Source organism: Pinus tabuliformis, chromosome J (genome assembly GCF_031772625.1).
Source record: "Pinus tabuliformis cultivar Carrire ecotype Pingquan chromosome J, CPIR1, whole genome shotgun sequence".
NCBI lineage: Eukaryota > Viridiplantae > Streptophyta > Pinopsida > Pinales > Pinaceae > Pinus > Pinus tabuliformis.
This window is the reverse complement of record NC_142295.1, coordinates 1,039,920,780-1,040,064,958: the sequence shown is the minus strand read 5'-3', so window position 1 is coordinate 1,040,064,958 and position 144,179 is coordinate 1,039,920,780. Positions and strand designations below refer to the sequence as shown.

Below are 144,179 nucleotides of genomic sequence, written 5' to 3'. Positions count from 1 at the left end.
GAGGCCCTAAACGACGTTTTTTGGGACAACTGGGAGGAACATGGGTCCATGGACTAATTTTTCTCCTCTTAAAGTTGTAGTTCTCGGATAGATCTTTCTAGCAAGATATTGTACGCGTCAAACGAAGATCGTATGCCAAAGTTACGACCCCGAGAAGTTGATGCACCAATTTACCCAAACGGGGCCCACAGTTTGGCGTTTCATCTTCTAGGGTTAGGTTATTGAATGTTGAGAGTTTTCCATTGTTTCTCAACAATAAATAGGCCTTCAAGCCTCATTGTAACACAGTTCAGAGGCATGTAGCCGCCACATCTCTTCTCAAAGATAAGCTACCATCGCCCTAGCTGGTCTATTTCCATTACTGTTTGTAAGCATATTTCAGTATTTTACATTAATGAAATGAAGTATTATTTCCATTGCAGGTTTGTGTTTATGGTTATCTCTGTAATTTGTTGTGTTCCTGTTTAAATTTGGATCAGTGGGATTAGTGGTATCAGAGCGATCTACTTTTTCTCTGTTTTTCTTTGCATGTCCACAACGAGGTTGGGATAGAAAGAGTTAGGGCTTGAACTGGTCGAACCTTTACAAGACGAGCCTCGCAAATCCCGATGGCCTCCCATGGTAGATGAAAAGAAAGACGAGGGGGTAGGAGATCCTATCAAAATATTGCTCGAAGAAGCCCTCGAGCGACAAAGGAACGCAATGATGGAAAGCTTTGCCCAGATCCTTCAGCGGCTACCCAGGGGCGACGCATCGGCTTCCAACAGCTACTCTGGAAATGCCACACCATTTAAGGTACAAGTTAATTTTGAAATCCCCATATTCGAGGGTCAGATAGGCGCAAATTCCGTCGATAAATGGTTAACTCTGCTAGAGGGTTATTTTTTTGTTCATGATTTTTCCAGTCGGGAAAAGATTATTTTCGCTCTTCTCAAAGCAACCCCCCACATAAAGGACTAGTGGGAAACCTATTACGAGCAGAAGGATGAAAGTACAAGCTCACTATTTTCAGCAACACCCACTTGGGATTCATTCCGGGATGCCATCAAGGAGCAGTACTACCCTGTCAGAAGCAATGAGGATCAATACATAAAGTGGACCTTGCTACGACAGGGGAGGGACCAAGACGTCTTGGAGTTTACCAATATTTTCCATACCCTTCGCACAAAGTTGGGTATCAAGGATTTGGAGCAGCATTTGGTACTCAAATAACGTGGCTGCCTACACAAGTACATCCAAGAAGAAATAGAATTCCTAAACATGCCCTCGCTCGCACAGCATACCGATATGCCGTCAAGGTCGAGCAAAAGTTTAAATAGAAGAAGCGAGACTTTGGATCTATGAATCCGAAGCAAGGGAAAGGTGCCCCCAAACCGCAGAACAAAGGACAAAGCCAAGGTGGGGTGGCCCAAGACAACCCGCCAAAGCTGCAAGCAAAGAACAGCGCCTTGAAGCTGAAAAAGGACACGGGAAAGTGGTGTGAGTTCCATAAGAGCTCCACTCACAACACAAGTGAGTGTCGGGCCAAGCAGTGATTGGTGGCTGAGCTAAAGGTTTCAGAATCAGATGCATGTTCTTACTCTAAGTCAGAACCCGACAAGGGGAATGACAAAGGGAAGCAGATTATCGATGCGGAGCCCAACGCGACCGTTGCCACTAAGAAGATCCAGAAGGAGGAAACCGAAGATCCAGAGGAGGAGGAGCGTCTCTTCCACTCCCAGATGTGGGTAAAGGGCTCCGCGCTATAGTTCATTGTCGACAGCAGGAGCCAAAAGAACCTCATTTTAGTAGAGGTCGTGAAGCGGCTAGGCTTATCGACCACAGCACATCCACAACCGTACACCATCGAGTGGCTTCACCAAGGACAGGATCTTCGCGTGAGCCAGCAGTGTCGCATTCCATACAACATCAAGCCCTTCACGAATGAGGTATTGTGTGACATTGCTCCACTTGAAGTTTGTGATGTATTATTAGGAAAACCATACTTGTGGAAGCGACGTGTTGTGTATGAATCAAGTCCCCATGCTGTTATTGTTACTTTGGGAAATAAGTTGTACAGGATACTGGAGGTAGCACCACCTACCGCCATCTCTTTGGTTACTACAAAACAATGCAGTAAGCTCATTTCCAAAACAGGGAAATTTGTTTTCCTAATGATACGCCCTTAAGGAAAGAAGAAGACAATGGCCATGACCTCTAGACAGGGCCCCTCCTCACGACAACTACAGATGGAAAAGGTTGTGGAGGAGTATGAGGACATCTTCACCTCCCCCACAAGGATTCCTCTGTGCTGTCAGGTCAAGCACTCCATCGATCTAACCCAGGTGCACCGCTGCCCAATGGACTAATCTATCGGCGCTCCATTCTAGAGAATGATGAAATCAAGAGGAAAATTCAGGATTTGTTGCAGAAAGGTCACATCCGTTAGAGTTCATCACCCTGTGGGAGCCCGATCGTGTTGGTACAAAAGAAGGATGAGACTTGGAGACTTTGTATTGACTATCGGGCACTGAACAAGATCACTGTCCGTAATAGGTACCCAATCCCATGGATTGATGACCTCCTGGACCAACTGAAGGGGGGAAATATTTCAGCAAGATCGATTCGAAGTCAGGATATCACCAGGTACCAATCAAACCCTCCGATGTGTGGAAGACTGCCTTCAAAGTCAATGAGAGAATTTTCGAATGGTTGGTTATGCCTTTCAGATTGACGAATGCTCATGCAACCTTCATGAGGTTAATAGATGACATCTTGCGGCCATTCACCAACTCATTTGTAGTGGTATACTTGGATGAGATCCTAATCTTCAGCCATAGTTGGGAATAGCACCTACACCACATCTGTTAGGTCCCTATACTACTAGTGTAACCCCTTATTGTTATTAGTACAACCCCCTTATTATCTTGTTGTGCCCATGTAGTCCCCATATTGTTATTATTGTGCCCCATAGAAGCTCATTATTGTTATTATTGTACCCTTATATTATTATTGTTATGTTGGCTATGATTATATTATGACCCCTTGGACTCCTATATATAGAAAGGAGGTCTTGTCATTTGTATCATCAAAGAATTGTTCATTTGTGTAATGTAAAGGAGGTTTCCCCCTCGAAGAGGTTTATTTCTAAGGCGTTGATCTATCTTTTCTATCTTTTTGTGAACTAGTTTCCTAACATTTGGTATCATAGCTTTGGATTCTAGGGTTTCACTGCTCCAAATAGGTCATCATGGCTTTTTCTCTAAAACTTTTCTGCTACGAAGTTTCAAAAGCTATAAAAAAAAACCCCATTTGAGACGAAATCGCGCTGAACCCAGGGTTTGAATTTCAGTTATTATCTCGCTATATTTTTGGAGATATGATCTGAGGAAGTTAGGTTTTTTGCAAGCTCCATAATTTCAACTAAAACAGGTCATCGTGGTATTTTCGCTATAACACTTTCGCTACAGAGTTTCAAAAGCTAAAACAAAAACCCATTTGAGAAGAAACTGGTTTAAACCTTGGCTTTGAATTTTAAATCATGTATCGCTATATTGTCAGAGATATGATCTAAGGAAGTTAGAGTTTTTGTAGACTACCGAATTACATCTTAAACAAGTGACCTTGGGAAAATCGTCAGAACTTTCTCTCTAAGCATCATATTGAAATTTAGTAAGAAGTTGCAGAAAGAGGACGCACTGCAGTTTTCTATATATAGGTTTCAGATCCGAAATTCAAAAAACTTACACGTGGCATTTCATACAATTTCGATCTCCTAAAAAGGTATAAATCAGGTCATCTTGGGAGATTGTGCATAACCCTTTCTTGGAAAATCCAATTTTGACCCCTTAGACCACTTAGACTCCTATATAAGAAAGGAGGTCTTGTCATTTGTATCATCCAAGAATTGTTCATTTGTGTAATGTAAAGGAGGTTTCCCCCTCAAAGAGGCTTATTTCTAAGGTGTTCATCTATCTTTGCTATCTTTTTGTGAAGTGCTTTCCTAACAACATCCTACAGGTTCTCGAAACACTGCGGCAATACATGTTATATGCCAATTTGGAGAAATGCACTTTTGGCATGACCCAGGTTTAGTATCTAGGATACATTGTTGATGAACAGGGGGTGCATGTGGATCCAGCTAAGATCCAAGTCATTCGGGATTGACCATCTCCAACCACTCTAACAAAGCTCCGCAGCTTTCTAGGTCTTGCCAACTTCTACCACAGGTTTGTGTTGGGATTTTCTCATATCACTTGGCCCTTGAGTCAAGTCACCAAGGGAGGAGCGACATCAAAATTCTTTTGGTCTAAATCTCAATAGAAGGCATTCACAGAGTTGGAATATCGCCTCTACACGGCACCAGTGCTCGCATTACCAGACTTGCAACAATCATTTGACGTCGAGACAGATGCCTCTGACTACGCTATTGGGGTAGTCCTTACTCAACACGGGCATCCAGTGCCATATCACAATGAGACACTTTTAGACATAGTCCGGAAGTATCCCACTTATGACAAAGATATGTATTCCATTGTACAGGCCTGCCGACAATGGAAGCATTACATTTTGGGGAAGGAAATGGTCATCCACATAGACCACCAACCCCTGCAGTTCATACATACCCAAGGGAAATTGCAGAATGATCGCCATCAGAAGTGGTCCACATACCCGCAACAGTTCCATTTGAATATCAAATTTAAGAAGGGCAGCACCAATAATGTTGCAGATTGCCTCAGTCGACCACCAATCATGGCGTTAACCACTATGCTCAACTCTTGTGGGCACGAGACTTCTGATTGGCCACTTCTCTACAAAAGCGACCCAAAATTCGGCTACACATACCAGACACTCTTGAAGGGTCAGCATGTTCCAGATTTTCACCTCCAGGATGCTCTGTTATGCCACCTGGGTCACATTTGTGTTCCTTCAAGAGAGCGTGCCAAGATGATTTGGGAAGCACACTATAGTCGGGATGCTGGGCATTTTGGGGTCGAGAAAACTGTGGTAGTACTGCAGAAGTATTTCTATTGGCTAAATCTTCAACAGGATGTCAAGAAGTACATCAGATCATGCACTACCTGCGCCATTGCCAAACCAACCATCAAGAAGCAAAGCCTCTATACCCTGCTGCCTACCCCTAGTCGACCTTGGGAATCCATCTCCATGGATTACATGTCAGGACTTCCTTCCACTAAGCATGGAAATGACTCTGTTTTTGTGGTCGTCGACAGGTTCTCAAAGATGGCCATTATGGCGGCCTGCAAGAAGAATATCACAACAAAAGCCACTACTAAACTCTTCTTTGAATGAGTGTAGGCACACTTTGGGATCCCACAGTCTATCATCTCAGATCAGGACAGCAGGTTCCTCAGTAAATTTTGGTCCAGTCTCTGGTCGATGTTGGACACCAAACTCACTAAGTCCATAGCCTTCCATCCTCAAACTGATGGCCACACAGAGGTTGTCAACAGGATGATCGTACACATTTTGCACATGTACAACTCAGAGCATCCATGCACATGGGACGAGAACCTCCCCTATGTTCAGCACAGCTACAACCGGGCTCTCCACAACTCGACTAGCCATAGCCCTTTTTAGGTGGGCTTGGGATTCCAGCCATTATGTCCCATTGATGTGGCCATGCCATTTGCAACTACTCACGCAGATTCGACTCATGTCCAGTCTGAAACAAATAAGACAACCAGCTTCGTTGAGCACATCCAACATATTTGCCAGCATGTCCATGACATTCTGGAGAAATCAAATGCCAAGTACAAGTAGTGACATGATCAACATCAAGTTCCACACAAGTTTCAAGTGGGTGACAAAGTCTGGTTGCATTTGTAAAAGGAATGCCTTACCAGAGCCTATCGGAAACTCAGAGCACTCCGATATGGTCCTTACACCATTACCAAGGCTATGGGAGACAATGCATTTGAGCTCAGCATTCCGTCATTCCTTGCCTTGCACCCAGTGTTCAATGTGGACCACCTTCGACCATACTTTCCACCATTACTAAACACATCCGACATTGCAGAACAACTCACACCCACAATGTTAAATCCAGATTGCATAGAAGAAGCTGCAACTGATCGGATCATGGACACGTAGATCAAGCACACTCGCCAGCAAAATATCCAACTGTATCGAGTTGTCAAAGCAGGCCAACTCCTTCACCAGGGCAAGTGGCTCACCAGGGACCAAGTTCAACAGAAGTTTCCTCATCTCATGGAGGAACTCAACGCAATGGGGTCCATTGCTTCCTAAGGGGGGAGGAATGATCCAAGTGGATATTGGTGGCCACCTACCAAGTCCACTTGGACCCCCACCATTGTTTATTTCAGCTTTTCAATTTCGTTAATTGTAGCACAGTTTACTATTTTTAGCAGTTTTTCAGGTCTTGAACTTCTGGAGCCGTTTTGAGGCCCTAAACGACGTTTTTTGGGAAAATTGGGAGTAACATGGGTCACTGAACCAATGTTGCTCTACCCAAAGTTGTAGTTCCCGGATAGATCTTTCTAACGAGATATTGTACGCGTCAAACGAAGATCGTATGCCAAAGTTACAAACCCGGGAAGTTGATGTACCAATTTACCCAAACGGGGCCCACAGTTTGGCGTTTCATATTCTAAGGTTAGGTTATTGGATGTTGAGGGTTTTCCATTGTTTCTCAACGATAAATAGGCCTTCGAGCCTCATTGTAACACAGTTCAGAGGCATGTAACCGCCACATCTCTTCTCAGAGATAAGCTACCATTGCCTCAGTTGGTCTATTTCCATTACTCTTTGTAAGCATATTTCAGTATTTTACATTAATGAAATGAAGTATTATTTCCACTGCATCTTTGTGTTTATGGTTATCTCTATAATTTGTTGTGTTCCTGTTTAAATCTGGATCAGTGGTATCAGAGTGGTCTTTTTTTCTTTGTTTTTCTTTGCATGTCCCCAACGAGGTCGAGATATAAGGAGTTGGGGCTTGAACTGGTCAAACCTTTACAAGACCACCCTCGCAAATCCTGATAACCTCCCATGGTAGATTAAAAGAAAGACGAGGGGCAGGAGATCCTATCAAAATCTTGCTCTAAGAAGCCCTTGAGCAACAAAGGAACGCGATGATGGACAACTTTGCCCAGATCCTTCAGCGGCTACCCAGGGGCGACGCTTCAGCTTCCAACAGCTACTCTGGAAATGCCACATCGTTTAAGGTACAAGTTCATTTTGAAATCCCCATATTGGAGGGTTAGATAGACGTAAATGCCGTCGATAAATGGTTAAATATGCTAGAGGGTTATTTTTCTGTTCATGATTTTTCCAGTCGGGAAAACATTATTTTCTCTCTTCTCAAAGCAGCCCCCCACGTAAAGGACTAATGGGAAACCTACTGCGAGCAGAAGGATGAAAGTACAGGCTCACTATTTTCAGTCACACCCACTTGGGATTCATTCCGAGATGCCATCAAGGAGCAGTACTACCCTGTTGGAAGCTATGAGGATCAATACATAAAGTGGACCACGTTGCGACAGAGGAGGGACCAAGACGTGCCAGAGTTTACCAATATTTTCCATACCCTTCGCATAAAGTTGGGTATCAAGGATTCGAAGCAGCATTTGGTACTCAAATACTATGGCTTCCTGCACAAGTACATCCAAGAAGAAATAGAATTCCTAAACATCCCCTCACTCAACACAGCATACCGATATTCCGTCAAGGTCGAGCAAAAGTTTAAACAGAAGAAGCAAGACTTTGGATCTTGGAATCCGAAGCAAAGGAAAGGTGCCCCCAAACCGCAGAACAAAGGACAAAGCCAAGGTGGGGTGGCCCAAGACAACCCACTAAAGCTACAAGCAGAGAACAACGTCGTGAAGCCGAAAAAGGACACGGGAAAGTGGTGTGAGTTCTATAAGAGCTCCACTCACAACACAAGTGAGTGTCGGGCCAAGCAGTCATTGGTGGCCAAGCTAAAGGTTTCAGAATTAGATGCATGTTTCGACTCTGAGTCAGAACCCGACAAGGAGAATGAAAAAGGGAAGCAGATTATCGATGTAGAGCCCAACGCCACAGTTGCCACTACGAAGATCCAGAAGGAGGAACCCGAAGATCCAGAGGAGGAGTGTCTCTTCCACTCCCAGATGTGGGTAAAGGGCTCCCCGCTACAGTTCATTGTCGACAGCGAGAGCCAAAAGAACCTCATTTCGGTAGAGGTCATGAAGCGGTTGGGCTTATCGACCACAACACATCCACAATCGTACACCATTGGGTGGCTTCACCAAGGACGGGATCTTCGCGTGAGCCAGCAGTGTCGCATTCCATACAACATCAAGCCCTTCGCAGATGAGGTATTGTGTTACATTGCTCCCCTTGAAGTTTGTGATGTATTATTAGGACAACCATACTTCTGGAAGCGACATGTTGTGTATGAATCAAGGCCCCGTGTTGTTATTGTTACTTTGGGAAATAAGTTGTACAGGATACCGAAGGTAGCACCACCTACCGCCATCTCTTTGGTTACTGCAAAACAATGCAGTAAGCTCATTTCCAAAACCGAAAATTTGTTTTCCTGATGATACACCCTCAAGGAAAGAAGACGGTTGCCACGACCTCCAGACAGGGCCCCTCTGCACGACAATTGCAGATGGACAAGGTCGTGGAGGAGTACGAGGACATCTTCACCTCCCCCGCAAGGGTTCCTCTGCACTATCAGGTCAAGCACTCCATCGATCTGACCCAAGGTGCGCCGCTACCCAATGGACCAATCTATCAATGCTCCATTCTGGAGAACGATGAAATCAAGAGGCAGATTCCGATTTGCTACAAAAAGGTCACATCCGTCCGAGTTCATCACCCTGTGGGAGCCCGATCGTGTTGGTACAAAAGAAGAATGGGACTTGGAGACTCTGTATTGACTATCGGGCACTGAACAAGATCATTGTACGTAATAGGTACCCGATCCCACAGATTGATGACCTCCTGGACCAATTGAAGTGGGCAAAATATTTCAGGAAGATCGATTTGAAGTTAGGATATCACCAGGGACCAAGCAAACCCTCCGATGTGTGGAAGACTGCCTTCAAAGCCAAGGAGGGCCTTTTCGAATGATTGGTTATGCCTTTCGGATTGACGAATGCTCATGCAACCTTCATGAGGCTAATGGATGACATCTTGCAGCCATTCACCAACTCATTTATAGTGGTATACTTGGATGAGATCCTAATCTTCAACGAGAGTTGGGAAGAGCACCTCCACCACATCCGGCAGGTTCTCCAAACACTACGGCAACACAAGTTATGGGATACATTATTGATGAACAGGGGGTGCATGTGGATCCAGCCAAGATCCAAGTCATTCAGGATTGGCCATCTCCAACCACTCTAACAGAGCTCTGCAGCGTTCTAGGTCTTGCCAACTTCTACCGTAGGTTCGTGTTGGGATTTTCTCATATCACTTGGCCCTTGAGTCAAGTCACCAAGGGAGGAGCGAAAGAAAAATTATTTTGGTCTGAATCTCAATAGAAGGCATTCATAGAGTTGAAAGATCGCCTCTGCACAACACCAGTGCTCGCATTAACAGACTTGCAACAACCATTTGAGGTCGAGACAGATACCTCTGACTATGCTATTGGGGCAATCCTTACTCAACATGGGCATCCAGTGGCATATCAAAGTGAGACACAGTCTGGAAGTATCCCACTTATGACAAAGAGATGTATTCCATTATACAGGCCTGCCGACAATGGAAGCATTACATTTTGGGGAAGGAAACGGTCATCCACACAGACCACTGACCCCTGCAATTCATACAGACCCAAGGGAAATTGCAGAATGATCGCCATCAGAAGTGGTCCACATACCTGCAACAGTTCCATTTGAATATCAAGTATAAGAAGGGCAGCACCAATAATGTTGCAGATTGCCTCAGTCAACCATCGATCATGGCGTTAACCACCGTGCTCAACTCTTGTGGGCACGAGACTTCTAATTGGCCACTTCTCTACAAAAGCTACCTAGAATTCGGCCACACATACCAGACACTCTTGGAGGGTCAGCATGTTTCAAATTTTCACCTCTTGGATGCTCTGTTATGCCACTTGCGTCACCTTTGTGTTCCTTCAAGTGAGCGTGCCAAGATGATTTGGGAAGCACACTACAGTCGGGCTGTTGGGCATTTCGGGGTTGAGAAAATTGTGGCAGTACTGCAGAAGTATTTCTATTGGCCGAATCTTCGACAGGATGTCGGGAAGTACATCAAATCATGCACTGCCTGCGCCATTGCCAAACCAACCATCAAGAAGCAAGGCCTCTATACCCCGCTGACTACCCCTAATCAACCTTGGGAATCCATCTCCATGGATTACATGTCAGGCCTTCCTTCCACTAAGCATGGAAATGACTGTGTTTTTGTGGTCGTCTAAAGGTTCTCGAACATGGCCATTATGGGGACCTGTAAGAAGAATATCACAGCAGAAGCCGCTACTAAACTCTTCTTTGAACGAGTGTGGGTACACTTTGGGATCCCACGGTCTATCATCTCAAATCAGGACAGCAAGTTCCTCAGTACATTTTGGTCCAGTCTCTGGTCAATGCTCGACACCAAACTCACTAAGTCCACAACCTTCCATCCTCAAACTGATGGCCAGACAGAGGTTGTCAACAGGATGATCGTACACATTCTACACATGTATAACTCAAAGCATCCACGCACATGGGACGAGAGCCTCCCCTATGTTCAGCACAGCTACAACCGGGCTCTCCACGGCTCGACTGGCCACAACCCTTTTTAGGTGGGCTTGGGATTCCAGCCATTATGTCCCATTGATGTGGCCATGCCATTTGCAGCTACTCACGTAGATTTGGCTCATGTCCAGTCTGAAACAGATAAGGAAACCAACTTCATTGAGCACATCCAAAATATTCGCCAGCAAGTCTATGACATTCTGGAGAAATCAAATGCCAAGTACAAGTAGCGACATGATCAACATCAGATGCCACACAAGTTTCAGGTGGGCGACAAAGTCTGGTTGCATTTGCAAAAGGAACGCCTTACCGAAGCCTATCGGAAACTCAAATCACTCCGATATGGTCCTTACGCCATTACCAAGGCTGTGGGAGACAATGCATTTGAGCTCAACATTCCCCCATTCCTTGGCCTGCACCCAGTGTTCAATGTGGACTGCCTTCGGCCATACTTTCCACCATTACTAGACACATCCAACATTGCATAACAGCTCACACCCACAGAGTTAAATCCAGATTGCATAGAACAAGCTGCAACTAATCGGATCATGGACACACAGATCAAGCACACTTGCTAGCAGAATATCCAACTATATCGAGTTGTCAAAGTAGGCCAACTCCTTCACCAGGGCAAGTGGCTCACCAAGGACCAAGTTCAGCAGAAGTTTCCTCATCTCATGGAGGAACTCAACGCAATGGGGACCATTGCTTCCTAAGGGGGGAGGAATGATCTAGGTGGATATTGGTGGCCACCTACCAAGTCCACTTGGACCCCACCATTATTTCTTTCAGCGTTTCAGTTTCCTTAATTGTAGCACAGTTTATTATTTTTAGCAGTTTTTTTGGGTCTTGAACTTCCGGAGCTGTTTTGAGGCCCTAAACGACCCTTTTTGGGAAAACTGGGAGCAACATGGGTCCATGGACCCATGTTTCTTTCGCCAAAGTTGTAGTTCTCAGATAGATCTTTCTGACGAGATATTGTACGCGTCAAACGGAGATCGTATGCCAAAGTTACGACCCTGAGAAGTTGATGTACCAATTTACCCAAATGGGGCCCACAGTTTGGCATTTCATCTTCTAGGGTTAGGTTATTGGATGTTGAGGGTTTTCCATTGTTTCTCAACAATAAATAGGTCTTCGAGCCTCATTGTAACACAGTTCAGAGGCATGTAGCCACCACATCTCTTCTCAGAGATAAGCTACCATCGCCCTAGCTGGTCTATTTCCATTACTGTTTGTAAGCATATTTCAGTATTTTACATTAATGAAATGAAGTATTATTTCCACAGCATCTTTGTGTTTATGGTTATCTCTTGCATTCCTGTTTAAATCCAGATCACAGTCACTTGCCACGTCAGTAGTACGGACTGTCAATTGTGCAGTGACTGTACATTTTTTTTAAAGTTCCACTGTTTGGCAAACTAGACAGATGGCGATATCTTCCTCATATGAACTCGGTTTTCAATGAAACGAGTTTCATTGGGATTTTTTCACCAAGACAAACGCCATCATTTAGGTTTTGATTGATTATGAGAACTTTGATTTTTGAGCTAAATACTGAGCACTTTATCATTCCTCCCCACTAAAATCCTTTTGGACCCCAAAAGATACTATCAATTGTTCAGCAGGTGAGGGTACAACTCCCTCACCTTCTCGATCTACAACCATTTGGCTTTAGAAGGCTTTTGTCCCTTGAGTCACACTCTAAGGTATTTGACATTCCCTCTCTTTAAAGTTTTGGTTCTTCTGTCAAGTATGAGATCTTGTTGTAGCTCATCAAGATATTCTGGCAAGAAATCATCTGTTGATGACAGTTGAACATGCTCTCCTTGATCATCATTCAAAGGAGGCTCAAACAATCTCAAATTCTCAACATTAACAACAGAATATATTTGCATATAAGGAGGCAAATCTAGCTTAAATGCATTGTTACCAATCCTTTCTATAATTTTAAAAGGACCATAACGGATTGGCTTAAGATTTTTACCTTCCCCTTGAAGTCTCTCTTTGCTGATATATAACCAAAATTTGTCTCCAACTTGAAATTTGTGATTGATACAGTGTTTGTCATGCCTTGCCTTGTAGCTGCTTTGACTTCTTTCAATTTGTTCTTGCACTATGTGACGTATCAACTAAATTTGCTCTATGAAGTTCCTTGCCTTATCGATGTCATTGTGACCATCGATGGTGACATATTTCTCAAATATGAAGTCCAATGGCGATCTTGGTAAGTACCCAAAACATGCCTCAAATGGTGATGTATTTGTGGAATAATGCTTTGCCCTGTTGTATGCATGTTTCATGTAATGCAACTGTTCATCCCACAACTTGGGATATTTGCTGCAATATCCTCTAAGAAGATGAATGATTGTCCTGTTGACCACCTCAGTTTTTCCATTTGTTTGCGGATGAAAGGTTGTAGTCTTCTTCAACTTAGTGTCCATCATGTCCCACAAATTTGACCAAAAATTCTAAACAAATCTAGAATCTCTATCACTTACAATGGAAGTAGGAAGACCAAAATGAACCCGTATGTTTTAGAAGAAAAGACGAGTTGTTTGTTCAGATATAATTTGCTTTTTACATGGTGTTAGTATACGCATTTTGTTGAACCTGTCTACAACTACATACAAGTAATCATGACCTTTCCTTGACAATGGAAGACCTCCTACAAAATCCATTGAGATACTCTCCCATGGACGTGAAGGTACCGAAAGTGGAGTGTACAATCCTAGTTTCCTATTGCTAGGCTTACTTGTTGCACACAAAGAACATCCTCTAATGAAATGAGATGCATTATCAAACATGTGTGGCCAATAACAATACCTTTGGAGATTCGCTATTGTCTTGCCTACACCAAAGTGTCCAACAATCAATGAAGTGTGTGCCTCCCTTATGATATTGTTTCTTTCTCCATGTGGAATACATAACTTGCCCAAGTGATCCAACAAAATGTTATGTACATGGTAATCTAACTCTTCAATTTGATTTCCTTGACTCAAGCTTGCATACACATCTCGAAAGTCATTATCATATGCATATTGTTCAATGTAACTTTCATGCAAAACAGAATTGTGCTTGAGTATAATAGATGAATTTACAATAGGTCTGGAAAGCATGTCAACTACCTTATTGTAGATTCCCTTTTTGTACTTGATAACCAAATGAAACTGTTGTAGAAAACACATCCATCTGAAATGTCGTGATTGCTGCAACTTTGACTGTGACTGTAAGTACTGCAATGGTTGATGGTCAGTATGGATAATGGTCTCCTTCCCCATCATGTAGTGTTTCCATTTTTTGACACTTTGTACCAATGTGTAAAGTTCTTTGTCATAAGTGGGATAGTTAGTCACAACTCCATTTAAAATTTCAGAATGAAATGAAATGGGCTTACCATGCTACATAAGAACTGCTCCCATGGCGTAATCACTAGCATCCGTTTGAATCTCAAATGGTTGTCTAAGATTGGAAGAGCTAATACCGGTGATGAACTGTCTTTTGCTTTAAAGCATCAAATGCTTTCTGTTGTACATATCCCCAATGGAAGACTTTCTTGACACTAGTCAATGCATGTATTGGAGCTTAAATGGAAGAGAAATTAGCAATAAATTTCCACCAATGTTGTGTTTCCCCTAGAAAGATTCTTACCTCTGTAACTGTTTTGGGCTTGGGCCAATTCAGAATGACCTCAACCTTAGAGGGGTCTATCTTCTGCTCTCCTCCTCCAACAATGTGTCCCAAATACACTAAATAAGTCTTGCCAAATTCACACTTTGACATCTTTAAAAACCACTGTTCTTTTCTCAAGACATAAAGTGCTTTGTTCACATGCATGACATGTTCATCTCTGGATTTGCTAAATATGAAAATATCATCTAAGTAAACAATGACAAAGTAATCTAGAAATGGTCTCAATACATAATTCATAACTCTCATGAAAGTAGCTGGAGAATTTGTAAGACTGAAAGGCATAATAAGCCACTCAAACAATCCTTGTTTAGTTTTAAATGTGGTTTTCCAAATGTCCTCTTCAACTATTATAACTTGATGATAACCACTTCGTAAATCTAACATAGTGAAATGTTTTGCATACATCAATTGATCAAGCAAATCATAAATTCTTGGGAGTGGATAACGATTCTTTACCTTTTTTGGTTCAGTGCATGGAAACCCACACACATGCACCAAGTCCCATCCTTGTTTGGCACTAAGACAATGGGTGAACCACATGGCGAAGTAGATGGGCGTATGATACTTTTGTTAAGAAATTCTTGAATTTGCTTCTTGATTTCCATGCTCTCCATAATCGACATGCGATACATGCCAATATTTGGAAGTGGAACATCCTGCTGCATTTGTATCTCATGTTGAATTCCTCTTTTGGGAGGTAACCCCTTTGGTTCCTGAAACATTTCGCCATGCTTTCTTACCACATCAAACAAATCAGATTTTAATTTGCCATTACAACCTTCAAAATATTCATAATCAACATCATTCTTTTTCTTAATCATGAGAAGCACAAAATTTTTTCTTGCATTTACTAGTCTCTTCATCTGCCCTGCATTAACTAAAGAAATGTTTAACTTTTTGCGATGGGCTCTCACAATGTACTCCACCCCATCCTTGAGAAATAGATATTTGATTTCATGGCGATAAAATACTGCTTTCCTATCATACAAATAAGGACTTCCCTAAATGATTCCTGAGATGTCAAGTGGAACTACATCTAACTCAACTTCATCAATGAATTTTTCAGTAAGGACAAACTTGAATAAGCATTTCCTTGTAACCTGTAAATTTGCATTATTGACTATCCAACCCAATGGATATGGCCTATGATGAGGTACAGTTTCAAGGTTAAGCTTTTTGAGAAAGTCTTCTGAAATTAAGTTTGATTTTGACCCACTATCAAATAATGCATCAATCTTTGTATGATTTGAAATTACCCTTACATGGAACAACTCTATTCTTGATTCTTCATTTGGAGTGTCATTGTGACTATGTGAGGAACTATTGCTTGCAACAACTCCTTTTCCTTTTGTGACCATCGCCGAAATATTGGTCTCATCACCAGAATCTGATCCAAGATCATGTTGTGTGGTAGCGATCGTCTTTTGTTTTCCCTTATTGTTTGGTTTCTTAGGCCTTAGTTTGGGATGTAATTTCCAACAATGGGTTTCATCATGCCCAGCTTTGGAACAATGTTGGCATATAGTTTTCTCCCCTTCTTTCTTCACACTTACATTCTTCTTTCCCTTCCATTTTCGTCCCTTCTCTTTCTCCTTACCCTTGAATGGCTTCTTCTTACTACCCTCTTCCTGAATGTTCTTTCCTCTTGCTTCAAGGTGTGTGGCTTGCACACATACCTCATCCAAATTGCTTGGATTGAACATAAGGATAGTATATTTTAAGTAGGAATGTAAACCCCCAATATATTTCAACAGTGTATCTTGGGAATTCAAGTTTACTCCTAACAACAAAGCCCTGTTTCTAAACTCTTGGGTATAATCTTGAAATGTTCGGCCCTTGAGTTGCCTAAATTTTTGCCAACTCATAATGGATTTTTGCATATAGGCTAAAGGATGAAACTATCTTTTAGTTGCAAAACAAATTCAACCCAAGAAATGGATATATTACCATGAATTCGAATTTCCTCTCGAGTCTTTGCTTCCCACTAAACTAATGCTACTCCTTCTAGCCTCAATGAAGCCAACTGGATCTTTATGTCATCTTCTTGAAGGTTTTGAATTATGCAATAAACCTGCAATTGTTGAATCCAATTGTCTAAATTTTGTGAATTCACCTCACCATTGTACATGGGAAGTTCAAACTTAATGTCCAATTTGAGTAAGGGAGTTTTTTCCTTTGGGGTTTTTGAATGAGTATGAACAGTTTTTGTGGTGGAAGTGGAAGATGATGTTGTTTGAGATGTTGAGGATGATGAAGATGATGAGGAAGATGATGAAGATGGTGGAGATGGAGGAGGCTTTCCTCCATTACCCTTTGAATCCTTCTTTTCATCCTTTTTATCTCCTAAGCTTCCTTCTCCATGTGGAGGCTTAGAACTCTCTCCAACCATTCTAGTATTCCTCTCTTCATAGAGGACTCTAACCATGTCAGTTAAGTCATAGAAAGCTTTCTTGAATTCTTCCTCTTCTGAAAGACCTTCAGTCTCTCTTGCTCCAGACATGATGGCTTTGGATTCAAGCTCAGCTTCTGGTACTGCTTGTACCTCCTCAATCTCAATTGAAGGTAAAACTTGAGGTGCTTCAAGTGCAGTTGGGATTGGAACTTTGGGTGAAGATTGTGGCCTTGTGGCTCTCCTTCTTCTGGGAATTACCTTGGGAGTTGCAACCAACAATTTCCCTTCTCCTCTCTGCAACTTTAACCTTGTAAGCATCACAAGTTTGCAACCATTAAAAACCTACTTGCACAAAACTCAAGCAACTAAGCAAATAACCTTTACTCTGATACCAACTTGATCTGTTGTTGAATGTTAGTTTTGTTGTGCTAATTTCAACTTAAGATTTATAAACAAATGCTTGTTAGTTGCTTCATGTGCATATGTCCCCTTATAGTGTTTGTGATTGAAAACAAGTAAATTTATCAAGTTTTATGTTACATTCATGAGCAAAATAGCATGAAAAACAAGTGTTGAACAACAACAATTAAAAGTACAAAAAACCATCAAATAGAACACTTAACACAATGTTTTTATGAAGGAGTTCACCCCTCCTGGGCTACATCTCCTTGGTCCAGCTTCCATGGCTTGGGCCTATGTATTAGCTCAATAATGGCAAAAGTGTTGTTTACAATGCTCTACTACTCCTGAAACCTGCTTCAATGTGTTCAGGATGCCTAAATCAACTAGGAACACCTTTTCCTGATCTCCATTTGGTCGAATTTTGCTCTAGTTATAGTCAAAATTGTTTTCTCCTACTCCACTAAAACTGGAGGAACTCCAGTTAACTCCACTAAACTGGAGTTATCACCGAATTAGGAGGGTTCGCCAAAAAACTCCACCGAGTTAAACTTGAGGTTAATTAAATGTTAAGCGGAGTTAATTAATGGATAACTACGGATTAATTAAGCACTAATCGTGCTTAACACAAATCTCGCGCGGTTCTATAACCGTTGACCTAGCGGTTTGAATGGAGGTGGACACATGGACGGTATACCTAACGCAGTTAGTTGTTGATAGTTATGGTTTATGTTGACGTGGTAATACAAACCATTGGCTTGGTGTAGTGGACACTTGTTGCAATAAGCGTGAGCGGTTATGGTTTGTTGGCCGCCAGATGGATAGTCGTTACCGCCGGAGGTTGGGGTGGTGTTCACATGGGGGGGTGGAGGTTTGGGTGGTGTTCACAGGGGGGGGGAGGCGGGGGATTGGCTCCCTCCTAACCCCCAACCGTTAACATATATCATAACAAAATGATCGTCAAACCATAGTATAATAAGAACCACTAGCGTGGCACAACAGTAAGGCTTAGAGTTTGTTAGGGCAAGATCGTGGGTTCGACCCATCAACCTGCCCCTTATTTTGTCACATTGCGCGCCAATGCTTAGCCCAACCATTGGGGAGGGACACGTGGCGGACTCCAGGCTTGCCACTTGTCCCCTCCTCATTGGTCCATTCCTGACCAATAAAAATGAGCCACGTCACCACACCTGCAAACCAACCTCAACACGACACTTGGCATAACCTGATTGGACCATTGACCACCTTTGACCCTACCCAGTCACCTGCCATGTCAGCAATACGGACTGCTGACTGTGCAGTGACTGTACATTTTTTTTTTTTAATTCCACTATTTGGCAAAGCAAACAGAACGTGATATCTTCCTCATACGAACTTGGTTTTCAGTGAAACGAGTTGTGTTGGGATCATTTTGCCGATACAGACGTGGTCGTTCAGGTTTCGAGCGATTATGAGAACTTTGATTTTTGAGCTAAACACTGAGCACCCGATCAACTAAGAGGCAGCTAGAGAGCATAGCGGAAGCAAAGGACAGTCAGGACGAGATATGACATAGAGGCTATGATTGTGCACTAGAGCAGTGAGATTGTCATTGTATCTTGTATTCTCATACTTGTGGATATTTGAGGGTCATTATCCCTTATACAGGAGGCCTAGTCTGTTGTATTATGTGTTGATAATATAACGAAGTTGGGTTACATATATTGTTGTTATTATTCTTAATGTGCACATGATTGATTTACTACATTATATTGTTCCACTGTGAAAAGTAGCTTTGTTGAGATTCTTGGTTTGGTAGCATCGGAGATTTAAGATTTTATCTTAGATATCAGGGTCATGACATTCAACAAAACCGAACAACCAACTCGAACTGCACAAGTTGTTGAGCTAAAGGAAAACTCCTCAATACGATATAGGATGCATTTTTTACATTGCCATTAGCCTGATCCTAAACTTATTGAATGTTTGGTCAATTCCACCTATTGCATTTGCAACACCAACTATTAACTTTGCCTACGAACTGGCATTACAGGTTGCTTGTATTGCATTTTTTGTAACAAGTATAGGTTGATTTTCCATGTAAATAAATTAAACCAAGGTCATGAGACACGTATTCCAAACTAAATGTAGAGCAAAACACTATAGTGGGCATCACTTGTGGTTAATTAATGGCTATGGAAATAAACAAAGGCATTGGTGAAGGCAAAGAGGCAATAAATGACAATTAATTAAAGGAATAAAGGAAAATAGGAGAAAAAGAAGATGAAGACACACAAATATGCATGCAAGGGAAATTAGAGAGAAATTAGAGGAAAATGAAAGAAAAAGGAAAAAGGAAAGGAAGAGACTGGACATTAATTATAAAAAGGCATCAGAGAAACAATTCACAACTTTTGTCAGTTTTAGCTTTGGGATCAATTTCGGAGAGAGAGAAATCACTTGGGCACAAGCAAGCAAGCAAAGGGAAGCAAGGGAGCACAAGGAAAAGGTTGGAAAAGCAGCGATAGTAGGAGTACATTGTTGGTAATACGTTGCATGTGTGTTTTCATTGCTGAGATTTGGATGCATGCTACATTCATTTGGTTATTCGATTGCTTTGATCTCCTTGGGTTTCAAAATGGTCCAATGGAGTCTTCTCATCATTCTCTATTACAAAGAAATGTGAAAAAAAAACATTGCTTGATCCTTTATATGGTCCAGTGGTGCCCTTTCAACATTCTAGAAAATAACGTTGGTATCTTGTTCGATCCATTAAGCCAGAAGTTTGTGACAACTTGTTGAGATTCAGGGGTGGGATTCAACTACTACTTGCACATCTCATAGCTAACTTGTAGTGCATGCATAATTATATTAGATTTCTTCTCACTATTGAAGAATAAGAATGTTGTGTCTCCTGAGCTCTAGCGAATAAGATAGAAGTTGTGATTGGCATGGGATTTGCCTGCATTGACAATGGTTTTCAACCTTACCTTGCCATTTCTTGAATAACTATCGTGTTGTAGGTTCCTTGTTTTAATTTGAGCTTTGGGTGGCCAGTAGACTTTGGATCCTAGTGAGGTGGTCTCAGGAAAATTCTCGGGTCAAGGGTGGAGATGGGATTTCTCCTAAAACTCTTGACAGATGGGTGGAGATAGGAAAATTCCTCTGGGTATGGTGAGAAATTTGGAGGCATCCGAGCTTGTTTGGTGTTAGTTATTTCTGGACCAATTTAGGTGAAATCACTGTGGTTGAGGGTTGAGGTGGTTTGACCTATAGAAGCGTTGGTTGGTTATGTTTTGATTTAGCCCATTATATTCCACATCCATGCTTGGAATATGGCACAGGGGTGATTGACTGCAAGAGAGATTTGGCTCGGCCCAATTTATGGTCAGGTGGTACTTGGAAGCCCCTAACTTGGTTGGCATTTGCATATGTTAATATGAATTATTTTCTTATTGTGATCAATGAGCACATGTGTTGATTATTGTGGTGATTTAATGACTGGCTTGTCATGGACTTATTCTGCTTAAATGTTGGTTATAGGCATGGTTAAATGATGTGCTCTTGTTATGGATCATGTTCATAATTTGATAATTTATTGAATGGTTTTATGAATGCATGGGATAACAAGTGTTGTACAACTAGTTGAGAAGGCATTGAGCCTTCTTTATGATTCTTTGATGAAGTTAAGAAGACATTGAACAAAAACGCATTCATGGCTTGTAGTTGCTCTGTTTACCATGTGTTTGACGAAATGTTCTCATGTATTTGACAACTTCTAAGCAAGATCTAGCCTTAGTACTTATCATATAGCCTTATCATCACCTTAAACTTGATTTTGGAAAGTTATGGGTTGTTCTGGGCAATGTCCTGTAGGCTAGCCCTGAAAAAGTGGCACTGGTTTCGCGACCACATGCATAGAATTGGGAAATTTCAACTAAAATTACACAAAGAGAGGCCTATGAGTGTGGTTGGAGCCTTGCAACTGCACTCACAGTGGCTTATGCGTGCGGTTGGGTTGTGAGCTCAGTTAAAAAGAAGTTCCAACTCAGGGTCTAAGCACCAAGGGTTGTGGTCTGACACCTAGGTGATTTGATGTCCCTGAGAAGTTTCAACATGTTTTTGGTTAGTAGACCCCACTTCCAAACTAGAACATGGAGGTCGGGTCATGTCATAGTAACTCTCAGCTCATGTTTACCTGGAGAGCTTGTAAAAGTGGGTAAATGTGGGATGGGGTGGTTACATTTTCATTGGTTATATTTGCTATGTTTGATTGTGAGGAGTGCACAAACTAATTTTAATAGCTAGGTTTACAAATAAGTTTAAATGGCTTTAACAATTTATGAAAATGTAGCCGAATTGGAAATTATTGTTAGATTTCTAAGTATATATAAATCAATCTAAGTTTTATTGTGGATCTCCATAACGTTGATACATTGTGTGGAGTGCGGAGGTGCAAACGAAACTTTCTTCATTTGCACTTCCACACTTTACACAATGTATCAATGTTACTTCTACATCTCTGCACTCCACACAATGCACCAACATTACTTCCTCAGCTGATAACTTTGTTCCACAAATATGACAGTCCAAATATGACAAAATAATTAATTTGAAACATAGTATGTTAATATTTTAAAAGCATCAACTCCCCACATAGGTTCTCGTTTTAATATTCTTTGTTATTGCTTTAAGCTTTAACACTGCATTTTAATTGTAGATTATTGTTTTAAAAGCATTGCTCGTCCCATCTTAAGTTATTTGTTTTAATAGATTCTTTACACTACATTTTAATTGTAGATTATTGTTTTAAAAGCATTGCTCGTCCCATCTTAAGTTATTTGTTTTAATAGTGTGTTAAGTTTTAAGACTGTTTTAATAATAGGTTAATATTTTAAAAGCATATGCTCCTCACATCTTAGGTTATTCGTTTTAATATTGCATAGTAGTGTGGAACACATAAAGAGGACAATTCACATCTTAAGTTATTTGTTTTAATATTGCATAGTTTGATGGAACACAGGTTGCCCAATATGAATCACACATGGCACTTGGAATGCATTTTCTTTTTTTTACATCACGGAAAAGGTTTACTTTAAGATAACATAATTCGCTAATAATATGAGATAACATAATTAATAAATATTTAAATAATAAAATATTATAAGATTGGGTTTAATTAGAAAAATAATTTGAATTAGTTTAGTTAAAAAGTTATTTTAGGAATTTTTTTGGGAATAATTTGAAGTTTTATTGATTAAATTTAAATTTAAATGTAGTTAGTTACTATTTTATTATTATTTGAGTGTATAATTTTATTATACACAAATTGATTATTAAATATTATTAGAAAAATGCTTAATACCAAGAGAAAGAAGAATTTGCAATTGTTTTTTTTTGTTTTTTAAGGTTAAAAAAAGCATAATTGTATTATATAAGATATATAATGAGACAGATTAGTGCATTGACATGTAGTTCTGCATATGGCCAAAATATAGGTCTGAGCCAAAAAGTATCTAGATGAGATGGGAAGCATAATCCCAACAGGAAGATAATATTTCAGGAAAAAAAATGACAGTCCAAAAGAGCTGTCAGCAAGATGCAAAATTTTACACTTCTCATAGAGAGGAAAATAGAAGAAATTAGATTTTCAAAGCGGAAGAAGCACTAAATAGGAGATTCACTTTATATTTCAACCATACATAAACCAAATTCGAAAGGCAAGGGGACAAAGAAAGGAACAAAAAGATAATGCATACCTGAGGTTCATCAAAATTTTGAAGTTAAGAATCTGGAAGGGAAAATTCTTGGATAGAGAAAAAATCCCCTTCAGACTTTACCTTCCTATACCAAAAACCTAGTTCCGATAGAGGACCCTCCTTTGATAAAGTATCTGCTTGTTGGTTATGTGCCCTGTTGATATGGTGAATGGTGCATCCTTCCATCCTTCTCCAAAAAAACCTGATTCTGTCCATCCAGCCTACAAGGTGAGGCTTGCAGATATTATTTTTTCCTGACACATAATCCACCATAACTTTGGAATCTCCAAAAATTGAGACTGCCTGTATGTTGAGGAAAGAACAAAAATTTAGGAGGCCTGCAAGAGCCATCGCCTCAGCTTTGCTATTAGAGCCCATTCCCCCATTCCAGTTGATGAGATATTGTACATTTTCATTTACTAAGATCTGCACTCCGCAACCACAGTAACCATTCTGCGTAGCTCTGTCGAAATATGCTCTTGAAAGCATTGTGTGAGCCTGAGCATGCTCTTTAAGATCATCCTTTTTTTGCTTGTGAGTCTTTTCCGGTAAGGAGTCATAGAGAGATACGATATTAGGTAAAATTTCCATGAAAGGCTCTTTCCTGTCATTGAAGATAACATTGTTTCTCCATCTCCAGATGCTCCAGATAGTGATAATAACTATCGACCTCCAGGATTCCTTCTACCCGCTCCACCAGAGAAATGCTTCTTTTGTGGAAGCATGAGAAATATGTGGAAATCCATAAGTATTTTCTAGATATTGCCACAATTGTTCCCGTTGAATAACCAGTTGATCCAGTTGAATAACCCGTTGAAGTTGATAAAGTGTCAGATTATCCAATCACAGATCGTACGTTTGATTCGTAAGCTAATGACTTATCGCCCGAGTACATTCATAATTATTGGTGGAAATTGATTGGCCTGCATGCATAAATGTCGTTGTCTCTGATTACTTTCGGCTCATCTCACTGCTGGATCATTAGCTCTTGGTTCTGTTCCGCTTATTCCAAACTATCTCCTGACACAATCTTATAGATACCCTACTTAGTTAAAGGAGAACGAAAGGCCATAATATATAGCTCTTAAGCAAAGGGAAACACATTGGATGCTCGGACAATTACTATTGGAACTACAGCCCACTAGGACATAGGAAAAAAAGGCGGTTTACCCGGTTACAGCAGTCGGTTTAGATTGTGTCTTCATAACCAGCATAGGCAGCAGAGAAAGCAGCTTAGGCAGAATCACAGGCAGTAGATGCAAAGGTAGCTAGAATGAGCAGCAGTTGATCTTAATACGTGTCTCCTCGGTGATAAGGCGGTTCCTCAATGGGATCCAGGCTCCAACTAGATTTGCTAGTGAAACAGGGTCCTTTTTTAAGGGCAGGCTCCAACAACCAATTCGAATATGGAAGCATTAGCAAATAAGAGTAATTGTTTCAGAAAAGCCTATACTTCCAATGAGGTGTGGTTATTCTATTGGGCTCGATAGATCTTATACTCGTCGATAAGCCGTAACACATAGGTCGAGGATAGATGCCACGGGAGCCTCAGCATTGTTGATGGAGCGGGAGCATTGCTACACTTCTCTGGCAGTTTAAAAACATGTGACAGTTACTTTCCTCCACAGATTTGCATATTAAACAGATACTTGGTCCATGCCATCTCCTCTTTTTCAAATTTTCCCATGATAAATTTTTGTTGTGAAAAGCCAACCATGAAAAATAAATCATTTTGTGAGGACATCCAAACTTCCAAAAAACTGTAGGAAATATAGGACTGGGAAGAGCACCCTTTAGACCAATCATATTTTGATAAATGTCCTTTACACGAACCAAGTTTATACCTTTAGAATCCTTCCAGATAAGAAAATCAGAATCTGAAGAGCGGAATATGCTGCAGTTCCTCAGGCAGCCTCTGATGTTTCTCCACATTCGGGATAGAGTATCTGGCATTTCCATATTGTCTGCCTCTTTCCATAGAGGGATCGGGCCCTACCAATCTGAAATCAGTTTGTCCCAATAGAAATAACCTTTCCTATGGAAAAATTTTATCAGTGCTTCAGGCACAATGATTTCCTCCAGTCCACTCAGAAAATGATCTATTCCGATGATGATCTTGCTACCAGATTGGAAGCACCATGCTAAATTCTTCAGGAAATAACCTTCTATCTTGCGGAAGCTTAACCATATTGCTGACCCATATGAGGAACCAATCCTTCCCAACCTGTACCAGTGTGAGATATCCTTACTGCCCATATATTTCTTTTGAATTGTGTTGCTCCATGGCCCCTCTCCATAAATCCCTCTCCACAATGACTTACATAAAAGTGCCTTTCCGAAAGTCCTCAAGTCCAGCAGGCCCCACCCACCAAGGTTCTTCGGCAAAGAGATATCAGATAATTTAGACAGATGAAATTTTCTTTTTTCTGATTGGCCGCCCCATATAAAATTTGCAGTTAACTTATTCATTTTTTGAATGATACTTGCAGGAAGAAAGAATAAATGAGCCCAGTATACTGCAAGTTGAGTTAGAACTGATTGAGCCAAGATCACTCTTCCTGCCAATGATAGGCACTTGTATTCCCATACTGATATCTTTTTATAGTATCTATCTAGAATCCATTGCCAGTCCATTTTGGAATATCCCTTCGCTTTTAGCTGGAAGCCTAAATATTTTATTCCATGCTTGATGGACTGCGCCTCTATCCCAAACAGTGAGGATAACCATTCTACTATTTCCAAATTGACATCATTATGGAAGATCACTGACTTTGATTTGTTTATTTGCAGTCCTGTGGCCTTTTGAAAGTTTTTTAGGATGTCATATAAGCATAACCAGGTGAGTCTGCACAGCATTCCAAAAATAAGAATATCATCAACAAATAAGTTATAAGAATTTGCAATTGTTATATATCATAGATTATGTTCATTTGTTTGATTAGAGTTCTTGCTTACTAATTTATTTAATCTTTATTTGATATTATTGTTATGAATTTCTTGTCTATACTTAAAGCTTCCTCCACGCTCTGCATAATGAAATTTGTTCGCATAATGAAGACAATAACTCACTCGAAAAAGCTTCCATTACTTAAATCTTGTGCAATAAAAAAAAAAAAAGTCTTTACATTTGAAATGGTAAAAATGATTTGAATGGAATTAGAAATTATTTATAGTAATTAACTTTAAATAAAAAATAAAATAAATAAAAATAAAATAATGATAAAAACAATAATAATTGTTTATGAATAAAAAAAGAATGAAATTACCTTTGAACTTCAACAACATAACAAATAAATTACACTTTCAATTTTCCATTATTAAAAAAATCATGCATTGAAATTGTCACAGAGTAATTAAGTTAATTACCGGAATAGAGTAAAAAAATATTTAACACAAATCCATAACAATCTAAAAATGCCCAAAGTGATGAGGACTAAACATGGAGATACCTATGCTTCTCAAGATAATTTATAGTTTTGCTGATGTCAAAATTTATAGTCTCGATGAATAATTTTGCTGGCAGCAATAGACTATGGAGAATTCATAGAGAAAATATTGGGTGAACAACTAGCCAAGTAATCTCAATGTCTCTTATTACATAATCTATGGAAAATTCATAGAGCAAAAATATTGGGTGAACAACTAGCCAAGTAATCTCAGTGTCTCCTATTACATAATAATTGTGGTTTATGAACAATGAGAGAATATTCTGCATTCTAGGGTTTGTTAGGCATAACATGGTCTAATTTGAATGGAAAACCCCAAGATGTACATTATCAACTCATTATCTCCGAGCAAAACGATAAATTATACATCTCCCATGTTGCAATAAATAAATTATGGAGTATTGAACAACAATTGCCATGTCTGCTTCATATTGGTTAACATTGGAATTGTCCTCTTTATGTGTGTAGAAGAAAGAGTGTGGATGAAAGTTTATGTATCAACATTACAGAGATTTGTTCAACACTCCCCTTTCCCCCCATCCTCGTTTCTTCCTTCACACCTCTGCATGTCGCATAATAATGGAGATTTGTTCAACCCTCCCCTCCCCCTCGCTTACATAAGGGACTTGGAACCCTGTCAGTTATGGCATCATTGAGCATAGCGGTAGTAGCGTCAGTGTTAAAACACTCATCGACAAACAGGACTTTCTCAGAGCACTGTGTCAATATCGATGCTAGAGCACTTGCTAACACAAAATTAGCCTTTTTTTTATTTTAAAATTAAATGTCAGACACTAACAAAAACTGAAAATAAGTCGCCCTCCACCTAGGGAATTATGTCATATTAATGCTCGCTCAACCAACTGAAAATTAGAAATAAGATTTCAAAAAATTGAAAAAATATTTTTGAATTTATGACAAAATTAGGAAAATTCAACATCTTCCTTAAACTTCGGTTAACATTGCAAAAACTCGGCAAAATAATAAAGAGTCAATGCACTTTGACCGCGAAGCTAGTGCTATAGTCCCTAGCGAGAAAGAGACTAATAAATACATTGTTAAAATAAAAAATATATATATAAAAGCTCTTATTAGAGATAGAGTCCCAAACACAAGTGATAAATAGGGAATAGCATCACTCTGGATCCTCTTCTGGAACTATCGTCGTTTTCCATTGTGTAAAGGTCCTATGTTAAGTTGGATCTCGAGTGATATTGATCTTATTCTTTTAGTTGAAACTTGGGAGCATGACGAATCTAGGGTCCCTCACCTTGACATGTTCACTCTTTGGTCTACCTGGAATAAGGAATCCTCTCGGAGAGGTTTTGGTGGTATATCCTGTTATATTAGGAACATTGTGTCCTCTTACATTTGGCTTCATAAAGCTGACCCCTTCAATCAATACATTTGGATCGAGATCTCTAATTCTATAGCGAATAGGATCTTTCTTGCAATCTGCTATTTCACCCCTATAAACTCTACATCCTATAAGAAAAACAACCTCAATAAGAATTGTCCTTTCAATACCTTAGAAAAAGACATCTACAACCTTAGGAATGAAGGCAATATCCTTTTGCTTGGGGACTTTAATGCTTGAACTACCACTAACCAAGCTATTATGTTAAGTAACAACTCTAACCCCAACCCCTTATGGCTTGATGAGGATGGTAACTTAACTAATAGATTCAAGAGAAAATCTGAAGACATGATCAAGAACTTATTCGGCATCGAGCTCCTCAAACTTTGTAGTTCCCAGGACCTAATCATTTCTAATGGTATTAATAAATGGCCTCTCTTCGGTCAGGTGACCTATTTCCATGGGCGAGGTAGCAGTGTCATGGATTATGCGATTTCTGACATTCATGTCCTTAACCATATTACAAACTTTGAGCTCCTTAACAGCTACGAGCCTAACTCTGACTGTAGACTTGTGTCTTTATCCCTTAATCTTGCTATGCATACCACCCACATGCAGGAGAACAGTGAAAGCAAAAGTCACATTCACTTATATAGAAGTAATGTTGACCTTTTCTTAAGGGATCTAGAAAGGGATTTAGGCTCCCTAACTTATAATAACAACATTAATCAAATATATTACCATTATACTACTACCCTTTCCACCACCATTAGCAAATTCTCTAATAAGACTTCATACAAGAAAAATATTAGAACTTCCAATCCTTGGTATGACAAAGATTGTAAAATTGCCAGGAAAGCAATCAGAGATGTCCCTAATGACAACACTAAGCTCCATAATATAAGTATATACAAAGTTCTCATTAAGAGGAAGAATAGGTCATATATTAATAAGAGACAAGAGCATCTTCTCCACCTTTCTAAAGTTGCGCCCAGAAAGTTTTGGCGAAATGTGCTTGTTCGTAAAACTAAAGATAATCATTCTACCCCCCTAGAAAATTGGGATAACTATCTTAAGAAGTTGTATGACTCTCTGAACACCATGGGCACCATCTTAAACACTCCTATTAAGGATGATATTTTTTCTCTGGAAGACGTTGAGTCTGGGATTAATAAGCTCGCTAATGGGAAAGCCAAAGATATTGAAGGTTACCAAGCTGAGATCTTTAAAATGGGAAAATCTATCCTCATTCCTCATCTTCACAAGATTCTCAATTTGGTTGTAAAGCATGGCTTTGCTAAACTTTGGACGTAAAGCCTTATTGTGCCTATCTTCAAAAATGGGGACAAAAGTGTTCCCTCTAACTACAGGACCATTATGATTAACCACATCTTGGCCAAGCTTTATGGGCTCATTCTGGAAAAAAATCTTAGCCTTTGGCTTGAGAACCAGTGTAAAAGAGCTACAGGGAAATTTGGTTTTAGGAGACATCACTTGACCATCGACCACCTTGTCACTCTTAGGATTATCGCAATAGTAAAATCGATCTCTTCTGTTTTTTTGTAGACTTTAGAAAAGCTTTCGACACTGTCCCCCAAGATAAGCTCTAGGATAGGCTTGGAGAGATCATGGTTCCTCTTGAACTGAGGATTGTTGTAATCTACCTCTACAAGACTGTCATTTCCAAGCTTAAGGCCAACGAAGGGTGGTCTAAAGTTATTAAATGCAATATTGGGGTTAAGTAAGGTTGTCCCCCTTCCCCTACCCTTATTGGTATTTACATCGATAAATTAGAGGAGTGTCTGGAAACTGCAGGTTGCAAAGGCATCTAGCTCGCTGGTATTATCATTACTCTTCTCCTTTATGATGATGATATCGTTCTTCTTGCAAGGAGCCATGATGACCTAGACAAGCAGCTTAAGACTCTTCATGTCTACTGCTCCAAGATGGGTATGACAGTTAATACTGACAAGACTAAAGTCATGATCATTAAATCCAAAAAGATCACCCATGATAGTTTTTTCTATGATAACCATTGTCTTGAGCAAGTTTCTTCTTATAAATATTTGGGTATTAACTTTCCTCATCAGCTCAACTGGAATTATAGCATTGAGAAAATAATTATTGGAGGTTGGAAAGCTTATTATGAGCTTGAAAACAATTGTAAGTCAACTGATCTTTACATTTGGAGTAAAAAAGGTTCCTCTTTGAGACTCTCGTCACCCCTGTTATCTTATATGGATGTGAAGTTTAGGGATGCAGTATATCTAGGGAGTCATGGAAAAAGATCAAGATGATCCAAAAGCAATTCATAACCTATAACCTCAAGATCAAGGGAAATACTCCCTATCCTATCCTCTTGATCGAAATTGGCCTGTCCCCCATTGAAAGTGCAGCTATGTTTAGATATCTGATGTATTAGAAGAAGCTTCACAATATGGAATCGAAAAGACTCCCAAAAATTGCTTCTAACTTTAGCAAAATCCCCACCTACGCCTCAAGCGCGAGTGGCATCATGATGCTTAGTCTTGGCTCAACCTTTGGGGGATTAAGGAGGAGATCATTATGGGAAGTAAGGACAATAACAAAGATATTATTACCTCCAGTTTAAAGACAATATGTGGGATGCTAAGGAGCTGGAGGGTAAAAGGAAGCTAAGGTACTATAAGGAGGTGATCAACCCCACCCTTGATAACCAAAAGTATCTCTCTATGTTGATTAGCACTATGAAGAAAATGAACATCTCTAGGATTAGAACTAACTCTCGTGAGTTTCGAAGTGAGATCGGGCGTTGGTCTACTACCAAGACTCCCTGGAACGATATAATTTGTCAGATTTGTGATACTAAGAAGGTGGAGGATGAAAAGCACTTCCTTTTAGACTACCCGACTCTTACCCACATTCGCTCCCAATTCCATATCATCAGCCACACCTCCAATCTTCTTGACTTATTAAGTCAGCCTAACTATAGCAATCTTGGAACGCTTCTTTCCTTGCTCCTTGATCACATATTTTTTTTTTTGAAGAATGATAATTAGACTCTCTTTTCTTGAGGTCCGATAGGCCGCATTGGTCTAAGTGGACGTTAATCATCATCATATATATAATCCCTTTGGCTTGTTAACATAGCTTAACCCCGATAGTTTCTATTTGAAGTTCAAGGAGGAGGCGGCGGCTAGGTTTTGAAGAATACCTGTTCAAACTATAGTAAGAGTACCAAATATGGAGGAAGATAGTGCCAGAGCGACAGAGCTTCATAGAAGAGGGTAGGTTCTGACCCTACAGATGAAAAACGCGGGGTCTAGAGGGACCCCATCTTATAAACAGGCAATGATGCACAAGGGTAAAAGCACTGGACAAGGTGCAAATCTCAGGTTTTGAGAAGACAGGAAAGGAGGATATGACAAATAAAGGAAAGCTAAACAGCGAGGGCAAAGATACCTAGAAACAAAAATAAATCATTAGAGGCGACAACAGAGCTGACAGAGACAAGGAAAACCATACCCCAGAACAGAAATCACAAGAAAAGGAGCTTGAGGATGAACAATTAAGGAAAAAGAAGGATTCAAACCAAGTTAAGGCAGGACAGGAAGGAACAGATACAGAAGCTAGAAAGAAAGAGACCCAGGGACCATGCAAGCCTAAAGCAACTGAAACCCTAAGGGTAATAATCTCTGACCCAGAACTAGAGGCGTACAGAGAACACATGGCAGAACATGCAGTGATCTGCAAGTTTATGGGTTTCTGGCCAACAGAACGAGCTCTGTGCTTGTGGATCAAGCAACAATGGAAACCCAGAGGAGATGTAAGACTCCACCTAGGAGCCAAAGGCTTCTTCACAGTGGTATTCACCAATCTGGATGACAAGGATCGCATCTTTGATGGAGGCCCATATTTCTTCGCCTCAGCAGGTCTGTACATGAGACCTTGGAAGCCCAACTTCACACCAGAACAGGAAACCTTCAAATAGGTACCGGTTTGGATTCGCCTGTTTTCTCTACCCATTGACTACTGGGGACATGCAACACTTGAACAGATAGGCAACAAGTTAGGAACCTTCATCAAAGCCTCAGAGGCAACATTACAGAAGAGATACACCTCCTGTGCTAGGATCTGTGTCGAGATGGATGTTTCGGGAGCTCTGCATGAGGGTCTATGGTTGGAATACAGAGATGAAGGGTATTTTCAAGCCATAGACTATGAGCAAATCCCATTTTGCTGCAGGAAATGTCATGAACATGGACATCTGATCAGAGAATGCCCAATGAATAGAACGATGGAGAAACCCAAGGAAAACACAAGGGGTAAGAATAAGGAGGCTTTTATTTGACCTCATGCTAGACAACGAGAAAACAAAAGACAACAAAATAAAGCAAGTACCTCCTTTAGAAGCACAATCAATGCTTTTGAGGTGTTGGAATCAGAGACGGAGCCAGAGGACACCACTCAAGAGCAGGAGCCATTGCGAAAAAACCAAACCATAACCACACCAGGGACACAAGAACCCATTTCTAGTCCGGCAAACAACTTCCCTCTTGTTCTGGGTCCAACAGAAGGACTAGAAGAGGAATCAGAAATGATGACTAGTGAAATGGGACTCGAGGATATGGAACTAAGTGACATTCTGGAACAAGAAGGAATAGACCTACCAAACATGGTAGAACAATGGAAAAAGAAAGGCATTGAACACATATCGGAAGAGGAGGTGAACAAAATCAACATGTTATTCATAGCACGACAACAAGCAGAGATGGATATGTAGAGAAGAAGCATGGGAACAGAAAAAGGCCTAGGGGTGAGAGCTCAGGGGATGCATCAAGCTACAACCAACCCAAAGCACTGGAAAAAACAAGGACGAAGAACAAACAATGAAGCATTACAAGAGCTTGGTCAAATGCTCCTAAACTCAGGTAAGATGAAAGCCCTTGAGGCGTTTACACTAACCTCCTAAAAATTCGTTTATTATGAAAGTACTTTCATGGAATGCTAGAGGGCTAAATGGCCTAAAGAAGCAGAGGTTATTAAAGAAGAAAGTCAAAAAGGAACAACCAGATATGATTTTTTTGCAAGAAACTAAATGCTCCAGCAAAACAATGGAAAACATCATTAAAAAACTGGGCAAAAGGATGGAATGCCTGGAAACAGCAAGCAATGGATGGGAAGGGGGCTTGGCCATTCTTTGGAATCCTCAGGTTATCCAGATTATATCTTCTGAAGCGGCCAGATCTCACATCTCAATAGAAATCCAAATGGTAGGGAATCCCGACACCTATCTATGCACAAATGTCTATGGCCCTCAAAAACTAGAGGAAAAACTGCTATTGCTTAGAGGTCTATCCAACCTGCAGCAGAGATATCCCCAAGCAAAAGCTTTTTTTGGAGGAGACTTTAATATGATTACTTCGCTTACGGAAAAAAAGAAGAAGGAGGAATCAGAATGCTCAACCGGGATACTGAAGCTTTCCAAGACTTTATCAAATCAGCCAAGCTGGTAGACATCATCCCTAAGAGCGGAGTTTTCACATGGAACAATAAAAGAGGGGGTGATAGGCAAATCGCCTCTAGACTGGACAGGTTCTTGGTAAATGAAACCATCCTTCTGGAAGGGATTACTGTGGATTCAGACATACTACCTAGTGGAGGGTCGGACCACTGGCCCATAATAATGAATGCGGCCATCCTGGGCACACCAAGGAATAAGCCCTTCAGATTTGAAAATTTTTGGCTCAGTCATCCAGAGTTTACATCGAAAATAAAACAATGGTGGAGTGAACCGATAGGTATAAGAGGCACTAAAATGTACATGCTCCAAGCTAAACTTAAACATATCAAAACCAGGTTAAAATCCTAGAATCAAGAAGTCTTCGACAACATATTTAAAGAAAAGAAGGTGTTGGAGGAGCAATTGGAACAGATTCACAAGGAATGGATCCAGGGGAATATTACTCAAGAAACAAGAAACACAGAACAAAAGCTCATGCAGGAGTGGCAGACCAGATGTCAACAGGAGGAAACTCTATGGAAGCAAAAATCTAGAATTCAGTGGCTTAAGGAAGGTGAAAAGAACACAAAATTCTTTCACAGATCTGCCATTGATCACAGGAGTGCTAACAAAATCTTAAGAATAAAGGATGATCAGGGGACCTCTGTGCAAACTCATCATGAAATATCAGCCCTTCTCATAAACCATTTCAGCCAAATAGCTTTGGAACCCAACATTGATAGAGAGGAAGCCATTAGGGATCTAATGACTTCTATTCCCAAGCTTATTACAGAGGATCAAAACAAGGCTTTAAATCGAGCAATCACCTTGGAAGAAGTGGAAGAAGCAGTGAAAGAAATGCCCAATGGTAAGGCGCCAGGACCAGATGGTTTCACCATCGACTTTTACAAAGCCTGTTGGGATATAATCAAAACAGAAGTTTGGGAAGTGGTGGAGGATTCCTGACGCTCTTCTTCCATCCTAAAATCTCTCAACTCTACATTCATAACCCTTATACCAAAGGAGGAGGAAGCAAACACTCCGTCAAAATTTCGACCAATTGCTCTGTGCAATGTTCTGTACAAGATTATATCTAAAGTCATAGCTAACAGACTAAAGACAATTCTTCCAGGAATCATCTCGGAAGAACAATCTGGTTATGTAGAAGGGAGACAGATTATGGATAACATATTGCTAGCTCAAGAGATGATTCACACCCTCCAAACTCAGAAAAAAGCTGGCATGCTAATGCAGCTGGATCTGTCGAAGGCTTATGATAAAGTCAGTTGGCACTACTTGGAGGCTATTCTTACTGCCTTTGGCTTTGCGAAGAAGTGGATAATTTGGATCCTAGCCCTGATTAAGTCTACCAGATTATCAATTCTGGTTAACGGAGCTCCCACAGCCCAGTTCACACCTTCTCGTGGTATCAGGCAAGGGGATCCCCTGTCCCCCTTCTTGTTTGTGATACTAATGGAAGGTCTTAGCAGGCTTATCAGAAAAGCTAAAGAGGATGGCTTGATTCAGGGACTCCAACCCCTGCCCGCGTGCCCTGCAACCACTCATCAGCAGTTTGTCGATGATACAATGCTGCATGGCACGCCCTCAGTCAAAGAAGCTCTTGGTTTCAAAAACATTCTCAATCGTTTCAGCCTTGCTTCAGGTATGGAACTCAATCTAGCTAAATCTTCCATATTCTTTTTTAATACGCACATAGCAGTCCAGAAAAACCTATCTAATGTCCTCGGATTCAAGAGGTGTAACCTCCCATCTAGATACCTAGGCATTCCACTGACAGACAAACCCTGGCAAAAAGCGAATTGGGAAACAATGATCGCCAATCTAGAAAAGCATTGTCAACATTGGACTCATAAGACCCTTAACTTTGCAAGCCACTTTGTTCTCACCAAATCTGTCCTCCAAGCTATTCCTCAATTCATACTATCTATTCTCCCGACACCTAAAGGTGTTCTTCAGAAAATTTGACTCATCTAGAAAGCCTTTCTTTGGTCGGGAAACTCAGTTAAACAGAAGTAGTCTTTAATGGCATGGGACAAGATCTGCAAACCCAAACACCTGGGTGGGTTAAATCTTCAGGACCCTTATACCGTCAACTGAGCTTGTGGAGCTAAGTTATGGTGGAGATGGGTTAAAGAACCGAACATACCCTGGGCCAAACATTGGAAAGCTAAGTATGCAGTTAATTACAACCCTCAGAATCTAATCAGGATGCAGGAACCGCCAGACGGATCTCCAATCTGGAATCTTGCTAGAAATAATCGAGGCATAATTCAGGAACAGAGTTTTTGGGAAGTCCGTAATGGACAGACTGCTCTGTTCTGGGAGGATGCATGGCAGCAATTACCTAGGCTGGAAAGCCCAGATTTCCTCACCATTCAGAGAAGAAACCAGGAACTAGGGAAGATAACCGTGAATCATTACTGGAGGCCTAACAACACTAATCAAGCTTGGCAACAGTGGATCTTCAATGATACATTGCAACCAGAAGAGGAGGACAACATTATGAGGGCGCTGCAAATAGAGCTGGCTAAAAGGAAAATAAGAAATGCTTATGATGCAGATCAACTGCGTTGGGGCAAGCTCGAGGGGGGTAATTTCTCCCTCAAAGAAGCAAGAGGATATATCGAAGGAAGAGACCAAGGGGAAAAAGTCAATTGGTATAACAGAGTATGGGATGTTGAACTATGGCCGAAGATTAAAACATTTCTTTGGCTCTTGATGCACAGAAGAACTCTTACATGGGAGAACCTTCGAAAAAAAGGGTTCATAGGCCCCTCATGCTACCCCTATGTGAAAATGAGGAAGAGTCCATGAATCATCTCCTCAATATTTGTAGCTGGACAGAAAGCCTATGGAACTGGATGGAAACCATATTCAGAAGCATGGATAGAAACAGAGACTCAATACAGGAAAGCATAGGGAATTGGCGAAGTAATTTTTCCAAATCCCAAACAGTCAATACATTATGGAAACTAATCCCTGGGTTCATAGTGTGGTCGGTTTGGAAAGAACGAAACAGACGAGTGTTTCAAAATGAAGCAAAAACCATAGAAGTTATCAGAGCCACCATACTGCAAAACATGAGGGAAACGACTCTTACCAGATGGAAAGCAGAACAGAACAAAGATCTCTCAGTGACTGACTTACAAATTCTACAGACTTTTGGAATTGAGGCAGGCACCATCTCTAGTCCATCTGAACCGTGACAATAGCAAGGCCCCTCCTTGAATGTCTGGATACCACCACCAACAAGCTTTCACAAACTCAACTTCGACGGGGCTTCTCAAGGTAATCCTGGACCGGCAGGTATAGGAGGTGTCATCCGAGATTACAAAGGGGAAATTCAACATATTTTCAGCCAATCTTTGGGAGAAGGAACCAACAATGAGATGGAATTTGCGGCGTTAGAACAAGGGCTCCGAATACTCATTCGTCTGGAAAAGGAGCTACAGTGGTGGAAGGGGATTCTCTTTTGGCTATCAATGTCGCAAGAAAAATGCAGATGGGATCAAAACCGGGTAAGGTAACGAAGCATTGGAGGTTGGCCAAGGTCACAGAGCTCATAGCAGAGCACCTCTCAAGCCTTGACGGAATCATTCTACAAGCGGTAAGAAGGACGGCAAATGCAGTGGCCGATTGTCTGGCCAACTACGGGATTGATCACCTCATTACCTACCCGGACACCTGTTGGCATGATGTCACATGCACAGAACTTCGGGATCAATGTTTACATATTTCGAGACAAGACATTTGTTACAGGGAGGAGGGGAGCAGCAGTTCGACGGGACACTCCTTAATAGCGAATGAAGATAGCCTTTAAGGCTCACGTCCTGGATCATAATACCCTGAAATGGATTGGGGAGGGCAGACACCATCACCTGCAGTGGAAGATGAAGGAAATCCTGTAGAAGAATGATTGTCAGAAATCTCTAGGCTCAGCGGATGACACGTGGCCCATGACAAGAAAACTCCAGCATGACAAATCCGCTGCCTCGAATAGCAGGCAGGGGCAGACACGCCGGAAAAGAAAGAGAAGTAACTCGGCCAGATTCCGGGGATATATGCAAGCCTTACTCAACCGTGGCACTCATTCTTCCACTATATCTATAGTGTTTCACCAAAAAGCTCCTACATCTTTTGCTCCTCGCCCGACTCTTCGTCCTCAGTGCTTTGCTTGCTTCTGTGTCTGGTTCTCTGAAGAGTCTCCATCACCCTCTGTCACCCACACAATTCATCGAACGGGGAGGACAATCAACAAAAAATATGATCGACGTCGTCAGCAGGACGTAGGGGAGGACACATGGCTCTCAACCAATAGCCTCAAGTGTGGCATAGTTAAGGCTCTAAATCGGCATCATGAGCAGGAGATGGGAAACCGTAATGGTAGTTATTATGGCAGGAACAACATATCTCCGAGGGCGAAGTGGGAGATCTTAAGCCAAACCTTACCACCCTCAGCTATATCTAAGGTGTCAAACCAGGGGATCAAAACACTGCTTTCTCCTGGTTCTTTTCTTATCGCAGTGCTACTAGGATTTTCATTGTACCCTCGACCTGCAATTACATTATGGCGCATGAGGGTAGTTGGAATGTCTCCGCTAACCGGGACCTGCAGAAAGCCCAGGAGACTTATGAAACCCAGACCACTAAGAGAGAAAAACGCAAAATCGAAGAGCTCGAAGCTGCGGTTACAAAGGAGGAAGAACGGTTGGACGCTCAGGCTCTGGAGAAGGAAATGGATTGGCTTTCTGATCCAGGTACAACGACTACAAGAGCAACACAGTTCATTCGAATCCAAGGAGAAATGTGGAGAATGAAGACCATGCTGGCCAAGGCGCTCAGCATGCAGGCTGAAGATATCAAGAGAGCTCACCAAGCCATCTCCCTCGTTTCTACAGAGAATTTGGCTAAGCTAGATGCCATGGAGTTCAATTTCAGTGCCCTGACTCAGGAAGTCAGAATCCTTTCGCAAAAGCTAAGTGTCCTCATCAATCTCCTCAGGCACTCCATCCATCAGGGTTCCAATGCTGCAATGGAAGTCCCGGCGGAGGTAACGGACACCAGCTAGGTGAAGCGCCCCACTTCGCAAAGGATTCAGTAGCCCGAGTTCGTGACTGCAATGGCAGGCCCAAGTGTGCCTAATAAATAATGTGTGATTTTGAAGTTGTAATGGCTTCTCAGTTTCTTGTTCTCTCTGTTTTTGTATCTCTCTGTCATAGATGTGGAGGTCCTTCAGGCCCTCTTTCCTTTTGGAATTACTGACAAGCAGCCCAGAGTGGTGGTTTTTTCTGGTTTAGACCCCTCGTTAGGCAGCCCTGCGTGGTTAGCCTTGGTTTTAGTAGATATAGGTTCAGCTGCTTACAGTCATTTTGAGCATGCGTTGATGATTTCGCTTTGTCTGTATGTACAGACCTTTTGTATCCTATGTATTTTTATGAATTAATATATAACTGCTGATTTACAAAAAAAACATAGCTTAACCCCAATAACATCGTGACCTCCCATTAATGAAATGCTTTATAAAATATAATATATTGATATAATATTACCCATTTATTAAATATAATACACAAATATATAATTAAGAATTCTAACACATTTCTTAAATAATTAGTGAATAATAAATACCTTATATATCAAATAATTATAAAACATGAATAAAATGTTAGCATATAAATATGATGACTCGATATGAATATAAGGTTAAATGTGTTAGCCCAACGTTAAATAATGGGTGCATTATATATCAATTTAAAAGTAAGATAATAATAATAATTTGTTTGAATGTAAACATTATAAATACTAATAAAATTGTAAAATATTAAAAAACAAGTCGCTGCTTTGCGGACGGCATCCCTGCTGAAAAATATTGGTTGCATGCAAAAACATAGTTGACCTCAAAATAAAACAAGGGAGGCTGCAAAGCAGCAAGTCCCTGCGGCTCACTGAAGAGAAAACAGAAGCAATTAAAACAGAAGCAGCTGAATCTGGTGGGAATGAAAGGTACGCCATGCATAGTGTCTACATGATCCACCTGCATAGTCTGAAGTGTAACAGAAGTTGCGCAATAAGAAAATGATCTATTTTAAAGCTCGACTGGTGCAAGATTGGAGACCGAGAGCAAAGGTCTACATGATCCACCTACCTGCATAGTCTGAAGTGTAACAGAAGTTGCGCAATAAGAAAATGATCTATTTTGAAGCTCTACTGGTGCAAGATTGGAGACCGAGAGAAAAATTGGGTTTACAAAAGAAATTTCGACGTCTTAAGATGGAGTATTAGCCTTTTGTAGCAGAATCGAGTGGTGAGGCTTCTTTTCCTTCCCATGCGTCATCTCTGTGAAGCAAGATTTGTGAAGAATTGAATGACCTAGATACTCTTGCGATGTCAAGACTAACGTGGTGCACCATTGGAGGAGGGAATTAATGCTTTAACGTGTTAAAAATTCACTAAATCCGCGTGTATCCAAATGTCTTTGACTTTTAACGCACCACTAGCAGGAGAGTGTTAATGTTTTAACATGGTATTTCGTTGAGCTTTTGTGCGTTACAACGCTCTGTGTACAAGCGTAGGGTGCGTTAATGATCGTTGAGCTTTGGTGTGAAAAATATATTATTATCAATATTATAATTTTCTCTTTCCTAAATTAATTGACCTCTCTCTATTTTATACTCAATTATAAGAGAAAAACGAACAAGACCATTTAAAATATACGAATTGACCAAGATAGACTAGGAATACTGGGATGTATTACGAAGTTTCATATCCAAAATATCATCATAAGCCCATCACTTGCAATATTAAGTGCGTTATAGCTGTTGGGAGCATTGGAAAACGTCAGTAAGGTGGTATTCGTTAAATTAATGAATCTTCACGACACTTATTCCGTTCGCATCGAGGGTGCACTCGATTTACAATTACAAGTGATAATATAGAAATATAAAACCGAACCACAATTTAATGTGTAATCGGTTCTAATCAGCCTCTCACAGCGGCAGTCATGAACCAGTCGCTTCACTTTAGAAGTCAGGTTAAAAAGGTCGGGCTAAGCTGAATTTTCAGCCAACGATAACACCTTATCATGAACTTAGGTTGGATGACCCTGATTACTTATGAACGGACCCAGACTTGGACGCAATGCGATAGAGGGGATGAACGGACCCAGACCTGGACGCGACGTGATAGAGGGGTTGATAATATTATGGACCCACGTGCAACTTGCGGTTTTCAGCCAGGCGTGAATCCACGTGGTCAGTGAAAGAACATGAAACATGGCATGCCCATAGAAAATGAAACCTGTAAACATGAGTAAGGAAAATGAAACATGTCACATGAAAATAAAACTTGTCTTCACGTCTCTGAAGAAGACCAACACGTGGTAAGAGAAAATTAAAATCGTAAAAACACTAGCTCATGAAAATCGCAACAACAACGCTTGTTTAAGCTTGCCTGCCCTGCGTTTTTGCGTTTGGATATTCAGGATTTGCCCTTCATCGTACTGGTGCTACTCCATCTGCTACTCGTGCATCTCGGGCTCCATATCGAAGGTATCCTACTCCTGCATCTAATATTGTCCTCTCTGTAGTTTTTAAAGGAGCTTAAAGGGGATACATTCTTACCATTGTTTCTTGTTTTCCTCCTTCCTGGTAACATGCTGATGAGTTCCTCCTTCCTGGTAACATGCTGATAGGACTCATGTTCTTTCACGGACTCCTGCTTCTATGAAATACACATCTCAGAGCCCAAGTTTTTGTACTCTTTGTGCCACCATAGTGAAACCTGAAAGCTGTTTCTGCATCCAGGGCGCTGGTTGAACTTGCACAACTTTCGTTTCTATCAGAATGTAAAGATTTGCATCTCTGTTTGTCATATAGTACTGCCTTTCTCCAGGTTTGGTTGATGATTTTTTCTTTCCTTGACTGCTTCAGCATTTGCGTGCTCATGTGTTGTGGGATCCTTTTCGTCTCCATGTCATCTTATTTGATCTACAGTCGCACAAGAAATAAACATGCAGAGATTATTTTTCTGCTTTGAGACTAAATTATCTGCTGATATGTATAGATAGACTAAATTCTCTCGGTAATATTCTGACATGATATTGATCTTGTACTTGCTGCTAGTACCATTACAGGATTTTAATTTATGTTGGTCTGTACAGCAAAAAAAATCTACATGAAGAAATATCAAAGTCGTTAGCAATGTAGGCTGAGAAAACACTGGCGATAAGGTTTGTGCGATCTCTTAGTTTTGCGAGATAGTCGGTCGAAAGGCTGAAACTGATTAATTAACCTGGACGATGGAGATGACGATGTACCAGGGAGGTGCGCGCTTTATTTAGAAATTAAAACCTGTCTGAGTTATAAAAAATTAATGCAAATTCATTTTAATTATATTAGATGCAGATTTATCTTTCTGATTTCAGTCAAACTAAGAAGCTCCATTTTATAGTTGTTAGTAGACTAATGAAAAAATTAGATCTATACTCATATTAAAATTTAAAATAGATCCATACTAGTTATTATTCAGCCATGTACCATTTATAACAAAAATGTGAAGAAAAAAGCGAATGTGAAAAAAGAGGCTTATTACTGATATACCTCCAGTAACTCGCGGAGTTGTTCTCTGAAAATCGCCATGAGATCTCGAGTTTTTGATACCTCGCCATCGATGTCGCAGTCTTCTGCGAAAATGGAAGAACACTCTTCTGATTCATGTTGTCCAACGGTCCCTTGCCCATAGATTATGTCGAATAGATTATGTCGATGGCGTGGTCGCTACCGCTGGTGCTGCAACGCGTGGCCATATTTTGCAACTTTATGCATAAGCTTGGAAAAATTTAACTAGGCAGTAGGTAGGATTACCAGCAGCAATATCGCATTCATGGCTATTTGACCACTTTTCAAGAAAATAAATTTTGAATGCTACTTCATTTCGCCGAAAAAATATTCACGGTTTATAGAAAAAAGTTCAAATATACTAGGCTAGGCATATTTGATTCGTTTTAAATCCATCAGACAAAATACAGATTTACATACAAAAAATTATATAATGTGAAACTGCTATTCCAAATGTTTTATATTTTATCAATGAAAAATTACAGTCAGTTTTCCCTTTGAAATCCTCCCTTACAGATTTTTGGTGGCCTGAAACCGAGAGCTGTTGCAGAGAGTTGTTGTTGCATAGCTGTTGTAGAGAGTTGTTGTTGCAAAGAACGATTGATCGACTTTTGCATTATCGACGGCGAATCAAGCCCCTCAGCTCGGATATTAACCACAGAGACCCAGATCAAGCGAACAACAACTGTCAAGCATGAACCATTGGGTTCTCATGCAAGCTGCAAATTTGACACGGAAGGTGACACGGAAAGTGCAATGACATGTCTTAACATGCTCAAATAGCCTAACCTGCAAACCTTAGCATACCCTGCAAACAATTGTGCCGATAATACAAATTAATGTTAACATTAACATGACACCGTTGACGGTCAGTGATAATGAACAGGCCGTAGAAAGCAATTTAAGCTATGCTCCAGCCTCTTCCGCCTCGGGAAGAGGCCAAATAAGATGGCAAAGCTTCAGCTCCAAATAAGACTTTGGTTGACTTTGGTTATCTTCGCACATCCCCGCACAGTACGTTTGGAAACTTTATAATAATCACCGAATAACAGCGGACTAAAACTGAAAACTAATGCTAAAGCAAGGCTGTTCGATTACTATAGTCCCTGCCCATTGCCAGATGGCAGGGACTAATAAGATAATGATCTTCGAAAATTTATATAATGAGTTTAAAGCTCGAACTAAAACATAGGATATGATCTTCAAAAATGTAATGAGTTTAAAGCTAAAAACACAGCTGGCCCCAAAGTAAAATATAGGATATAATCTTCGGAAATTTATGTAATGACATTAAATCTCGAACTAAAGCATAAGATATGATATTCTAAAATTTAATGAGTTTAAAGCTGGAACTTAGGTTAATACGTCCAAGGATGGTCTCTCGAGTAATGCTAGTCATATGCATTACGTTTCCCTCGAGTCCTCCCTCATTAGGGACGAAGACTCTATTCCACTTCTTTAATACTTGTTTTTTTAGCTGTTCGTTGGTACTATTAGTACTATGTTTTTTATTGGAATGTTTTATGGATGTTTTTCTCATGTTCACTATGTACTCCCTGTGCCTATGTAGAAGATTTGCCCTTTTGTTTGTATTTCCTACATTTTAGATTCTGCGATTTTTTTTTTTTCAAAATATATGAAAACATGGAAGCATATTATACTGAAAAATGAACCGGTACATAATCTAAACCAGCATTGTTGTTTTTTTTTTTTTAAATATTTAAAAAATAATTATCTAAATATGTAATCTTCCACTCATTATATGGTTGACATGTGTGTTTATTCGCCTGAAAAACATAATGAGGCACATTTCACTTTTTTGTTTTCCAATTGTATTTACAAAAAAATGATTTATTTCAAGTCACCCATAAAGGAAATAGATAATAACGCATAAATAAAAATGGAGGCATGGTTCACAACAATGGAAGGATTTTTTAATCATCTATCAAGGATTTAGAGTTTCATTTTGTTCTTCTACTTTACAGGTAAGAAATATTTGAGCGATCAAGTGTATTTGATCTTGCATGACGCGCTGGGGTTTAACGATTTAGTGATCCATCTAGTGAGCGGACTTGATTTTGCACAGCGAGGAAACGAGCCAGGTTTTAGCGAGTCAACGTGTTGGATTTTCCACAATGAATCAAGGCTCAACTAGGCTTAGTGAGCCAACGTGTTAGATTCATATTTAAGATCGATCTATCTTGGTAATTTTCAATGAATTCACCCAATTATCCTTAACCAAATTCAGGTATATACTAATATAAATACGATCTCGAAATAATATGTATGATTCGAAAGATACTCACTCTAGAGCATCATGGATGTAGCTTTGATGGTTGACTTTGCGTGTGAATAGTGCCCATCTTTCAAAGTTTATGGCAAAATTTATGGTGAGATAGCTTTATATCTTGGAGATGGTTGTCCCTGTTGTGATAGGAGTACATAATACAATTATTACAGAATAAAATCTAAACCAACCACATAGTAGATAAATAAATTTAAATATTAATAAAAAATAATGAAATTCAATTCATGATGTTAAACTATGGAAAAGCTGGCAATTTTTTTTTGTAAATAAAGTAATACACAGGGAAATAAAATTTACCATGCCTACTAAACTATAATAAAATTAAAGTAATTTACAGTGTTCCACGGGGATGCGCTCTGCCGCTCCCCCAGAGGAAACCCGTGGAAACTTTTCCCCCACGTCTCCTTTTTGGGGAAACTCTGGGAGAGGTTTTGCTGGCAACTAAACATGACTCTTTTGCAGGGGGACAAGAGACGCAAGGGGACGTCTAATAATTTTATAAAACATTAAAAAAATAAAATAAAATGAAACTATATTAATTTCTTTCTAAAACATAAATAAAATAAATTATATTACAATTTAAAATTAACCAAATTTTATTTTTTTTTTATTAAAACTTAAAACTTAAAACTCAAAACTCAATATTTATTAATATTATTTAGTACTTTTTGAGAAATTTACTAATTTTACTATTTAGGGATTTGATGTTCATTACATAATTTCAATTGTCAAATGATGAATTTATTAATTTAATTTAAATGTACCTTGCATCATGCCAAATGATGAATTTAGAAGGAACATTACATCATGTCAAATAATGGATTCAATTTAGTAATTTACTTTTAGATTTACAATGCAAAAATGTCAAATGATAATTCATAATTAATAATAGTCTAATATGTAATGATGATCCTATTTAGTTTTTAAATATAGATTTCATAATTATTAATATTTTCTATTTAGCTATTCACATATTTTCCATTTTTTCGAAATTAAATTTTTAATAAATATACATTTTTAATTTTTAATTTTTAATAAATATAAATTTTAATTTTTATCACTCTAACGTCCTCATTTCCTTGTAATTTAAAGATAAACTTTGTACTTTACTAATGAATTATTATTATTATTATTATTAATTTTTTTTTTTATTATTCACATATTCCTTGTAATTGAAAGATAAGCTTTGTACTCTATTAATGAAATTTTTTTTTTTTGCCACGTAGGAAAATATGGGTAGATCAACCACGAGGGGAATTTTGTACTTTACTATTGATATTTTTTTTTATAGGAAAATCTGGGTAGATCAACCCCGAAGGGAATCAATTGAAATCTGGGCGGATCAACCTCGAAGGGAATCAATTCTGGAAATATGGGCAGACCAACCTCGAAGGGAATCAATTCCGGAAATATGGGCAGAACAACCCTTAAGGGAATCAATTCCGATCAATTAAGGAAATATAGGCAGACCAACCCCGAAGGGAATCAATTTCGGAAATATGGGCAGATCAAACCTCAAGGGAATCAATTCCGGTCAATTCCGGAAATATAGGCAGACCAACCTCGAAGGGAATCAATTCCGGAAATATGGGTAGATCAACCCTGAAGGGAATCAATTCCGGTCAATTCCAGAAATCACTTGCCTAACCCCAAGGGCGTTGAGGAGAACCCCGAAGGGAATCAATTCCAATTTTTGTCAATTCCAAAAAACACTTGCCTAACCCCAAGGGCGGTAGATCAACCCTGAAGGGAATCAATTCTGGTCAATTTCAGAAAAATGGGCAGATCAACCCTGAAGGGAATGAATTCCGGTCAATTCCAGAAAACACTTGCCTAACCCCAAGGGCGTCGAGGAGAACCTTGAAGGGAATCAATTCCAATTCCGGTCAATTCCAAAAAACACTTGCCTAGCCCAAATGGCATTGAGGAGAACTTCCAAGGGATTTAATTCCAATTCCAGGGGAATCAATTCCAATTCCAATTTCGGAAATATGGGCAGATCAACCTTGAAGGGAATCAATTCCGGTTAATTCCAGAAAACACTTGCCTAACCCCAAGGGCGTCAAGGAGAACCCCGAAGGCAATCAATTCCAATTCCGGTCAATTCTAGAAAACACTTGCCTAACCCCAAGGGCGTCGAGGAGAACCCCGAAGGGAATCAATTCCAATTCCGACCAACCAAACTATCAAGACCTAATCCCAAGGGAGGAGAATTGACCAAATGACCTCCCGATCGGAAAAACACTTACCTAACCCAAAGGCGTCGAGGATAATTAATCAAATAACTTCCCAATTGACGAAACACTTAATAATAGAGACTAGACCAATTGAGTTAACCCTTGGAACTCACTATACAATTAACATCATAAATAAAATATTTTTACAAATATAAATTAAACATTAAATTACAAATAATTAACATTAATTTATTTTGCAATTAAATCAGCAATATTGTAAAAGTTACGTAATATAATATAATATTGACTAGATTCAAACTATTTAAAATTAAATTAAAATCAGTAATAAATTATGTAAAATTTCGCAATTTATGTCACTCACCACCAAGTTGATAATTGCCACGTTGTATACCATTAGCCGTGTCCTGGAATGTAAATTCCCAGTTATGTAATATAATGTTGACTAGATTCAAATTCGAGTTTAGGCTTCTGTGATCCATATTAAGTTAGAGAAAGATTTCGGCGAAAATCACATGGAATCTCATTTGTCGACGCGTTTCGAACCAACTAGTGTGGTTCATCGTCAGGACAAGATGAAGAAACAGATCTAGCTCCTCATGTTAAATAGTGTGAGCAGAGCCTCCAACAGCTAGCAAATCTAACGGCTAGTTTGACTTAAGGACAATGGTCAAAATTAATATAACAATTTAATTCGTAAAAATAAATAAACTAAGGTAAATGGTACGAGACCTAAAAATTAAAAACTATAAGTCAATTAATAATTAGTTAAACTATAAATAAAATATAATTTACAAGTATTAGGAATAAAAGTTAATAATTAAAAATTCTAATTTAATTCATAATTAAAAGGAAATTAGTTAATTAAATGACCTAATGGATGAATAAAAATTATATGAGACCTAATAAAAAAAAAAAAAAAAAAATTATAAGTTAATTAAAATAGAATAAAGTAATTAATAATAAGTAAATTAAAGGATATATAAATAATTTTATATAAAAGTATTATTAAAAATATGTAATTAAGGTAAAAGGTATGAGACCTAATAAATCAAAACTATAAGCTAAATAATAAAAATGACCTTGAAAGGCCTAAAAATGTAAATAATTTTATTTAAAAGTAAATAAAAAGGTACTAAAGAAAATCAAAGTTAATAATTAAAAATATAATGATTAGAAGGAAAATTAGTTAATCAAATGACCTAAAAAATTTTATAATCGGTATGAGACCTCATAAAAAATTTTATAGGTTAATTAATAATTTAACAAGGAAATTGGTAATCTAAAAGTATTATTGTAAGTTAATTAAAAATTATAAGTTAATTAATAATTTAAAAGGAAAATTAGTAAAATTAAATGTTGTTGTAATAAAGGGTGGAGTAATATATAAATTAATAAAGTATTAATACTAGCAATTGTACCAAAAGGTACAAAGAGAGGCCGATAGATTTATGAAGTTGGAATTGTTGAATTTTTATAAAAGGTCGGGCCACCTTCTCCGCTGCTATTGATATTGTACAGTTTATTAAATATGAAATAGAGTAAAAGATATAGGAGACAGAATAGACTGGGAATGTAAGATCTTTATACTGGAAGTGAAAAAGAGAACAAAGCAGCATGTCAAAGCAGAAATACTTAAAGAAAACCACAAGACTTTCTATTCATTCACATGTATTTAAAAACGTTGACATGACTGAAACAAAAAAGAAGAGAATTAGAAAATTTCATGTAAATGTATTTTATTTTAAAAACAAACAACTAACCACTCTATAAATGTCATTGCAGAAGCCCATGTAAGGTATACATATTCCTATATATCTTTTTTGAAAACAAAAACAAAGATAAATTAACGTGAGTAGCATAACATCTAGCATTCCATGAACAATAGAAACCACACTCAAAAGGCCAAATCTATGTAAACTGAGTTTTTATTAAAATTGTAGGTACAAAAAAACTTATGACACTCCATAACTATGCATCATGTTTGGTGGAACATAGTAGACTTATTACACTTGAATATTTCTAAATATTTTACTTGGTATTGTGTGTTTATCACAAGCAATTATACAGGAGATAGTTACATGCTTTGCAATGTATTTTTTGAAATTTTACATATGGTCTACACATAGAGACATGTTTGGTAGCTAATAACTAAACATATATACAATGAAAGTATTATTTGGCTTCTAAACATATGTACAATAAGAGCATTTTATTACATATAGATGTAATTGACAATGAGCAGGTAATCATATATGCATGATGGGGCATGGCATCGGCAACAGAGTTGTTCCTGCAAATGACGCTGCATTTTTCTGTGTGTCACTTTCATGGATGTTTGGCAATACTCATACAACAATCATAAATAGCCTGTATCCATACCTGTTTCCATCCAAAAATAAAATATTGTAAGTGACAATGGATGTGTTTGACGAAAGCATGTTTTTTAAAGCGCTTAAGTAAAATAAATAATTTTTTAAAGAAATTTCTAAATTGCAGTGAATGCTAGACCTTGTTGTTCATGGCGGGAAATATTTTGTTTGAATATTTGAAATAAAATAAATGATTTCAAACTAATATAAAATCATATGAGGTTAAATGTAATAGAAAGAAAATGTATGTGAAATTTGGTTATTGCAGCAAGTGGTGTTTACCATGTGGGTAATTCTGGAAAACAGGTTGTACGGTTGGCTAGTTTATATTCTCTTGCATAGATTTTGATGCAAGCAATGATTCCTCTTGTTGTCTACGCTTAAGATATGGATTCTTGTGCATTTCTGCAATGCGTGAGAATGGGAATGCTGGATTGATTTGAATGTCTGCCAATGAACGCACTCTTGAAATTGAAGTGAACGTTAGCCTTTGTCGTTCTTTGGTGCCGATGTCTATTGTTGCTTTGTCTAATGTCATTCCTTGTGACTTGTGTATCGTTAAAGCCCATGCCATTTGAAGTGGTATCTGACGGCGTGCACCCCTTGTGATGGGAGAAATGGGTACATATGTTGGGTGTGAAATGTCCCATGGTGTTCCTTTGTATTGTATAAAGTCGACAACCACGAAGGATGGTAATTCTGGGGGCTTTGAACCAATAGAATAAAATATTGAGATGACCTTCCCAAGTGTGCCATTGACGAGGCCTGCATGTACCCATAAGTTGCTGGTGAGCATAACTTTTTGTTCATTGCATAAGAGCACTTTTGCAGGCAAATGCTCATCTTCCGTTGTAGTAGGATTTCTCTGCCTTTGTTGTTCTGCAGAGCAAAGTGCTACTGGGATGTTCAATTTTTTAAGCATTTTCTTATTATGCAAAACAACTGAGTTGTTTATTGCATATAGGTGCATGGATTCTTCAAATGTGCGTTGCTCTTCATGTGTAAGAGACGAACTTGTTCTTGACATTAGGTGTTGCCAATCTTCAAGTGTAGATATTCCATTTCTGAGATTTGTGAGTATTTGCCGGAAAGCAACCTGGGATGGGCTAGCTCCTTGTTGACGAAAAATGGTTGAAAGTGTTATGAATATGTCGAAGCTGCGCCAAAGTGCAGTGCCACGCGATGTCCCAGTGTATAAAGGAATGTCTTTTACAGGTGGTAGCTGGCCTAAATCTCCGACAAGGATAATTGAGTGATTACCAAATGGTGCATTTCGATGAAGAGGGAATGCCTCTCTTAGACGATCATGAATGCGAGTAAGCATTTTTGGACCAATGAAGCTCATTTCATCAATGAGAATGTCCTCTACATGATGGAGTTGCTCTTGCAATTGTAGGAGTGGTTGGCCTTCAAGAGGATGCATTGTTTGGATAGGGATACGAAGGGTGGAGTGAATTGTGAGGGCATTTATGTTGAAAGCTGCAACGCCTGTTGGTGCAAGTAACAACAAAGGGTTTTTGTTTGCTGGTGAGTTTTCCACAAATGCATGGTGCAGACATTTAATCAAATGGGATTTTCCTGTCCCAGCTATTCCTTGTATGATGATTTTGCGTGGGGGTTTTGGCGAAGGGGTTTTAAAGTGTGAAAAAATAGTGGTGAAGGCTATGTTTTGGGTAGGAGATAATGTGTGATCTTGGGGAAGGTTGCAAAAAGAATGATGTTCGTTTTGAATCCTTGAGCGGTTGAATTCAACGAAATTTATGGCAGTTTCTTGCAAGTGGGGAGGGATAGTATTATGTGACCAATTGTGGTTGGCATCAAAGTCGCGGTAGCCAATCATGTCAAGGTCATCAATTGCAATATTGTAACCTGGGTGCAGCTGAGAGAGGATTTGCCATTCGTTCATCTGCATGGAATCAGGAGGGATGTCGGGGGTAGTTTGATCTTCAGTATGTGGGGTTTGTGGGTTTTCAATTTCTCGATGGACATGCCATGGTGTATATGTACCCTTTTTTTGTTCCCAGTGTGCAACAATTTCTGCATCAGTTGAACCAATATCATTGGGGAGTGTTCGAAAGGGGAAATACAATAGTAATTCACTCCAGCAAAAAGTGGCATAAGAAGGATCATCAGAGGAAGGAATGACATTGTAACGGGGCAATACATGTACAATCATTGGTGGGAATATGTGTTTCCATTGGTTTTTTTTCCGCTGGGAAGAATATGACCATGAGCATGAAGCTTCAAGGAGGGGCAGTGATTCCAATGAGACAGGCCTGTTCATGTATGCAAGGATAAAGTTTGGTGTCAAACCAGGGTTCTCAGTATCTTGTGAAACACGTTTGAAAACAGACTTGTTGACATTCAAAGACCGAAATGTACGGCTGCTGAGAGAAAGAGGTAACTTTTGTAACATATGGCATATTTCTTGTGCTCCAATGTCTCTATCTGCAATGGTTTCTGTAAGGAGTTTTCGGATAACAACAACCGTAGGTGCTTCTGGAATGGCACTTTGTGATAGCCGTGATAGCATTTGACGGTAGCTCTCAGATCTTGTTTCTGATTTTGCTGCATATTTTGAAATATATTTTAACACAGCATGGCGAGAAAGGACTGGTTGGCAATCAACATTTGCTCTCCAAATAGAGAGGAGATCGGCATTGTGAATATTCAATCTTTCATCATTGCGTGCAGGGACATAGGTTTTATGACCTTTATCATCAATGAAAAGTGAAGATGTGGACTTCAACTCCCATGGTACTCCATACCGGCAGCTAAGTACATTGTCTTTCTTGCGAAGACAAGAAGACTCATGACACTTTGTATGACGTTGAATGCAGTTGACAAGCTCTGTATAGTCTTCAAATTGATTGGATGTGAATATTGATGCTGTGTCAAGAAGACATGGGTTATGAATTGTTGATTGCTGAAGCGGAATATTTCGGTGCTCTGCTTGACGTGGATTCCAGGCAGTTACGTAGTGGTCGAAATATTTCTGTGCATTAGCAATTTCTAATGCATTGTTCCAGTCAATTGTGTCCATGTTTGGTGCATTTTGCAGCCAAAGGAAGCCATGAATGTGTGCGGATCCTCTATGTTGCCATTCGTATCTGAATATAATATGAAGGTAAAATCTCGTTAAAACATATATATGAAATGTAGAAGAAAATGGATATTAAAAAATACCTGCACCAATAGTCTACTGCATGGAGGCCTTTTTGCAGGATTTCTTCGAGAAAAATTGTAAATCTGCAATGCATATATTGGGCTGTTAGATGTGGGTTCTTAATTATGTTTTGGATTTTCCATTGGAAGTGGTTGACTGAATTGGAAGGAACATTGGCAGGCATGATCATGTGCAAGTCATGCCATTTAGTATCAGCTGCACTGAGAGTGAAAAAGAATGTAGGACTTCCTATTTGCGTTATCATGTCAGTCAGCTCAGATCGTCGTCTGTTCCAGAAAGATCGTGTTCCTCGTATGGCTGAACCGAACCGCATTATTTGCTCTGGCAATCTTGAATCTGGAGAGTCACGAAGACACTGTCGTAGGTCTGAAACCATTGTTGGCAAGTTGTTCTCAATGTACTTTTTCACAAAAACACTAGCAGTAGTTTGGCTACGATGGCGCATCAGAATGTTATAAAGATAGTAGTGGAATCTTGGGTGTTGGCCAAATCGGTTATCATGGTAGTGCAGCAAGTGTAAAGCATATTCATGCATCTCAACTTTTGTAACTCTTGGTTGCATGATCATGGCAATGCCTGTAGGGAAGAGTGTGGGGAATGCCATGGCAAAGAGGCCTATGGTGTTGTATTCATTCATCGCTGTTAAAGATATTGGAGGCCAATCGATAGAGCTTGTTGAATTTGAATGGGTCAAGTGCAAATAATTACGAATGTGCTCAAGCTCAGTACTTGAATTTGGGAGTATTGGAACGAAAGAAGAGGGTTGGATTTCTAATGGAGGTAACATGACATCAGTATCATAAGTAGAATCAATATTGGTTTGATGGGGTTCAAAAGAGGAGGTGGTTACATTATGGAGAAGAGAAGAAATATCGGTAGGGTGATCTGGTAGTGCAGAAATAGCAGATGAATTGAATTGAACATCACAGTAGTAAGGGTCATTTTTTGTTTTGTAATCAAGCGCTGCAAGGACACGTGATTTGCAAACAAAGAATTCATAAGCCTTTTCAGATGGATTTTGCCTTTTCACAATGAGGATGTCTAAGTCAGAAATCATTCGGGGTAAGTATTTGGCAATAGTGGTGATGTCTTGAGGGAAGCTAATTGTATGGCCACTATATTTGTATTGGCCACCACGAGCATGAGTGACTTGTAGAATGGGGTTTACACGTGCAATGAGCATTTCTTCAACTTGTGTTAACTGTTGAAGGACATAGGGTTGTTCACCAGGGTTCATGTTGTTTAGTTCAGAAAAACGATTGGTAGATTTAGATGATGCACAACGAAAACAAGAAAGTCTACCGTGTAAAAGCTTTGTTTTCATTCCTGGGTATGCTTCTTTGCATACTGTGCAAACATGCATGCTAGAAAGTTCATCAATCCTTTCTCGAAAGTGACAATGTTCTTCATTAAGGGGAGGGTTATATTGGATTTGATGAAGGTGAGATGGGTTGGTTTGTATAGTTGGGAGAGCATTTGAGGTGGGAAGGGATGTAGAGGAAGTAGTAGGGTTGTTGCAGTTTTTATAAAGTAGTCGCCGTCGTGCATTTATTGTATCCTTTTGTTGTGCATAAAGAAGACGTCGCCGCTCGTGTTTGTCCGCATTTTGATTGTTTTTTGGCATATCTAAACAAGTACAAAAAATTAGTGTTAGTTTTCATAAACAAGTATTGCATGTTTGGAGAATGTATTACAAGTTCTAGAATTTTTTTTTCTTATTTGAACATCAGTGAATGTAGGTAGATTAGTTAGAAGGAAAAACATGCAATTAGGAGTACTATAAAATCATATGTTATTATGGCATCTATTATTGAGAGGAGAGGAGCAAGATAACCAAGATTTTGCTTCCTTCTTCTTTTCTTTTTTTTCAAGTTTGAACAATAGCATGAATAGATTAGCAAGCAAGAGATCAATGTATAGACATGTAAACAACGAACGGGAAAATTATGTAGTAAGTCTTTACAAATGTTGATATCTATATTATGTAAAATGAAAAGTGGTAAACATACATATTTTGGAATAACTGGAAGAGAATATTTGCAGCAACAGTGTGCATCACAATAACATGGGTGTAATTTACAACAATATGAAACAATGAGTTGTGCAAAAATGTTTGTTTATGTAAAAACAGTGGTGTTTGAAGAGACCTAAAAAAACTTTTCAAAGGCGGCGAACAACAGGTCGTTTTGAAGTGGACATTGCTTGAATGTCATTGAGGGCTTCTTTGCATGCAGAGGCATATTGAATTTCTTCTGAATTTATCAGTATTGGTTGTAAGCGTTGAACACCATTGAAGTAATCTGATTTAATGGAAAGTGTTAGCAGGAAGTGGTGTCCTGAAATTCGGCCACAAATTTCCTGCAGATCAGCTGGTTCGATAGAAAGAAGGAACAGGTCTTTTGCCGTGATGCCCATGAGCTCGTTTCCTGCATCATTGAACGTTGTGACATTCTGCAGATGCCCGGTGTGGTCATGTAGCTCAATTTTAAGTTTGTAACGGTAGTCACATTCTGGGAAGTCGCCGTTACATTTTGTACAATGCCAAAGATTGTTAGAATGCTCCACAACCTTCTTCATGCATTGTTTTCCATTGAAATCTAATGGACATGCTAGAAAGTAGAAGTCGTCCATGTGAAGAGTAGTTATTGTTGCACGAACTGAAACCCATATTGCTTTAGCGGAGGTTTGCATGCCAGCAATTTCATGGAACGTCTTTCGTGGTAGGGCATGTTTCGAAGCAACACCATAGTTTCTACTCAAAGATGGAGAAGAAGAGCTATAACCTGTTTCACGGAACCATGCATGTAGTTGATGAGTTTCTTCAACTTGTGGATTTATGATGAGAGTGCTTGTTGATATCGTCCCTATTGTGGTGCCATTAAATGTAGATACACGACCTCCTTTGATTGCAAGGATTGGTGGGTTGTCGAAAGAGTATAATTCAGCAAGGTTTTGTCCTATAGAGTCACAATGGTCTCCCCATAATGTTACATCAATGCTAAAACCCGACTTGTCTTTTAATATGAGTGTTCTCCTTAATGTCTCACTTCCGTCTTTTCGTCGAATTGTTGATGCAGGTGAGGTGGAAGTAACAACACCAATGACATCCACATTCGTATTTGGACTTGCACTTTTTATTTCAGCAATAGTCTTGAAGTGAAAGCTCTGGTAAGGAAACGTTGGATCATCTATGGGACATGGATTGATAGTGGAAGCATCAAACAAGTAAATTTCCCATTTGTTCTTGAGGTGGTTGTAGTTTGGATTTGCTTCTTTAATTGTGCCATTTGAAACAATGTATAGCTGCCCAACTTGAATTAGACTGTAAAGAGATTCAGCCAATTCAGCAAATGCAGAAAGGTGGATCTCTTCCTTATCACGATTGATAAGGTCAAACCCAAAAACTTTTCCTGATCCTCGCACATTGTTGTAAGTCTTCAATGATGTTTTTGCAGATGCTCTACCTTGGATTGACCAGTATTTTCGAGCAGGATTGAGTGCCGTGAATGGAATTGTTGTAGTTGTTGCCGTAATTGGTGGAGTAACTACAGAGGGCAAGGTATCTTCTGTTGATGAAGAGCTAACTTGGGATGTACCTGCCTTTGCATGTAGTAGTGTTGATGAGTCCTTCGTCAATGCTGCTGAGCGCATCACAACTTCAAGCTCAACCACTCGGATGGACCTTATGTAAAAAAATGAGAAATGAATTAATGAAGATTTTTTTATTTTTTTTTGTGTAATGCAGGAAGCGTATAGAAGACAAAAAATAGAAAAGGGTAAATTCAAAAGTTGGGCCTTACGAGGAGTTTTGAAGCACCGTGCAAGCGGCCTTTTTAAGCAGAATTATTGAGCCAATTTGAATGTCTTCAGATGCAACTTGTTGGCTATATGTTGATGGTAGCAAAGTCTTGTGTTGATGTGTTCCATCAGATAGAGTAATGCAAAAGTGCGAGGATGTTGTTTTTAATGATGTAACAGAACCAATATCGATTATCTGGAGCAATGGCTGAATATCGGTGGAACCATTCAACAACAGAGGAATGGCATTTGTAGTCAATGTTGGCTCCATAGCATTAATAGAGGGATTCTATTTCTATGATAGTAGTACCTGTAATTCATCAAATCACCACAGCACAAAAGTCATGTAAAGAATAATGTGATGTGAATGAGGGAACTAATCTAGCAAGGCTAACTTTCGATGGTGAAACAATAATAAGGGCAGAAGGTTTGAGAGTAAATTGTCATTCACAACACTATTAAAGATGAGATGACCTTGTAGGTGTTGTCAGTTAAGGTTAGCTTAGGTAGAAGTACTAATGCATCAAAAGATCCATGTGATGTTAATTTGGACTCATCTGTTTTTCAATAGTAACACCTATTGCTTCCATCAATTCTGATAAGATTTGAAACAGAGTCGTTGCTGAATCAAATAAATAAATCGTTGGTTGTCCACATAGATCCCGTGTGAAATTTATGAGACTGATTCCTCGAAGATGAAGAATCCAAGTCAGTGGATCTCGACAGATTCACCACAGTGAGTGGAGGAAGTCCTAACAACCATCTGGATTGACGGTGAGGGACGAATGTAGTCACAATGACTGTTATATTTTATCAGATAAATTTTAAGGTGATATTCTTTAAGTCTCAAAAACGAAAGCACTCAGGTACTAAAAAAGAAAAAATACACTAAAAATGACAATCGGCAAAGAAAGTTAAATTACCTTGTCTGATAAACACCAATTACTGGAGATGAAACCCAGTCTCTCAATGAGTAACAGAGAAGGATGGCCAAATGTACGGTTACGGTTACTTTTGAGCTTCGCCCGAACCTCAGATTGAGGGGCCAAGTACTCTCGTGAAGACGAGCACCCTCCCAAAAAATGAAGACAAAGTAGGTCCGTCCGTTTGAGGTACCAGGACAGCCCGTCCCAGTCACCTTAGGTAAGTACCTAGAAGTATTGGCCACTAGAGATACCTCAAATCACAGACATTACCAGGGGGGAGTCGTAGACAGCATGCTGTGTGGGCAGGATACCTGAGTTCCCGACTCAGTTCCAAAATCCTCGAAGGGACCCCCGTTACACAGAATGCCCAAAGGAGCTGTAAAAGAAGGCGGGCTACCTTCAATTACAATCCAATGTTGTCTCGTATTTCGCTCCGTTGTGAGTGGAGTGGTCCTGGTAATATGAGTGCAGAAGGATTTTTCACTCTTTAACGACACTAGTTTGATTTGCAACCTTGGGTAGTTGACTCACTCTCTTATCCCAAGGTCCTAATATATCTAATGTTGGTTTGCTCTAAAAAAGAGTATCTGATTGATTTTAGTGTAAATTTTAGTGTACTTTCTTATTTGTCTTCGGAGGGGGTATTGACGTATGAATATGATGAGACTCTCGACTCAATAAACCGTGCAGAACAATGCTATAAAAAAAATTTCAATTTCTTATGCAAACAAGTCTTATTCTACACATGTATTATTTCACATATTCATGTATTCATCAGTGCATATAAAGTCATTCAACACTTTGCATAACCGAAAGTTCCTTTTCTCAATATTCCCTAACAACTATTGAACCAAAACAAAGCAGCCTACAACTATTTCGACAGAAGGAGATATACAGTTTATCAGCTTTTCTTTCAACAAAAAATTCTTTTATGAGAGAAAAACTAAAGCATTTTCTTAAAAAATAAATTTTAAGACATCAAATTTGTTAGCATAATAATGTTGCATATCCTAATTTAGCCCTTGGGACAAGTTCCCCCCCATTTTGGTCCACAAAGTCACTTGAAAAACATGGAAATGGGTCACTAACGCACAACTGAAAGTTCATTTTATCAATATTCCCTAACAACTATTGAACCAAAACAAAGCAACCTACAACTATTTCGACAAAAGGAGATATACAGTTTATCAGCTTTTCTTTCAACAAGAATTTATTTTATGAGAGAAAAACTAAAGCATTTACAAACCGTAAGGTTATCTGAAAAAGGTACCTGTTACACACATGTTCATCTATTTGACATATATTGACAGGAAGTGTAGAAAGGATCACCTTTGGTTCTTTCTAGATTCGTTTGGGGATTTCTGTGCGGTAAGAAGAACTCCTCCTGACCGGCTCCAAGATGATTCCTGCACAAAAGAACGATTGTGACGTTAACTAAAGAAGCTCGAAATCCAAACATGATACTGAGGAATATTAAACTTTATCATGTCTTAGTCCAAGACCATTAGTATTGAGAATCCCAGAGAGGGAGGTATTGGGTATTCTAGCAATAGCAACACGTTTTTATACACTGAATCCTTGCCTCAAAAGCATCATAAAATGTCATGAACCTAAACTTGAAGTCTGATTTTTTTTCAAAACTAAAAGAAACTCACAGCAAGAAAACTGAAACTTTGAAACTTAAATATATATAATCGGAACTTACAAACCATATTATTCAGAGGTAGGATTAAATATGAGTGAAAAAGGGTCTCTTCATAGTGAATATATAGTGAATACGTACACATATCACAAGTGTTTGTACTAATCTCATTGATTCTGATGATGAATTAGAAAAACGGTAAAAGATACAAGTTGGATGGATCCCATTCATTACATAAATATTTATTGAAAAAATAAAATAAAAAATAGATGTCGTTGATCAAGAATGACATGCACTATCATATTGATGGGGACATAATTTAAGTTTATAAAAATGTCAAGTTCAAACGCGATACACATTTTGATCATCAACCTTTATTAATCACAATTGTGTGATTCAGCAATGTGTATTAGCTGAAATCTTAATGCATATGCAACGCTGCATCTCAGGTTGATTTAGCAATACGTTGATGTTAATTACAATTATTTCTTCACAAAATGCCGTTGCGGATTTCAGAAATGTTCAGCACGTTAGGTTGAGTAGCTGTTTAAGGTTCATATACCAATCATTCTAATTTCTATATCAGTACTACTACTAATCACGGGAAAAGAGCGCTGAGCTCCTTACTAATTAGAAAGAAAAGAGAGCATAAGGAAGGAGAACTCCAAATTTATGTAAACCTTACCACTTAAAATACGGAGCAGATCGACATGGTCAGAGGGACATGAACGCAGGAATTTAATTTTGGTGAAGGGTTAATACGTTTGCATTATCTATATTTATATTTATTTTACAAAAACATATTAATTTTTTTAAATCAAACACATTGATTAACGATTTCAGCCACATAACTTTCGAGAGTCACGTAATTTAAGCCAGTTACGAATCAATATGATCTTACTATCGCCATTACTCGTCTTTATCTCTTTTTCTATGTTGACTATATAGTCAAGTTAGGCAAATAATTATGTAGTTTAAATATTCTTAAATTTTTATTTAAAATTAAAGGAAAAGAATGCAATAACGTGTTTAAACTTTACACATATTTAGCTTAGTTGTACGCTGAAAATGGTATTGGGATAATTAATCCTGTACACACATGTATATTACTATTACTATTTCTATTCCTATTCCAATTCCAATTTGATTAAAATTTCTACAACAAGGACACAAACAGAACAGTTATTTGATTAAAATTTCTACAACAATGACACACACAGAACAGTTTTTTGGACGGTTTCAATAATGGTTACCATTAAAAAAAATATCGAAAATAAACTGAGTTTTAATTTTTAAGACATTAACTGTACCGGAGACAACTATAAATCGATAGTTAAAGTGAATTATACTAACTATAATTGAAAATGAAAGAATGTATATGCTTGTGTGCATTTTAACTATGTATTTATCAAGCATCATCAAATCTGACACACAGAACAGTTTTTTGGACGGTTTAAATATAAATACAAGTATCATATTTATTTGTGGGAGTTTTTATCTTCAACTTTTAGCCACAAGATTTAAACCGAATAAAATTTAAATATAAAACATAAAAAAAAAAAAAAAAAACTAAATTTCATAAACCATTAACTTACACCTAGTATATTTAATTTACAAATTATAAAAGGTATATAAATTTTATGGTTTACCCCCACCCCAAAATAGTTCAACTATATATGACAAAAATTGTATCGTATAAGTTGACATAAACTCTTTCATAGTCTTTGCATCAGTTCTTATATAATCCGAAGGCTACCAAAAATTATTTTAATACGAACATACGAAATTATTTTATGGACCTATAAATCAAAATTCTTTAGATTTCACTCTACCAGATGAATATATGCGTCGAGCCATAAAAAGAATCCTCCATTGTAGTTCAAAATTCGTTCTTTTCACTTTTCTAGACTAATAGATGCGGCCATTTAAAAAGTCCTGCAAATCATATTAAATCAAGTGAAACGCTTGTGCTCCTTAATAAATTTTAGTGTGTTGTCGATTACATGTTTCAAAAGTACAAGGTAAAGTAACTGTGAAAAGGAAGACTGCCGGGATTTTATTTACACTTGGCAGCTGTTTTCATTAGGATTGCCAATCTTCTAAGAAATCCAATATACCAAGCCTTAAAAAAAACAACAAAGTAAAATTAGTGCGAATTTTAGGGTTGCCAACTATCCAAGAAATCCAATATCCAGAGTCTTATGAAAGAAAGCAGAGCTTATAGTTATGTGCCACCAGGTGACAGATTATTCTATGGCCACCAACTGCAGTCTCCAATCATCTCTTTATTGGACATATTAAAGTCTGGCACATGATCATATCACTTTCTAAAACCGAAGATGACTCCCTGTGTACAAGAAGCTCTCCTTGCAAATTAAATTGGAAATCGAATCCATTATTCTGACCTGGAAAAACTTTTATATCTAAAATCAATGTATTGGATGCTAATTGGAGGGAGTAGTTTGTGTGTAAAACCCTGCAACGCAGATTTTTCACCATCTCATCTTCCTTTGTGTTGTATAAAACAAATTTATCATTAGAAAAATGAAATATATTTCTATTATAATAATCAAATCCATACAATATTCACATTATATTGACTCACAAGTTAAAGTGTCTGCATTTGGTCTACCGACGGTCCTATTAATCTTCAATATGAAGTCTCAGCAAGAATCATTATGCGTACTGAATAGGAGCGTTATAAACATATATAACCAGTACAGAGATTATTGTTCTCTTTCTTTCAACTCTGAGAAAGAACCAATATGTCCTCACTAAGACTATTACAAGACAACCTCAATCATGAAACTTAATAAAAACAAAAATAAAAACATAACCAGAATGGGTTTTGACTAAATTAATACAAGACGAAAGGATTTAACATGAAAGGATTTCTACAGATTATAAATTAAAAATATTGACGAAAGGATTTAACATGAAAAGATTTCCACAGATTATAAACTAAAAATATTGAATGCGACATGAACGTTACAGAATGCGCGAGTGTTTGTTATGTGGAAGTAGGGGAGCCAAGAGAACTTACGCCAATTAGTGGTGTTTGGGAGAAGGAAACGCGTAGACTGATGCACTTTGAATGGCTCCGAGGATTGCAGGGGACAGAGTATCTCCAATTTGATTAAAATTTCTACAACAAGGACACAAACAGAACAGTTATTTGATTAAAATTTCTACAACAATGACACACACAGAACAGTTTTTTGGACGGTTTCAATAATGGTTACCATTAAAATAAACTGAGTTTTAATTTTTAAGACATTAACTGTACCGGAGACAACTATAAATCGATAGTTAAAGTGAATTATACTAATAATTGAAAATGAAAGAATGTATATGTCTGTGTGTGCATTTTAACTATGTATTTATCAAGCATCATCAAATCTGACACACAGAACAGTTTTTTGGACGGTTTAAATATAAATACAAGTATCATATTTATTTGTGGGAGTTTTTATCTTCAACTTTTAGCCACAAGATTTAAACCGAATAAAATTTAAATATAAAACATAAAAAAAAAAAACTAAATTTCATAAACCATTAACTTACACCTAGTATATTTAATTTACAAATTATAAAAGGTATATAAATTTTATGGTTTACCCCCACCCCAAAATAGTTCAACTATATATGACAAAAATTGTATCGTATAAGTTGACATAAACTCTTTCATAGTCTTTGCATCAGTTCTTATATAATCCGAAGGCTACCAAAAATTATTTCAATACGAACATACGAAATTATTTTATGGACCTATAAATCAAATAGTTTTCACTCTACCAGATGAATATATGCGTCCAGCCATAAAAAGAATCCTCCATTGTAGTTCAAAATTCGTTCTTTTCACTTTTCTAGACTAATAGATGCGGCCATTTAAAAAGTCCTGCAAATCATATTAAATCAAGCGAAACGCTTGTGCTCCTTAATAAATTTTAGTGTGTTGTCGATTACATGTTTAAAAAGTACAAAGGTAAAGTAACTGTGAAAAGGAATATTCACATTATATTGACTCACAAGTTAAAGTGTCTGCATTTGGTCTACCGACGGTCCTATTAATCTTCAATATGAAGTCTCAGCAAGAATCATTATGCGTACTGAATAGGAGCGTTATAAACATATATAACCAGTACAAAGATTATTGTTTTCCGTCTTTCAACTCTGAGAAAGAACCAATATGTCCTCACTAAGACTATTACAAGACAACCTCAATAATGAAACTTAATTAAAACAAAAATAAAAACATAACCAGAATGGGTTTTGACTAAATTAATACAAGACGAAAACAAAAATAAAAACATAACCAGAATGGGTTTTGACTAAATTAATACAAGACGAAAACAAAAATAAAAACATAACCAGAATGGGTTTTGACTAAATTAATACAAGACGAAAGGATTTAACATGAAAGGATTTCTACAGATTATAAATTAAAAATATATACGAAAGGATTTAACATGAAAAGATTTCTACAGATTATAAACTAAAAATATTGAATGCGAAACGTTACAGAATGCGCGAGTGTTTGGTATGTGGAAGTAGGGGAGCCAAGAGAACTTACGCCAACTAGTGGTGTTTGGGAGAAGGAAACGCGTAGACTGATGCACTTTGAATGGCTCCGAGGATTGCAGGGGACAAAGTATTTCCTGTGTGAAGTTTTTCATGAGAATTTGTAAGGTGATGGTAGATGAAGCTCAGTGTTGGCCAAAAACAACAACATCAACTCTCAAGGAAAAAGCAGTGAAAATATCTTAAGAGACAAAAGAATTGGAAAAAGCAGTAATGCAACTCAAAGGGCCAGGTTCAATGCACAGCAGAACTGGAGGTGAAAAGAAAGCAACTCATATATTTGGAAAAAGCAGTGAACTTGAAATCAACGGTTGAAACTGTCAAACTTGATCAAACGGTTCAGGTTAAATGTGTTGACAATTGTTGATGCATAGGAAGGCCTATCGGCCTAAAAATGAATGTTAAATAATAAAATGTAATTAGAAAAGGATCAAAAGACCTTATAATAAAGGAAAAGTTAAAAGAATAGAGTAATGCATAAATTAATTTTATTTAAAAACAAAGGATGATAAGCAGTAAAGAATTAGAAAATTAGTGAAAAATAAAGATAAAAGACATCAAAAACCAAAGAGGACGAAAAAATGACTAGGAAGAGAGGGCTGGGACCCAGCACCTACTGACTTTCCAACCATCATCTCTATTGAGATTGCTTGGTCTCTTTTCGATCTCAAGCGCTTCCCTGAATTTTCGATGGTGGAAATGCGAAACCTTAGCAATAACACTGGCTTCTTCAATACAAACATGATGATTGGTTTTCTCAGCATGTTCAGCCAAAGCAGAAGACTTAGATCTCCTATGCTTTAGATCAGCTGCGTGCTCGCTAATCCTCTGATTAATGGAACGACCAGTTTCCCCAATATAGGGGGTCCCACAGGAACAAGGGATCATATAAACACCCTTCATATCTTTAGGGTCGATGGGATCTTTCGCTGATCTGAGGGACGAACGAATGGTGTTCAGGGGCCTGAAGGACACAGGGATACTATGTCTCCTGAGAATCCTACCAATTCTATCAGTGGTCCCTTGAACATAAGGAAGATGGACACCAGGAACACGATCTTTTGGTTCTCTTTTCGCCAGAAAATTCTTGGAAGCTTTGAGGAAAGCCCTATGACCCATGTATCTACTGTAACCATTCTCCACAAAGACATCCAGCAGATGGGATTTTTCCTTCTCAAAGCTCTTCTTGTCCGAGATCCTTAGGGCCCGAGTAGCAAGGGTACTAAGAACACCCATCTTCTGAGCCGGGAAGTGGTGGGAATTGGCATGAAGATACTGCTCCGTATGAGTTTTCTTTCGAAACACTTGATGGGCGAGGGAACCATCATCATTCCTAGAAATAAGAATATCAAGGAAAGGAAGGCATCCCTCAACTTCCTGCTCCTTAGGTCATTTGATTAACTAATTTTCCTTCTAATCATTATATTTTTAATTATTAACTTTGATTTTCTTTAGTACCTTTTTATTTACTTTTAAATAAAATTATTTACATTTTTAGGCCTTTCAAGGTCATTTTTATTATTTAGCTTATAGTTTTGATTTATTAGGTCTCGTACCTTTTACCTTAATTACATATTTTTAATAATACTTTTATATAAAATTATTTATATATCCTTTAATTTACTTATTGTTAATTACTTTATTCTATTTTAATTAACTTATAACTTTTATATATATATATATTTTTATTAGGTCTCATATAATTTGTATTCACCCATTAGGTCATTTAATTAACTAATTTCCTTTTAATTATGAATTAAATTAGAATTTTTAATTATTAACTTTTATTCCTAATACTTGTAAATTATATTTTATTTATAGTTTAACTAATTATTAATTGACTTATAGTTTTTAATTTTTAGGTCTCGTACCATTTATCTTAGTTTATTTATTTTTACGAATTAAATTGTTATATTAATTTTGACCATTGTCCTTAAGTCAAACTAGCCGTTAGATTTGCTAGCTGTTGGAGGCTCTGCTCACATCACACTATTTAACATGAGGAGCTAGATCTGTTTCTTCATCTTATCCTGATGATGAACCACACTAGTTGGTTCGAAACGCGTCGACAAATGAGATTCCATGTGATTTTCGCCGAAATCTTTCTCTAACTAAATTCAAATTATTTAAAATAAAATTAAAATTAATAAAAAATTATATAAGGTTTCACAATTTATATCACTCACCACCGAGTTGATAATTGCCCCGTTGTATCCCATTGGCCGTGTCCTGGAATGTAAATTCCCTTCGCTGTCTCCCTCAATTCGCCATACATTTTGTGTTCATTCATATATGTTATGGGGAGAATCCTGAGGAAAGGGCGGAGTAGTTTTACTATACATTTTTATTCATTCATATAGGTTCTGAGGAGAATCCTGAGGAAAGGGCGGAGTAGCGAGCGGGTTTTATCCCCAGGACTCCTTTCTCTCAAATTGATCGAGAACTCTATAGGGTTGGACGGGCTCGAAACTTTACTCCTGGTATGAAATTTATGTACTCTTATTTATTTATTTGATTTAATCTCAAGTCTCAGAGTAAACTGTGAAGGATCGGCTCCACTTGTTTCTGTTTGTACCCTAGTCTTTTTCTCAAATCTTAGGGTTTTCTTTTATCGGCTCCATCTGGTGCAGTTAGGGCCCTAGTCGCCGTGGAGTGTTTTCCTTTCGTCAAATCTTCGGTTCTGTTTTTTTTGTTCCTTTATCCAAGTCTCAGGGTTTTTTAATTTTTTATCCTTTAACTTAGAAATTTAATCTTCTTTCCATGCCCTTTTGTGATTTCTTGAGTTCCTTGTGCTAGAATTGTGTTCATGTGTTTTCCCTTTACAGCGAAGGGCTGTCTTTGGATTTCGGCAGCTTTGCTCCTCCCGTGATAAAGTTTTAGCTTGATATTTCTATAATTTGATTTTTAATAAAAATGAAGGTAAATATGAAAAAAATGGAACTTTGCAACTACATGGTCCTCCCGTTATAAAATTTTAACTTGATATTTCTAAAAGATTTACAAGATAATTTGATTTTTAATAAAAATGAAGGTAAATTGGGCAAAAATGAATTAAACTGCCGGAAATTTATGCTCACATTTAAAACTGAAACGTAGCAACAAAAGCCCTCGGAAAATGTGTAGTTGCCAAGTGTCAAATTACAAAAGACGTCGGACAAAATATAATTGCCAAGCGCTAAATGCGGGCACCGCCAAATGCCCAAGGTCGATTATGCAATATGGTAGGGAAAGAGAATGGGATTTAGCTTGAAAGCCAAAGGGAATTAACTTATTCCGGCCAGTGGGGGCTTTGGTAGGGGCGTGGAGGTAAGGACTATGGCTGGCTGATCCAAGAAATCACTTGATTGACGACTTGAGCTCAGCTCTGACCAAAGGATTTTGTGGGTTAATTAAATCTCCCAAAGCCGACGGGAAAACGACTTCTCGTAACTGTCAAAAGCATGGTTCACCGCATGCCCCCTGCCCACAGTGAGTTCAATAAGGGTTTATCGCTCATCGAAGTCATGCCCCTCACAATAGGGCTGGGGCTTTTGTGGGCTAAAGCTTCTCTCCCTGCCCGTAACCCAACTGATATAATTGTGTACCTTCCATGCAACGCCTAAGACTTTTCCTTAAAGTTCCATTCATTCTAAACCGCAAGGAATAAATTGCATCATCTGCAGCCCTCGGTTATCAAATATCATCTATTTGGACGAATCTCTCAAAAAGTAACGGGGTGCCGGTGTGGGAAATTGACCCGCGAAACGCAGGAGGGTTTCGAAAGAAGAGGAGATTGCAGGTTTGAAGCCTGCGAGATCTCAGGAAAGAAGTCGAAGGCGATCGATTCGAGCAATTAGGTACTTTTCTCTTCTTATTGATCTTTTTCCAGTCAGCAATGACACAAACGGTATCGAAAGCAATTCAGATTTAGATAATCTGCGAACAATTTATAGCATTGTGATAAAACCGTTTCTGCAGGTATTTTTTATGTTATCTGCTTCGCATTCGCATGGCTTTTTGATGACTAACTTCGCTGGATTTGCACTATTACCTATCCATTTGATTGGGTTGCTCTTTCATTATTGTTGGTTCTGGTTCCCTTTCTGGAAATCAGTTTTGCTAGCGGTGAATACCCTTTTGTTTTTTACTTGGAATGTTTTTTTCAATTCTTTTGGTTCTGCTCGCTTGAGAACTCCTTAATATGCAGGGAAGTTGATTTTACTCTGGTTATTTTCTTTTCCTGCCTGGCTGGTGTAGTCGGCAACTATAGAAGGGCTTCGGCAAGGATATCATCACTCGGTTAAGACGTCATTATTCGCTGGCAAGAAAAGGTCATGCCTCCCCGAACCAAAGCCACTTACAAGTCCATCATCCACTTTATGCTAAATTCCGGAAGTAAATCCAGGTGGCTGAGTGGAAGCAAGAGGTGCGGAACAAGTTTCAGACACAGCGGAGCCAGTTAAAGAGCCGTAATGCCGTCCAATATCCCTTCCATCTCCGGCGGCTAGACATCAGATCTTGTGGGAGTTCTATCCATTACATTGACCCGTGATGACGGATTTCTTATACCCACTCGTAGGCACTTACCCTACCAGATGATGCTCTGGTGCTTAAGCGGCCGTATGTGCGTTCCGATCCAATCTCTCGAGCTACGAGGCAATCGTATGCTTGTGACCCTAATTACTTGTCAGCGAAAAGGGCTTTTTACAGGGGTGGGTTTTTCGAACCCAGTTTGTCGTACGTTTGAGGTTTCTGCATTTTTTGTGAACATTGTGTATTTTGTATTGTTGTTTTAAACCTCTTTCTTTTTAAATTCTCGCTGGTTGTGGGTAGGGCTTAGTTGGGTCGAATCTGAAAACTTTTGAGAGATTTGGAACTTTTGCCATTTTCGGATTTTCTTTTAAACGTTTCGTGAGCAGTATAGTGTTAGGTGGCGTAGGGTTTGACTGAAATCTTCCTTTTTTCTTGCGTGTAGGTAATTTTTTTTGTTTGGGCTGAATATGTAATAAATGGGTTTATTGGAATTTGAGCTTTGTGATATATTGAGGTTTATATATTTTTGTCAGTGTTCCAACTTGATCATTTGGCTCATTTGTTAGGCTGGTTTCTGTGTCTTTTAAAAAGTAAATTGGTTGGATTCATGGAATTTGAAGCAGTATAATTTCCGTTTGCGTAGCGTTTGACTGAAAAAATTTCCCTTTTTTCGCAATTTGGGTGGGTAATACTTGTTTTTTTTGTTTGGGCTAAAAGTGAAATAAATGAGTTTATTGGAATTTGAGCTTTCCACTGCATTGGGATTTATATATTTTTTGACGGTGTCCCAAGTTGACCATTTGGCTCATTTATTAGGCTGGTTTCTGAGTTTTTTTAAGAGTAAATTGGTTGGATACATGTAAAATTTGAAGAAGTTTCATTTTATTGCAACTTAATTTCCTTCTCTCTGAAAGAGATACAACAAATATGATAGAAGAAAATAGAATATATTATTCCCAGAAAAGATAGTTGGATGTGAAGTAGGAGGCTTGCCTGCTTAGTGTCGGGTTGGGATGAACACTTAGATTTTCACCTTCAACCACCCATCGACTGAGCATACATTTAGGCTGTACATACTAATAATGGTTTTAAGAGCAACTAATAATGGCTAGTTTACTGAGCTGCTTCCGAACCACCAGCGGCACCCCTTATCTTAAATATATCAAAAGATCACCAAATGAACAATGATTAGTGCTCTTGTACTCTCTAGTACCCCCTCATCGTCCATGATGTATTTGGTGTGCTGAATATGAAATAAACCCAAGATTTTTGAGGATTTGAGCTTTTTGAGGCATCAAGGTTTACATATTTTTGGCAGTGTTTTACATGTGGGTCTTGATGCATAGGCTGATTTTTGTGTTTTGAATAATAGTGAATGTAAGTCTCCTGACATGGGGACACGGGACACGGGACACGGAAATTTGAGTGTTTGACACGGGGCAAGTAGACCCCCTGGAACTGCACACGTACGATATTACACAAATTCCCATTCATGATACAAAATTCAGACATAGATCTAGTTTCTACATTGTGTGTGTGTGTGTATATATAGATAGATAATATTAAATAAATATTTCAATGATTTCATATTACACAAATTCTCATTCATGATACAAATTCAGACATAGATCTAGTTTCTACATTGTAAATTTGTAAGTTGTAATATTATACATACAAATACAATCGTGGCAGATTCATCAATGATCCAATAGGAGAAAGACGAGAAACAACAATTTTCTCATCAAGTCATCAAAATCAAAATGTGTTACATAGTTACTGAGTCTTGAGAACTCCTGACTAGCAATGCCAATGGCAAATAGAAATAACAAATACAAAACAACTACAAGGTAGTAGGTAGCTCATCAATCATCATCATCAAAATCAACATCATTGTCATGGTCACCACTGCTCTCCTTTGCATCCTCCTCCTCTATATTCAATGTAATCTTTGCATATGTTGGTGTGGAGGATGACCCCTCAAGAGTATCACGATCATCAAGATTCAAAGGGGGCAGGCTCTAGCACTGACTCATTAAGTTAGCCAATGCTTACTCAACATTGTTGACCAAACCCATATCATCAGGAAAGACATTCGACATCTTTGTCTTTCCCCTCAACCACTTATCCCTCTACTTGTAAATAAGACGAAGGTTGGTGTGCCAATACACCATTGTCTCTGCCCTGGATTGCCCAAGCCTGCTCTTCTTCACACTATACAAATTCCCATATTTTTTTCCAATTCCTCTCGAAACAAGAGGATGAAGTAACCTGAGAGGGGAACCTCATGGCTAACTGCGGTAGAGGAGGCCATGTTGCCCCATGAGTTGCCCAACAAGAATCGGGCTTGTTAGCCCCTGTCTCTAATCACATCATAGCCTGCAAATCGCCCAGTGCCAACGGAAAACTTTGTAAAGACATCCTCCAACTCATCAAGGGATGCTTTATCTGCCTAAATGTATCCTTCCTCCCCTCTGAAATTTCATTATCCATGTGAGGAGGGAATCTGAGGGAAGGTCTATCATTCAACCTCTCATGGTTATAGTATTTTGGATTCAACGAGTGAGCCAAACAATGCAAAGGTGTGCAATTCTTGTCCCACCTGTTGACAAGATTATTCTGTATGGTGGTGAAGAAGGCCTCCGATGATGTCTCATACTCAGGGCACTCACTCTGTAAAATAATGGTCCTCACGGACTCTATCATGGAATCCCATCCCTCATAAACCTCTCTTAGGGATGCTCTATCCTAAAATATTCGTCTCAATGTATCCTCAATGTGAATTCCTACACTTTGAAGGAACCCCTACTGCAACAAATCTAAATCTACTTCACCTACTTGATTTTTAGATTACATTCATCAAGTTATTCGTTTGAATACTGAAGGAAATTACTTCTGTAGCCTACACTAATTAAATATTTGATCTCATGAAATAGAAAACAGAGCAAACAATAAGATACATAGGGGGCACTTATTTTTGGACACAATAGTCCTTGGAAAAACCCAATGCGGGAAAACCGGTGCAACAATTATGAGGGTTTATTATTATGCAAGAGAAATATTTGAATACAAACCTAGGATGCTCATCTAGCAATCCTTTATAGAGAAAATGCTGGCAGAAAATTTGAGTGAGTTTTACCTCACTTCACCCGACAAAATTCCGGTTGATCCGGCACTAGACTAGCTAACCTCGGTTATTTTTGCGCCGGCCCTGCGTCACCTCTTCTGCCTTTTGTGTCAGCTCTCCTGGCTGCTCAGTAGTTCTAACAGTTCTCGACAATTTCGGTTGTTCTCGTCAGTTTCAACTGTTCTTGTAGTTATGGATTTTGCGTGACAGACAACGTTTCTGCGTTGCCTCTGTGTCAGCTTTCCCGGCAGTTTCGGCTGTTCCTGACAGTTTCGGCTGTTCCGACAGTTCTGGATTTTGGGGGACAGACAACTTTTCTACGTCAGCTCTCTTGGCTACTTCGCTGCCTCTCTGCAAGCTCTCTCTGTCTCTCTGTTAGTATTCTCTGCAAAGTCCTTCTGGATTCTCTCTGCCCCTTTGCTGCTGAATGATCACTTAGTTTGAATTTCTCAGCTTTCGAGCTCCAGAAATCGAACTTTAGATCAATTCTCTCTCTCTCTCTCTCTCTGTTTCCAAATGAACCCCAAGCCTCCATTTTATACTTTTCCTGTTGAGTCTTCAATGACCGAGATTAAGTCTCTAATCAACAACTAAGATTAAAATATGACTTGAGGCACCTTCTAGATCATTCTCGCCCATATTTTGATTAATACCCATTAATATTTTAAGTTCCCTAAGTTAAGACTTAGGAACTCCATTAAAAATATTAATTATTTTAATAAAATGGAATTTGCGTGGAATTTCACCAAACGGTTTTTGGGTTATTTAGAGCTCATGCGCCTTAGTCTCTCCACCAATTTTCAAGGCTAGAGCACTTTTGATGCTACCAAAAACTAACATTCCCTCTTAGCGAGGAAAGTGCTCTAGCAACAATGTCCACTTGCATGTTGCTCTGTTTCTGAAGCACTACTCTTTTTTGCATTGCTGTTGCCACCAACATTGAGCTACTGTTGCTATTGTAATGCTACCCATGACATTGCCATTGCCATTGTTGCATCTGTACTACAACTCCCTTTCTAACGCTGCATTTGCTATGCTGCTAGCACTGCCACTGCTAACATTGCATCTGTATTGCAACTCAGTTGCTGAGGGAAGCAACTGAAAAACATCCAAAATTAGTTGAACTTAACTGTGTAACATAATACAATGAATGTTGGAATCGCACTACTATTGATTTTGACCCTCTGAATCTTCTGCGCTGCTGCTGACTTCTGAACTGTGCCAATTGCACTGCTGCCAACCTTGCTCTGCACTGATCAGTCTCTGGTCTCTGGTTATTGCATCTGCCTCTCCAAACAATCCACTGCATCATTTGGCACTATGTCCATCTTGCTACTGCTGAATCTTGGGCTCTCGTAGCAATGAAATGAGCCAAGTGGTGGACTCCTCAAGGATCCTGCCCACATGTAGTCCTCTTGACTACAACTCAATATCTCCCCATACCTCTCTTGGAGATGTGTGGGCACTCATGACAATGTCATCTTTGTCAATCTTTGCTGGAGTAGCCTTAGGATCATGTTTCTCATCCTTATCCTTTTGCTTCAAAGGACATTGGGATGCAAAGTGGCCCATCTTGCCACATCGGAAACATTTCACCTTCGAAATGTCATTCTTTTGCTTCTACTTCTGTTGTCCCTTTCGATGCTAGAGCTCTGTTCTTCTCCTACTTCGTCTTTGTGCCACTCCCACTGCTGCCATTGAGGTTGACCTTCACTAGGTCCCTCCTTAGCTCCTACTGTTGAAGAGTCACCCAATATGCTTTGGATGAAAACTTCCCATTTATCCTAGACTCCATTCAGGGCTATCCTCACCATTGCGGTTGGTTGAGGAGTGGACCCCATTGCAGCAAGCTGGTCTTTGGTGTCCTGAAGACGTTGAAGATAGAGGTTCACCCCTTCTCCTTTCTGCATCAAAGTCCACTGCAACTTTTGCTCTAAATACATCTTCTGTTGTTCGAAAGAGCCTTCATATAAAGACAAGGCTTCCCACATCTTCCGGTTGCTGTATCCTTGCCTTGCAAGTGTGAGACCACATGATCTCTAACTCCATCGAGAATGAGCCTCTTTTCTTCCATTGCTCAGCCTTGTACTTATTCTTTTGATCGTTGTCAGCGGGAACAACTACAACACTTTTGACGTAGGCCTTGAGATCATGTTCTCCTCCAGAACAACTAAGATTTCGGTCTTCCATATGACATAGTTGGAAGCACCTTCCAACCTGTCTTGATCTCTGAGCTTATGCGATGCCATATCACCCAACTGTCGAACTGACTCCTCTAGTTACTCCTTAGCATTGCTACGTTGCTTTCTTCGTTCTTTTCCAGCGGATTTCTGTCCCGACAGAAATTGCGCCCTTCAAGCATTGTGCTGAGGTTCCTGTGTTACTTCCTTTGCCTCTGCAAACTCACGAACTGAAAATCGTACCTCTCTGTTGTCTCACTCAGAGAGAGATTTCCTCGGATTTGCTTCCCGGCATGGACTTGCGCAATCCCTTCAAGGGGATTTGAATTGCCGCCAAGTGCAGCTTTCGGCCTCACTGCTCAGTATTGGATCTACTCTTCGTGTTTCAAAATCAATCCTCTGATACCATAAATTCCTACACTTTGAAGGGACCCCTACTGCAACAAATCTGAAATCTGAATCTACTGCACCTACTTGATTTTTAAATTACATTCATCAAGTTATTCTTCTGAATAGTAAAGCAAATTACTTTTGCAATCTACACTAATTAAATATTTGATCTCATGAAACAAAAAACAGAGCAAAGGACAAGATACATAGGACACTTATTTTTTGACACAATATTCCCCGAAAAAACCCAATGTGGGAAAACCGGTGCAGTGGTTTTGAGGGTTTATTATTATGCAGGAGAAATATCTGAATACATATGTAGGGTGCTCATCTAGCAATCCTTTACAAAGAAAATACTTGTGGAAAATTTGAGTGAGTTTTACCTCACTTCACCCTAAAAAATTCCGGCTGATCCGGCACAAGGCTGGCTAACCCTGACTATTTCTGCAATCGCCGTGCATTAGCATTTCAAGCTCTGTGGTAGCCCTACGTCACCTCTTCTGACCTCTGCGCCAACTCTCCTAGCTACTCTAGCAGTTCCCGTTAGTTTTGGCTGTTTCGACAGTTTTGGATTATATGTGACAACCAAATTTCATGCGTCAGCTCTCTCGACTATTGCGCAGCCTCTTCGTCGGCTGTTTTGACAGTTCCTGACAGTTCCGGCTGTTCCCGACAGTTTCGGTTGTCCTAGCAGTTCCTGATAGTTTCGACTGTTCCGACAGTTCTGGATTCTGGGTGACAGACAACTTTTCTGCGTTAGCTCTTTCAGCTACTGTGCTGCCTCTCTGCAAGCTCTCTCCGTCTCTCTGGAAAGTCCTTCTGGATTCTCTCTGCCCCTCTGTTGCTGATCATCACTTAGTTCGAATTTCTCAGCGTCCTAGCCCCAGAAATCAAACTCTAGATCAATTCGCTGTGTGTGTGTTTGTGTTTCCAAATGAACCCCAGGCCTCCATTTTCTACTTTCCCTGTTAAGTCTTCAATGACCGAGATTAAGTCTCTAATCAACGGCTAAGATTAAAACATGAATTGATCCGCCTTCTAGATCAATCTCTCCCATACTTTGATTAATACCCATTAATATTTTAATTTCCCTAAGTTTAGACTTAGGAACTTCATTAAAAATATTAATTATTTTAATAAAATACAATCTGGGTGGAATTTCATCAAACGGTTTCTGGGTTCTTTAGAACTCATCTGCCTTAGCCTCTTCACCAATTTTCAAGGCTAGAGCATTTCAGATGCCAGCATAAACTAACAGAGTTGCCCAACAAGAATAGGTCTTCCTAGCCCCTGTCTCTAATCACATCATAGCCTGCAAATTGCCCAGTGCTAGTGGAAACTCTGTAAAGGCATCCAACACCTCATGAAGGGATGCTCTATCTTGAAATATCCACTTCAATGTATCCTTCCTCCCCTCTGAAATTTCACTATCCATGTGAGGAGGGAATCTGCTGGAAGGTCTACCGTTCAACCGCTCATGGCTGTGGTATTTTGGATTCAATGAGTGAGCCAAACAATGCAAAGGTGTGCAATTCTTGTCCCACATGTCACAAGAATATCTTGTATGGTGGTGAAGAAGGCCTCCGATGATGTCTCATACTCAGGAGTCAGGACACTCGGTAAAATAATGGTCCTCACAGACTCTATCATGGAATCCCATCCCTCATAAACCTCTCCTAGGATGGGTTGGTTTGTATTTGCAAATCGTAGCAAAACAATGATAGTGTCTATGATTTTAATGGTAAGATATACCCTCTCCCACCAAGCATCATCTAACACTGTGTTCTTGCCTCTTTTTGAGGCTACTTGCTCTGTCTTTCTCCAAAAAGACCAAAAGTCTTAAATAACCATGGCCCCAAGAGCAGTCTTAACCTCCCTCAACCTCTTCAACATGATTGAATGAAGAGGTAAACCGCGTATCTGCAATCTTCAACTATGATAGATGGGTGTACTCCTTGTAGATTGTGAGGGCATTAATATGATTTTGTACAAAGTTGTAGATATGATGTGCATCCTCAATAACACTTCCAATCCAAGGCACATCAAAGGTAATAATTTTAAGTGCTAAATTCAGGGAATGGACAATGCAAGGTGTCCAAAATACCTGTGGATATTTAGCATCCACAATCATGCTAGCAGCCTTGCAAACAGGTGCATTGTTTGTAATTTTTTGCACACAAGAATCAACACCTACATCTTCAATAAATTTAATGAACAACTCACCCATATATTGTGCATCCTTGTATTTTCAAGTGCATCCATTGATTTCAAGAAAACTGGTCCATTCAAGGAAGACACCATGAAGCTGATGTGTTAAATTTGGAAACCAGGGCCAACTTCCACCTTGGAACAACTCATTTGATGGAGATTATGATTGCATTAAATTCCTCTTTTTGAGAGGACCAAAATTGATATAAAGATCATCCAATTTGGACAGGCGGAAGTACGTTTTTGAATTTATGCCCACATGTGCAAATTGTTCAGGTTGGCCACATCAACATGTAGGCTCATCAAGCCCAATGGACGTGACTCTTCACTGAACAAATTGTATAAATGCAAGTGACCTCTCACCTCATTTGTCATCTTCATCACTCACGAGTCACACATTCTCTCTCCTTCTGTCATTGGTTAGTACAACATTGGGCATTCTCTCCCTCCCAGGTGTGGCACAAGGACGATGAAATTACTAGACAGAATTGCAGGGCCGAAAATCTCAGAAATTTCTGCAGTTTGACCAGCATTGACTAGTGTTGATTTTGAATTTTTGGGCAGCATTTGACTTTGATTCTCTGGGTATATTTCTATTTCAGCAGGCTGCATTCTTAGGCACAAAAACTGAGGAAAAAGAAGGAAATCCGGTTTCTTAGTAATGGATTGTTGAATTTTTTGGATTTAAAGAACTTGGATTCTTTTGTAACTTCCTATATTGGGGTTGTGAGGGTCTTGTTGGGATGAATATCAAACATATTGACAACTGCTGGGATGAGTTTGTTTTGACATATCAAAGTTTAAACTATTTTGGCAGTGTTTTAAACTTTGGTATTTGTTTGTTATTAGGTTGATTTATTTATGTTTTAAGAGTATTTTGTTGGTTTTATGTGATTTGGATAACTGGGGATTGTCTTGGAATTTCTTGTCTAAGTTGACAAGGGTTTAGTGTTAAATGTACATGATTTGCAAACAATTTAAATCAGAATCTTTGAATTGTGTTGGACATGCACTAATGGTATTTCCAGGAACATTAAGAAACTGATCTGTTGACTTTTTCCAGGTTGAGAAGTTTAGTTCTGAGGTTCTATGATAGTAATCCTGTAAGCTGGGAGCTGTCAGATTTTGCACCTCCCTCTAGACTAATCAATCACCATGGGTGCGAGAAATATTGTTTCAGATGATGAAGGTATGCTCAAGATTTTTTTGCCTTTGTTTTGTGTTGAAACATTCTTTCTCGTTTTCACTATTCAGACTTGTTTCAGATGATGAAGGTATGCTCCAGATTTTTTTGCCTTTGTTTTGTGTTGAAACATTCTTTCTCGTTTTCACTATTCAGACTTGGTAACGGCACTCATAAACTGTGAACATGAAAATTAACATGCTGTATAATTGAGTAAACTATAAATAATAATGAAAAAGCGGCAATGCTTTTCCAAGAAGATTATCCATTTTTCTCCTTGAAATATTCTTCAATAATAAACAGAAGATGAAGAAGCAGTGTAACTGTGATCAACATAAAAGTTTATTGCCAAAGTTTTGATTGATGATACTTTATGGTTATACTCCAACATGTTTGAAATTTAGAGTGACATGATATTGATCTAAAATAACCTTATTGAACAGTAGAAAACTGAAGATTTAATATGTTCACATTAACTATTTGAATGTTTTGATAGAAAAGTAATGCCATGGACACTCATGTATTGCCTGAAGATCCAAACTTGATAGAAAATGTGAAATGTTTACGAAGCATCATGGATCATTGTTGAGAAATCTGAAAAAAATAGTTGGATGAAATTGCTAGAAGAATACTAAGACAGTAGATGGCAAAACAATTGGAGAAAAAATGGCACAGGAAGATAACTGTAGATTGTTGTCAGTACAGTAATTATACTTGTGCATAAAGTAGCCAACAATCTTAGAACACAGCATAAACCATTATAAAGATAAAAAATTTGCAGTAATTCTAAAAAAATGATACAGGAAGATAACTGTGAATTATTGTCAGTATAGGAATTATACTTGTGCATAAAATAGCTAACAAGCTCAGAACATTGGCAGAAACTACTATAAAGACCAAAATTTTACAGCAACTCTAAAAAAATGATGCCTTCACAATAACCCCCAGAGCAGCATTAAAGTGTGTTGTGCCCTTACACGCATGACTGCGGAATGGAGTTTAGAACCAACCCCAATTGTCTTTTACTAGAAGAAAATAGCGGGAGCAAACTTTTTCTCATGAAACTGCCCGAAGTCTCAACTAAGGACTAACAACTACCTCTTGTAAAGAGTGAGTCATGTGGTGGTTGTCAGAATATTAGTTATCACATGAATGTGCCTTATAGCACTAAAGTACCTGAATGTATCACCCAGTTAGACCACTGCTGATTTTTACCAGAAAAGATGCATCCTCATTTGAAAACCTTCTGTGGACTGTTAATGCTGGATTAAATGACCCTGTTTTATCCAATATGTCTTAACCACATTCATGAACAAGAGGCCTCAGTGAGAGTAACCCTATGAACAATATCTCTTTGACATGATTACATTGAACGGAAGTTTGATCAACAAAGGTTTCACTTACTTTTTCTTCTGCACAGCTTTACAATTGACAGTAACCTGTAGAAACTGGTAAAGGACCATTTCCTGTTTAAGATTGTCGCCTCCCTGACTATGGTTGTCCTGTAAGGTGAGGAGTGCATAAATAGACCAAAGTTCAATTGTTGAGCCCTTTCATAATCACTGTTTCCAAGCTATACATTTTGTCACTGTAAGCTAAGATGGTTGTCATTGAGTTTCTGGTGACTGGTGAATTGATTGTTGTATTTTGTTTGAAAGATTCTCATTCTCCAGGCCAGGATGTTGGATAGTAAATGTATCTCAAAACATTATTTATGGAAAATCAAGGGAACATTGCAAGAGGCTTGGTTTTATGTGTTTCGACTTGGGAGTGGTTGTTGGCCTTGCATTTGTCATACATGCATTGTTTGCTGATCATTCGCCACATGCTATGGAGAAATCTCACAAATAGGTTTTAGGCCCCTTGCTTCTGGGAGGTGCTTCCTACAGCCTAGGTGGGGGAGATGTGTAATGTAACATATGAAACATAAATGTTGGTCTTACAAAGAAAAATAAAGTAAAAACATAAAGTAGTAAAATAAAAAATGTTTGACCTTACAAAACTTTAATAAAAACAGCCTAGATCCATCTAAACCCTGGATCTATTAAGGGCTGACAGGGATCATATTCTTAGGGGTTCAAACCTTTTCTCAAGGTTTTGCTTAATCATATGAGCATCTTGTTGAAAAACCAAGTACAAGAGAATTTCTGAACTTTACGGCATTACTTGTGTATGTATTATGCTGTCTTTGCAATTCAATTCACTTCATCAAGTAATCACACTTCAGAAATTAAATGAACAGTAAGGAGAAAGAAGAGATCACAATCCACAATAACAAGAGACACCAGAATTAGGTCAAAGGCCAGGAAAAAACCCCACGAGGGTATGCGAGTGTCACATATGTCTTAATGTCTTTGTGATTCAGGATCCATTTATAAAGTTTGTTCAGACCCTCAGAGCATGTGGAAACCTCTGCTTAGTAGCCAGCGTTCTCAGTGCACTGATGAAGATTTTATACTGCAGTTTGCTGATCTGTGCAGCTGCGCTAGCTCAAATAGGCTATCAGGTTCATCCAACCCATTTTAGGTTTCAGTCATCCAAGATGTATCTTCCTTTGCAAAATGTTCCATGGACCCTATTACCATTGGAGTTAATGGACTTACATGGGAATATGAAGACGAAGATACACACGTTCTCAACCAAATTTTAATCAGAATTGGATGATTTAATTCAAAATAGGAAAACTGATAAAGATCAGAAATAGAGAAACCTCATATTAAATAAGCAATCTGAATTCTGCTATAGGAACATATTTGAGGATCTTTATTATGGAAAAGCTTATGTTGCAGAGGCCTAGAGTTCATAAATTAAATGGAGAAGGTACAAGCATCAACCTAGGGGAAATATAATTAAACACTGCATTGTTAGAGGGAGACTTGAAAGTAAGATACTGAGAAGTGGAATACAAGAGGAAAAGATAAACAATATTTGACTTCTCCTAAAATTTATATATCATTTTATTTTACAAAACTGAAGTAAGATATTAATGGTAAATTTGAAATAGAAAACACTTTAGAAGCTGTGATAGGTTAAAACTGTCTGTGAGCGGGTGCTTTCCTATTTCGAGGGCATTGTTTTCACTAAAGATTATCCTTTTGTCTTTTTGCTAGTACTGCAGATAATTTGCTTGCTCAGCTATACGGTTTAGCTAGCTTTCGTGAGATATTGAATTTCCCTGCTGTAGAAATGATTATTTTGTTTGTTTATAGTGACCTGCTAGCTCGGCTAATTTTCACAGCTTTGATCGGTACCCTTTGGTTAACAATGAAACATTACAGTGACATCTAGCACTCAAGTCCTTTTTAGAACTTTTAATTCCAAAACAAATTAGTTTGCTCTTGCATCTATTTTTAGCTATTTATGATGTTTGATTGAAACTGTCAAACATGTTAGCTTATTTTTAGGAGTTGTTCTTATTCCAAGCTCGACCTTAGCAGGCAGGTTTATTTAATTTTTGGCAAGGAATATGGTGAATAGATTGTTTCTTTTCACTTATTTATTACTAGCTGTGTTGTAAGGTTTTGTGTTCAAGTATGACATCTTCTCTGATTTTTTTGATTGACATGGCCTCTTCCTTTTTCAATTTTCTTTTCTAATCTGATCCTAATCCTAGCTTGGGCATTTCTTTGCATTTTGTTCCAGAGGAGTATGAAGAAGAGGAAGTTAGGGATGCTCATGATACAGAGGCAGCTGGTGATGAGGAGGATGATGAAGAAGCTGAAGGTATGTTTATGTTGCTTTTCCATTTGTTATCTATCTGTGTGCCTTTTCAATGTTCATAGATACCTTGAATGATCTGCCATTATCGAGGGTTACTGCTACTAGTTTTTCCAGGCATATATTGTGCTAGCATCTTTATCATCAAGAATTATTTTAAGAAGAAAGCTTTTACAAAGAATTTTCATGGAAAATGCAGAGGAAGGGCAAGATGAGTATGAGAAAGATGGTTTCATAGTGGATGATGTTGAAGAGGAGGAAGAGGAAGAAGTGAAAGAAAGCAGTGACGAAGAGATGAAGGCAAAGAAAAAGAAGAGGAAAAAAAGGTATAATCTTGTTGTGGCAGAGTTTGAGGGATTATTTTGACTTTACATGACTTCAAACCAAATTGATTTGTTTTTGTGTATAGGGACAACGAAGAAAACTATGAACTTGATGAAGATGATTATGAGTTGCTGCAGGAGGCCAATGTTACTGGCTTCCACCGTCCTAAGTCTGTAAGTCTTCCCATGGCAATTTAGGATACATTCTTGTGTTGTGATAGTGAATAACTAACTTTTATGTTTTGGGGTGCAAAACAGGGTAGCAAGAAATTTAAGCGTCTAAAGAAAGCTGGAAGGAATGCTGAAGTTGAGGAAAAAACAGGCTTCTCTGATGAGGATGACTTGGAAGAAGGTGGTCATACGGGTTCCACTGCTGAAGAAAAATTGAAGCGTAGCTTGTTTGGTGATGATGAAGGTAGGCAATTATCTGTTGATTGCTTGGGGCTAGCTCTTTCCGTCAGTTAATTAATTCTCTTGTTTTGTTTGATCAATTGGGAGAAGCCCTAATTATTTTGGCAGGATGAGATCATTCCTCTAACATGAAAATTTTTGTTTTCAAATTTCAGGAGTGCCCCCAGAAGATGTTGCAGAAGAGGAGCAACCCGAAGAAGAAGAGGAGGAGGACTTGGGAGAAGAAGATGAGATGGCAGATTTCATAGTCGATGAAGAAGAAGTCGATGAAAATGGTCTACCTGTGAGGTATTTTCAAGGATGTTTTCCATTGTTTCTTTTGAGGAAGCCTTTATTTTAAAATTTATATATTGGCAACTATATTATTTTGTATTACTATTTTCACCAACCTGAATTATTATCTTTTTTTGATTAAAAGGAGGAAGAAGTCAAAGAAAAGAATGCCCAGGCAAGCGGCGGGGATTTCATCTTCAGCTTTACAAGAAGCTCAGGATATATTTGGTGATGTTGATGAACTTTTGTCCCGTCGAAAGCAAGGTTTGAGAGCAAAGGGTGTGGATGGTGCAGACGGCATAGACGATGAAGGTTTCAAGAGACTGGAGGATGAGTTTGAGCCAAGCGTTTTGGCAGAGAAGTACATGACAGCAAAGGATGATCAAATTCGGGAAACCGATGTGCCGGAACGGTTTCAAGTATGTATAAATGCACAACTTATTGATAGTATTTTCTTTTTCCTCCATGATACTCATTCCGTCTATGTTTGCCACCTTGTCAATTGGTTTTGTGTGGTGGTTGAATTTTATGCCATAGTTTTCCATTTTTTCCTTCTGTTCACCTTAACCCTGTGAATAGGGATCAATATAGGGCTGTTCTGCCCCCATTCAACCTGAAACATACACACTTTAAATAATGTACTGCCACCAATTGCAGTAAACTTAAAGGATAGTTCCAGTGGTATCTTAACCTTTTTTAATCCACACTGAATTATCATTTGTTATATTATTTTGCCATCAAACCTGAAATATAACTCCACATTTGGTAAGGTTCAGCAAGTTTTGCATAAGTCTCCATTAACCATTGTGTAACAATAGACGGAGATACCCTCATATGTCTGGACAGAATTATATTTCATTGTAGCAATAATCAGCATTCTTGTCTTTCCAAAAGCCAAAAACCATGTAACTATTTGTCCATTTTGTTCTCTTCATGTCTCCACCTTTAAGATAATTATTTCAACCCAAAAACAATACATAATGGCAACACACATTTCATCTGAAGACTAACTCAAAGAATATATGTTAAGGTTTCTTATGAGGGGAGTTTCCTAGACTAATAGTATCAATCTATATCTATCAAAATGTCTGAGTTATGGGCCCATTTTGTCATTATACATTAACAGATTTCATGGCTTCTTTCTTCCATGTACCCCATTTGTAACAAATACTCCAACAAATAAAACAAACTGAAATTAATTGGAATGATAGATTGTCATTATACATCAACAGGTTTCATGGCATCTTTCCTTAAATGCACACAATTTGTAACAAATACTCCTAAAAATAAAACATTTTGAAATCAATTGGTATGTGAGGTTAGGACATTTGATGCAAGTTGTCAGTAAAAATTTGACACTATCCAAGAGGGGACAACAATATTGTTTTATATAAGAAAGCAATTAGTAATTACAAAGGTAAAGCTTCCCTTATATTTGTGAAAGAATGTGAACAATACAAAGTATTTGTACATTATAACAATTTTCCCTGATGTTATAGAGCATTACTTTAAATGCTGGGTTGATTCTTCTTCATAGACTTGCTTTCTAACATACCTTGGAGTTGGAGATCTGCATCAGTTTCTTAACTCCATGATCACCTTGTTTCTTAATTCTTAGGGAGTTTTCTTCTTGAATAGGAATTGGACCAGTGATCGAAGCAGTTTACCCCAAAACTGGACCGGCGATCGAAGTGGTTGACCCCACAACTAGGAACTAGAAAAATAAATTGGACCAAAAAACACGTATTCAAATTTTGAAAAAGGTGTAAATATTCATATGCATGAATCCAAACCATTATACACAAATATGAAAAGTTTCTCATATGTATATCAAGGGTGGATATAATGAAAATAGCATAGAGTGCAATCCATATTGAACTAAAAATACATCAATGAAGAGGCTTTAGATGGCCTCTTGCCCCCAAAAAATTCATGCTATATGCCAAGACGAGATTTTGTTTGAGTGATAGGTATAAGGTGCAGTCAAGTTAGAACTTCGGATGAATGGAATAGAAAGAACCTCGGATGGATGGACAGTCTTGGCATAAAGATGTCTCTGATCTTTTTTGGAGGTACAGTATTGACATTCTACAGTTACAATCTCATTCTCGGCTTAATGAAGATCACATTGATCCTAAAGATGGTATCCCTGTAACAGCCTCGACATAATGAACTACATTGGTTAGGGTTGCAAGAATTGGATCTACACTCTCGGCATACTATCTCTGCAGAACCATGTTGATGGAATGAGTTTCCATGATGACAGTGATTCTCATACTTGAATAGCACAATATTCAGATCTGTGATCTCAATCTGAATATTAGTACCGTACACTTGCTCAGCATATTAATATGCAGTCATAATGACAAGGATCATAAGCAGTAATGTTTATGATGGTTACAGTCTCAACATAATGAGAATGATAAGGATGAACAGTGTCAGATCATGATGATGAAAGATGCAACATGATGGGCATGTTAGTAAAGGGCGGCATGATGATGAATGAGACAGCATGATGATGAATGATGCAGCATGATGGGCATGTTAGTAAGGAGCAACATGACATGGGAGCAGCTCAGTGACTAGGTGCAGCACAGTGATGGGTGCAACATGAGTACAAGCTGCAACACTATGTTAGGTGAAGCCGTCACCTTGGAGAATAAGTTGAAGCAGAATGTCTTCAACTAATCTCATGTATCATCATTATAGGAGATGATATATGCTCATATCTAGATAAGTCAAAGTGTCGACTTCTGTTGTAAATGTACTATCTCTCTCTCTGTCGAACTTTGAAGAACATAAAAGAAGAATTGATCAAGGGTTTCCCCACATTGGGGTTTGTCCCTGGCTAGTGCCACATCTTGTGTCCTCTTTTCCTGGCTTGTCTTCTGCGATTTATGTTTATGTTCTATTTGTAGTTTACTTTAATGCTAATGTGATTGCTAATCTGGAAAAGATATGGAGCTAATTGTGAAAAGTGAAATAAATTGCTTCTAGGATAGAACATACCTAAAATTAACATTTTCATTTTAGAATATTTGGTTGTCTCGTGTATTTTCATGTGCCTAAAGAGAAAAGAAACAAATTAGAAGCATTTGGGAAGAAAGGAACATTTTTGGGCTACAGTGAAACTTCGAAGGCATATAGAATCTATGTGCTTGGTTAAAGAGAAGTGGAAATAAGCCATAATGTCACTTTCGATGAAGATTCTGCACTTGGGAAAGCCAGAGATCTCCCTATCCCAAGGAAGGACAATGATGATGTTGCAAGAAAGTAGGATGAATCTCTGACAAATGAACCGATGCCTGATATTGAAGGCTTGATGGATCCCATTGATCCACCTCCTCGTGATCCCTCTATCTCAAGGAAAATATGTTTGTGACTCAAAGATACTCTCGAAGGTACTGAAAGACATATTGCTCCAAGAGGGACATTTCATGAAAGTAAGTAGCCGAACATTTTAATTTGAGCCATGTATGTTCGAAGAAGTCGTGAAACACCAAGTATGGAAGGATGCAATGAATAAGGAGTACGAATCAATCATGAAGAATGATGTTTGGGATGTGGTTCCTAGACCCAAGGACAAGTCTGTGGTCACTTCTAAATGGCTCTACAAAATCAGTGATAGCGCTGATGGGGGTTCTGAAAAATACAAGGCTAGGTTCGTTGCTTGAGGCTTCTATCTAAAGGAAGGAGTGGACAATGATGAGATTTGCATCGGTTGCTCTATATACCACTATTTGATCCATTATTGCCCTTGCTGCCTCTCAAGGATGGAGCCTACACCAAATGGATGTTAAGAGTGCTTTCTTGCATGGCTCGCTTAAGGAGGAACTCTATGTAGAGCAACCTGAGGGGTTCGAAGTACAAGATCGAAGGACACACGTGGGCAGGTTGAAGAAAGCACTCTATGGGTTGAAGCAAGCCCCTAGGGCTTGGTATGAGAGGATTGATAACTATCTTATGACGCTGGGATTTATAAGGAGTGACGTTGATCCTAACTTATACTTCAATGTTGACTAGGACATACCTCTCATTTTGGTCCTTCATGTCGATGATCCTTTTTTGACAGGCGCAAACCCTCTCATTTATCAATGCAAGAGGGAGTTGGCTTCCGAGTTCGAGATGAAGGACTTAAGTCTGATGCACTACTTCACAGGCCAGGTGAGATTTTCCTTTCTCAAGGAAAATACATTGTGAAGCTGATTCGGAGATGTGGGATTGTGGATTGCAAGTCTTTGTCTACTCAGATGGAACTCAACTTCAATAAGCTATGTGGAAGTGCCGGTGGGCCTAAATTTTCAAATCCTTCCGAATATAGACAACTTGTGGGGGTCCCGATGTTTTTGGTAAACTCACATATGCTTCATTGTGAATACGTTGAGTCAATTTATCTTCGCGCCTCATCACATACATTGGGTTGCTGATAAGAATATCTTGAGATATCTTTGTGGCACAATCAACTATGGACTAAGATACACTGCAAGGAATTTGAGGCTACATGTTTATCCTATTGCTAACTGGGCTAATAGTGTGGTGGATTGTAAGAGCACGTCTAGATGTTGCTTCTCATTGGGGTTTGCTTCAATTTCATGGATGAGCAAGAAGTAGAAATCGTTGTTCTAAGCACTGTCGACGCTGAATACATTGCAGCTAGTATGGTCTGTTGTGAAACTGTTTGGTTGAGGAAGCTCATTAGTGAGCTATTTGAGCATGTGTTGGATACCACTGTGATCTATTGCCACAACCAAAGTGGGATTCGACCCTTAGAGAATCTTGTCCATGATCGCTCCAAGCACATTGATATCAGGTAACACTTTATGCGGGATATGGTACAACAAGGAGTAATAAGGGTCCAACACATCAGGATCGATGAGAAGGTCGTAGACATCCTGACGAAGCCCTTAGGGAAGGTCAAATTCTTAGCCTTCCGAGAGAGACTTGGAGTCATGGAAAGACCCTCCTTTGGGGGTCCCGCTTGAGTTGGACACTGAGCTTTGGGAGCTCTTGGGGGCCTGGGGTACTTCTTGGAGCTATGAGCGACCATAGGGTGAGATGTTCACATTCCACTATTGGTGCGCTTTGTACAGGGTGAGTGGTTCACCTTCCCCTATGACACCCCATGATGGTAGATGTGTGTGTAGGGTGAGTGGTTCACCTTCCCCTACGACTACAAACACATGTATGTAGGGTGAGTGGTTCACATTCCCCTACGATTACAAACACATGTATGTAGGGTGAGTGGTTCACATTCCCCTACGATTACAGACACATGTATGTAGGGTGAGTGGTTCACCTTCCCCTACGATTACAGACACATGTATGTAGGGTGAGCGGTTCACCTTCCCCTATGATTGACATATGCATAGGATGAATGGTTCACATTCTCCTATGGCATATGAGCAGGATGAGTGGTTCACCTTCTCATGTTGATGCACCAGCATATATCGTACCCATGTAGTCCGGGACTCATGTGAAGTACCTCTCATTTGGCCAATGAGTTGGGAAACGTGGATAGGGATCATAACATCACCGATGGATGCTTCGTGTACTCTTGTACTCCCTATGTCTAGGATGCATGGTGCTCAACAACTCGATCTGGGATCAATTGAGGTTCTATTTCTAGATTGACTTTTGTCAATGGAGAGTGGTGAGTTCTTGTGACTCACTCTCGATTAATTCTTCTTCATTATTACATCATGGTTCAACAGAGCAGAGATGAGATAACAGAGATGGTACATGAGAAGACAACTCATTTGATGGAGATGATGATTGCATTAAATTCCTATTTTTGAGAGGACCAAAATTGATATAAATATCTCTCATTTGGACAAGCAGAAGTGTGATTTTGAATTTAGCCCACACGTACAAATTGTCAAGGTCGGCCACATCATCATGTAGGCTCAGAAATCCCAATGGATGTGTCACTTCACCATTAACAACTTGTATAAATACAAGTGACCTCATTTGGCATCTTCTTCACTCACACATTCTATCTCCTTTCATTGGTTTGTAGTACATTGGGCATTCTTCTCTCTCACACGTGTGGATCAAGGACAAATTTTGGGGATATTTCTGTCTCCATAGGCCACAACTTTTGGCATAGAAATCGAGGTTTTTTGAGCACTTTGACCGCAGACCAAATTGTAGGATGACTGTAGATTTCAAACAACAATTTGATCGAGTTTGATTGTTGACTTTGTCAGTGTTTTGGGCTGACTTTGACCTCTTGATCAAGCCGGGATTGACTGGGGAAGACTAAGCTGTTTTGAGGGCATTCTATTGTTTCTTTGACTAGTGTTGACTTTTTGGTTAGGGTTGAAGTTTGACTGTAGAAATTGACAGGATTGTTTTGAATTTGAATTGGGCAAGCCAATTTGACTTTGAATTGGGTAAGCCAATTTGACTTTTGTACTCTCTCTCGGCTAAACATTTCGATATAATAATAAGAATTGATCAAAGGGTTTTCCACATCTTGGGGTTTTTCCTTGGCATCTTCCAAATCTGGTGTCCTCTTATTTGGCTTGTCTTCTGCATATTGATTTATGTTCTATCTACTTTTAATCTCAATGTGATTAATGGTTAATGTGATTGCTATTGGAAATCTAAATTGGAAATTGCTATTGGGTTGCTTAAGGAACATTGAAGTAATTGTGCTAAGCATAGAACATACCGTTGTTAACTAAATTTAATAGTCCCTCATAATGAGGAGAAACCCTAACCTTTTTGATCTATTGTTGAGATTAGGTCTCAGCTCTCATAGATCAACGATGGAGATCTAATCTTCACTTGACCCCCTTTTTCATGTGTCTGCCCTCATTAATGACTTCCCTGGGCACTGTATAACTTTAAGCTATACCTTGTACCTTTTTCTCTTAAAGTCACTTTAAAACCATAAAGTGACTTTAATAATATAAAGTACATAGTAATAAAGTACCTCATAAAGTGACTTTTAAGTCACATGACTTTAGTAAAATCACTTTACTTAAAAGGTGTTCTTATGTGTTTTTCTAGGCAAAAAGGCTTAAGCACTAGAAAACACCTTATTGGTACCTTTTCTCAACAAGTGGTTTAGGTGCTCGACCTCGCACAGGTGAAAATTGGTAGAGTTTGTGCTTGGGTGCGACTTAGATTATGCTCGGGCGCAAAGTGTCTATGGTGGTGGGTCACAATAGCACGTCCTACACCAACAGTGTTGACGGTCGAATGAAATGGCAAATGGAAAGAAATTATGGAAATAGGGTTTGCCACAAAGGTCCAGGTGATATAGGTTAAGAGGGATGGGTTGGACTTTTCCAAATCCGTTCTCGGTTTTTGGCCTTTATATGTGGATTAGTTTTTAGAAATCCGGAAACAAATCACGATTTTTTGTGATATGTTTTTGGATGAAACATATCAAAAAATTTTTACAAACCTTTGAAACGTTTCAAAACCCATATCTTACTTTTCCAAAAAACTGAAACGGCTCGGAAATATTTCAATGTCGTTTCATTGAAGAATCGTACCCATTTTGGTTTATAGAGGTTACAAAACTCTGAATGACGTTTTTGGGGGTTGGGAGGGACATTTTCGGTAATTTAGTTGTAACGATCCTAGAATTCTGAAAACTACCGACTCTGGTAGATTTTGAGTGGAACCTAAAATTCTACTTTGTCCATATGAAGTCCAGTGAGGTTAGAACCACCCTTAAACATCTCGAGTCAATTAGTGGTAATGCTAAAAAATTTAAATTTAAATAGAAAGATGAAAATGAAAGATAACCGAGAATATCACTTTTGTTTTAAATTCTTACCATTATTGCATTAGTCGAGCCCTAAGGTTGAATATTAGGTTTCCCTACACATTATTGTTTTCAAGCAAAATTTAGGGGGTGCCCACCTTAGTAAGGCCTAAGGTTGAATATTTATTATTAGGTTTCCCCATTCATAAATTATTGTTTTCAAGCAAAATTCAGGGGGATACCCACATTAGTGGGCCCTTGGGTTGAGTATTATATTTCCCCACTCATAAATTATTGTTTTCAAGCAAAAGTTAGGGGTAATGCCCACATACACCTCTTTTGGGGAATTGCGTTCCCCACATTGGGGAAACGATTCCCCTTGTCTCCTATAGCTTCCCCAAAAGGGGGACACGAGGAAATGTTTCCCCAAGCGTCTCCCCTATCCGATATTGTGGGAAATGTATGGATGTGTCCTTGTGGAATATTGCTTATTTATTTATTTACGTGCTGATAAATATATTACCCAATCAACAAAGATTTCTTCAATAGTTACTGCTTTATAAAAATAAAATGTAATCCTCATCATCCAGGCAGATAGATTGGCATTTTGGGCCACACGTTACCCCTAATCTTTGCATTCCTTTTTTGTGAGTCATGTGATCTCACGTAACTCACTCTTTGTATTTTCTTCGGGTCGACATCTCCTCATGTAACTTATTGGCAACCTTAGGTATGGGACTGGGAGAGTTGGAGCGTTCAACTCCTGTTCTTGGTTTTGCCGAGTTCAGAAATTAGGCTTTAAGCACAGGATCTTAAATATATAAAAGATAATGTTTATAAACCATGTCATTTGTCATAGTTGAATTAATTGTGAACTTTATAAAGTTAAAAGTAAAGTTAATATTGAGGAATCTCAAAGTAACGTGTTAAAGTGACATGGTTTATAAGGTAACTCATGTAATAAGAAATAATTAATATTAACTTGTATAAAATAATTAGTATTCAATATTTATAATTACTATAATCAATGTATTTATATCATTTATATTATCTTTTTATTTGTATATTAATTAATGTATCATTTCTAAGTATTTAATATTATATATATATATATTTTTTAATATATAAAAGTTTTGTTTTAAAACTTATAAAAATATACTTATATTGATTGTAAAAGAGTGTTAAAATATGAAGCTGTGATAATTCGTTTAAACTGGAGCTTTAAGTCACAAGCTCTCTCTATAAAAATATAACTCCTGTACATGCTATAGAACTTAGAAGTGTGCCTTTATAGATGTTCAAACAAAATAACCACCCCGCTCACTTTGTTGTTTCCTTTCCCCAGCTTTCTGGTTGTGCTAGTTCAATTATAGTCTGTAATGGATGGGTTTAAAATAAAATAGCACGCTCTTAAAACAGAGAGGTATGTTATATTTTTGATACAGCAGTAGAATATTATTTCAGCAAAGGAGTAAGTTTGTCGTGTTTTCTCTGGGTAACATATGCCAACATCTAATTGCAGCAGTATAGTCCCATTTCCACATAGCTGTAAATATACTTTCTTACATCTGGTTAGTATGCTAACGTTTTTGTTAAATTTAAGAGGGTTCACTTTGTGGCTTATTCTGACTTTGAAAGTAAATTTTTGGTGGGTTTTATACAGTTGTCGGAGGAAATATCAGGACCAGTTCCACACAATGAGAATACAGTACCTGAGGCAAAATGGATATATGAGCAAGTGTTTGGCTCATTAGCTGTACCAATGAGGATGGAATTTCAACATATAGCAAAACTAGACAAGGAAGAAGTTGTGAAGGAAATATCTAACGTGTTACAGATGTTTCATGATCAAAAATTAGAAGTGAGTTTATATCGTTTTATTTTTGATTTTACATCCAAGTTGATATGCTGTAAAAATTATGTATTGCTTTGGTTAGGTTGACGGTTGATTGAGTTTAAAGATGATGTGTATTGCTAGGTTCCATTTATTGCTATGTATCGGAAAGAAAAGTGCCTAAATTTGCTTCGAGATGAAGAACAGAATTCAACAGACAATGAAGACAAAGATGAAAAGACTAAATTCAAATTGAAAATGTACAAGGTAATTGTTTAGGTTAACAACACTTTCTTCAGCATTTAACTCTCATAACTAGATGCTCACAGTATATATCTTGTTTTCTTCAGGCATTGTGGGCAATACAACTGTGGGATAGGAAGTGGATTTTGCTTCAAAGGAGAAAGAATGCTCTTAAAACATCTTATGAGAAGCGTGCTGCAGAAGAAGCACAGAGAGATGAAAATAAATTGAATATACTAGAATCGGTTTTACAGTCCCTTGTTAATGCAGAGTCTGAACGTATTGTCGATGACATTGATGCGAAGTTTAACTTGCATTTTCCACCTGATGAAGTTGAGGTAGAAGAAGGTCAATTTAAAAGACCAAAACGCAAATCTTTGTACAGCATCTGTCGCAAATCTGGATTAGGAGGCCTGTCACAGAAGTTTAGTCTCAGTTCGGAGCAGCTAGGCGAGAATCTGCAGTTAATGTACAAGGTATAGGCAGTGAAGCTTATTCGTAGCACTGTTTTCTGTTAATGACATGACCTTTCAGTGACTGAATTTGAAGGAATTTGTTTTCCTTTTTGTGCAGAAACATGAAGTTGATGATGCCAGTGTGACACCAGAGGAAGTGGCTGCTGAATTTTCTATTAGAGAATTTGGTGATTCTCAGTCAGTACTTAAAGGAGCCAGGCACATGGTATGTTTTCTTAGTGTCAAAAGTAACTTATTATTTTATATTACTAGTTGTCATGAGATGTAATTTAGTTAGAAAATGATTTTGAGGGTGTTGCAGGCAGCTGTAGAAATTAGTTGCGAGCCAACTGTTAAGGAATATGCTCGAAGTGTCTATATGGAAAAGGCATTGGTAACTACAAGGCCCACAGCTGATGGAGACAGTGCCATAGATTCCTTTCATCAGTATGCAAGGGTGAAGTGGCTAGTTAACAAGCCACTTAGTATGTTTGATGATGCCCAGTGGCTTCTCATTCAGAAGGCTGAAGAGGAGAAACTTCTCCTGGTCACTATTGGTTTGCCTAAAGAAGTAATAGATGAAGATTTAATGGGGGAATTAGAAAGTCATTACCTAAGTGATGGGGTCAGCAGAGCTGCTCAGTTATGGAATGAGCAGCGCAAATTAATAGTAAAGGAAGCCTTATCTCAGTACATTTTACCTAATATGGAGAAGGAAGCACGAATGGTTCTAACGGCAAGGGCCAAAAGTTGGTTGGTTCAGGATTATGGCATGAAGCTCTGGAAGAAAGCATCAGTTGCTCCCTATAAGCGCCAAAAACAAGATGAGGACCATACTGATGAAGATTTAGAAACACGTGTGATGGGCTGCTGCCCGGGCTCTGTTAAAGAGCCTACAACATTTGTGATGCTAGATTCTTCGGGTGAAGTAGTGGATACTCTTTTTATATCTAATTTCACCATTCGTTCAAAGAACCCTGCTCAGGTAAAGAGAAAGGAAATTGATCAACAACGGTTCTTGAAATTTATGACGGATCATCGGCCTCATGTACTTGCTATGGGAGCTTCCAACATTTATTGTAGACACTTGAAGGAATGCATCTTTGAGGTACAGAATTGAAGGCCCTTTGTCTTTGTAGTTTCTATTTGGTAATTTTGGGCTTGAATTAATATAGAATGGTTGTCTCCAGACGATATTTAAGATGCTGGAGGAACGTCCACGTGAATTACCTGATGGCCTAGAAAATTTAACTGTGGTTTATGGCGATATGGTTCTGCCTAGCCTTTATGAGCAGTCCCGCATTTCCCAGGAGCAGTTACCGACACAAAAAGGTACACATGTGAGCATGACTAGTATGTGCTAATATTGTTTAAATACACATCATTAGTTTCCTCCTGTTGATTGTCATTGCTGGTTTATATACACACTGCTTTTTTCTTCCTGCTAAGATGCCATTCTTGGTTTATATCTATTATCAATGTTATTGGAATTGGCGGAACTGGCTAGCCCGACTGTTTTGTGCCCAAAACTGGTTCCCAACTGTTTTGGGCCCAAGGAATAGGCCGGTTTGGTACCAAAGCAGCCTATTGCACCAAACTGACTGGTTACTTTATTCTCAAGTACCTTTGTTGTATTCTTTTGGTTGGTTCTTGCAGAGATGTGAATTCATGACGCTGTTTTGGTATAGGATCAGTGTCATTGACACAATTGAGACAAAAGTCAAGTTTATAGTCTTTTGTGCAGATGGCAGAGTGACATAGATGCATCAATAGCATTATTATTCTTTGACATACCTATTCACATTTTATCACCAGAGAAGCTAAGTGCCTATGGTCATCTTTTGAATGGAAAATGGCCTCAATAATTCCTCAAATGAAAATCTTTTCCCTGTCATAAAATTTACCAAAGAAGGCATGACTCTGGTAAAAGAAATATTCAAGGTGCTCATCTATCCGACAAGTTTAACACGAGTAGTGTATGACTATCCCTGACAGGAGGAGCTGATGAGAATCTTTTAGTTGTGCTCCCTATTGTAATAACTATCATTTTTTTCTTTTATGGTTCACAAGAAGGTGACATCAAGCTTGCAATTGTTGGCTTTTGCAGCATAGAATTTACAACTGATGCTTTTTCATTTTCAAAGAATATCATGATACCATACAGACATTTTCTTCCTGCTAACATGCCATTGCTGATTTATATCTAGAGATTTCCTGCTTATAAATGCCCGTTCTTTGCCTCCCTTAGTCTACACAGTATGAAATCACCTTCTTTTTGTTTGTTTTTATATTATTAATTTTTCCTTGATTTTGTTTCTTTTGTACTAGTTAATTTTTTTAGCCAAGTTGTGCCAGCATTACACGTGACACTTCTCACACACCTGAGCTGTAGAGAGCACCTCTTGGTACAACGAGTGATTACGCTGTGCTTGAACTTTGTACTGAGTATTTTTGTTTGCTTACAGGTCTTGTCCGACGTGCCACTGCTCTTGGCAGGTATCTTCAGAATCCATTGGCTATGGTTGCAACGTTATGTGGTCCTGGCAGAGAGATATTATCATTAAAGCTTCATTCGTTAGAACATTTCCTTAATCCAGATGAAAGATACGAAGCTATTGAACAGGTGATGGTTACAATAACCAATCAAGTTGGTGTTGATATAAACCTGGCTGCTTGCCATGAGTGGATGTTTTCTCCGCTGCAATTTGTGTCAGGATTTGGTCCAAGAAAAGCTGCATCCGTACAGAGAGCTATTTTAAGGGCAGGGCGTATTTCTTCTCGTAGAGAGTTACTGACCACCCTTGGAGCAATGAAGCGGCTTGTATTTATAAATGCTGCAGGTTTCTTGAGGGTTAGAGGGACTGGACAGGCGGCATCTGGTAATCATGTCATGGATCCATTGGATGATACCAGAATTCATCCCGAGTCATATGAACTAGCCAAAAAAATGGCTGAGGATGTATATTGTGAGGATGTGGGACAGGAGATAGAAGACATGGATGAAGAAGCACAGGAAATGGCAATTGAACATGTGAAAAGTCATCCTGATTTGCTTAAGGCCATTGATATTGATGAATATGGCAGAAGTGTGGAGCAGCGAACAGGCGAGAGAAAAAATGAAACCCTGAGTGACATAAAAGTTGAGCTACTTCAAGGTTTTCAGGAATGGCGGCCTCAACATGATGCACCAAGTCAAGATGAGGAATTTTACTTGCTTACTGGAGAAAGTGAAGAGACTCTTGCTGAAGGGAAGATTGTACAAGCAACTGTCCGTTTTGTTCAAAATAATCGTGTAATATGTGATCTGGATTCAGGATTGACAGGAATGATTATGAAGGAAGAACTTTCTGATGATAGAGATATTGATCCAATAGAAAAGATCACTGAAGGCAGCATCCTTACCTGTCGGGTGAAATCTATTCAGAAAGCAAAGTACATAGTAGATTTGACTTGCAAAGCGAGTGAGTTAAGGGGTGATCATTGGCAGAGGGGACAGGTTAAGGATCCGTTCTATGCAAAAGATGAATCCCTTTTACACAGTGAGCAAGAAAAAGCAAAGAAAGAAAAGGAGCTTGCAAAGAAGTCTTTCAAATCCCGGATGATTGTGCATCCACGATTCCAGAACATTTCAGCAGAAGAAGCCATGGAGGTAATGAATTTTTGACTAATATAATTTTGGTTACTGTCGAGATATATATTTGCATTGTAACATTATTTTCATGTGAATATCAAATCTGTGGTATATCTATTTGTCTAAATCTTGATCTCTCTATATAGCTGTCTCTGTATTAGTGCATATATAAAATGTCTTTTTCAAATATGTAATAGTATTCCAATGCATTAATGTCAACTGAATGCCCTTCTTAATGGAGATATGATTCCCTGTCTTATCATGTAGTTTTTTTAGAGGAATCCCTGCACACATGTATGCTGGAATATCTAGAGAATGTTTGCTTCTGCATCAATTTTTGGCAGAAAGTTTTTCATGTGTTGATCAGTAATTTAAGCTTGCATTCAAAATATGATCTCATATCTTCTTTTCAGCTGTCCCCTTCTTCAATATATCGCATCCGGCTTGCTAAACAGAACAGATTCTATTTGAAGCTTATTCTAATCCTAAACTATTGGACTGCTGTGAATACATATTGGGCACAACGTATTGCGCTGGATATACCTATCTCGTATCTCGTAACAAGCCACCTTTTTACCCACCACTTGAAAGGATAATATATTATCATTATGCTGCTGGCAAGTGTTGATAATTCATATTTGACCAAAAGAATATATAGGCATGAAAACAGGCCTGAAGGAGTATTCACTGCTGGCTGTCTAAAGTATCAGGGCAGGTCTGAATTAGTGCATGACATCTCTAAGGCACAGCCCATCTTGCCACTAGCTATCTTTGTGAAATAGGACTGAACTCTTTGTTGAGAAATCTAGAGGCAGCAAGATTGGATGATTTCTCTTCCTTTGATAACTGCTTGTGTTATATTTTTACTTAACTCGATTAGCTTCTTCCTTCACTTGTTTATTATTAGTGCTTTCTTCATCAAACAGCTACCAAACCATAAAAAACAATAAGACAAAGGACACAAGATGTAGGCGATCAGCCAGGGCCAAAACCTCCCCACCTGAGAGGCAAACCCACAAGAATTCTTCTCTTCGTATAGATCTTCAATTGATGAATTCCAAGACCTAGATCCTTGATCAAGACTCCTCCAAGACCAAATCAAACCTTGCCCTTTTCTTGTCAAGTCAAACAAAGTCAACCTTGACTTAAAACTGCTGCAACTTTTCCTTCTTCGTTGACTTCGGCCCTGCAATTCTCGGCCTCCTGTAGCTTCCTGCAATTTTCACACGTGTGATGTGATTAGGGCAATTTGAGCCCTTCTCCTTCGCTTGACTAGGCTCCTTCTCCTCAAGACTTCAGCCTTCAAATTAGACTGCTTTGGCACCAAATTTTGGCTTTTAGGGATGACTGTAATTCAGTCTATGTTCTGCAGTGGATGCCCTAGCTTTCAACCTCCACGTGTGAGAGTTTTTACCCAAAAACAGTCCTCAAAACATACTTTTCTTCTTTGCTCTATCTTCTCCTTTCTTCGCTGACTTCTGTGTTCTTGATTGAGTTTCTTGTATGAGATAGATGCCCCAAAGGTGGTCGACTAGACTTGTATATATAGTCTTCTAGTGACTTCAAAATAGGCCGACTTGTCAGTGTCTCTAGGCCAACTTGTCACTGTTTGGAAGGCCGACTTGTTGCTAGCATCTTGACTTGGTCTTGGAGGGTCCTTTGACTCTATTTGACTCAAATAAATTTCTTTATAATATGTAATATGCCCAAGAAGGGTCTTTCATACATGACAATGATATTTCTTGACTTGTAGACTCAATGACAAACCCTAGCAGCTCACAATGGGAGCTTGAGCTAAAAACAAATTTTCCTTGAGCATGAAACCCATGCCTAAGAACAACAACAATAAATTTATTTTTATCATTACATCAAATGCATAAAATCATAATTACATATGTCATTATGAAGAACGAACCTAGTTACATATATTAACACTCCCTCTTAACTAGAGATGTATTCATAATACATACAATGTACTTGGACATTCTCAATCTGAAGAATTCTTATAAGAAGAGTCAAATTGGTAATCCATCTGTTTATCATCATATCATCCAACATTGTCACATAGCAAGGCCTTGACTAACAACTCTATCTCTCCACAAGGCCAGAGCACAATGCTGGCGAGACCACTGACTTATAGACACCATCATCATTGTCTCTCAAGGTACATACTCCACCCGTGTGCTCACAAAGTATGTCCTTCCAGGACTATTCTTATCTTGGATTCCCAGTCCTTAAAGAATATTGGTTCTCTTTGACTACTCTTATCTTGGATTCCCTACCGAACCCTTAAAGAGTATCATATGCTAGATGCTTACCCAATCCTCTATTCTTTCTTCACAAAGTGAAGACAAGAATGATGTGTTTGTCTCTCCCTCTCAACCAGGGAAGATATACCATTTCCTATAGAAGGAATGTTTCCAAGCTCCTTCCATCACCATTCATCACTTTCGTTCATGAGCTACATCAGTCATGTCATCCTTCTCTTCCTCGGGAAGTGATCTTCTAGTCCACATCTGGCTTTTCTTCATAGTGCTACCTCTTCCATGTCATGTTTCCTTTAGGATGTTCCATCCAAGCACATGATTGCTAGTTGTAGGTGACATTTACAACTCTCTTTTGGTAGCCCTATATCAAGATGTTGTTCAAGATTAAAAAATGAACATTAAATCAAAGTTACCTCTTGTGATGACCTTTCATCATGACATCTGCTTGCGACATCAACATCTTGCACACTCATAAGCACATCTCCAAGAATTTCAACGTCAAGGGTCTTCTTCCTTAGCTAGCAATCCTTACTAGGGTCTCGTGCCTTCTCCATGGAGATATCATGTCCAATTATTCTAGTCATCAGATGTTGATTTCCATAGTTGCATTTCTCACGATCTCTTCTTTCTTTCTTCACATATTGTTCTCCAAAAAGTTTCATCCGTAGTTCCTTTATCTTTGTCAACCACCTCATATGAGGACATATTATGTTGATTTCATTTTTTCAATATGTGAATCATGCCTTCATGCATCTTTCGAAAGGAAGAGATCCGTTTTTTTTGATCATGCTCACAAGGTAGAGCATTTACCGATAATGTCTTCAACTATGTGATCAACGAGATACTTGCTTCTTCCAAGGATCTAGATTATCCTCATCTGGCAGAAGCTCCTTTCTCATGATGATGATCTATGATGAATTCCTTCTATTATGCTAGGTGACTTTCTTTCAACCATATGCACTACACATTCTTTCAATGAGGTTACCACGAGCTACTTCCTTTATGCGATGATTGCTACATTTATGTAGACTTCTACATCAACTCTCCTTTTCAAGCTTCTATAATGAGCTCATGCTTGAATTGTATGCTTCTACCATGATGTCATCTCCTAATATGATGCATCCTATCATATTTACAATGCTTCCTACCTTGATAGCTATTATTTACAAAACTGAAAGAACTTAGTGGAGATGATTATCTCAGTCATAGTAGAGATCTCTCACTTCCTCCTTTGATTTCTTGTTCTCAGGTTCTTAAACTTCTTTGATGATATGGACTTCTTCCCTTCCTCTTTTATTGTTGTCCTTCTTGAGTTTATGACAATATCTCTTGTAGTGCCCATATTCATGACAACCATAGCATTAGATTTTCGACATATCGTTCTTGTTATTTTTCCAAGGACCAAACCTTTCAAACTTTCCTTTCCTTTCCTTTTGGCCGTGGCAACAAATGCTTGCACTTGTTCATTTGATCCCACATCACTTTTTGCCTTTAATCAGGTTTCTTCAATTTTACACAATGACCAAAGTTCGTTGAATGGGGTAGCTTCCTTCTTTCCATAGATGCTCGATGTAAAGTTGCACCATTCCTCTGGTAGTGTATTGATCACCATGGTAGTCATTTCTTTATCGAACATTATTTCTCCCAATTCTTGTAGTTGATCTCTTATTTTTGATACCCTCATAAAGTATGAGGTTGTTCTGTCTTCCTTTGATATCTTCATCTTGTAGAGTACCTACAAAAAATAATTCTACTAGTTTATCATATATTTCTTTTGATGTCTCCAACTTTGATACATAGGGTATGAGGGGATCTTTGATGGATTCTTTAAGGATCCTTTGAGGCCTTACTTCCCCTTTCATGTACTTTGCAAGAGCTTGAGCTTCTTTCTTTGGGGGTTTAGTGATTCAACCCTTTGTTGAAAAATGTGTAACTAGGTCCAGTGTTCATAAATATGAAATGTACTTTTGATTCTTGTAAATTGTAAAATGAAAGAAAATTATTATTATTATTTTTGGAGGATGGGTTTCATGCTCAAGGTCTTTTATTTTATAGGTTAAAAACCCATTGAGTGATTTTAGGGATTGTCTTAGGTCAAGAAGTTAAAAGAGTCATTGTGATAAGTTGAAGACCCCTACGGGCTCATTGTAACTTGTAAAGAAAATTATTTTTGTGCTTAATAGTGTCAAAATACCCTCCAAAATCAAGTCGGCTTGGCAGCGGGCAAGTCGGCCTAGTTTAAGGAGCCACACCCACCTTTGAGAAGCCTATATAAAGGAGGGTATTCGACTTATTCAAGCGAAGAAAGAAGGCAACAACGAAGGAAGAGGACGAAGAAGAGTTGTTTTTGGGCTATTTCTCCCTCACACGTGCAAAGGAAGGCTAGGGTTTTTGCAACAAATATTGTTTTCCTCTACAAGTTCGATCTTGAAGAAGAGAAGGTAATAAGGTCAAATGAAAGTCACAAGAAGCTATCCTCAAGCTCTAGAAGTCAGAGAAAGCCAAGTGAAGGTCTAAGGAAGTCCGCGAAGGCTAAAAGAAGCTCACATGTGTGGCAACACAACTGAAGGAGGCCCAGAAATATCAGGTTTGCAGTGGAGGCCGAAATTTTGCAGCTTGAGGCTGGAGTTGTGCTACTGGAAGAGATTTCACTAGGTTTGACTTTGACAAGGAAAACAAATCATCCGGAAAGGTTGGACTTGATCTTAGAATTCGTCAATTGAAGAATATATAAGGAAGATAAGAGATTTGTGGGTTTTCCTCTCAAGTGGAGAGGTTTTGGCCCTGGCTTGCAACCTATATTTTGTGTTCTTGTTCTTCTTGTTTTTGGTAGTTGTTTGATGATACACAAACATAATAATAAGTGAAGCTAATAAGTAAGATAAGTAAAAAGACATCACATGCAATTATCAAAGAAAGAGAAATCACTCTAACCATTGCCCTTTAGATTTCTCAACACCCTTAACATGATCAACGACTTCATTTTCTAAGAGGATCAAATCAGTCTTCTTCTTCCATGCAAGAAAGTTTGATGACACAATCAATTTGTTGCGTCATCAAACTCTTTGATGACAACATCTTCAACTTGATGCGTTCTTGGTTCTGATGATGTTGTTGATAATAGAAGATGTCTTCCTTCAAAAGTGATCCTTCAAAGAGAGGGAGATCACTTTGATTCCTTGATGATGATGGCAATGCTTCTACCTACTTCCCTTGGATGTAGGGACTTCAAGATATTTGTAGTCCTTTCTTTGAGTAGATGTTATATAAAATTAAATAATTTGTAGTTAGTAAGTAATTAAAGGGCATGATCATGCCCATTAACCAAGAGGCACCACGCTGTATTTAAGCCAGGGCCTCCCACAACGTAATCATCATTCAAGTTTATTAATAAAATATATTCATTTGTTGTCTAATGCTGAGTTATCTGCTCCATTTGGTATAAAAGCACGATGATTCTCTGCTTGCAAACACACAGATCTCCGAGTTCCATTCATGTCATGTCATCCACTTCCTCGACGCTGTCAGTCTCATCCCTCCGCCAATTTCCCTGTTGTCATTGCCGGTATTCGCCCGTTATCTATGTATTTCCCTGCGCGTCCGCACACACACAGTTGCTGTTCATTCCTTGTTCTGTGTTGATCGTCGATCCCATTGACCAACCCCTTGTTAATGGCTGATTTCAAGAAAAAATGATAGATTTTGAGGCTAAGGTGATTGGACATGGTGAAAAAAAGCGAAGCACTCCAAGACACAATAAGGAGAATAGAGAGTCAGCTCGAGCAAAACAAGAATGAATTTAAAAAGGATCAGGTAGACCTTCCAGGTAAGGTGGATCAAACAATGGTGATGTTGACTTGTATTTGTGACAGGATGAAGAGTACACCCGTTCAAATACCCTAGAATAATGAAGCTATTCAACATCTCAATTCTCTAGATTCATCAAACTCGTCAAACTCACATGAGAAACCCGAGTCTCCAAAGACATCTTCCACACCTAATCAAGAAAATAGTAACACGAATTTTCAAAATAGGTAGCTCTGGAATCCATACACCAATATGTTGTTTTCAAGTCAATACCCCTTCTTCGCTCCATTGATAGGTACATATCAACGAAGAGCAAAACTTGAGCTATCCAAATTTGACGGTGACGAAAAATGTAGAGTTGCTTGGTTCAATAAAGCAGAAGAATATTTCGAGATTTACAATATTGACAATGATGATGAAAAGATTAGGCATGTTTCCATGCAAATGGAAGACGAAGCATATAATGGGTATTTGTGGTGAAAAAAGATGACACTTGTTATCAGTTGGAGGAAACTAAAAAATGCGTCCTTTAAAAGGTTCAAAGGTGTTAAGGGAGAAGAGTTCTTCTCAGCGCTCACCAGATTGCAACAAAAAGGAGATGTGGAAGAATACACTTGAGAATGAGAAAATTTAGCTACACGAGTACCCGGATTATTAGAAACTCGTCTCATTCAATTGTACACCACAAGACTTAAACCCCATCTCCAGGTTGAGCTTGAGCTATAGAGGTAGCTAGACAGAAGGCAAAAGTTGCTAAAAAGAAACACGAAAAAATGCAGTGGTTGAAGAATGAAAGAGTATATTTGAGACAAAGATTTTCCGAAGCCGCGAACACAGAGAACACAAAATATGTTCCACCACATCCTCATGAAGGAGAAAAAACTAATTTGGAAATGCAAAGAATGAAGAAAGGTAAGTGAAAACATTGTGGCGAAAAGTGGGGCACTAAACATTGGTGTGCTAAAGGAAAAGAGATCAAGAACTTGTATAAATGTGAAGAAACTAATGATTCAGACAATGATGAATTAGACGTAGAAGAAATCGAAGATTCCCCACAATTTTCTCCAGAACCAGATGACGATAGCATTTTGCAAGTATCATTAACGACTATGACAGGTATATCACGGCCCCAAACATTAAAATTAAAAGGACATATCAAGAAGAATAATGTAATGGTTCTGATTGATAGCGGTAGCACCCACAATTTTTTGGACTCAACCATGGCGAAAAGACTCCACATTTTCACATTTCCCATTCCCAACATGAAGACTATGGTAGCTGACGGTAAGAAAATTGAAAAGGTAGGGAAATGCCATATAGTCAAATTGCAGATTCAAGACTATAATCTAGAATCTCTGTTCTACACTAAACCATTAAGAGGAGTGGATTTGGTCTTGGGTATTGAATGGCTACAAACCCTAAGGACTTACCTTGCCAACCATCAAAAGCAATTTATAAAATTTAAATGGGAAGGGCATAAATACAAGTTATATGTGTTCCAGTCACTTAAGAACCAAATTGTATAATCCATCCCAAATGATGAAAATGATTTAGAAGGAAGTACCAACATATGTAGTACAATGTCATCAATTAGAAATGTTAGTTTCGAATTCGGTCAACGAAGAAGCACTAGAAGTCCAAGAGCTAATTCAAAACACGAAAAAGGATTCCAAGACCTTCTGATGAAGATTCCTACTAAAAGAGAAATCGACCATACAATAGAAGTCAAAGCAAGATCAAATCCCATCAACATCAAACCGTATCGATATCCACGACGTCAAAAAATTGAAATTGATAGATTAGTCCAAGATATTTTAAAGTGTGGCATCATCACAAAAATTAAAAGTTCATATGATGCTCCAGTTGTATTAGTTTGAAAGAAAGATGGATCGTTCAGATTATGCGGCGATTATCGAGGACTAAACAAAATAAAAAATAAAAATAAGTTTCCAATTCCTTTTATTGATGAAATGTTGGATGAACTACATGGTGCTAAATACTTCGCAAACTTGGACTTAAGGTCATGGTATTACCAAATCAGAATAAGGTTGGAAGACGTAGCAAAAAGTGCGTTCCAAACGCATAAAGGTTGTTACGAGTTTAAAATAATGCCTTTTGGTTTAGCCAATGCACCGACAACATTCCAAGCTACTATGAACGAGCTATTCCGTCCATATCTAAGGAAGTTTGTGTTAGTATTCTTTGATGACATTCTAATTTATAGTAAAACATGGAAGGATCACCTACAACATTTGGAACAAGTTCTTACTGTATAAGAAAAACATCAGTTCTATGCCCAGAAGTCCAAATGCACTTTGGACTTCTCTGCCCAGATGTACTAGCTCTGCATTGTGGAGAAGCCAAGGCTAGTTACAATACATTCCAAGCTTTCTCTAAGTTACACCTATAGGAAGCTTGGCTCCCAAAAGCTTGTACAATGAGTTGTGAGGTTCTATAAATAGCAAAGGGTGGGGTGACCCTTGACATTCTCCTCTGTGATTCTTCACTTACTCTCATGACTCTTTAACTACTACATGATTGTTACATTCTTCTATCAACACTTTGTTTTTCACTTTTACAACATGTTACATTACAATCTGCACATGTACCTTGCACAAGAAAAACATCAGTTCTATGCCCAGAAGTCCAAATGCACTTTGGACTTCTCTGCCCAGATGTACTAGCTCTGCATTGTGGAGAAGCCAAGGCTAGTTACAATACATTCCAAGCTTTCTCTAAGTTACACCTATAGGAAGCTTGGCTCCCAAAAGCTTGTACAATGAGTTGTGAGGTTCTATAAATAGCAAAGGGTGGGGTGACCCTTGACATTCTCCTCTGTGATTCTTCACTTACTCTCATGACTCTTTAACTACTACATGATTGTTACATTCTTCTATCAACACTTTGTTTTTCACTTTTACAACATGTTACATTACAATCTGCACATGTACCTTGCACATGTGCCCATGTGAGACAAAAATAGGCTTGAGTAAGCTATGCAAGACATCCCTAAGACTCAGACAACTGTGGGAAGACCAAGTCATCGACATCCTCATAATGATCGACGGTGTCGAACTGATGCCAAGTTTGGTAGTCTGTGATGGAGTCCATGTACTCTGTGGTGACATCCTTTTGGAGGCGAACTCTTGCCTTCGTTGCATCCGGGTATACCGATTTGGCACCTCTGTCCAACGCGTCTGATATCATGCGCATCATAGTCTTGAGTGCAGCCGGACCAACAACATACTGATGCATAATCTCTGCGCTGGTGGCTACCTGCATCAACTCATTAAAGTACATGTCCAGGTCTAGTCGGGCTTGGTTATTTGACTTTGCCTCGGTGAGTGTGCCAATGGATGGGATCGCATGCATGCACACAATGACATCCATTCTCCTGAACACTCGTGCATGTGAAGCCTGCAAACTGGTGATGAACTGCGAGAGTTACTTGTAGTTCCGGATCTGACTCCGGATGTGTGCCTTCAACTCTACTGCCTTTGGCTTCATCATCTTTGGCAAGTGTAATGGGGCTCCCTTGTACCTCATTGTCCATGTTTGCATGTGATCGACAACAATGTGCAAATATGACAAGATGCGCGCTCTCCTAGAACAATGCAACTGCCAACCATTGAGATGGACAACTGACTTATGCACGGTGACAATCTGGAATACAACTTCCGAATGACTGTCTCGAGAGATGATACTTCATCTAGTATCGCTCTTCTCAACTCTGCTATGGCGGATGTTGTAACTTGTTCTCCCTGCTTAGCCGGTTGTAACTCCTTAGACATGCGCTCATTCTCAGTTATCAAGAATCTAACACTCGATCTGGTGGCTTCGACATATGATTTGGTAGCATCGGCCAATGTTGCTGGATGCTTGCACACATTGGACACGATCACTCATTCTTCAAACTACGTAGGAGATACATGGACATTCGGAGTAGGCACTCTGTGTGACTGCACAACTCTGTGTTGTGACTCGTCGAAAGATATGTTGTGCATCTCTGCTTCCGGATTGTCTTCAAGGATCTCTGTGTCTCCCTGATCACTTGGGACTTGCTGTGCTTCCAGATTTGGTGAAGCCGGTGGGCAAAACTAAGAGGTCAATATCCTGATCTAACTCTAGCTGTACCATAACCGTATCCATCTGCTCTAGCATCTGTTCAATCTCTTGAGCCAAGTCTTGCTCATGCGACTGTGACTTCTCACCCTGTTTGCTTTGTGCCAATTGCTCGGATGAGTCTATAACCTGTATGGGCGCAATTTCATCAATTTGTGCATGCTGCGTCTCTTGCTGTACTTGTTCTTGCTGCGCTTCCTTCTCTCTTCTGCGCAACTCTTGCTCTTCCCTGAGTTGCTGCTTCAACTCTTGCAACTCCTTTTCTGTTTTCTCCATCCTCTGTTTATCTCTTTGCCTTTGCGCGATCCTTCTATCGCGCTGTCGCCTCTTCGCCTCAATCTCCAAAGCTGCTTTCAACACAAGTGGATCTATTTTGAATTTGCAACTTTGCTCTGCTTGTGCGGTGTCAACAACCTTCCTCTTGCTTTTGTCACGCGCAGGTTTGCTACCCTCTGACGATGCTGCTTCCTTTTGCTTTGCGAACCACTCTACAACTGGTTCATTGAGCCTTGAGAAGTGATAATAGTATCTCCATGGGTCTTCCTTAGGCCAAAGGCATGCCCCATGGATCCAAGGATGTTGCACTCTCACATAATGGTCCTTCACTAAGCAATGCGGGTGATACGGATTGAAATTTCTAGTGCCAAAGGTGAATCTTTTGAATTCCTTTGTCTCGGTCTCAACTTGCTTGAGATTCCGTATCGCATACAACCTGATCCGCAAAGGGAGAGCGGGCCAAGGTGCCTTCTTCTTCTTGTGCAGTCTAGCTGACAACCCTGTCGAGATGTGATATGACACTTCTTGCATGACGAGCTTGTCCATGGCAAACTTTGGTAAAACATGTGGAGCCTTTTCCTCGTTGTAGATCCGTATGAAGGTGCCAAGGGGTGAGATATACCAATCTGCTATGTCGATCAATGCCTCCGTCGCTCCCTGCGACATGCAAGGTGGATCCTACTCAATTATCATTCTCTACACCAGAGTGATGAAGTGGTTTGATAACTGTATGACCACTGCACGAAAATTGCATTCGGAGAACAACCTGCAATAAGTGTGCACAGAGGTTTCCGAAGGTGTCCATGCCCAACGCAAGCCTATGAACTGCTGACTGGCACAGACTACATCTAGTATGTAAGCGGACATGTATATCTTCGCTTGTTAACCCTTGGGCGGATGCCGGGCTTCTGTTATTTGTTCCTTCAACCTGAGAGCCAACATGTTGGACTAGTTGCAAGGTCTTCCTTCGCTGGCCAGTTGATCCAACACGATCACCCAAATCTATGGGAAGGTTTTTGTGCTCTCTTCGTCGTATAAGGGGCATGCAAAGATGATCAAGAGCTAATATGCCTTCCTTGGGTGTTGTCCTGAACTTGGTTGGCTCTTTGACCCAACTCTTCAAGATATCTCTTGAGTTTGCATTGTTGCTAGGTCCGCTGAAGGGTTTTTCCATCATGATCACCGATTGTGGTAAGTGTTACATCTCCTGAAAGTCCTTCACCCTAAAGGTCGCAAGTTGTGTTCCACTAACACTGCTCAACACCATTGTCTCTGGATCGATATGTGAGACAATCTGGTGGATCATGTCCGCGCATGGAAATGTGGGATACCTGCATGCAATCTGGTACAAGCTAGACTTGTGAATGTTGACATGGACCCTGCAGTCTTTTAAATCTTCTTCAAATGTGCCCGAGAAGGTGTCACTGATGTCGTGCCATTTCATCTTGATATCCTTGTCTATGAACAACTTGGTGTCTTAATAGATGGGCAAGCTCATAGACACTTTCTCAACTGCATCTCTAGTTGCACTTTGAACTGGGTCCTATGACCCCGCTCTCTTGGAGGTCATTGTACATGTATTGCTAAGAGACAAACAAACACATGTGAGACCTGGGGACATAGCAACACTAATAGCAAGCAATCTGTCAGTTGAAAAACAAAACAACTTTGATGACTGACATGCAACATACCTGGGTGATTGACTGGGAAGACTGCGCAATTTTCACCGGGAGGCTGGGACACTGACTGCCAAAACTGGGCAAGGCACAGTCCGGGTTGTTAGGAGGTGGATTGACTACTGGACTGCGCAATGCACAGTCTAGCCTGGCCTATTGAGGACTGAAACTGTGCAATGCGCAGTTTCAGTTAGCAAGGATTGCAACCAACAAACAATGCGCAGTTTCAGTGAGCAAGGGTTGCAACCAACAAACTGCATTTGCGCAATTTTTTGGGCTATCACGGCACTGAATCTCAGAATTGCGCAGAGCAAGTTTGGAGGCCAGTGCTGTGCTAGCTTTGCAAATTTCTGGGAGGAAGGCAGAGCCTTCACTCTCTGAATTGCGCATTGCCAATCAGCCAAGTCAAGGTTTGTGCCAAGTCCGCCCAGACCTGTTGACGGGCGACTAAAAACATGAAAAGTTCCGAATGCATGGCGAAGCAGAGTCCAAACAAGAGTGAATGATCATGCATGTAAATTGTGAGTGAAGGATTCAGAAAATGGGAAAACAAGCATGTGTGTGAAGCGAGGCGTTGAAACGCCGACTGTCAGTGCAAAAACAATGTCATGCATGCGATACTAGTGAGATGCAATGAAAAACTTGAAACAATGCTTCTACAAGCTAACATGCATTAAAACGACATCAGACGTTCAACAAAACCAAGCAAACAACACTCAAACAAAGCGAAATATAAAAAGCAACAAAAAAACAACAAAATACATGAAAAACAGACTTACCTGGAAAAAGCTAAGCTGAATGTGTTGAATGCTCTTAGATGCGATGTGGGAAGTTGCGCAATTTTTCGAGGGAAGGTTGCCTGACTGGATTGCACATTTTGGAGCCCAGCAGGCAGCCCAGAGGGATTGCACAATTTCTAGAGGGAAGGCTGGTTCCCCTCCAGAATTGCGCAATTTCCTAAGTGAGCATCACAACCAGAAAATGGCCAAAGTCCCGTAGTGCTAGCTTGCGGGTGGGGGCAAACAAGTTGACAAGCATATGATGGTGAGCCCCTGAAACTTAGCTGAAGCATTTGTGCTTGGACAGTGCAAGACATGCTACTAAGGATGGTTGGTAGGGAAGCTCCAAAACGAAGCTAAGGCAAAATTTTGGAGGGTGGTTGTAGTTGCTACAATAGGGACTTATGATTATAGTGGTGGACTCACAGAGCATGGTGGGAAAGAACAAGTCTTCAAAACAAGTTTCACAGAAGAAAGTAGGTAAGTCTTCTAGTTCAGAGGGACCAACTGCAACAACAAAGAATTTGGTAGAGTTGAAGATAAATCTAGGTGGACGAGATTCTTCCAAGAACAACTTCCTCGCTAAGAGGGGGTGTTGAAATTATTAGCGAGAAAAGGCTTTCGTGATTTGTGCCTTAATCATAGGAGCCAGAACGAGTATCTTCTTTGGCATGCCCAAGCTCCTAAAAAATAGGAGTCAAGGATGAGTCATGAAACAGTTAGCTAATGTGTTAAAATAGAAGGTGAGTTATTTGTCTTCTATTGAGAGTTGTATTGGGAACAAAACGAAGAGTTTGAGTTAGCCTCCTAAAAATTTAGGGACGACGAGTTAATTCTAGCAGTGAGCCTTTGTTAACTTGTGAACCACCAATATGACTTACCTAATATAGAACTCACTAATTTTAACCATTCAAATTGCCTTTAAAAGGAGGAACAAGGCACAAGTTTAATCATTGTTTTGGGGAGCACGTGTTGGTGAGTCCAAGAAATAGGAAGTACGAGTTCGTGCATGGAGCTTGTGAGAGAAAGAGAATGAGCCTAGGTGAGGCTTGTGGGAGTTTGAAGAAGGACAAGTTCCTTGGGTTAGGAAGCAAGGATCAAGGTGCAAGCAAGGGTGTTTCAATTTAGTGTAAACAAAGAGAACATGGTTGTTCTCTAATGAAACTTTATTGTATTGTAAAAGATCCATTGCTCAACCTTCTTCAATAGAATCCTCAATAACAAGCAAAGGGTTTTATGTGTTGTTGAATTGTGTGATTGTGCTTTTATTTTTGTTCCTATTTCGTTGCATCTAGTAGAGAAATTCTGTGTTTATGTGAGAAGAAATTTTATTTCAGATTGCTCATATAAGCAGATCAAAATTTTGTGGATTTTCTACATGTTAGAATTATTTTTTTCTTCATTAGATAACTACTTCCATTTCCATTGATAAGTTAACATTAGTTGCACATTTCATTCAATCAATATCATTAAGTAGTTATACAAAGAAAAATATCAACCAATAAACATGAAAGAGAAGTAGAAATAAACATGAGACAATGAGATGAGACACAAAAATTAGGCCTGAGGCCAAGGCAAAACCCACAAAGGGAAAACTAAAAAAAAATCTTTCCTTATGAGAGAGAGTTTGATTCATCAATACATCTAGAAAAACCAAAACCATGACCGTTGACTAGAAACAAGAGCATCCACAATTTGCCAAGTCTCCTGAGATTTTCGACCCCCTCGTTGCTTCCTTTCTTCACTGGAATAAAGCTTCTTTTGGAGATAGATTGATGCCCAAATGAAGAGAAGGGGTTGCATATATATATATATCCTCCAATATGGGGTTGAATAGGTGTCTTAAAGAGTCCAAGCCGACCCAAACAATATGGGGCCGACTTGAAATGTTTGGAGGCAAAAATTAAAAAATTCAAATTTCCAATTTCTTTCCAAAATGAAAACACTGACCATGGTACCATATTTCTAATACTCCCTCTTAGCTAAGGAGGTACTTTTCATTCTCTCTCTCAAGATCAATCTCCCCGACCAATCCATAGGTCTCTCGACCCACAACTGGGTGGATGACATATACAAGTCTCTTTCTATGTCAACATCAATCTCCCCAACCAATCCATGTGACTCTTGACTCACAACCTAAGGGAGAGATCATCAATCTCATCATAAAGAATGAGAAAGATACACAACATCCAACGCATCCCAAAAGCCACAACTGTATTGCATCACGATTAGTACCCATTGACCGGTGGGACCAAACCAATCATGTGCACAGGGTACATCTCCCAAACCACAAACAAGGTCTCTCGACCCACAACCTAAGGGAGGAATCCTTGTCTCAATCCCCGACCTAGGGGAGAGAATTGAAGATCAATTTCACCGAACAATCCATAGGGCTCCCGACTCATAGCCTAAGGGAGAGAACACAAACTCAGTGCCTCAGAACCAAGCTTCTCCACCAAACTCACTGGTTTGCCACCGCACAACCTAAGGGAGAGACAATCTTCCCGCCCAATCTATAGGTCTCTCAATACACAACCTAAGGAAGATTCTTGATGCTATCAATCAATGTCCCCTCTCAAATGGGATTCTCAACCATTCACATAGTCATCAACAACCATCTCATCAACAAAAAAGTAGTCGTGGCGGTTGTCAACACTTTATCGAACATTCCAACATACAACAACATCCAACTATTCATTTAGCTTAGGCTGGGGCTTCTCACAGAAGAAAATATCATCAATCGTGGTAGAGTCCAGTAGACAAGTGGCTTGTCACAAAAGCAAATATTAGCAAGGTGCCCATTAGTAGAAAAGTGTGCCATAGTTGAATCCAACAGACAATAAGTGGCTTCTCATAGAAGCAAATATCAACAACCTGCTATCCAACACAAGATCAAATAGATTAGCAATCGACTTCACAAATAAGTTGCATTTCCAACTTCAATCGTGTTGAAAATTGTAACTAGGTTCGGTCTTCATTAAATGTATTTGAGTCACAATGAATTGTATTTATCAAAAGAATGAAAAAGTAATTATTATTATTATTATGACTTATTAAAACATGGGTTTCATGCTTGGATCATCATGTTTTAGGTTATCAAAATAATGAAAAAGAAATTATTATTATTACGACTTAGTAAAGCATGGTTTTCATGCTTGGGTCATCTTGTTTTAGGTCAAAGTCCCCATTGAGGACTTCTAGGTCATTCAACATTAAAAGAAACCCTCCTTGGGTTTTTGAATCATGTAAAAAGAATTAATATTGAGTCAAATAAGCTATATGTCACCTCCACACCAAGTCGGCCTCAAGGAGATTAAGTCGGCTTCAAGTTGGCTTCAAACAAGGCAATTCAACCTCATCTCAAGCCTATATATACAAGTAGATCGAATTCATTTGGCGTATTCTCTCCCTCACACAATTTCGATATCTAGAAGAAAGAGCTCGAAAAGTTCGAAGGAAGAAAGGAAGACAAAAAGAAGTTTGAAGTTGGAGAAAGAGGAAGAAAAAGGGACAATCAAAATTTTATCTTTCTATCTCTCTCGTGGATTTCTTTAGGAGATCAAAGTATTTCTTGCTGCAACTGCTACCAGCTGTTGCGTCAAAGTTGCTACTTCAAGTTGTTGCTAGGTCAAAGTTGTTGCTAGAGGATTGTCATCTAAAGAAGGAAGAAAGGGCTGACTTGGTGTGGAGGAAGTCTTTGTCTAGGTTAATAGTCTTGGATTATCTCGTGAAACTATTGGAGAAAGAATTGTTGACTGGGTTTTCCCCTAGATATGGGTTTTGCCCTGGCTGTCCGCTTGTTTGGTCGAAGTTGTTGCTAGAGGATTGTCATCTACAGAAGGAAGAAAAGGCTGTATTGGTATGGAGGAAGTCTTTGTCTAGGTTAATAGTCTTGGATTATCTCGTGAAACTATTAGAGAAAGAATTTTTGACTAGGTTTTCCCCTAGATAGGGGTTTTGCCGTGGCTGTCCGCCTATATCTGGTGTTTATGATCTTTGTGCTATTGTTTTGGTAATTGTTCGATGAACTAAAAGATATAAGAAGAATATAAAGAAAGTCACAAGTAATTAATATATATAAAGAAAATATTTTTGCCTTTATGATTTTCTAACATGGGATCAGAGTTAAGGTGAAAAAAGAAAAAGACAGTTTGAGGATCCATTGAAAGGAGTCTAAGAAACCTCAAAAGGATTGAGCAAGGGATCATATAAGGAGATCTTGTAATGAAAGAAGCTTACTACCTTCAAGGATAATGTCTAACACAATAAAGGGAGAGAACAAATTAGGAGCATCAAATTACACGGCATGGAAGAAAAGAATTGTTCTCATTGTTGAAAAGAACAAAGTCTTGGATTTGGTCAGAGGAAAAGTGAAGAAACCTTCTGGAGAATCTATTGATGCAGATAAAGTGAAGTTTAGAGACTTTGAAATATTGGCTATGAGAGTTATGGTAGAAGGTATAAAGGACAATCTTGTCCCATACATTTCCAACATAGACCATGTTCAAGAAATGTATGAAACCCTATCAAAATTGTTCACTATCAAGAACATTGGTCACGTAGCAAGCCTCAAGAATGAACTAAGAACCACAAAAATGACAGAGGATGACACCGTGTCTTCCTTCTTTGTAAGGATAGCTAGAATTAGATATGACCTTCAAGCCATAGATGAGATTATACTGAAAAAAGAGCTAGTGATTACTGCATTATTGGGATTAACACCTACATGGAGTGCTTTTGCTTTAGTACTCAACAACTGGAAAGAAACTCCATCATTTGAACAATTATGGAATTATCTCGTGAAACTATTGGAGAAAGAATCGTTGACTGGGTTTTCCCCTAGGTAGGGGTTTTGCCCTAGCCTGCTGTCAAGAAGAAATAAGAATCTCATTAGTATTCAACAATGAAGAAGAGAAAGTTTCAAATGCATACTCCGCTTATCACAAGAAGGGAAACTTCAAGAAGTCAAAACGACCAAGAAGGAAGGTAGACATGTCCAAAATAGAATGCTACCAATGTCATAAAATGGGTCACTATAAAAGTGACTCACCTGACAATCCGAAGAACAAGAAAAGGAACAAGGATCAAGCTAATATCATTGAAGAAGGATCTCCAAAGGAGAATAAAGCCGAAGAATTAGATATAAGGGACTTACACTACTAAGTCCTTTGCTCTAAACTTAAATTATTTCATTTTTGATTTCTAGTATTTGTAGGTTTAACATATTTTGGAAAAACATTTTTGAATTATTTTTATAAGGTTATAGGTATCCTTCAAGCTTGGAGGGAGCCCTCACCAACTTCCAAAGATAAGTCTCTTGTTACCTTTTCACTTTTAGTTTTCCTTGCTTATCTAGTTTTGGTTGCATTAAATACTAATCACATTTCTATTCATATTTTGCTTGTTTAGGAAAAACTTGTTGAAGACTCAAGGATTATGGAAGAAGACCTCACAAAGATGTCCTCATATCTTTAATTATTCTTGTGGAACCCTAGAAAGGTTCCTTGTGAAAACCCTAACTTGAGGGTATGTTGATGATAATGTATGAAACCCTAGCTTATTTAGGGTTATTGATGAAGTCTAAAGAAAATGTTTGATGCTTTGATGATGTCATGTTTGGGGTTTTTAGTATGGTTATGAAAACCCTAACTTGATAGGGTTGAATGGTGATGATTGAAATCTCAAACATTTGAAGTTTCAATAAATTAGGGTTTGTTGTGTTATGTGTTGAAACCCTAGATCATTAGAATTTTAGATAATGTCCTAGGAATGAAGTCTTAGGTATATGTGTGTTTTTCCGATCAAAACCCTAGTCTGATCATGTTTGTTATATGTCTAAATATATTGATATTTTTGTGAGCGGGTTTGACTAACACATGTTATGATATGCTATTACATCATGATGGAATCCTAGATATATGTGTTGACCTAATTGTTAATGGCCATAAGTCCTAAGGTTTGGAACTAAGCCCTAGTCAAAGTTTTATACTCTAGGACGATAGTGTTAATGAATTATAGGGTTTTGTAACTAAACATTAGTACAAGTTCAATTTTCTAATATGTGATGACAAGTGTGATAATCTATGATCTTGAAAGATTGTTGAAATATGAAATTGAGTTGTGATTGGTGAAGCTTAGTGGCTCATGTATGAAATAAGAATATGTTGCTGCATGTGAAGTAGGAAAGGAAGTTGTATGATTGAGGAATCTTCTGTCAAGATTCGTTTGAAAGTCTTACTGTGATAAATTGAGAAGCAACATCAAGTTGTCTGAAAGACCCCAAAGGTTTGTGTTTACTTATGTACATTTGAAAGTTTGTCACTGATTGGGGTTGTGTTTGTACTTGTAAACCTCTCAGAGGTTTGAAAGCATGCTCGTTACACGAGAGAGATTTGTTAACGATCTGTTTGATTGGGAAGGATTTGGAACCGATTGGAATAATTGAGAGTGTTGAGGCTTTGCGTGTGAGACACATTGCCTGGGAGGACATTCGACCGACACTATGTGTTGATGTCTAGATCTCGAAGTAGGGAGGTGGTGTTGGTCATAGAGCTTTGACCCTGGCTATGCACCTATATCCCTAGGTTGATGGTTAGCAAGTAAGCTTGATGGTACCTAGATTGGCTGAAAGCTTTAGTCCGTATTAGTCCCATCCGAATAGATTTCCCTAGTCAGCAATCTAGTCCATGACACCATGAGTGCCTAAATTGTTGAAGGACCTTGGATAGATTGCCTTGTTCAGGAATCTAGTCCATGGCATTGTGGTGCCTAAACTCTTCATAGTTCATATGTTCATATGTTTTGAGATCTTCCATGTACTTGTATATGTAAGTATGAATACCTCCCTAGTTAAGAGGGAGTGTATAAAAATGTTACTAAGTTTGGTCTTCGTTAAATTTATTTGAGTCACAATGAATTCTTTTTATTAAAAGAATGAAAAAGAAATTATTATTATTATTATTATGACTTATTAAAGCATGGGTTTTATGCTTGGGTCATCATGTTTTAGGTCAAAGTCCCCATTGAGGACTTCTAAGATTTATTCCAAGTCATTAGAGTCATTGTCCATTAGAAGAGAAAGTCCCCATTGAGGACTTCTAAGATTTATTCCAAGTCATTAGAGTCACTCTTCATTAGAAGAGACCCTTCTTGGGCTTTTGAATCATGTAAAAAGAATTAATATTAGTCAAATAAGCTATATGCCACCTCCATACCAAGTCGGCCTCAAGGAGATCAAGTCGGCTTCAACCAGGGCAATTCAACCTCACCTCAAGCTTATATATACAAGCAGATCGAATTCATTTGGAGCATTCTCTATCTCACACACAAGTTCGATATCCAGAAGGAAGCGCTGGAAAGGTGCGAAGGAAGAAAGGAAGGCAAAAAGAGGAAGAAAACGGGAAAATCGAAATTTTGGGCTATCTCTCTCTCTCTCTCTTGTGGATTCCTCTAAGAGATCGAAGTATTTCTTGCTGCTACTGTTACCATTTGCTGGGTCAAAGTTGCTACTGCAAGTTGTTGCTGTTAGGGCGAAGCTACTGTTGGAGGATTGTCATCTGCAGATTGAAGAAAGGGTTGACTTTGTGTGGAGGAAGTCTTTGTCTATGTCAAGAGTGTTGGATTATCTCGTTAAACTATTGAATGAAGAATTGTTGACTGGGTTTTCCCCTAGATAGGGGTTTGCTCTGGTTGCCCACCTATATCTGGTGTCTATGATCTTTGTGCTATTGTTTCGGTAATTGCTTGATGAACTAAAAGATATAAGAAGAATATAAAGATACAAAAGTCATAAGTAATTATCTATATAAAGAAAATCTTTTTGCCTTTCTGATTTTCTAACAAATCCCGTTACTTGTAGCAGGATCATCCACGTCATGTATCAGGTGGTTCAACAAGCCAATTAGAGGGATTCATCAAATCAACAATAGAGTCTTGTAGCTTTTTCAATTTTTTTTTAAGGCAAATGTCCATGGACCCACCTAGAGTTCATTATGCTACAACCTCAGTAGAGATTTCACTGTGCTCGTGCCATACTTTCAATCTTACAATTCTTCAATCAACTCCTTACACTGAACGAAGAGGACCTCAATCCTTGTTAGAAACACATGATCAATGCATAACGGAAAAGACACGGGCTCTTCTTCAACATATTTGGATCAGCATAAATCTTTAAGACTTCAGGCCATTTTCTCAACTGACTTCTTTACATCATGGACCAAAACATGCATCAATCAGGGTAATGTTGCTTGCGCCCTCTAAGTCCAAAGGCTATCCAATTACAAGTCTTCTTGTCACTTTGTTCTTCCATCTTTTCAACGATTGCCACAGTCTTCTCATACTTCATCATGTTCCTGCAATCCTCGCTAAGAGGCCATGGAAGAACAAATACTACCAAGAAAGACATACAAAGACAAGAGACTCATATTGAAACAATAATAGAAACAATCAAGAAGGTACTTATCTCTTGAGAATGCCAACTCCCTCTTGATCATTGTCTTCTTAGGTCTATTCAACCTTGTTCAATTCAGCAAGGAATTAACCTCGTCCACATCATCAAGAAATCCACTTCATCAAGTAGTCCATATGATCATAAAAAGTTGACCTTGTCCACATCATCATCAAGGAGTCCACATCATCAAGGAATCCATATCATCATGGAGTCCACATCATCAAAGAGTCCATATCATCATCAAGAAGTTGCTTGTTCATATCATCAACAAGGAGTCCACATCATCCACATCATTAAGGAGTTAGGGAGTTGACCTTGTCCACATCATCATCAAGGAGTCCACATCATCAAGGAATCCATATCATCATGGAGTCCACATCATCAAAGAGTCCATATTATCATCAAGATGTTGCTTGTCCATATCATCAACAAGGAGTCCACATCATCATCAAGAAGTTGCTTGTCCATATCATCAACAAGGAGTCCACATCATCCACATCATTAAGGAGTTAGGGTTTCTTCTTTCAAACAAACATAAGCAGTTCTAGGATTTGGGTCCATAAGCCTTAGATTTTCTTCTCTGATCCCTACCTAGGGTTTACAAACTATGAACAATTCAATGTTAGTAATGATTAAAACAATAAGAGAAATTCAAGATACTTATCTTTTTGAGATCATGACAACTCGCTCTTAATCACATCCAAATTGCAAATCAACCTTATCATCATGATGTCAGATCTTTTAGGAGCTACGGTTTCTTCTTTCTTTTAAGTGGAAGTAATCAATCCATAAGCCCAAGGCTTTCTCAACCCTTTTTGTCTAGATAGGGTTAACAATTGTTTGGCTAGGGTTTGCAATTTGAATAACTAGGGTTTTGACTTCAAACCATAATAATTCTTCAAATTTAGTCTAGGGTTTACAATCCCTAGATGTGGAACTTTCATCCTTGCATTCCTCTCCATCTTCATTAATTTTGATTTCAATATCAACACTATGAGAGATTTGACCATAAACCCTTGACATTGCTTTAGATCACATTGCTTTTGTAAATATTCATGTCAAAACTTTAGAAAGAAAACAAGTAACATTTATAACAAACCTTTTTGCATAGTACAAGAAATTTCAAAGCAGTTCTCCTGACACTATTTCCCAGACCTGTAACTTGAGACATTGAGCCATCCATCATTGATGGCCCGCTCAAAAGCCTGGACAAAACTCAAAGGGAGATCATTAGTAAAATTTCAATAATCATTGCAAACAATAGATGAGTATGGTTTTCACAAATATATAATGGTCTTGGATTGTGAGGCATATAAACATTGGTTTCTAGGTTGGCCTGATTCAGAGTGATGTCATTTGCTTTTACTTATAGGGCGCAACTCAGCGACCAGGTCAACCCTCTAATTTGTTCAACAAAATAACTTGACAACCCACTCTAGCTCAACGATAAATCCCTCTTTGCACTAGTGCTTAGCAACATATCAAGCATGCTAAAAAAATACATTTAAACCCTTTCAACATAGGCCAATGATCTGATATAAATCAAAACTAAACCAAGTTAATCAGCTTCAACAACAAACTCAAACCCTGATCTTAGAATAAACCCTGTTCAAACTATCTCATTTGTCAAGGGGCACAATTCTACAAGATAACTATTTGCATTTCACTTATGTTACATAGTTAACATTCCCTCAATGTCTTTTTGTACCTTCAAGCAGTGCCAAAGACAAACCATGCAACTTTTCTTGGACTGGGGCTTTCCGATATATTCTCTAACCATAATAGAGACTTTCGACAATATAATTTTAACTCTAGTCTTTTTCATAACCACTGACATCAATATTCATAAATCTAGACATTACCTCCAATTACAGTCATAGCTGATATAAGCTACAACCTTCTACAATCAATGCATTAAACAAATTTATAAGCTTTATAAATAAAACACTTTCTGTCAACATAATAGCACTAAAATTTTAATTTAATTTAAGTCCCGAAAGCTATGTGAAGACCTCTGTTCCCGTGTAACTGTGTAAGTAATTTCATCCATATTTGAGACTGAATTTCACCAACCGTAATATGAAATATCGAACCAATGAGTCATCGTCCAATGATGCCCCACTTGATGACATAGCCATGTCTTATGTTAATGGATCAAGAACCAATTGTGAAGGTTGGGGACCTCTGCAATACTCTGGATATTTGAACCATGTCAATCATAATTTGTTGACTAATCAACGCAACAAACATTATATCGAATTCTGCTTGGATTAGTATAACTTGGACCCAATATCGTGCTCCCATTTGGTGTTGTGATGTGTCGGCTCTAAGTATTATAACCAAACTAGTTGTGGAACAGTGAATCACATGACTTGATACTGGTATCTAACTTGGAATAATGCCACTAGATGTGACCAGAACATAACCAGATAAACTTCAAACTAGAACGATGAACAAACCATTACCCGACATATACTCAACTTACAAGATGCGATCTTGCAACATGAGTCCGAGCTGTAATCCTGTGAGTCGAGTTCCTCCATTGAAGCATATGACAATTTCTTGATCAATCTTTCCATGCACACCCGATCGTTGAACAAATCGTCAATAATGTCTAGATATAGACTTCACATTACTTATGCCTCAAAGCTTGCAATTTTTCATAGGAGATACGTGCCTTTGGAGCCACAGGATTCACACATACAAAACTCACATAAAATGCCACAGAGAATAGTATAAATGTTTGCATAACAGAGTATAAATACCACAAGGATGCCTGGATAGCAAAATATAAATGCTATAGAGAATGGTGTCTTAGATCAAAGGGATAGAAGCTGAGGCTAGAATAATTTCACAAAATTTCGGATGCCTTAAATCTAGTAGCTTCAACATAGAGATGAATTCAGACTTGACTTTCCTTGGAATCCTTCACTATTTTGAATAAAATTTGGCCTTAACTCAACCTACCACCTCAAGTACCAACGTATCAATTTGAGGAATTCAGTCCTCATTTTTATACAGAGACAATTTAGTGTAAATCTCAGAGATAACTAGGACTTGTCCAAACCTTTGCTTGCCTTCAAACTGCTCTTTGATCTTCCATAGCTCTAATACCATGTTGATTTTCTAGGGCACATGCTAGAATTAAATTTTTCTTCAACAGATAACTACTTCCAATGATTAGTTAACATCAGTTCCACGTTGCATTCAATAAATATCATTAACCAATTATACAAAAGAAAAATATCAACCAATAAACATGAAAGAACAATAGACATAAACATGAGACAATGAGACAAGAGACACGGAAATTAGGCCCGAGGCCAAGGCAAAACCCACAAGGGAAAACCCAAAAAAGTCTTTCTTTACAAGAGAGAGAGAGAGAGAGAGTTAAATTCATCAAATACATCCAGAAAAACCCACAAGGGGAAAACCCAAAAAAGTCTTTCTTTACAAGAGAGAGAGAGAGAGTTAAATTCATCAAATACATCCAGCAAAACCCACAAGGGGAAAACCCAAAAAAGTCTTTCTTTACAAGAGAGAGAGAGAGAGAGAGTTAAATTCATCAAATACATCCAGAAAAAAACAAAACCATAATCGCCGACCAAAAACAAGAGTATCCACCATTTATCAAGTCCCTTGTGATTTTCGGCCCCCTCCTTGCTTCCTTTCTTCGTTGGAACAAAGCTTCTTTTGGAGATAGATCGATGCCCAAGTAAGGATGGGGGCTTGCATATATATACCTCCAATAGGGGGGTCGAATAGGTGCCTTAAAGAGGCCCAACCGACCCAAACAATGAGGCCAACTTGAAATATTTGGAGGCAGAAATTTAAAAATTCAAGTTTCCAATTTCTTTCCAAGATGACAATGCCGACCATGCCTACCATATTTCCAACATTTGCCATCCAACAATTCCGTCTTATATTTTTTTTCCAAAAATGTAACCCTACATTTGAATCTTGATAGCCTCACTAGAGTATATTGCAAAGTCTTGGTGATGTAGATCCTCCAATTCTGTGCCCGCTTCTCTTAGCTCTCTATTATCAACTGTTTTTTTTTCATAACTCCACTTTGCTACAAAAATTCTAACCTATTTAAATTCACTTCAAGTTGATTGGTAGTGAATTCCTTACTCTGACAATTGTAAAAAGTCCACTAGCTTCTTATTACACACAAATAATTCATTCTCCAACTGGGTTAAATCTAAAGTGGCTTGAACACCTTCCGCATAGCTTCCATTTACAAAACAATGGTAAAGTGGTTCGACTCTCCACTTGTTCCCATCCATTGCCTTATCCTCACATCATCGATCAATAAAGCCTTTAACAAGAGGAACTAATCCAATCTGTTTGATATTTTGTGAGCCCCCACTCTCATATTCCTCCAAGTTGGCTTTAGTTTGACAGGATCCACGTTTATGAACACATGATCATGCAATCTCCTTATTAAGATAAACACTGAGAGGGTCCACTAAAACCTCTTCCCAAATTTCAGGATTTCCTCGGAAGAAGTTTAAATTCCTTCCCACTATCAGATTTTCAAGACCTAGGAAACCCAACTCAAAGAAAGTTTCCCCGAAGGAAATTGTCATGGCATGGCCCATAATTTTTGAGGATTGATATGTCCTTCCCCAACACCTGGGAGTAAACAGATAATCCCAAACCAAATTCAAAGGACCATGAGTTAAAGCATGCAAGAAATCTAGGCCCCTTTGATCTAGCTTAATCCTCTATAGTTTAATCAGACGGATTAGGAGGAACATGAAATTGGGATGGATAGTTTAATTAGGCAGACTATGAGGAACATGAACTTGGGATGGATAGTTGTTCATTGATTAGACTTCAACATGGGCCTTTTCTTGGGCTAAGGATATATGTGATTTTTCCCACTTATTCACTACTTTCACCACTTCAGAGGCCTTGGTATCTAATTGACACAAACCTCGTAGAACAATCCCCCCACCCTAGTTGCCTGAAAACCCTCTTTTTGTAGTTGCAGGAAATATATACTAGAACCATCAGATTGCACTTAGCCCAAAAAATAGGTTTTAAAGATGGGTTATCAGGCATAATTGGTTGACCGGAGTGCAAAATACCAAGCATGATCTCACTAAAAACAAAACCTAGGTTTCCAAAATGAGTTTGAAGCAAGAAAATCCTCTTCCAAAAGAAACCTTAAGATCTCTAACATTTCCAACACCATCCAAACTCTCTTGCAAACTTCTTTGGTGTTGTCTGATTCTCCACCAACATGATCTTCCTCCAAAGGTTCCCCTGTGTCTTGCAATAATAATTCCTCCTCCATTACAACCTTTCCAACAATGATGTTGTTTAGAGGTGTAAAATATCTTTGTCACTCTCAAAAGTCGAGTACTCTACCATTGAGTTAGCAACCCATATTGCAAATAAATATTGAGGATATATATGATCGAAGTGGAATGCGAGGTTACTCAATATGAACTGTTAAATAGAATCCTACCAATCTAATTGACGAATGAGAGGGATCAAAAACCTATGTGAATGACCAAATAATTCACTCGTTAGTTCATATATGGATAGGTCTGTATATTTATAATGATACTATGAGCACTCTAGGATGCCCTCAAGATGTGTTCTCAGATACTGCTATACAATAACAACCTATCTTTGCCCAATGGATATAAAACACTCATGCTTTAACACCTGGTTCGACAACTCGTGGTGCAATAACGAGTACCAGCCTAACCTGGGAAGGTGGTGATTTGGTCTTTTTATTTGGTGGGTAATATTGATGAAGCATTGGCTTTTCAAAAATGTCACCATGTTTACCTCCAGCCTAACCTGGGAAGGTGGTGATTTGGTCTTTTTATTTGGTGGGTAATATTGATGAAGCATTGGTTTTTCAAAAATGTCACCATGTTTACCTCCAGCGTTATGAAAAATTATATTTTTCATAAAAAATTATATCCCATCTGGTCCATAAATTGCAAAGGTATCATTCATGAACGAACAAAGGGACGAGGATATATTGATTCCTCATTTGCGTAAGAGGGGATTGTTAAGAGCATCACTTCACCATAAAAAATTATATCCCATCTGGTCCATAAATTGCAAAGGTATCATTCATGAACGAACAAAGGGACGAGGATATATTGATTCCTCATTTGCGTAAGAGGGGATTGTTAAGAGCATCACTTCACCTTCTAATAGGTGTATTTTTGAAAATAATATGCCATTTGGTCCATAAATTGGAAAGGTATCGTTCATGGATGAAAATATATCGTTCCCTCTCTTTTTGTTTGATCACTATAAATGGTACCAATCCCTACATTGTGTATTTGTACATACAAACAATAAAGTCTCTTTTCCTCAGATTCTCCTTGGGTATATCCGTTGGACTAGGTGCCTTAGAAACCTCCCTTGTAGGAACCCTTGCGTATCCCAATCCAGGGCCTTAGAAACCCCCCATAGTAGGAGCTCCCTTCTCCTAGGGCTGAGGATATATTGATTCCTCATTTGCGTAAGAGGGGATTGTTAAGAGCATCACTTCACCTTCTAATAGGTGTATTTTTGAAAATAATATGCCATTTGGTCCATAAATTGGAAAGGTATCGTTCATGGATGAAAATATATCGTTCCCTCTCTTTTTGTTTGATCACTATAAATGGTACCAATCCCTACATTGTGTATTTGTACATATAAACAATAAAGTATCTTTTCCTCAGATTCTCCTTGGGTATATCCCTTGGACTAGGTGCCTTAGAAACCTCCCTTGTAGGAACCCTTGCGTATCCCAATCCAGGGTCTTAGAAACCCCCCATAGTAGGAGCTCCCTTCTCCTAGGGCCCTTAGAAACACCGGTAGTAGGAGCACCCTGCAACTAAAAGGCACACAACATTCTTGAACTAATGGCATTTGAAGGGCACACAACATTCTTGAACTAATGGAAACTGAAAGGTACCCTCATATAATCCAAAGATTGTATAATTTCTTTTTGGAGGAGCGAATTAGCATCTAGCCTTTCTCTTAGGTGTATCCCAACAAAAATGTGAGTTATCGACAGGTTACCTAAGGATTCAAATTCAATAATGAAATACATTATTTCATACATCATAACTGATTCAATGAAATAGAACAAATAAAATATTGTCTACATCGATTTAAATTCATCATTTATTACTCTAGAATTTGATTAATACTAAATAAAATAATGGATATTAAAGTTTTATGATTAGAAAAGTAAATTGAAATTGCTCAAACTCAAAAGTAGTAAAATGCGACGAGTCAAAGACTTGGTCAAAGGTCATTAGTATCTAAAGTCCAGACTCAAAAATTATTCGAACAATGGACAATGAACCAATTTTAGCAAAACCAAATTGGTGATTGAACTGGCTGACCCTAAAATTGAGAATTGGAAAACTCGACCAAAAACTGGTTGATGAAAAAATACATAAATATTCAAATTTTGAAAAAATACATAAATATTCAAATTTTGAAAAAAACTGTAAATATTCACGTGCATCCATATGAATCCAAACCATTATACGAAATTATGCGAAATTTCCTGCTTATATAGCCAGGTTCATATAACCAAAATAACACTGAGTGCAATCCATATATGAACCAAACGTACATCAACAAAGAGGTTCTAGAAGGCCTCCATAGTCCAAAAAAATTCATGTTACAACAAGTACCTACATATCATCAAAATCATTTTTTATATTGTGATTCTTATCATCAATATCACCCTCTAAGCATTAAAACAACATAGACACAGCCTAACATGTCTTGTTGATATTTGGTTTTAGTTATACATGATAGATGAGTTCAATAATCAGTGCCACTAACATTGAGGTACATAGAGGGCTTGGTGCTCATTTAGTTCCATACCCTCATACATGATAGAATCCAATGGAAATGTTGCAATCCCTCCAAATTCTGAAAATTGTTAAGTTTGCTAGATTTTTAGTGGGATCTAAAATTCTTCATTTGAAATCCAATGAGGTTAGTACCACTATTAAACATTTTCAGACAATTAATGGTAATCTTAAAAATTTAAATCCAATGAGGTTAGTACCACTATTAAACATTTTCAGACAATTAATGGTAATCTTAAAAATTTAAGACAATTAATGGTAATGTTAAAAATTTAAGTAAAGGAGACTACAACTTTTACTTTAAGAATTTAACATTACCATTAATTACATAGCATTAGTAGGGCTCTAGGGTTGAATATTAGGCTTCCCCACTTATAAATTATTGTTTTCAAATAAAATTCAAGGGGGCACTCCCCCCCTTGGGGGATGCCCAAGCACCCCTTTGTGGGGGAACAAATTCCCCACATTTGGGAAATGTTTCCCCCTTTGTCTCTCCGAGTTTCCCTTTCCCTGGGGATGTGGGGATATGTTTTCCCAGGTCATCATATTTTATGTTGGTAAGAGTTTTGCTAACATTACCATTAATTACATAGCATTAGTAGGGCTCTAGGGTTGAATATTAGGCTTCCCCACTTATAAATTATTGTTTTAAAATAAAATGGCTTCCCCACTTATAAATTATTGTTTTCAAATAAAATGGCTTCCCCACTTATAAATTATTGTTTTCAAATAAAATTCAAGGGGGCACTCCCCCCCTTGGGGATGCCCAAGCACCCCTTTGTGGGGGAACAAATTCCCCACATTTGGGAAATGTTTCCCCCCTTGTCTCTCCGAGTTTCCCTTTCCCCGGGGATGTGGGGATATGTTTTCCCAGGTCATCATATTTTATGTTGGTAAGAGTTTTGCTGCTACTTTATTTGTTTACTATTGTAAAATATTTCAAAAAGAAAAGTGGATTATCTTCTTAGATAAGGTTGCGTTTGCTTTTTTTATTATTTATAGTCTTCTCAATTATACAACATATCGATTTTCATGTTTATTATTTATAACTTACTCAATGATACAAGATTGATTTTTTATGTTAATAGTTTATGAGTTTTGGTATTGTTACAAAAAATCTTGCCCTTCTTGATATAAATTCCAAAAGCTCAAATGCGAGACCCTGTGACCTTGTGCACCTCAAAGGGGCCCATTGTCACCTCACCAACATTTTTCCACTTATGGCTAACTCTCCTCCAACTCAAGGGGGGTTCTCCCTAGGATAGGATTGGTAATTCTAGGATTTGAGTTCAAATGGAAGCTCCCCAATCACACACTATCAAGGGATTACCAGGTAATCCTTTTTAGAGTAAGCCTAAACAAAACGGTTTAAAGGATTTTAAAGGAAATAAAGTGATGGAGGATAGAATATGAATGCTTTAACTTACCAATATTTTTTGTGGCATATAGGGTCAATGTTAAAATTGGCAACTAGGGCCAATTTCCACTTTGGACAGCTCATTTGATGGAGATGATGATTGCATTGAATTCCTCTTTAAGAGAGGACCAAAATCGACTTAAAGATCATCAAGTTTGGACAGGCTGTCATGCGTTTTTGAATTTATGCCCACACACGTGCAAATTGTCATTCTCAAGGTCAGAGAAAATGCATCGAATTAGAGGAGGATCTATGTAGTTGTTCTCTAATGCGAAATGTCACATCTATTGAGTGAGCTGCCCTGTCGTCTAGGAGTGGAGTGCTGACTTGGCTTCTTGAGATGAAAATTACCCAAATTACATTTTCAAAAATTCTTTTCCTTTTTCTTTACAAGAAGTCCAATTAGGACTTTGACTCTTTGACTCTACAAATCCCTGAAGCATGAAGAACATGCTTAACTAACAAAATAATAATAATAATTTTTTTTTTCTTTTTTCTTGCTTTTTACATAAAATATACAATGACAAAAGTATAACGATCATTATGAAAATTAAAACTAGTTACATTTTCCAACACTCCTTAACGAGGGAGGTATTCATAATTACACAATGGTACAAGGATACTTTCAAACTGAAACATTATCATAAGAAGAGTCAGATTGATAAGCCACCTTTAAGCATCAACATCATAACTAGCATTGTCAAATTGCAATATAGCAAGACCTTGACTAACAAGCTCTAACTCTCCACTAGATTAGAGCACATGATGGGAGGCATACATTTGGACACCAACACCACAACCTCTCAAGACATATACCCCATTCAGATGTTCACCAAGTATGGAAGAACGATCATTATGAAAATTAAAACTAGTTACATTTTCCAACACTCCTTAACCAGGGAGGTATTCATAATTACACAATGGTACAAGGATACTTTCAAACTGAAATATTATCATAAGAAGAGTCGGATTGATAAGCCACCTTTAAGCATCAACATCATAACTAGCATTGTCAAATTGCAATATAGCAAGACCTTGACTAACAAGCTCTAACTCTCCACTAGATTAGAGCACATGATGGGAGGCATACATTTGGACACCAACACCACAACCTCTCAAGACATATACCCCATTCAGATGTTCACCAAGTATGCCCTTCCAGGACTATTCTTATCTTGGATTCCCAATCCTCAAAGAATATCTGTCTTTTATGAGGACTCTTATTTTGCCATCTTGGATACCCTGCTCTATCCTCAAACAATATTTATCGACGAGACTACTACTATCTTGGATTTTCAATCCTTAAGGAGTACCAGTCCCAAATGCTTATCCAATCTTCCATTCTCCCTACCAGTGCTTTCACTAGATGTACCACTGTTAGTCCTGGCCTAATGCATGACACATGGAGAATACACATGGAGAATACGGCGTCCTCTATCACTCCCTATCATTCCCTATCCGCCAGGGAGGAAATCCTTCCTCCCTCACAATCAGGGAGACATAATCACAAGCCTTAGCTTGTCTCATACTTATCAATACATCAGCTACTTGTTTTTCTGTGGAGATATAGTTGTAGATAGAGGGCTCCTTTGTCGCATTACATCATACCTGGGCTTCGACCTTTCCTTTGGAGCCAAATTCTTTTGTATTCTCTCCTCATGACAGGGTTTATCGGCTCCTAACAGCAGCACATCATATCAAACTTCTAGATCTTGTCATCAAATGGTTCACCTATCATCTTCAAGGAGCCAAACTTTCTCATAGCTGCTAGCACATGCCTTCCATCCTTGCATCAATATTCCATCCTTGCATCAATATTCGGTCTTCATGCCCTTCGAATCCATCATCAGTGTCATCCACTCAATCCATGTGCTCCCAAATCTTCATCTAGATCTTGTCATCAAATGGTTCACCTATCATCTTCAAGGAGCCAAACTTTCTCATAGCTGCTAGCACATGCTTTCCATCCTTGCATCAATGTTCGGTCTTGAAGCTCTTCCATGCCATCATCAGTGTCATCCACTCAATACATGTGCTCCCAAATCGAATCAAACAACAACAGGTATAATATCATCAATCAATCTATCTTTTAAGTCTCTTCACATACTCATGCAATAAGTCTTTTCAGGAAGCCAAACCATATCCCAACATTATCAGAATTTCCGAATCACAATAGCTTTTAGTCAAGATGCAGCATTCTTCAAAATCTTGCTGCTTGCACCCTCTGGGGTCAACATTCCTTTGCATGGTCTATCTTCATATTATGGCAGTGTGATCCACAAAGAATGTGCCACAGAAAATATAGAAAATATTACGAGCCTTTGATAGGATCTACAAGCCACTGTTCCGAGCCACAATAGTATGAACGAACCATTATGGAGTGAGCCATTATATAATACAAGCCTTAACAATAAAGCGATCCATCAAACAGAAGGTAGCCATAGAGATATGAACCGATCCATAAACCACAAGTGAGCCATAGAAACATTAATGAGAATCTCAAAGGAATGCAAGCCTGTGAGTCATTACAATGTAAGCCATAGGGAAAACTATTGTAATGATAATATTGTGATATGAGGTGCTGATAACTAGTGTATAGGGATGCCACCACAGGTGATGCAACTGTAAAAATATTAATGCCAATGTACAGAACAATGTGTTGCCACAGAGTGTGTGCGAGCTATTGAGAAAGGTATACGACCCACAGTTGGTTAGATGTGAGCCTCCACAGATATTGTAAAAATATTGATGCCAATGTACAGAACAATGTGTTGCCAGAGAGTGTGTGCGAGCTATTGAGAAAGGTATACGACCCACAGTTGTTAGATATGAGCCTCCACAGACAAGTACTATGACGAGTCGCTGTAAACAAGCCATAAGACTGTGAATCAAAGGCGAGTTATATATGAGGCACAGTAATGTAAAGTCATCATAATATACATCGAGCCTAAGTGGCACTGAAAGCCACAGAGATATATTCCAGACCACAGGGAAGTATGCGAGCTACAGCAATTTGTCAACAAAAGTATTGAATAGAGGCAACAGCTTCTGTAACAAGGTTTCCAAATGTCTCCAGGTAATGCCACAAATTTTCATGTTGTCTTCACAGGTAACGTCTACTAAATCTGAATGGCGTACAGATGTTTTAACACATATTATAGGTCAAAAATTCAAAATTTAAAAAAAACCTTCGAAATGCTTTTTTTGTCAAAAACAATATTTTTGGCACCCATGGTGAAAAATTAACTTAAAAATGACATGTAAATTTAGACAGCTCCCAACTTACATGATTATTTTCATAGAATCTTGGAACTAGATTTTTCAACATTGCGCGTTATTTGTCTTTTTCTATTTATCGGAGTTGTAGCATTCATCTTTTACAATTTTATCTGCAATAAGTTTTGATTTGGTTTTTATTGTTAACATAACTTTCAGATTTTCTGTTACTACGTTTGGTATAAAACTGAACAGGTTGAATTTACTTATCAATAATGTCCACTAAAATATATTTGGTCTCGTCTTCCAGGCCCTTTCGGACAAGGATGCAGGAGAAAGTGTGATTCGCCCCAGCTACCGAGGACCGTCTTATTTGACACTAACTTTGAAAGTCTGTGATGGAGTTTATGCTCACAAGGAAATTGTTGAGGGAGGAAAAGACCACAGGGATTTTACCACTTACCTTCGTCTCGGGAAAACACTATCGATTGGGGAAGACACTTTTGAAGATCTTGACGAGGTTTGCCCAATGCAGAATTACATTGGTTATGATACATGCTTATAGTCTAAAATGCTTAAATTTCTTAGTAGCTTTAGTTAATTTATGGTTCCTCTGTTAATGTGAATAATTGCAGGTCATTGACAGATATGTGGACCCGCTTGTGAGTAATCTGAAGGTAATCCTTGCTTACAGGAAATTTAGAAGGGGCACAAAAGCAGAGGTTGATGATGTGTTGCGGAAAGAAAAATTTGAAAATCCAACAAGAATTCCATATTATTTATCTGTTTCACATGAACATCCTGGTGCATTTATTCTCTCTTATATCAGGGGCACAAATCCACACCATGAATATGTGGGGGTATATCCTAAAGGTTTCAAATTCAGAAAAAGGATGTTCGACAATCTTGACAAACTTATTGCTTATTTCCAGAAGCACATCAATGATCTTGTTCATGATTCTCTTCCTCCAATAAGATCTGTTGCTGCAATGGTTCCCATGAAGAGCCCAGGCCCTGGAGGATCTGCAGGAGGAGGTGGTTCTGGTGGTTCTGTTGGCAGTGGCTGGGGAGGTTCTGCCACAAATAGTGGTGCGGGAGGGGACGGTGGATGGCAGGGCCACTCAGGTACAGATTGGGAGAGGTCCTCAACACCAGGTTCAAGGACAGGTGGGAATGATTTTAATCATAATAATGCTAGCGGTGGACCTCCAAGTGGTTTGCCGAGGCCACCCCATGGTCGTGATAGAGGTGGAGGAAGAGGGGGTGGTGGTCGGTTTGGCGGTTGGAATGAAGGAAGAGGAGGTGGTTTTGGTAGGGGCGGGACCGATGGTGGGGGGGGAAGTATGAGAGGTAGATGGAGTGATGATAGAAGGGGAAGAAATACTTTCAGGGATAGAGGTGTTGGAAGGGGATCATACGAGTCAAACACCAACACTAGATGGGGTCAAAGTCCTGACGCTAAAGATGCTGGTGGAAGCTTTAGTAACCAACAGGGGGGTGATGTATGGGCATCGAAAACTGATGAGTGGGGCAGCAATTCAGGCAACAGGATTCAGGATTCTCCTGCTAGAGGAGGTTGGACCGTGAGCTCAGGCGAAAGCGGATGGAGCAAACAAGGCAATGATGGGCATGATATTGGCAAGTTGAGTGATGGCTGGAACGCTGCCAAAGACCGAGATGCCACTTCTAAAGATAATGCAGGTGGATGGGACTCTGCTTCAAAGGGTGTTATTAGTGGGTGGGATTCAGATCCCCCCATTAGTGGAAACAGTGGATGGGATGCCCCAATTAAAGCTGGTCACAATGATGGCAGAATGAATTCTGCCAAGAGCAGTGATAAGTCTAGCGTTGGGTGGGGTGGTACTGAAGCAGCCATGGGCCAGCATAGACAGGCTACAGCTGATGGCTGGGGTAGCACTGAAACAGTCAGGGGCCAGCATAGACAGGCTACAGCTGATGGCTGGGGTAGCACTGAAACAGTCAGGGGCCAGCATAGACAATCTACAGCTGATGGCTGGGGTAGTACTGAAGCAGGCAGGGGCCAGCTTCAACAGGCCACAACTGATAGCTGGGGCATGGGTGGAGGAAAGGAAACTGATAGTGCGCCAAAAGGTTGGACAACAGAGACAGATGGATGGGGTGACGGAGCAGTTCATAAAGCAAATGCTGGTGGTAGCGGGTGGGTTTGATGGGAGAAGTGCGATGTTAGCCTGTTGTAAATATAATTAACTTGAATGCCCCAGTTTGGTGTTTTTGGTGTGGACTTAGATCTGTAAGTTTTAAGTTCAAGGGTAAAGATGATAAAAAAGTATTTCTGGGCATTCATTTTGCAGTGTTCGTTTGAAGCAATTTTATGTATTGTCACCCTGCTCAAAGACGTGTTTCTTCTTCTCTCAAAAACTGAGATGGACTTTGACACTGTTCTTTTTAGATGATTTACTTATAAAAAGGTTTTGAAATTTATGTACATTTTGTTTGTCAGGGTTCGCTGTTTTTTTTTGGTAAATAAGAAAATTAAAATTATATTACTGCAACAATGTTTACAGAACGTGATTTTGATGACTGCAAACGGATCGTTTAATTTGGTCCGAGACACTTGCGTTATAGTGGACAAATCCCTAAAATGGTCAATTGTTAGCACAGGGATTGAGGGCCTTACAGTTCAATATCGTTTTAAAGAATATTAACGCACACTTATTTTATTATCAACTATTTTACCATCAAATATCACTTCAACATCATTAAAATAATTACGTTGCTGCCAGTAATGAAACCTGCATATTAATGGTGACACACCCATATTGCCCACCGTGGATGAACTGTTCTCTTATACTTTAAATATGTATAAGGGATTGGATTGTTCCCATTTGCTGCGTGAAACATATTGCCCACCGTGGATGAACTGTTCTCTTATACTTTAAATTTAATGTTCAAGGGATTGGATTGTTCCGATTTGCTGCATGAAAGGCTTCCAACTTGCTGCATAACTTTTATGCTCTGATGAAGAGATGAAGAAAAACAGTTGCAGAATGAACAAATTACAGATAGAATAGAATTTAGTGATTTTTTTAACATGGACTCGTAAACTTTCAAATATCCACCAAAGCGACTTAAATAGTAGATGATTTAAGGTGTAAATAATGATCGTTGGCATATCTCATATAGATCAGATGATTTACGGTGTAAACAATGATCGTTCATATATCATAAATTAGTGTTAATAACAATTCACTTAATATAATTATTGAATTTATCCATAACAATCTATTCACTTTATATATATAATTATTGAATTTATCCAATTATGAAGGTACTTCACTAATTAAAAAAATGCCGATAAATAAAACCACCATTGAAATTTGTTTATAAATTTAATAATTATAAAATTTATTTTATAACCATAATAATTATACTTTTCAATAATTACATCATAAATGAAAATAATTACACTTATTGTTCTAAGGAGAACACCAGAAATGAAAATGAATAATTACACGATAAACTTATTGTTGCAAGGAGACCACAGAAATGAAAATAAATAATTACACCAGAAACTTAAATAAATAATTACACCAGAAACTTAAGGAGACCATTAAATAAATAATTACACCAGAAACTTAAGGAGACCACCGGAAACTGAAGTTGGGATCTCAGACTCCAATGGGACATCTAAAGAAATGAAAATGAAGTTGGGATCTCAGACTCCAATGGGACATCGAAACTGAAGTTGGGATCTCAGACTCCAATGGTTGGACATCTAAAGAAATGAAAAAGAAATGAAAATGAGACCACCGGAAACTGAAGTTGGGATCTCAGACTCGAATGGTTAGACATCTAAAGAAATGAAAATGAGACCACCGGAAACTGAAGTTGGGATCTTAGACTCCAATGGTTGGACATCTAAAGAATGAAAAAGAAATGAAAATGAGACCACCGGAAACTGAAGTTGGGATCTCAGACTCGAATGGTTAGACATCTAAAGAAATGAAAATGAGACCACCGGAAATTGAAGTTGGGATCTCAGATCCAATGGGACATCTAAAGAAATGAAAATAAATAATTACACCAGAAACCTATTGTTCCAAGGAGACCACCGGAAACTGAAGTTGGGATCTCAGACTCCAATGGGACATCTAGGACACCTATCTATAGTCTGTCATAGACTGTAATGGGACACCTATCCTTTCTGCCTTCTGGCTCTAGTTTTTGGTGGTCTCTAGACATCTCGGTCTTAAGACTGAACTACAAGTTCAGAGTTTATGATACATCTGATTTACAGGCTATTGGATATACTCTCGGCGTTATAATGATAGTTATGAAGTTTGATACTGTCATAGTAAGGCAGGAAGGATAGGTGTCCTGTTGGAGTCTGGGATTCTGGCTCTAGTTTTTGGTGGTCACTAGACGTCTCGGTCTTAGACTGAACTACAAGTTTAGAATTTATGATATATTTGACTTACAGGCTATTGGATATACTCTCGTTATAATGATAATTATGAAGTTTGATCTTGAACCTTGCTTAAATTACTCTGATGATAATTATGAAGTTTGATATTGAACCTTGCTTAAATTGCTTAAATTACTCTGATGAAATTACTGATTCACTATATTTAAAAGCATATTTATTCACTCTTTTCAAAATATCCTAATTGGTGGAGAGCAAATGCAGGTAAAATTATGTTTACAGAGTCCAGTAAAGTGATTAATGTACTCGTTTAGACATGCACTAGATGTTTTGTTCTCTGGATACCCGCAAGTAAAGTGATTAATATACTCATTTAGACATGCACTAGATGTTTTGTTCTCTGGATACCCGCAAGCAAATGCATGTAAAAATATCTTTACAAACCCAGTAAAGTGATTAATGTGCTCTACTACACATGCACTACACTAGATGTTTGTTTTGTTCTTGGGATATCAATGGAGTGGCATTTACACATGCACAAGATGTTTTGTTCTCTGGATACCACCAAGCAAATGCATGTAAAAATATGTTTACAGACCCAATAAAGTGATTAATGTGCTCTATTACACATGCACTACACTAGATGTTTGTGATTAATATGTACTACACTAGATGTTTGTGATTAATGTGCTCTATTACACATGCACTACACTAGATGTTTGTTTTGTTCTTGGGATATCAATGGAGTGGCTAGTGCTCAAGTAATATGTGAGTGTAATTGTTGGCTTTGATTTGTTGTTGGGATATCAATAGAGTGGCTAGTGTAATATGTGAGGGTAATTGTTGGCTTTGAAATAAATTTGTGTAATTATTATGTTTATAAAATAAATTGCCATGGTGTTTTTATTTATTGATGTGATTTAATAATTGGATAAATTTAAGTTTTCAAGTTTTTCAATATATCCTGTTTGGTGGAGAGCAAATGCATGTAAAAGTATTTGTACAAATCTTAGTAAAGTGTGATTAATGTGCTCTGTGTTTTGTTCTTTGGATATCAATGGAGGGGCTAGTCACTCGAGCTTATGTTCTTTGGATATCCATGGAGGGGCTAGTCACTTGAGCTTAGTTCTTTGGATATCAATGCAGGGGCTAGTCACTGGAGCTTATGTTATTTGTTACTGAAAAATGTAATAACTAGACAAATGCATGTAAAAAAGCTAATGTTATATGTTACTGAAAAATGTAATAACTAGACAAATGCATGGAAAGAGCAAATGCATGTAAAAGTATTTTTACAAATCCCAATAGAGATTAATGTGCTGCCTGTTTTGTTCTTTGGATATCAATAGAGGAGCTAGTCAATTAAGCTTATGTAATATGTTACTGAAAAATTTAATAAATAGACAAATGCATGTAAAAGTATCCCTACAAATCCTAGTAAAGTGATTAATGTGCTGCCTGTTTTGTTCTTTGGTTATCAATGGCGAGGCCAGTCAATTGAGCTTATGTAATATGTTACGGAAAAGTGTAATAGTTGTCTTTGAAATAAATTTAAGTGTAATTATTATGGTTATAAAATAAATTGTATCATTATTATATTTATAAATAAAATTCAATGATTTTATTTATTTATTGAAGTGATCCAATAATCAGATAAATTTAATTTTTTCAATGTTTTTAGTTAGTGAAATACATATGAATGTTTTAGTTACTGAAATATATTAATAATTGATAAATTGAAGAACATAATATTGTAAATGGCATTTCCATCAGTCTTGTTACGTCAAACTGAAAAGACTAAGAAATTTAATTTTGGAGCAAAATTGGTTGATGAGAAAATCAATAATCTATCTAAATTTCTTGCAGTAATTATATGTGAGGGTTTACACAAAACCCTTCTTAGTACATGATCCACAAAAAAGATAATTCATAAATCACCACTATTGAGCAATAAAGCTACTTCATAAATCAACGTTTGATTCTTTTAGCATTTCAAAATTCATGGGTTATCATTATAAATGAGTCCATAAATTCATCTCAAAGATGGGCAAAATCCTAAAGCCAACAATCATGAAAAAAGAAGGAATAGGTCTCTAATAAAATTCTTTGATCTCCCAAGTCCTCCTTGCAGTTTAAGGCCATTATTGAATGGCTTATAAACATCTTTGCTATTTTCCTATAGGCATGAGTAAAAGTGATGTGAGTAAAGGGAGATTGTAGATGTTTGATACATCGAAAAAGAAGATGTAATTATAATTTTGTTAGTTCAATATCTCCTTTCACCCATTAGATCACAAGGAGTTTCCCCAGACTTGAAGATGGGTGATTCCTTTTTTCAATATTAAATAGTAAGATTAGATTTGGTCGATGATTGATCAATGTTGGCTTTGAAACTTAAGGGTAAGATTTTGAGAAAGGAAAATTATTGCCCATATTCTTGGTGAAGTTTCTTGGGATGCTCCATTAAAAATATCCGAGGGGATTTAAGTGCCAATAATTATGTTTGAGTTCCATGCACGTTGAGGTGCTAATTATAATAAAGGAAACATGCATATGATATTCTAAATTTAAAGTGTTTCTTCCCAACTAGACTTTAGATGCTATGATGAGGGGCGAGGATTTGATGTATTTGTTTCTTTGTCCTTATGCTAGTTCCTTAAGACGTCTTCAATTGTGTCTCCTTGCCATTTTGATTTCAATCTTGTTAAGTCCTTGGATTTCAATCCAAACGTGCTTAGTGAATGGGCAATAAAGGATGAGATGTGCATTTATTTCTAAATCTAAGTCAAACAACCTACATGTTTCAGGGCCCTTATAGTGTATTTTTTAATCAAATCCCAGGTTAGGGTTCTATTATTGAGCAAAACCTATATATATATAATTTATAATTGGTGGATTTTTTCTATTTCGAAAGTGCTTTCCACCACTAGTATGAGGGCCCTATGAAACACGTCAATGACCAAAGAGCTGTAATTGTATCTAGTTTTTGTTGAGGCCTCAACATCTCCCCTTAATTTTTGAGAAAATTTATAGAGGCCTCATAATTTTTGTGAATATTGTCTTTTTATTGCTTTGGCTTGTTTTTTTTGAATGATTTCGCTTTTAATTATTTTCCATTTTTAATTGCTCCATTACCGCAGTTTCTTCGACAACTTTCCAACTATGTGGTTTTCCTGATTCTGACCACTAGTTCGAAAAAAATAGTGGTTCAAATTATTTTTTATCATCTCGATCACTAGGCATCATGACGTAGCAACATGTTAATGTGTCACTCGGTCACTAGGCATCATGACGTAGCAACATGTTAATGTGTCATGAAAACTCAAAATAATGCTCTATGAGTGCCATATTAATTTTGATTTAAAACATGTACAATAATGTTGATATATATTAAAAATCTATATAAATATAAAATAATTATATATGAATAAACTTCATATCAATAAATTTAAATTATATATAATAATAAACCATATTATTATTTATATATTAATAAATCTAAATTGTATATAATAATAAACCAAATAATATTTTTTTCCCATATATTATAGATTACATTATATTGTATTGTATTATTATATATATGTATATATTATATTATATACAAGTTAGTTGTATATATTTTATTATTATTATTTTTATAAATATAAATAATACAATAAATAAATCATTAATACCACACATCAAACCACCATCATCATTATATGATATTATATATATTTCCAACCTAAATAAATCAATAATATATATATATATATATATATTCACCTTAAATAAATCAAAATAAATTATGTATAAAACCATATGGTGCTGAATATTTAAATTACATGCATACATGCACATATATAGGCCGTACAAGGAGTTTTACAAGTTAATATACCATAAGGTTAAAAACACAGTATGAGCAAGTTGAAATTAAATTAGGTCCAAAACCATTAATTTTTTAGCGTGGGGCCACGACTCATCCTCATCGCGGGATATCACCTATTATCACCAAAAAGTTAATTTTCCTTAGAGATATATTGTTTTTTGCTTTAGATACTTGCATTTCATTATTTACACATTGAATTGACCCCATAACATTATAAAATTATTCAAAAACATATGCAATTATGTCGAAAGAACAATATCATCAACAATGTAGTGGAACATAAAGGAACACTAGAAGAAAAACATTCACACATAGAGACACTAGGATTGGTCGAAGATTAAGGAAAAACCCCACAAGGGGGAAAACCCTTTCAAATTCTTCTTATTAGATTGTCATTGAATGTTTCAACAAAGAGAGTGTACAATGATCCATATCTTCAACTTCAAAATTATCCAACAAAATCAACTAAAAAACATCCAAGAGATGAACCCAATGATACTAATAATCAAAACCCTAATTCAGAAGCTTGCGATCAACTGTCAATATCTACGGTCTACTATCGAACTTTTGCAGTTAACTAATAAAATGAAACCCTAGTTTACAAGTGCATGCAGATAGTGTATGTGCGTGCAACTGAAGCCCTCCAACCACATGAGCATGCATGCATGCTGTTGTAACCGAAATTTTCTTGTGTCAAGCCCGCGATTGGAAACCAAAAACCATAAACACACTTGTGAGCTTCAGAACTTGCAATTTCAGACACGTACGAACCAATCTCTGCGACCCAACCTTAGACATGTGTGAACCAATCAATGAAGAAGATAAGATGCTTGGTGATCATCAAATGAGATTGAAGTCACTTGTATTTATGGGTTTCCAATGGTGCCCATTTTCTTGTTAGGGCCGACTTGTCCTTTTGTGCACTTGTGGGCTTTTCTTCAAAAATACACTTTCCTTTCTCCAGATTAAGTGCTTCAATAGTCAAAATTGTCCTCCTGAAAAAAAGAATCTAGCCCCATAGTTGAAATTTGTCACCGAGTTGCCAAATTAACACTATCTCTCAGCTAGGGGAAAATTCCAACTGCATCATGTGATAATCATATGTATCTCGTCAACAAACTCTGTCACTACATCTATCTTCTTATCTCTGATCATATCTACTCATATATGCTCATCCTTTCTCATCCCTGCTCATTTATGCTCTACTCATATGCTGAACACTCTCGAATCTAATAGAAGAATAATTTGACATTGGAGGGGAGCCCAATCTACCACCCTTTATCCATCGGGAAGCCACTTATACCGCCCAAAATCACTGCCAGCGGGAAGCCAATGTTGTTACTCGAGAATCCTTGCCAGTGGGGAGCCAATGCTATGACCTAGTAAACTTTGCCAGTAGGGAGTCCAATCCTATGACTTGAGAAAATCTGTTAGTGGGGAGCTCAATACTACGACCTAAGAAACTTTGCCAGTGGGGAGCCAATGCTACAACTTGGGAAAATCTGCCAGCAGGGAGCCAATGCTACGACCTAAGAAACCACAAACAATAGGAGGGATGCCACTTACCTTAAGAGGTAAGGATTGCGCCTATCCCACTGCCTGGCGATAATAGGAGGGATACACTTACCATAAATGGAAAGGATCACGCCTATCCTGTTATTTGCTGATCTTCCCAACATAAACCTAAGGAGCGAGTGGTAAAACACTTGCATCTCTAGCTTGAGTGGGATGCCACTTACCATAAATGGTAAGGATCACGCCTAACTCAAGCAACCAGCACTCATTTCGCAGATGGGTGGGAAAGAAATATGCCAACTGGGGTATACTCTGCAAAGACTAAGATAAGGGAGCAACATTTCTGACCCTATGGGTGACAGGTAGGGGTGATACCCTATTGTCCATAGATCCCTCAACCCCAGGAGCCCTACATCTCAATTCCTCACCCTGGGAGCTCAAAGAGGGGGGAAGAGCCGACTCGGTGTCCTCGATCAACCCAGACCCTTACTCAGGAGGGTCACATCAATCATTCCATGCTTACCCATCTTCCCTCTCGTAGAGGAAACAACCACAAGCCTAAGCTTGTCTCATACAAAAACATCGTCTCAATCTATGAAGATATCTCTGTCCTAACTACATACGAGATTCTATGTCAATAAAATCCCACTCTTGTTATCACAATATATCACTGTCATATCTAGAACCTACTCAAACAACTTTCCAAAGAGATTTATTAACCAAACTGTGCCCCAACCAGCCATTCTAGCATCAATGTACTCAACCTTGGTCACGCTTAAAGCTACAAACTTCTATTTCCTACTCATCCACGATACTATTGTAGATTCCAAGCTAAAGTAGCAACCATATGTGCTCTTTCTGTTTCCAGCCCACTCCACTAGGGGAATTTTGAGGTCTAAAATGGGCCTCCTAAGGAAATTATAAAATAATAGTGGAAATAATAAAATAAGATTAGGTTACATCATCAAATTTTAGAGGGAGAAAAGAAAAAACTACTTTTTCAACTTATCTCTCTATGGGTTTACTCAAATTTCGAGTGGAAACACTCGTTGGATGCAAAATTTGATTCTTCATCCAATGAGTACCCATGTTGCATACTTTCGATGGACCCTGCTATATGAAAAATGAGAAATACATGAAAAAACGTGATTGCTATCACACTTTTTCATGTATTTCCCATTTTTCATGTAGTGGGGTCCATCGAAAGTATGCAACATGGGTACTCCTTGGATGAGGAATTAACTTTTGCATCTAACGAGTACTCCCGCTTAAAATGAGTAAAACCTTAGGGAGATAAGTTGAAAATACGAGCTGAAAATATAGTTTTATCATTTTTTAATATTTTTACTTTTTTTATACTACAAAAATGGGGAATCATCCCCCATGGTTGACATCATCATCTTGAATCCTATTGGTTCTTATAAATTTTATTTTGGTTGTACATTTTTCTTAGAAGGCCCATTTTAGACCTCAAAATTCCCCTAATGCATTAACGTATCCATGCAAACTCATATCTTTGGATGATCTTTCATCTCAAACTCAGTGGCCATCTCCCTTTTACGCTCGATCATCAGAGGTTCGCTACATGTGAAGAATAAATCGTTAACATATAAAACCAAAATCAAAGGCATACCTTGGAACAACTTAGAGGCTCAAATTGCAACTACTTCTGGGCTTCAGTAACTGTCCATGCGGACATTCCAGGCTCAAGGAGCTTGTTACAAACCATACAATGCTTTCTACAATCATAACACTAAGCAAATCAATATACCTTGCCTCAAACAAATCAATATTCTGCAATCAAGTCAACCAAACCTTATCTATTGTCATGTCAACAAATGTCATTTACCAAGCAATATTAAGCTTCATCAAGTCGTCTACATGATCATAACGAGCCTAGATCCATCTTAACTCCGGATCTATCAAGCGTTGAGAGGGATCAAATCTCTCGAGGAACAAACCTTTCCTCAAGTTTTGCACTAAAAAATGAGGTTTGCACCTCGAGAGATTTGATCCCTCTAGGCGCTTGATAGATCTGAAGTTAAGATGGATCTAGGCTGGTATATATTATAATATAACAAATTTAATATTGTATTAATCCAAAGTTATTAAATTTAATTATGTTAATATTATAATATATTAATATGAATATTAGATTTAATAATAATAATAATAATAAAAATTTTAATATTAATATTATGGTTAATAATGTTTTTTTGCATGGTACTAATAATAATTTGGTCCATAGGCTTAGTATATAATTAGATGTTGATTTCTAATCCTATTTGATATATTTTTATTTATTTACCATATCTCTTTATACCTCTTTTATATTTATTTATTTACCATACCTCTTTTATAAATATGGTGTTTAGCCCATGGTATTAATAATAATTTGTCCCATGGTATTTGGTTGATAAGCTTCACCTAAATAAACCCTCTTTTTTGAGTTTCTGTAAATATAAAGAGGTTTATGAAGTAAATATAAAAATATGTTTTATTTATTTGCCATACCTCTAGTTCATTTATATTTTTATTTATTTACAATATCTTTGGAGTAAGCATAAATGTGGTTTTATTTATTTACCTTACCTATGGTTTATTTATATTTTTATTTATTTATCATGCCTCTTTTTTGAGTGTTCGTAGTCCTCTTCATATTTTAAATTTATATTGTGATTATACATAAAAATAATTAGATTTATTTTTAAATAGGACTGACATTAGACTAAAAATGTTAAATGTTAAACATTACATGTTAAATGTTTACGTGTTTACATTTACATTTTTTTGTGAGATCTACCCCCATACTGGGCTGTAGAGTGCCTCTCAATGCAATTATTTCTGTTACTAAATGTAAATGCATACAACATGGATAAGTCATAAGATTCTGCCATCCATTCATTCAAAATAAAATCACTGCATATTACAGACCCCTGCAAACACAATATAAGCCAAGAAATTCACATTCTCTATAATAAGTCAAACATTACGAAGATCTTAAAAAATTCCCTGTTGATATAAGTCTCCATCATCTACATCATATCTATAGGTTTGTCATACTTCTAGTGTTCTCTTGGTTTCACGCATAAAATTTTATTTTTTGAGTCCTATAGGCTCAACCGCAGCCATAGCTCTGAAGGTCACATCGAGAAAGAAGAAATGAATCCAACCATATCTTGTAATGCATTGGCCGGAATTACCACTCCTCAAACTATCAAGATAGAAGGACATATCAAGAAGAAAAATGTTCAAGCAGTGAAATGTCACATCGAGCATCAAGAAATGAATCCAACCATATCTTGTAAAGCATTGGAAGAAATTACCACTCCTCAAACTCTCACGATAGAAGGACATATCAAGAAGAAAAAAGTTCAAGCAAGTGAAAGATCACATCGAGCATCAACAAGAAGTTCTCCAACTTTTAAAGGATAACGCGACTTTGGTGCAGAATCGAATGAAACAACAGGTAGATCAACATCGCAGTGAAAAAAGTTTTGATGTAGGTGATTGGTTATTTTTATGGCTACATCTCAAGCAAGCTATTTATGAGAAGGAAATGTTGGCAATACTACATGCACTTAAGAAATGGCGACCTTACCCTATGGGAAGGCACTTCAAGGTAAAAATGGATCATGATAGCCTTAAATACTTTTTAGAACAAATATTATCTTTAAAAGAACATAAAAAATGGGTCACAAATATGTTGGGTTATGAATTTGAGATCATCTACACAAAAGGGAAGAAATTTTTTGTTGCAGATGCACTCTCAAGAAAGGATGAGGATGTGGAAGCATTGTTTTGTGCTATTTCTATTATTCAACCAGATTGGATAAACAAAGCAAGGGATGAATGGAAGAAGGACAAAGAAGTGTGGCCACTCATTCAAATGTTGCAGAATATCCCAATTCAAACAATATTGCCAGAACTTGAAGAGGAAGGAAAAATCATATTTGAACCTGGAGCAGTGACGGAAACAAGAACCCGACAGTTACGAAATCGATCAATTTCATAGTATCTCATCAAGTGGAAGAACTTACCCACTGAAGATTCCACATGGGAGGACAAGAATTTTATATATAAGCATCAAAAACTACTCAAGCGTCGAGGACAACACTTTTTGAAGGAGAGGGACATGTTAAGCCCTATACTACTAGTGTAACCCCTTATTGTTATTAGTACAACCCCCTTATTATATTGTTGTACGCATGTAGTCCCCATATTGTTATTATTGTGCCCCATAGAAGCCCACTATTGTTGTTATTATGCCCTTACATTATTATTGTTATGTCGGCTTTGATTATATTATGACCCCTTAGACTCCTATATATAGAAAGGAGGTCTTGTCATTTGTATCATCTAAGAATTGTTCACTTGTGTAATGTAAAGGAGGTTGCCCCTTCGAAGAGGATTATTTCTAAGGCGTTGATATATCTTTTCTATCTTTTTGTGAGATGGTTTCATAACAGTGAGGCTTAGAACTGCACCCTTAAGCCTTTATCCCAACGGTTTGGGCTTGGACTAGGAGAAACCATCTCTGCTCAGATCTAAACTTTCCAAAACAACTTCAAATGTTTATTCATGACCATAATTCTTTCCTTCAACAGTCAAGTGTCTTATTTTCAAATAATGATAGGTGCTGGGATCTCATCAAGAGCCTCTCCCTCTGAATAGGAAGCCTCTTCAATCATCATTATTCATGACATCAAGCTGTCTATCATAATATTTTCATGCTACAACAAAATTGTTAGATCATAAACTATATTAGGTTCTCAGATGTATATCATAACAAGTCATCATCAATTGCTTCATCCTCACATATGAACATGTCAAAAAACATTCATTAAGGGTTTGTGTCATTCAAGTGTATCTTCATACTTCATGGATCAAAATCACAACATCAAGTCAGGGCATCTAATTTTACCACTTGTTAAATTTACTAAGTTTGACTAAACCTTACCAAGATCAACAAGAGAATCAATATTATTGTCACACTTTCATCATGCTTACCACAAGAATTAACAATATGATGAAGTTATCATATTTCAAAATCAATGTTTCTAGTCAAATTTACGAGATCAGGAAATCCACCATGTCTAAAATGAAAGATGCTCGCCAAATATAAAGAGCACCAATATATATCACATGTACCATAAATCAAACTTACTTACATCTTATAGACCTTGTAATATTCATGTACCTTTATAGCACTTATTTTTCATTGGAAACTTTAGCACTTTGTCAAAAATTCACTAGCTTTTCACTTCCTGCACTAGCCTTCGTTTCCTACAACTTAGATGATCCTCAAGAATGATATGGCAATCACATCTCATCTAGATGTTAGAAGCATTAGCATACTCAAATATGCATGCAGGAAGCAATAATCAAATCAATATTCATAAAAATGAAATGAATCACAAATAAGTACATAAATCTAAAAGGTACTTATCTCTAA

The 144,179-nt window shown here is 38.2% G+C and overlaps 3 protein-coding genes across 4 annotated transcripts; 1 reads left to right on the top strand and 2 right to left on the bottom strand.

Moving 5' to 3' along the window:
* Positions 1-42,340: 42,340 nt before the first annotated feature.
* LOC149230457 (uncharacterized) lies at positions 42,341-51,773 on the bottom strand. The gene is made up of 3 exons (XM_089381324.1): positions 49,470-51,773; positions 42,645-42,663; positions 42,341-42,540 (listed from the first exon to the last, which is right to left on the bottom strand). The coding sequence occupies exons 1-3, from the start codon at positions 51,771-51,773 to the stop codon at positions 42,341-42,343; spliced, it is 2,523 nt and encodes an 840-aa protein (XP_089237450.1).
* Positions 51,774-54,077: 2,304 nt separating this feature from the next.
* On the bottom strand, positions 54,078-54,664 carry LOC149230456 (replication protein A 70 kDa DNA-binding subunit C-like). Its single transcript, XM_089381323.1, has 2 exons — positions 54,572-54,664; positions 54,078-54,368 (listed from the first exon to the last, which is right to left on the bottom strand). The coding sequence occupies exons 1-2, from the start codon at positions 54,662-54,664 to the stop codon at positions 54,078-54,080; spliced, it is 384 nt and encodes a 127-aa protein (XP_089237449.1).
* Positions 54,665-65,061: 10,397 nt separating this feature from the next.
* LOC149230455 (transcription elongation factor SPT6-like) lies at positions 65,062-131,414 on the top strand. Of its 2 annotated transcripts, none has more exons than XM_089378962.1 (17): positions 65,062-65,344; positions 76,342-76,467; positions 80,104-80,184; positions 80,378-80,504; positions 80,588-80,675; positions 80,760-80,916; positions 81,068-81,200; positions 81,331-81,604; positions 90,569-90,766; positions 90,884-91,006; positions 91,090-91,458; positions 91,556-91,663; positions 91,760-92,545; positions 92,628-92,769; positions 93,903-95,086; positions 129,244-129,453; positions 129,569-131,414. In XM_089378962.1, exons 2-17 carry the CDS (start codon positions 76,434-76,436, stop codon positions 131,120-131,122), a joined length of 5,568 nt encoding a protein of 1,855 aa, XP_089235088.1. In that variant the 5' UTR covers positions 65,062-65,344; positions 76,342-76,433; the 3' UTR covers positions 131,123-131,414. The 2 variants fall into 2 exon arrangements, with proteins under 2 accessions (XP_089235088.1, XP_089235089.1); XM_089378963.1 differs by lacking the exon at positions 65,062-65,344 and adding an exon at positions 65,920-66,700.
* The last annotated feature ends 12,765 nt before the right edge of the window (positions 131,415-144,179 follow it).

Coding starts and splice junctions, on each gene's coding strand:
- LOC149230457 (XM_089381324.1), bottom strand. CDS start 51,773: ATGGACACAATTGACTGGAACAATGCATTAGAAATTGCTAATGCACAG.
- LOC149230456 (XM_089381323.1), bottom strand. CDS start 54,664: ATGGTGTTGCTTCGAAACATGCCCTACCACGAAAGACGTTCCATGAAA. Junction 54,369..54,571: donor AGCAATATGGGTTTCAGTTC/GTGCAACAATAA, acceptor GGGCATCTGCAG/AATGTCACAACGTTCAATGA.
- LOC149230455 (XM_089378962.1), top strand. CDS start 76,434: ATGGGTGCGAGAAATATTGTTTCAGATGATGAAG. Junction 90,767..90,883: donor TTCATGATCAAAAATTAGAA/GTGAGTTTATAT, acceptor GTGTATTGCTAG/GTTCCATTTATTGCTATGTA. Junction 91,007..91,089: donor TCAAATTGAAAATGTACAAG/GTAATTGTTTAG, acceptor TGTTTTCTTCAG/GCATTGTGGGCAATACAACT.